The sequence below is a fragment of the Mobula hypostoma genome, chromosome X1, assembly GCF_963921235.1.
Source record: "Mobula hypostoma chromosome X1, sMobHyp1.1, whole genome shotgun sequence".
Lineage (NCBI taxonomy): Eukaryota > Metazoa > Chordata > Chondrichthyes > Myliobatiformes > Myliobatidae > Mobula > Mobula hypostoma.
In genome coordinates, this window is record NC_086128.1 from 29845994 (window position 1) to 29957825 (window position 111832).

At 41.4% G+C, this 111832-nt stretch overlaps 2 protein-coding genes across 4 annotated transcripts; both read left to right on the top strand.

The window, feature by feature from the left end:
* Positions 1–26884: 26884 nt before the first annotated feature.
* LOC134340182 (secernin-2-like) lies at positions 26885–62119 on the top strand. Of its 3 annotated transcripts, none has more exons than XM_063037146.1 (9): positions 26885–27067; positions 29580–29754; positions 32934–33115; positions 42712–42911; positions 47277–47492; positions 55775–55940; positions 56676–56856; positions 56978–57052; positions 59609–62119. In XM_063037146.1, exons 2-9 carry the CDS (start codon positions 29581–29583, stop codon positions 59648–59650), a joined length of 1236 nt encoding a protein of 411 aa, XP_062893216.1. In that variant the 5' UTR covers positions 26885–27067; position 29580; the 3' UTR covers positions 59651–62119. The 3 variants fall into 3 exon arrangements, with proteins under 3 accessions (XP_062893216.1, XP_062893214.1, XP_062893215.1); XM_063037144.1 differs by having other exon boundaries at positions 26888–27067; positions 56978–57172; XM_063037145.1 differs by lacking the exon at positions 26885–27067 and adding an exon at positions 27102–27257 and having other exon boundaries at positions 56978–57172.
* Positions 62120–63240: 1121 nt separating this feature from the next.
* LOC134340172 (leucine-rich repeat-containing protein 46-like) lies at positions 63241–97970 on the top strand. Its single transcript, XM_063037101.1, has 8 exons — positions 63241–63321; positions 67274–67367; positions 74579–74687; positions 75760–75806; positions 77099–77208; positions 88071–88140; positions 89785–89987; positions 95442–97970. The coding sequence occupies exons 1-8, from the start codon at positions 63261–63263 to the stop codon at positions 95633–95635; spliced, it is 888 nt and encodes a 295-aa protein (XP_062893171.1). The 5' UTR covers positions 63241–63260; the 3' UTR covers positions 95636–97970.
* Positions 97971–111832: the final 13862 nt, after the last annotated feature.

The following is a 111832-nucleotide window of genomic DNA, read 5'->3' on the forward strand; positions in this document are numbered from 1 at the left end:
TCTGATTCTGACACATGGATCAAAAGGTGCCTTTACTGTATGGCACATCGTTAACACAAGGTATTCTGCAGAGACTGGAAATCCAGAGCAACACACATAAAACACCGGAGGAGCTCAGCAGGCCAGGCAGCATCCACGGAAGGGAACAAAGAGTCAATGGTTTGAGCTGAGACCCTTCATTAGGACTATGCTTCTCAATAATTCTGTCAATGGGAGTGGCTTATCTTCAGCTGCTCTGAATAGGACCTTTGTTATCTAAGTACCTCTGTCAGATTCTCTCATGTTCAAAGAAGAACAACTTATCCAGCCCATTCACATTTCAAGAACCATTCTAGTACCTGGGGTGGAATGGTAGCTAAGCAACCCAGGTTCAATTCTTGCTGCTGTCTGTAAGGAGTTTGTACATTCTCCACGTGACCACGTGGGTTTCCTCTGACTGCCTCAGTTTCCTCCCACATTCCATAAGCATACGGGTTAGGTTTCCTGAGTTCTGGGCATGCTATGTTGGTGGCAGAAGTATGACAACACTTGCAGGCTGCTCCTAGCACGAGCCTCGGACTGCATAGGTCATTGATGCAGAACAACAGGTTGCACTGTCTTGACGTACATGTGGCAAATAAAGCTGATCTTCATCTTCTTCTTACTGCTCATTATTCCATGCACTTTAGCTGAGATTACCTTGGACTTTATAAATTGTCCTCTGAATCTCCATATACACTGCATCAGCTCCAATTCCCTTAATGAAACTGTAATCTCATCAGTTATTGCAACATAATTTGCCTTTAATAAATACATACTGTCTCACATGAAAAGACATAAAAAGAGTAGTGTTGTGATAGTCATGGGCATTTTCAATATACAGGTACACTGGGAAAATCTGGTTGGTGCTCGATCCCAAGACAGGGGATTTGTAGAATGCCTATGAGATGGCTTTTTAGAGCAGCTTGTGGTTGAGAACACGAGGGGAAAAGCAATTCCGGATTGGCTGTTATGTACTGACCCAGATTTAATTAGGAAGCTTGAAGTAAAGGAACACTTAAGAGGCAGTGATCATAACATGATAGAATTCACCCTGCAGTTTGAGAAGGAGAAGCTAAAATTGAATGTATCAGTATTACAGTGATGTAAAGGGAATTACAGAGGCATGAGAGGAGCTGGCCAAAGTTGATTGGAAGGGGACACTAGCAGGGATGATGGCAGAACAGCAATGGCTGGAGTTTCTGGGGCAAATTTGGAAGGTGCAGGATAGATGCATCCCAAAGCTGAAGAAGTATTCTAAAGGGAGGATGAGGCAACTGTGGCTTACTAGGGAAGTCAATGACAGCATAAAAACCAAAGAGAGGGCATATAATATAGCAGAGATTAACAGGAAGGTAGAGGATTGGGAAGCTTTTAAAAACCAACAGAAGGCACCTAAAAAAGCCATGAAGAGAGAAAAGATGAAATATGAAGGTACACTGGCCAATAATATAAAAGAAAAGACAAAAAGGTTTTTCAGATATATCGGGAGTAAAAGAGAGACAAGAGTGGATATCGGACCGCTGGAAATTGATGCTGAAGGGGTAGTAATGCGGAACAAAAAATGGTGGAGGAAATTAATGAGTGTTTTGCATTAGTCTTCACTATGAAAGATGCCAGCAGAATGCCAGATATGCAAGGGTGTCAGGAGACTGAAGTAACTGTCATTGCTATTACTATGGAGAAGTTGCTTGGGAAGCTGAAAGGTCTGAAGGTAGTTAAATTACCTGGACCAGATGGTGTACATCCCAGAGCTCTGAAAGGGATGGCTGAAGAAATTGTGGGGGCATTACTAATGATCTTTCAAGAATCACTAGATTCTGGAATGGTTCTGGAGGACTGGAAAATTGCAAATATCACTCCACTCTTTAAGAAGGGATGGAGGCAGAAGAAAGGAAATTATAGGCCTGTTAGCCTGACTTCAGTGGTTGGAAAGACAATGGAGTCTATTATTAAGGATGAGACTTCAGAGTACTTAGAGGCTCATGACAAAATAGGCCAAAGTCAGCATGGTTTTCCAAAGGTTGCTTGACAAATCTGTTGGAATTCTTTGAGGAAATAACAGGCAGGATAGACAAAGGAGAATTGGTGGATGTTGTTTACTTGGATTTCCACAAGGCCTTTGACATTGTGCCGCACATGAGGCTGCTTAACAAAATAAGAGTCTATGATATTATGGGAAAGGTACCAGAATAGAAGATTGGCTGACTGGCAGGAGGCAAAGAGTGGGAATAAAGGGTGCCTTTTCTGGTTGGCTGCCTGTGATTAGTAATGTGCCACAGGGGTCAATGTTGGGACCACTTCTTTTCACGTTGTATGTCAATAATTTAGATGAAGGAATGGATGGAATTGTGGCGAAGTTTGCAGATGATATGAAGAAAGATGGAGGAACAGGTAGCGCTGAGGAAGCAGGGTAGCTGCAGAAGGAATTAGAGAGACTGGGCAAATGGGCAAAGAAGTGGCTGATGGAACATAGGGAATGTCAGGAAGTGTATGGTCATGCACTTTGGTAGAAGGAATAAAGGCATAGACTATTTTCTAAATGGGGAGAAAAATTCAAAAAAATCAGAGATGCAGATGGACTTGGGAGTCTCACGCAGGATTCCCTAAAGGTTAACTTGTAGGTTGAGTCAGTGGTAAGGAAGGCAAATGCAATGTTAGCATGCATTTCAAGTGGACTAGAATACAAAAGCAAGGCATTTTTCAGGCTGTTCGGACTATTGTGAGCAGCTTTGGGCCCGATATCTCAGAAAGGTTGTGCTGGCATTGGAGAGAGTCCAGAGGAGGTACACAAGAATTATCCCAGGAATGAAAGGGTTAACATTTGAGGAGCGTTTGATGGCTCTGGCCTGTACTTGTTGGAGTTTAGAAGAGTGAGGGGGTATCTCATTGAAACCTATTGGATATTGAAAGGTCTGGATAGAGTGGATGGGGAGAGGATGCTTCCTATCATGAGTGTGTCTAGGACCAGAGAGCACTGCCTCAGAATTGAGGGATGTACATTTAGAACAGAGATGAGGGAAAATTTCTTTAGCCAACAGGTGGTGAATGTATGTAATTCTTTGGCACAGAATGTTGTGCAGGGCAAGTAACCGGGTATATTTAAAGTGGAGGTTGATAGATTCTTGGTTAATCAGGGTGTCAAAGGTTATGGGGAGAAGGTAGGTGAATGGGGTTGAGAGGGATAATAAATTAGTCATGATGAAATGGTGGCGCAGACCTGATGGGCCGAATGGTCTGATTCTGCTCCTAGGTCATACAGTCTTATGGTTTTTCCCCATTCCAAGTAACTGCTAATTCTGTCCCTGATTATTGCTGCTAAAAGTTTTCCCATCATAGGTTAAACTGACTGGACAATAGTTGCTAAGAATCCCCCTCCATCAGGTTTTCAATAATTACCCAGTCGTCAGCTACAAGATCCACACCTACATATATTTTGAATGTCGTGGCCGGTAGCTTCATTATTTTGTCATTTCCTTCTCTCAGCAACCTTGCATGCATCCCATCTAGACCAGATGATTTATCTACTTTCAGTATAGCCTGTTGTTCAAATACTTCTCATTTTAATATTTAATTTATCCAGCTACATGTTTCTTTGTTGAAACTCCAGCAGCACCCCCTTCCTTTGTACTTCAGCCATGCTCCCTCCCCCATGAGTAAGTTGTCCCTGATTGATACTGCCTCTTTTCTCACTTCCTGTTCACTGTAGATTTTCTTATACTGTCTCCTTGCCTTCATCATTAACTTTCCATAATTAGTGTGCTTGCGTTCCAGTTCTGTAGATCCCAGAGGTGGTAATGAAGCCAATGTTGGCATGGGGCAGGTGGAAGGTGATAGGGGAAGGTGGGTGGATAGCTTGCAAGGTGGTCTTCTGATCTTACCATGCGCTTCTAATGCATCGAGCACCTCCGCACCATCTACCATAAGTGGGAATACCCAGTGGCCAAACATTTTAATTCTAATTCCCATTCCCATTCCAACCATGGCCTCCTCCCCTGCCAAGAAGAGGCTACCCTCAGGGTGCAACACTTTATATTCCATCTGGGTACCCTCCAACCTGATGGCAGGAGTATTGATTTATCCTTCGGGTGAACACATTTCTCTCTCCCTTCCTCTATTCCCCACTCTGACCTTTCACTTCTTCTCACCTGCCTATCACTTACCCCTACATCCCCTCCTCCTTCCCTTTCCCCTATCGTCCACTCTCCTCTCCTGTCAGATTCTTTTTTCTCCAGCCCTTAATTAACCTTTTCCACCCACCTGGCTTCACCTATCACCTTCCAGCTAGCTTCCTTCCCCTCCACCCACCTTTTATTCTGGTATCCTTCTCATTCCTGAAGAGAGGCCTCAGTCCAAATGTTTACTCTTTTCCATAGATGCTGCCTAACCTACTGAATTCCTCCAGCATTTTGTGTGTCTTGCCTCAGACTTCAATAACATTACAATGCTCCTTCAGCATCTATGGAGAGGAATATACAGTCGATGTTTCGGGCCAAGACACTTCATTAGGTCTGTTTGAAGGGCCTCAGCCTGAAATGCCAACTGTTTATTCCCCTCCATGGATACTGCCTGACCTGTTGACTTCCTCCAGCATTTTGTGTGTGTTGCTCAAGATTTTCAGCATCTGCAGAATCTCTTGTGTTTACAATGCTCCTTCTCCACCTTGAGCAGCTATGGACCAGAGATCCCCAGGAATCGATGGAAATGATGCAATTCCTCAAGAAGGCTTTGAGTACATCCTTGAATCTTTTCCTCCATCCACCTGGTCATCTTTTCCCATGACAGACTCCAATTGAATAATACCTTAATACGTTGACACATAATATAACCATGTTTCTTTAGAGCCATGTGATGTCTTTCCTAATCTCAACCATATTCTAATTTTGCCCTAAGAGACATTATAGTCTCTGTCCCAACCATTCCCTGAGATAACCTATTACATGACCAAACAACCTGATGTAGAAAGAACCTGCTATCAAGCTCTTTCATTCACTTGTTGCTCCAGATTTCAGAATCTGCAGTCCTTTGTGTTTCTCGTTCACGTAATGCCTGCTTTAACTCAGTGACTATCCATTAATGACTTCTGATTACTCTTCTTATCGACTCCAAAGAAAAGAATTGTACTTGTAAAGAAAAAAAAAAATACAGTGTTAACTCTTCTTACGCTTCTTTGCCGCAATGAAAATTATTCCAGTACCTAAACTTTCTCCTCATAAATTTCTATGCTGGGATCCTTCTGAAAAATCTACTCCCTTAGACACAAAATATTCTGCAGATGCTGGAAATCCTGAGCAACCCACACAAAATGCTGGAGGATATCAGTAGGTCAAGGTAGCATTTATAGAGAGGAATATCAACAGTTGATGTTTCGGGCCGAGAGCCTTCATTAGGACTGATGAGTCTTAATGAAAGATCTCGGCCTGAAACGCCAACTGTTTATTTTCCTCCATAGATGCTGCCTGACTTGCTGAAAATCTACTCTCTTAATTACTTTAATGTCCCCTATTGGGAAAAGAGTTGGCCAATTACTTTCATTTCATGAAGGATGTTTCCTCCTTCGAGTCTTTGGGGTTGGGGATGTTTTCTCTCAAACCTCAAAATGCCAGATTGAACAAAGATACTCTGTTTCACACAGATTGGAGATCAAATGTGATTATGACAAAAGGATTTATTTACAAAAGTAGGTTGATTTTGCAAATCATGATCTCTGGGACAAATTGCATAAGAGACTGGGACATGCTGCATTGGAGGAGTTGTCATACCTGTGCTGCAACATGCCTTTGTGACCTAAAAAGACGTTGTTCACAGAAACATACCATACCTATTGCAGCATCTTCTTTGTAAGTTAGCAAATGTACATTTCTTTGTCTTCTTAAATTTTAATAACGTCAGAACAATTCACCACGTTGAGCATTTCAAGATGTGTTGTCTTATTTAGGCGTTATCAAAGTGCAACTATCTTTGTCAAATGCTCTAGCCCTCTTAATGAGCTTTATGTGGGTTTTGAATGGAGGAGATGTTCATGTCATAACCAATATAACATTCCGAAGAATTGGTGCTCAGCCTGGAGCTATTGCAAAGAGATTGATCAAACATCTTGAATATTTCCAAAGAGGAGTTTACTTTACACTCTTGGTATTTTTATATCTCTATATCAAAGAAATTTGATTCACTTCTCATTATCCAGGCAAGAGTTGGATGGCAATAAGTAAAATACTAATAAATTTAGTTGTAAGATAGAGTGTCTACAATCACCTAGGATGCAAGTTGCAACATATACCACAGTAGTCCCAATAGCTTTTTAGAGTCAGCATCATGTGTACAGTGTGAAAATGTGTCAAAGCATTAATAGATGAGAATGGGTTTGCTTGTTGCCTTTCGACACACCGGAGTGATGTGGCATAGAACAAGGGTGACTTTGAAAAAAATCAAATTTAAATAATTGTTTATGGTTAAAGGAATCACTACTTCTAGTAGGTTATGGTTGTGAGTAGCTTTGTCATTTTTTAAAAAATACTGTACCTTTTTACATGCATTTTCAGATGTTGTCTATTCTTCTGTTTTATTCTGTGGACATTAATGTAATTTTAATAGTTTGCTTCCCATGGAAATTGGACGCATGGGAATGAAATGACAAAACTTGCCCTCTAGAAAATGTGAACCATCGCACATGGTGTTGGATTGGTGCCAGGAAGTCAATCAATATCCATTTGAAGATATTGGACTGCTGGGATAGACACTGAAATATTTAATAAAACATATATTTACATTAATATCAATATTTATCTTTTTTAATGTAAATGTTTAGAAAAAATCAACTATTAAACTTGTTTTGTCATTTCCTGGATTCCTTCACTTGCGAGCGATTGAAACCACTCCTGGTGGTGTTTGCTGTGGGATATTGGTTGTTGCCACCTACAAGGTAATCTGGTGGTGAGCTACTAGTTGCAACTGCAATAGCAAATAAACAATATTAACCAATAATCCCATGGAGAAAAGCTAAGCCACTCCTTCTCCTAGTAGACATCTCACAGCTTTAGGCATTGGCCCCTTAAAGGACCTCTTGATGAAGACACTGTCCTTTTTTTTCTTGTTCCAGCACCCTAAACTTAAACCTTCACCTCCTTCGTCATACCCATAGCTCTGAAGGTCCAGACTATCAGATGCTCCTGTCTTCTGAAGTGTTTCCTAATGTTTTAAAAATAATATTTCCTGGGAAGTGGGCATTGCATTTATGAACCTTCCCTGATCGCCATTGGTGGTAAATATACTACCACACCAATGATAGATAGGGATTTCCTGCCAACCTACAATACTCTTAATTGGTAAATTAAATGGGTTTATTGTTGTCTCGTGTATCGAGCGACAGTGAAAAACGTGTTTTTGCATGCCATCCATATACAAACTGGAGATCATTTCATTACAACGGTGCATTGAGGTAGTTCAGGGCAAAACAATAATAGAATGCAGAATAAAGTGTTATATTGGAAGAGAAAGTGCAGTAAAGGTAAACAATAAGGTGCAAGGTCATAATGAGTTAGATTCTGATGTCAAGAGTGCACTATTATACTCTACTGTAAGATGTTAAACAAAAACAAAACATTAAAACAAGAAATTTTAAAAAATCTGGAATACCAACAGCTTCATTGGTTTCCACAAAGGGAAGCAAAGGTTAACACTGAAATCTTCACTCTCAGCCAGATATGAAACATTTCCCCGCCTTTCTCTGAATGGAAGTGGAGGAGTTCCAGTGTGTTCCCACTTTATATGCTTACATGTAACCATAAACCCTTTCTTACACATCACAATCCAGGAGCTGTGTTAAATGTTCATGAGATAGAATAAATTTGTTTCAGTTCAACCAAATTTGGAGCATGGTAGAATGTAAACAGAAGACGAGTCCATTCAGTCTTCTGGCTGAAGATATGCTTAAACTTTGCGTGAGTCTTCACTCTATTCTTCACCCCAACCTCTCCCACCACCCAACAATGTCAGGGCAGCCCTTTATTCCTCTGTCCTGTTTGTGGTTCCTCTCAAAACCTGGTTGATCAGTGTAATATTAGGTAACTCCATCCCCTCAAACCAACTCCTGTTGCTGGATATAATTATCCATATCATAAATGTTGCTCAATGTAATAATGGTGGAACAAAGCAGAACTTACACAGTTCCGATGGTGCTCAACCAATCAGAAATGAAATTCCATGTTTTGACATAACTTTACTTGTATTGCATCATATACTCATCCCCCAAAACTCATCTGTAGGTTGATAGGTTCTTGATTAGTCATGCATCAAAGGTTACAGGGAGAAGGCAGGAAAATGGAGATGAGAGGGATAATAAATCAACCATGATGAAATGGTGGAGCAGACTAGATGGGCAGAATGGCCTAGTTCTGTTCCTATGCCTTATGTCGTAAAAAAACTTGTCTAAAGAGTGTGATATAGAATTCTGTTCTGTAGTTCAAATATTGAAACATTTGTTAAAGTAAAACATTCCATTGATCTCCTATGACCATATGTCCTTACAGAATCTGGTGGGCAGAAATTCAGCTTGGGAGGAGACTTTATACAGATGGCATGGAATCAATCTTCCTTTATACACGGTACCTGATATTCAGGTCCACTGGCCGCAATGCAACAAATATTGGGAGCTGAATCGAAGTCCTCCCCTAATGAACCGTCTCTCAAGAAAAATTTCTGCTCTCCACAAGTTTATGCTGTGAAATACATACACAATAGGAAATTAATGCTGTGCCTTTTATTTAATTAGCATTGTCCTTATGGTCTATATAAAAAGAAATAAAGTTTTGTTTTCAAATGTTTCATTGGCCTCTGGTGTGATTTCTCAGGAGGACAGATTTTAAAATATGGCATACATTCCACAAGTGGGGAGAGAAAACAATGCTGAGGGATGGGACACTTTCATCATTCAATGCTAGCATTCCCATCGGTGTTTTTGCACATTGCCTAAGCCCATTAGAACTTGAATTCAAAATCACCCCTGACTAAATTAATGAATGTTCTTGAAGAGATTTGGCATGTCAACAAATACACTCAAAAACTTCTATAGATGTACTGTGGAGAGTATTCTGAAAGGCTGTATCACTGTCTGGTATGGAGGGGACCATACACTGCACAGGACCGAAAGAAGCTGCAGAAGGTTATAAATCCAGTCAGCTCCATCTTGGGTTCTAGCCTACAAAGTACCCAGGACATCTTTAGGGAGCGGTGTCTCAGAAAGGCAGCGTCCATTATTAAGGACCCCCATCACCCAGGACATGCCCTTTTCTCACTGTTACCATCAGGTAGGAGGTACAGAAGCCTGAAGGCACACACTCAGTGATTCAGGAACAGCTTCTTCCCCCCTGCCATCTGATTCCTAAATGGACATTTAATCTTTGGACACTACCTCACTTTTTTAAATATACAGTATTTCTGTTTTTGCAAGTTTTTAAAAATCTATTCAATGTATGTATACCATAAAGGATTTTATTTTATTTTTTTCTCTCTCTGCTAGATTATGTATTGCATTGAACTGCTGCTGCTAAGTTAACAAATTTCAGGTCACATGCCGGTGATAATAAACCTGATTCTGACTCTGATCTGTCTGCTGGTTCTAAGAAGCCAATTTCACAATGACAAAGAGCAGTTTTGTCTGTGATGTGTTGCAATACAAAATTACACACCAAATATCAACCTTGTTCACAAAATCTCCAAACTGGAATGAGTTAAACACTGTTGGGAATAACAGTGGGGAGGAAGGAGCAAAGTGATACTTGACCTGGGGGGTGTTTGAAGCCAAAACTGCGTGAAAGAAAGGTTCACTGTTCAACAAGGAGAATAGGTAGAGTTGTCTTCGGATTTTGTGCAGCACCACATTTTCATTATAACACTGCAGCTGTAAGATCCATTGAGACGAAGGTCACCACTGAATTATAATTTGCAGGTAGTCTCTTAGCAACAATACTAAACATTGCGGCGTTATAACAAAAGACCTGATGTTTGTGTAAGGATGGCCTTTTTTGTACCTGTTGGGTTCAATGGTTCCGTGCAATTTCAGTGACAGCAATGACAATATTTCACAGCTTTGCCCACAATTTCAAGACGGTTGAATTAATGGTGTGTTTAATCAGCCACTGTTGTGTGCAGCTCATCTTGACGATGATTTCTGTGCCTGCACATTTCAATGCAGATGTCAGGGGTGAACTGTTGGTCAGATACCGGACCTTTGGCTCCTGCCCCAGCAGCTGGTCCAGGGTGAAACCTACATCTATTGAGCTAAGGGCCTAAATACATTTCATAAATATCTGTCTACCTTATTTTCAAGCCATGATTGTCATATCCAGTGCTGCTCACTCACTTGAATGGGATAACCAACCAAAACGGGCGTGTGCAGTAGGCAGTTTCAAACGATATGACTCTTAAAGACCATAAGACATAGGAGCAGAATTAGGCGATTCAGCCCATTGAGTCTTCTTCACCATTTCATCATGGCTGACTTATTATCCCTCTTAACCCCATTCTCCTGCCTTCTCCCTGTAACCTTTGATGCCCTGACTAACCAAGAACCTATGAACCTCCACTTTAAATATACCCAATGCATTGACCTCCTCAGCCAACTGTGGCAATGAATTCCAGGAATTCACCACCCTCTGGCTAAAGAAATTCCTCATCATCTCTGTTCTAAAGGGGTGTCCTGTTATTCTCAGGCTGTGCCTTCTGGTCCGAGACTTCCATACCATAGGAAGCATCCTCTCCACATCCACCCTTTCTAGGCCCTTCAATATTTGATAGGTTTCAATGAGAACCCCCCCCCCCAACTCATTCTACTCAACTCCAGTACAGGCCCAGAGCCATTAAACACTCCTCATACATTAACCCTTTCATTCCCAGGATCATTATTGTGAACCTTCTCTGCACCCTCTCCAATCCCAGCACATCCTTTCTTAAATAAGGGGCCCAAAACTGCTCACAATACTCCACGTGCGGTCTGATCAATTCCTTATAAAGCCTCAGCATTAAACATAGAGGCCTTTTAGACAGGCGCATGAATATGAAGGGAATGGGGGCGATATAGATGATACTACAAATTATTAGAACAGGCCATTCAGCCCATGACGTTGTACCAATTCTGATGCCAATTTATACTGATGGTTCTCTTCCTGTAAATCATCCATATCCCTCCATTTCTTTCATATTCATGCATCTACCTAAACACCTCTTAAACTGCACCAAACTACCTGTTTCCACTACTATCCCTAGTAAAGGGCTAGTAGTGAAAGTGCCAAAAACAGGAAAAGGTACATGGATGATAGGAAAATGGAAGGCTCTATGTCGGAGGGAAGGGTTAGATTGAGCTTAGAGTAGGTTAAAAGGGTTTGCACAACATTGTGGGCCAAAAGGCCTCTACTGTGCTGTAATGTTCTATGTTCTATGTTATAAACCATTCCAGGTACCTACAACTCTGCCGAAAAAACTTGCCCCTGACATTGCCTTTAAAGTTCTCCCCACCCCAACCTTAAAACCATGCTGTCTGGTATTTGACATTTCTACCCTGGAGAAATGATCCGGATTGTTTAACCTATCTATGCCTCAAATAATTTTAAAACCCTCCAACATGTCTTCCCCTCAGCCTCTGGCATTCTAGGGAGGACAACCCAAATTGGTCCAATCTTTTCTTATAGCTCATAACCTCTAATCCAGGCACCATCCTGCACTGTCTTATGCACTCTTTCCACAGTCTCCTCATCCTTCCTATAATGAGATGACAGAACTGCACACAATACTCCAACTGTGATCTGACTCGAGTTTTATATAGCTGCAATGTGACTTTCTGATTCTTATACTCAACACTTACCAATGAAAGCAAGTATTCCATACACTTTCTGATGAAGGGTCTGATCAACTGTTTACTCTTTTCCATAGATGCTGCCTGACCTGCTGAGTTTCTCCAGCATTTTGTGTGTGTTGCTTGGATTTCCAGCATCTGCAGATTTTCTCTTGTTTGGGACTTCCTTTACCACTTCTTTTGTCCCAGTTTATTCAAGTTTAAGCTTTAATTGTCACTCAACAATACCTGTACATGAATGCCAATGAATACAACCAAATGAAACAGCATTACTCTGGGGCCAAGGTGAAAAACACACTACAAACAGTGATACACAGCACAAGGCACATATAGCACATACAAGCTGCTGTAGCTAAGAGTTATTTCCAACATATAAAATTCTTAACTTAATCTTAATATTTTACTTATTTTTTATTAAGACATTTTAATTAAATTTATTATTTTAATTGTTAAATCTACTTAATTTTTCAGTTGATGAAATCTCTTTCAAATGTTTGTAAGGATGCCATTTACAACAACGAGCCACCAAAAATCCATCAAGGTGGTTAGACTGGGGTCATTAAAACTTGTGCCCCACCCAACTCACAAAGCCACCAGTGCCCGGCCATGGGATGAGTGCAGGGTGTTAACTGAATCAAGGACAAGTTAGTCCATTTTAAATGGATTTCAGGGGAACTTCACACATATGCAGTAATAGTCCCATTGCCATGCTTGAGGTGTTTTTGGTAATCCTATTAGTGAGGCTACAGCAGAAAGAGTGAGTTACGGGTAGTATCCAGAGACCTAAACAACTCACCCTAAACTTCAGTTATTACCCTACAACCATCAGGTTCCCTGACCAGTGTGGATAACTTCTCATCTCAGCTGTAAATTGATTCCACAACCAATGGACTCACTTTCAAAGGCTCTACAACTGATGTTCTCAGTGTTATTTATCTTTTCTTACCTATCTATCTATCTATCTATCTATCTATCTATCTATCTATCTATCTATCTATTTATTTATTTTTACTTGCAGTTTGTCTTCTTTTGCACATTGGTTGTTTGTCAGTCTCTGTTTGAGTGTAGTTTTTCATTGATTCTATTGTATTTCTGTGCTTTCCTGTGAATACCAGCAAGAAAAATAATCTCAAATTAGTATAGAGTGACTTTGATAACAAATTTACTTTGAACTGTTGAACTTGGAATCCCATCAAAGCATCTAGGGAATTTCAGTTCAATAAATTAATGAGCAACTGTCAGTAATGATGAACATAAAACTGCTGAATTGTTATAAATCCATCTGGTTCACCATTATTCTCTTGGGAAGGTAATCTGCCATCCCTACCTGATTTGGCCAGTATGTAACACCTTTGTGATTGGCTCTTCCCTGCCCTCTGAAATGGCATGTTTAGTTCAGGAGTAATTGGTAATAAGCAATAAATGTTAGCTCAAACAATGATGGCCAGATCAGAAGAATGGATCAAATAGATTAGTTTGGGGGTGACCTCTCCAGTCTTATACAAATATCTCAAATGGAAGTGTAATATGGCATGATTTTATCAAAGTCAACCTGAAGTTTTCCCTTCTCTCTCTCATTGTTGCAGCATAAAAATGCAAACTATGACAATGCCAGTCAGATCAGACTTTCACTCATAGATTGATGTTCTGCTCTGAGACACCCACTTCTGGTGGCATCACCAGCAGTCACGTAGTCTTAACTGACATTGCCAAATGGATTGCTAACCTTAACATTGAACTATGACTGTTTCACTAGCTGTATGGATATGTAGAGCAACACACACAAAATACTGGAGGAACTCCTTGGGTCTGGCACATCAATGGAGAGGAATAAACTGTTGCTATTTCAGACCAAAACATCATGCACAGAGAAATATTGATCGTAAGTATTCAATACAACATTTGCACTTACAATCATTATTCCATCTCTTCTCTGATTGTCAGCTTGCAAACTTTGCTACCTTTTCAGATTTTAAATCACTTCCTATTAGTAACCTGTTTGATGGTCAGAAATTCAGAGGATTTGATCTGATGTCGCTGAATGGATTGTTAACATTCACATTGAACTATGACTGTTTCCCCAGCTGTAAGGATATACAGAGCAACACACACACACACACACACACACACACACACACACACACACACACCCAGCTGGAGGAACTCAGCAGGTCAGGCAGCATCTATGAAGAGGGATAAAGAATAAACATTTCAGGCCAAGAACCCTCATCAGGATTATGGATATACAGTACTGTGTAAAAGTCTTAATTATAAAACTAGGGTGTCTAAGACTTTTGTACAGTAATGTATTTGTCTTATAGTAATGATAAACCTGATTCTGATGTGGGTCTCTATTGTGGACTGAGAGAGGGAGAGGGGAATCATGGTTGGGAAAAGGGAAAGGGAGAGGGGAGGGAGTGGGATGCACCAGAGAGACATTCTGAAATGATTAATAAACCAATTGTTTGGAATCAAGTGACCTTGCCTGGTGTCCCAGGGTTGTGTGTGTCTGTACCCTTGCCACCCACCCCCCACCCCGGCACTCCTTCTCTGACACCTGTCTCACTCCCCTCCCATGGCGCTCTCCACCTTTGCCATTCTCAACATCCTTTGCTCCTGCCAGATTTACAAACTCAGTCTCCACTCCATTGATAAATACAGTGCTGTGCAAAAGTCTTAGGCACCCTAGCTATATATATTGCACCATATGTCACCTCTTCAGATTTTAAATGAATTTCTATTAGTAGTCCGTTTGATGGTTAGTAATTCAGTATGTTTGATTTGTTTTGCTTCACTTTCCTTCACAACGGAATTTCCTACCCTGTTTTCTCTGAGTAAACTTCAGCCCATCCAAATATTTGCTCCCAGTAAGCTACCTCACTCCGCATTTTCAGCACCACCGTGCTCACTTACAGAGGTGGGGACCTGAGCCTAAATGACTCAGTGCCATCTCCATGTTCAAAGTTCAAAGTACACTTATTTTCCAAGTATGTATACATTATACAACCTTGAGATTTGCCAAGAAAATTCAGATTCAGATTTATTTATCACACGCACATTGAAAAACACAGTCAAATGTGTCATTTGCATTAACAACCAGCACATTCTGGCACCAACAGAGCATGCGCACTATGCTCAGCAGTACAAAACAGAACACAACAAGCAACAGAACAAGCCCTTTTCCTCCCTGCCACCCACCCACACTCGGACAGTCCTCCAACTCCTTGTCACTACTCGCCTCCTATATCACCTCCAGCTCAAAACGGTTTGAGAATGTCGCATTCCCCTACATCGTTGCAGTTCATCGCCCTCCCTCCGACCTTCAGCTGCCTAGGACCCAAGCTTAGGCACCTCATGATCTCTCTGCCTTATGGTCCTTCAAGCAAACCTTTGGTCATCTCTCCTTATGAATCCTCCTTTGCCACTATGTCAATTTTTGGTGGATTATGCTTCTAAGAAGTATGTTGCAATGTTCACTTGTTTAAAGGAGTTCCATAAATCCAAAAATTCCAATGCTGTTTTGGTCAGAGAGAAGCCATCATTAAAAAGGCGTCTCATGTAGCTCCCTTTAGTAAGTCAAGAATCTAAGGGTTCCCAGCCACCAATCGAAGCACTCACTGAATATATTATTCCATTTACAGTTAATCCAGACATAAAAAGACTCCATTTGGTTTTGTTTATGGACAGTACCAGAAAGCAATGAATACTTTCTGTATCATATCATTTTCAGAGGGTTAAATATAGAATCATGGAGAGTTAGACATGAGTGGAAAGGCTATAATTTACTTTGGTGGCATCAGAAACCACGATAGCAGCTTTTAAGTGAATTATGAATGTTGCCTCAACCCAAAGATTAAATTATAGCTTTCCACTGTCTACCATCTGTGTTTTCTTAAAAACAAAATACACAGCACCCTCAGTCAAATGGGAAGGATGCTAATCATTCCTATAGGAACACTGCCGCCAGTAAATCTGTTTTGCTAATCTCTTCCTGTGTTTGTCTGTAGGATGCTTTGGTGGTTATGCCTTCAGTCAACTAGGCACCATGGTCTGGAACTTGTTCCTTGCATCCAGCAAGCTCTCCGCCCTTCAAACCCTGTCAGAAACCACTTTCCTTGACCGCCTTTCTGGCATCTCCTTCTCTGAGTCTTGAGTCTTGAGTCTACATGTGCTGTTCCAAAGTTCTGTTTGATCCTGAAGCTTTTGTAATCCAAAGGATTCTTCGGAAGTTAAGAATGAGGCACAAAACTCTTGCTTATGATCGTTTTATTGAGTGTTACAAGAACGAAGAAGACAAAGTGAGAAGGAGCGTGAGGAGAGAGAACAAAGGAGAGAAGAGCAGGGGAAGAGAGCCTAAGGAAAAGAAATGTGGTAAAAGGTGGTCTGGCCTTCCTATACCAGACCACTGTTAATATTCAATTCCATTGATAACATTAACCAATCAAATAGCCAGATTCAAGTAAAATGATACCTGCCACTAAAACTAAGAAATTTCCAGAAAAATACAGAGGAAACTGTAGCCACTGAAAAACTCACTGAACAGTTGTATTATATAATAGGTGATTATATAAAAATACAAACAACCATAACAAAGGTAAACTAAAATAAAAATAACAATTCTACAGCCCAATCCAGCAGTTCCTTGGGATAGTTTTCAATATTGAAGACAGCACACAAGGGCGCACTGTTAATCCTGTAGCTTTCTTGAGAACCACAAGAGCAACGAAATACATACAATACTGTGCAAACGTCTTAGGCACATATATATAGCTTGGGTGCCTACGACGTTTGCACAGTACTGTTGCAATTTTATGTATTGCACTGTACTGCTGCAAAAAACAAATCAAATTTCATGACATACGTGAGTAATGTTAAACCTGATTCTGACATGGCTCTCTACTCTGGACTGAGAGTGGGAAGGAAGCAGGGAGAGGGGTATCCTGGCTGGGAAAAGGGGAAGGGAGAGGGGAGGGGGCAGATTCACCATGGTGACATTCTGTAATGATCAATAAATCAAATGTTTGGAATCAAATGAGCTTGCCCGGTGTCTCATGGCTAGGCGTGTCTGCACCCGCATCACCCCCTGTCCCTGACACTCCTTCTCTGCCACCTGTCCCACACTTTTCCCATGGTGCTCCACCCTCACCATTCCCAACATCCTTTGCTCTTGCCAAATTTACAAACTCACTCTCTGCTCCACATTGACAAATACAGTACTGTGCAAAAGTCTTGGGCACCCTAGCTACATATATATATGTGCCTAAGACATTGCACAGTACTGTAGCAGATAACTTTTTGAAATAAAGAGGGATAAATTATCAGGATACCTCCATTTGTTTTCCTTTGAATAGGGGAATGGAATTTCTACGTCTGCTTAGAAGTGACCAGGGTCTTTATTTAATGTACAATATATTCTGAAAGACTACTCCTCCATTGGTACAGCATTTCCTCAGTAGGAGTTTGAGGAAATGTGCTACGTCACCAAAGATGTTAGTATACAGTATTTCTCTATATGTACTACAGTACTGATACAGAGGGGAGAATGCACAAGATCAAAAATAGCTACAGATGGTTGAAAACTCAGGAAGCTCCATCATGGGCTCTTGCCTCCTCACCATCAAGGGCATCTTCAAAAATCATTCCCTCCGAAAGACAGTATCCATCATTAAGGGCCCTCATCTCTCAGGACATGGCCTCTTCTCATTACTACCATCAGGGAGGAGGTCTATCAGGAGCCAGAAGACACACACTCAATGTTTTAAGAACAGCTCCTTCCTCTGTCATCAGATTTGTTTGTAGTCCATGAACCCATGAAAACTACTTCACTATTTCTAGTAAAACACACAAACTGCTGGAGGAATTCAGGAGGTAAGGCAGCATCGGTGGAGAGGAATAAAGAGTTGACGTTTCGGATCGAGACCCTTCAAACCTTCATCAGGACTATTCTACACTATTTTTCCTCTTTTTTTTGCTGTTTTTCCTCACTATTTTTGCACTACCTATTTATTATACACAGTATATATATAATTTATAGTGTGTATATATACTGTAATTTATAGTATATTTAATGTATTGCATTGAGCTGCTGCCACAAAACAACAAATTGTATGATATACAGTATATCAGTGATAATAAACCTGATTCTGATTCTGATTCAGAACTGCACTTGGTTAAGAAAGATTGAGTTCAAGAATCTCCTGAGTGAGCATTGAACCCACAACCTCCAATACAATAGAAAAAATGTTGCCATTGACTCTAGACCAAATATTATCAAAACACTCAAGACTAGACAAAATTCCTTTTTCCTTTGAACTAAAAATGGATCTCTTTGTATCCACTCATCCAAACGGTATGACTGAACTGTATGTGGATCCAATTTGGAGAACATTGGTATAGCGTGGTAGGGAAGGTGGAATTCATTGTCTGAGATTCTGGCCTCTGACATAGCCAATAACTCTACAACTTGTGTTCTCAGTATATTTTAATTATTTGCACAATTTGTCTTCTCTTGCACGTTGGTTGTTTGTCTGCCTTTGCTATATAGAGTTATTCATAAATTCTGTTGCTTTTCTTTATTTTCCTGTAAATGCATGCAAAAAAAGAATCACAAGGTAGCATATGGTGATGTACACTCAGTGGCCACTTTATTAGGTACACCTGTACACCTGCTCATTAATGTAAATATCTAATCAGCCAATCATGTGGCAGCAACTCAATGCATAAAAGCATGCAGACATGGTCAAGAGGTTCAGTTGTTGTTCAGACCAAGAATCAGAATGGGGAAGAAATGTGGCCTAAGTGACTGACCATTGAATAATAGTTGGTGCCAGATGGGGTGGTTTGTATATTTCAAATCACTGATCTCCTGGGAAAAACAACAAAAAAAAATCCAGTGAGCAGCAGTTCTGTGGGTGAAAATGCCTTGTTATTGAGAGAGGTCAGAGGAGAATGGCCAGACTGGTTCAAGCTGACAGGAAGGTGACAGTAACTCAAATAACCACACATTCCAACAGTGGTGTGCAGAAGAACATCTCTGAATGCACAACACATCGAACCTTGAAATGTCAACTGTTGATATTCCCTTCCATAGATGCCACCTGGCTTGTTGAGTTCCTCCAGCATTTTGTGTGTGATTCAAATGGTCAGCAAGAAAATCAAAGGGTACCTGCCTCAGACAGGCCATTCCAGGTTTCAGCCAATATCTACGTTAAAAAATTCCTCCTCATCTCCCCTCTAAATCTTTTATCCTTTACCCTAAAACCAATGCCTTCTAATTTTAGACACCTATGCTCTGGGGAAAAATTTGATATTATTTCCCGCCTCTATTCCCTCATAGTTTAGTATACTTCTTTCAGGTTTGCTCCTGCCCAACCCCCACTCTCACCCATACATACCTCCTCCATCCCCGTGGAAACCACCAAAGACTCTTCAGTCCCTTCTTCGAACTGAAACATCCTGGTGAATCTCTCCTGCACCATCTCTGGTGCAGTCACATCTAACTATCTGTGGCCTAATTAACAGTTTATACAGTTGCACCATATATTTTATATTTTCTTCTTTGATGATTGAAAACGAGGATCCTGTATGCTTTCTTGACTACCTTATCCACCTGTGTTGCCATTTTCAAGGAAACTTTGGACATGTACACTAACATACTCTCCCTTCAGCAGGTCCTAGGGTCCCACCATTCATTGTGTATGTCCTGTCCATATTAGTCCTTCAAAAATGTATTGTTTCAAGTTATCAGGATTAAAATCCATTAGCCCCACCATTGAGCACATTTACAAGGAGTGCTTCCACAAGAAAGCAGCATTGATCATCAAGGACCCCCACCATCCAGGCCATGCTCTCTTCTCGCTACTACCATTGGGCAGGAGGTACAGAAACCATATGGTCCCATACCACCAGATTCAGAAACAGTTATTACCCTTCAACCATCGGGCTCCTGAACCAGTGTGGATAACCTCACTCACCACGACTCTGAACTGACTCCACAACCTAGAGACTCACTTTCAATGACTCTGCAACTCATCTTCTCAGTATTAATTTTTTTAATTTGCAAAATTGGTCATCTTTTGCACATTGATTGTTTGTCAGCCTTTGTTTATTAATAGTTATTCATAAATTCCACTGCAAGAAAATGAATCTGAGGGTTGTATATGGTGACATACTGTATATTTACTTTGATAATAAATTTTCTTTGGCTTTGACTTTGTCATCTTACCAACTCTTCAACTGCCCTCTTTGGACTCACAACCACCACCATTTTTTCTGTCATTTGCAAACTTATTAATCATATATTCATATCCATACTGTTCATGTATAAAACAAATAGCAATGGTTCCCTGTAGTATACCAGTGGTCACAGGCTTCCAATCAGAAAACCAGCCCTTGACCATTGCTCTCCACTTCCAATTACTAAACTGGCTTTGCATTCAGTTTACTAACTTGCCCTAGGTCCTGTGGACTCTTTCTTTTTGGACGAGTCGCCCATGCAAGACCTTATCAAAGACCTGGCTGAAATCCATGATTGCACTACCCTCACTGACACACTCAGATACTCACACTTATTCATATTGGTCAGACAGGGTCGCTCCTCAACAAATTATTCTGACTAATCCTGTCCCTCAATATTACCCTACTATGGATGTTACTGGTCTATAATTATCTGGCAATCTCCACCGTCCTTCTTACATAAAGTTACAACATGTGCTCTCTCCCAGTCATATGGATTTTTATCAGAACTCTAACAATCTCCTCTCTTGCCTCCTGCAACAACCTGGGATTCATCAATCAGGCCCTAGCAATTTACAGCAACTTTAAACCCACTAAGGCTTCCAATATTTCCTTCTCAATGGTGTTATACTCTAGAATTTCACCTATTTTCTTCCAATTTTCCTTCTTTGTGCATTTGCCTTTGCTATTTTTGTTCTTTATCCAACAATGCCAGTGTTCAGTTACAATTACAGTCTCATCTGACAGACAATAAAGTAAATTCTGTTTTCAGATACTTTTTAAATTCCTGAAATCTCAGAGGAACAGCTCCTCCTAATGGCCGAATGGATAAATGCAAAACCTAAAATTACGCAAGTTCTTCAGTAATGTTTAATGGCGGCTGGCAGACCAACACAAGGTGCATTACTGCCTTCTATTGAGTTGGTGTGTGGAGCAAAGAGGCAGGAAGTATACCTACTAAATCCACCCCCCCCCAAAAAAACTCAAATAATATCAAAAAGTCTAATGCTTTTCAGAAAGTCAAATAGGCACGTATATTCATTACGATGGCAGTGATACCCTAATAAACTTTCCGTGTTAAACTGTGTCTGTCCCAAAGATCTGAATTTCTTTTGCACCCCATAGGACCTGGATTCAAACAATACATGTTGCACCATTTCTTAACAAGTGCCCTCTCTGCAGATGCCCGTATCACGCATATTAATTCTAAACAAGGAATTATTCAGCCTAGTTTGTCAATAATTATAACTTCTTCTCTCTTTTTATACCCATCTCCAGTTGAGCTCCCACCATTCTCTGAATTTTATATAAATGCCATCCTTTTTCCTTATCCCAACTTTGTTGCCACAGTGATTGAATAGACTTTTTAATTGTGGTTTTCTCCTCCCCCTTACGCAAAGGCACCATTACATTTAGATCCTTAATTTTAAGTTCGCAAGAATGTCTGTCAACTTGTTGCCTTCAACCCCAACATGGAAAGGGACCCATGAGAAACAGATACACAGGCCTAGACCCTGCAGCCTCAACACATGTTGTCAATCTCAAGATTGTCTGGCCTACAATTTGAAATACCTGTTTTAACAGATGTCAAGACAGAATGAATCAGAGCACAGAAGTACAAAATCAGGACATACTTTTTCCACCCATTCCAAGGCTAAAATGATAGCAACCATCTCAGACACGAATACTTATATTTTGTCTGATAATCTTTTCTTAATAGTCACTTGAAGCTTTGGAACAATTACGGAAGTTCCCAGTGATCACATGAGTTGGCCTGATCCACAATCAGTTACTGCCAGAGTTGCCAAGCCTCTATGATTGCATTTGGAGTTTCCAAGTGTTGGCAATTAAAATTGCAGGCATTCCTACAAGCAACATGGAGAAAGTTTAGCAAAACATTACAAGTAATATTTGCACTACTTATTTAATTTAATATTATATATATATATATACACACACATTTCTTATAGTAATTAATGGTATCTTTAATGCATTGCACTGAACTGCTGCTGCAAAACAACAAATTTCACAACATATGTCAGTAATATTAACCTGATTCTGTTCATTTCAATCTGATGTTGAGACAGACAATTGGGACAAAAGGGCTTTATTGTGCATTGCAGAGAAGTGGGAATATTTTAAAAATAGTTTCTTAAATGCACCTAATGTACCTACCTCTACCACTACCCTTGGCAGTTTGTTCCATGCACTCACCAATCTCTGTGTAAGAAACTTGATTTTCTCACCCCTCTATACTTCTCTCCAATCACCTTAAAATTGTGCCCCCCTCCCATCAGCCATTTCCTCCCTGGGAAAAAGTCTTGGGCTGTCCACTTGATCCATGCCTCTTATCATCTTGTACACCTCTATCGTCACTTTTCATCCCAATTCACTCTAGACTCGCTCAACCTATCCTCACAAGACATGCTGTCTAATCCAGACAACATCCTGGTAAATCTCCTCCGCACCGTCTCTAAAGCTTTCACGTTTAATTTGTGTTCCTTTATTATCTTTGATTATATTCCAGCAGCAATTGTAATGTAGAAATGAGGCAATTAATTTACAGATGGCAAACTCATACAAACAGTATGAGCAAAAAAACGACGCAAAATGCTGGAGGAACTCAGCAGGTCAGGCAGCGACTCTGGAAGTAAATAAACAGTCAATGCTTTGGGCTGAGACCCTTCATTAGGACTGGAAAGGAAGAGGAAGATAATCCCTAGATCAGACCAAATAATCTGCTTTGGTAAGATGAAAGGTTGCTAAATATTGGCCCAGAATTAACTCCTTATTCAAAAATAGTATATGTCCACTGGCTTTCTGAGCTCTGAGGTGACAGGTGAGCCTCTTTAACACATGGAGCAGGAGATGCCTAACAGGGAGTCAAATAGGAAGGTTTGAAAGCAGAGTCCTCCTTTTGCTATCTACACTGTGCTCCTGACACAGGGTCCGAAGGTTCTCAATGCTATCCAAAACAGTCCATTTCCTCTTTAATTGGTCATGCACCAGGTATTTTTGGTTTTCATCTGGATTTCCACCAACTGCAGACTCTTTTTTTCTCCAAATTATACAGTGTTAGTCACTTCAGCACAAAAAGTGCTGAAATTATGGTGAGAACTGACATAGATTGGGTGACCACTTCATCAAGCACCTTTGCTCCATCCATCGCAAAATGGAGGATCTCCTGGTGGCAACCCATTTCAATTTGATTTCCCATTCCCATTTTGACACGTCTGTTCATGGCCTCCTCTGAGGTCAAACTCAGTTTGGAGGAATAACACCTTATATTCAGTCTAGGTAACCTCCAACCTGATGGCATGAACATCGATTTCTCTGACTTCGGATAATTTCTCCCCTCCCTCCTTCTCTCTTTTACCATTCCTTATTCTTGTTACTGTCTCACTCCTCTTCTCTTCAGCTGCCCATCACCTCCTTCTGGTTTCTTCCGCCCTTCCCTTTTTTTCCCATGGTCCATTGTCCTTTCCGATTAGATTCTCTCTTCTTTAGTCCTTTGCTTCTTCTACATATCACCTCCCAGCTTCTTACTTCAACCCCTTCCCCAACCCACCTTCCCCGTCACCTGGCTTCACCTATCACCTACCAGCTTGAACTCCTTTCTCCCTCCCCACCTTCTTATTCTGGCTTCTGCCACCATCCAATCCAGTCCTGATGTAGGCTCTCGACCTGAAACATCGACTATTTGTTCCCTCCATAGATGCTGCCTTATTTGCTGAGTTCCTCCAGCATTTTTGTGTGTGTTGCTCAGGATTTCCAGCATTTGCGAAATGTCTTGTGTTTAGGGAATTATGGTGCGTTGTCCTAATTCCCTTTTTGTAAGGAAATCTCTTAACAGCAAGGGTGGCTTGCTTCCATTCCAATTCTGAGTGTTCTGAGATGACTGGTGAGGCCAAGGTGGTACCTGTAGACTCTACCGTAGTTATAGTCATAGTCATAGTCATAGTCATACTTTATTGATCCCAGGGGGAAATTGGTTTTCCTTACAGTTGCACCATAAATAATAAATAGTAATAGAACCATGACTAGTTAAATAGTAATATGTAAATTATGCCAGTAAATTATGAAATAAGTCCAGGACCAGCCTATTGGCTCAGGGTGTCTGACCCTCCAAGGGAGGAGTTGTAAAGTTTGATGGCCACAGGCAGGAATGACTTCCTATGACGCTCTGTGCTGCATCTCGGTGGAGTGAGTCTCTGGCTGAATGTACTCCTGTGCCCAACCAGTACATTATGTAGTGGATGGGAGACATTGACCAAGATGGCATGCAAATTAGACATCATCCTCTTTTCAGACACCACCGTGAGAGAGTCCAGTTCCACCCCCACAGCATCACTGGCCTTACGAATGAGTTTGTTGATTCTGTTGGTGTCTGCTACCCTCAGCCTGCTGCCCCAGCACACAACAGCAAACATGATAGCACTGGCCACCACAGACTCATAGAACATCCTCAGCATCATCCGGCAGATGTTAAAGGACCTCAGTCTCCTCGGGAAATAGAGATGGCTCGTAGCAATGCAACCCTTTACATTGGGCTTCTGTGTACTCCCAGCATTATCCCATAAGATATAGGAGCAGAATAAGGCCATTTGGCCCATCCAGAGCATGTAAATGCCATCTCAAAAGCTGCTCCTCTATTTTGAGTAGCCATGTTCCTGGGGCTACTAGGGTTGCTACAGTTGGTCATTGGTGGCTTTAACAGCATCCTTGAATCAATTGCTCTGTATTGCTGTGATTGAGCTCAGAGTGGAATTGCTTTCAAAGTTCAAAGCAAATTTATTATCAAAGTACATGAGACTCATTTTCTTGCAGGCATTCACATTAGAACAAAGAAATACAATTTAATCAATGAAAACCACATCCCAAAGATGTACGGTTCGGGTCAGTGACTTGTGGCCATGCCATTTTGGTGCTGGAAGCATGGTGACACTGGCAGGCTGCCCGTCACAATCCTCGCTAATCTGATTTGACACAAACAATGCACTTCACTGCATCTTTTGATGTACAAATGACAAATAAAGTTAAACATCAGCACTTTAGGGGCCAGCAGATGGCTTAAACAGCATCCTTAAATCAATTGTGCTGTATTGCTGTGGTTGAGCTCAGAGTAGAATTGTTTTGGAAGCCTGTGTCAGCCGTGCTAACAATGTGGCCTGCCCAGTGGAGCTGATCAAAGTCTGGGACAGGATGCCGACTTCAGTTTGCTAATCATGCTGATTGGTTTGAAGGACGTTTGCAGAGACGGTGCTGACTCTTCAGAACTTTGAGGTGCCAGCTACAAATAATCAAAGTCTCAGGAACGTGCATGGGTCAGAAATTAATGCTGCCCATTGTCTATGAGCTTCATGCTGGGTTTGAGGGTTTAATCACAATATTCATTTACATTGTTGGCCAAGGGGTCTGCAAACTCACTGAACATAGAACATAGAAATCTGCAGCACATTACAGGCCCTTCGGCCCACAATGTTGTGCCGACCACATAACCTACTCTAGAAACTGCCTAGAATTTCCCTACCGCATAGCCCTCTATTTTTCTAAGCTCCATGTACCTATCTAAGAGTTTCTTAAAAGACTCTATTGTATCTGCTTCCACCACTGTCACTGGCCATGCATTCCATGCACCCACTACTCTCTGTGTGAAAAGCTTACCCCTAACATCCCCTCGGTTCCAATTTCCAAGCACCTTCAAACTATGCCCCTTCGTGTTAGCCATTTCAGCCCTGGGAAAAAGCCTCTGGCTATCCATATGATCAATGCCTCTCATCATCTTATACACCTCTATCAGGTCACCTCTCATCCTCCGTTGCTCCCAATGGGAAAAGGCCAAGTACACTCAACCTATTCTCATAAGGTACACCCTCCAATCCAGGCAACATCCTTTGTAAATCTCCTCTGCACTCTCCCTGTAGTATCCACATCCTTCCTGTAGTGAGGTGACCAGAAATGAACACAGTACTCCAATTGGGGTCTGACCAAGGTCTTATATAGCTGTAACATTACCTCACGGCTCTTGAACTCAATCCCACAGTTGATGAATGCCAACACACCACATGACTTCTTAACACCACTGTCAACCTGAGGGTGGTAGTGAATTTTATTTTAATTATTCTTGCATGGAAATCATCAACATAAGAGATGTGGAAATCCAGAGCACCACACAGAAAATGCTGGAGGAACTCAGCAGGCTGGGCAGCATCAGTGGAGAAGAATAAACAGTCAATGTTTTAGGCTGAGACCCTTCATCAGGTTCTGTGATACTCTGTACTAAAATGGATTATGTTTGCTGAGATTCACCACTGAACTGATCACTGAACACAGCCTGTGGACTCACTTTCAAGGACGACAATTCTTGTTCTCAGTTCTATTTATTTATTGTCATCATTATTTGTTTTATTTTGTATTTGCACAGTTTGTCTTTTTTCGCATATTGGTTGCTTCTGTGTAGTTTTTCATTGATTCCATTGTATTCCTTTGTTCTGCTGTGAATGCCCGCAAGAAAATGAATCTCAGGGTAGTAAATGGTGACAATAAACGTACTTGGATAATAAATTCACTTTGAACTTTTTTACTCTGATCAATATTAAGACTAACGCATGTGGTGTTGCCTTTTAATGGTAACGTACAGCAGATTTTCCTCTCTCATCCCCGTTAAAATGGAATTTGAAAGGTTTGATGTCCCGAGCAGATTTAGAGTTCATTATCCGTGTCATCTCGTGGAGCCCAGGGGATGAAGAGATTCAAATAAACGCAGAACGTCTTTACGTGCGAGTTACTGTTCCGCCGGAGTGATCGAGTACAATTGCTAATAGCAGAGGGTTTCATTTCCGAGAGCACGGCGCAGGTTCTGAAGGGTTAACCCCACCACCACAGCAACTGTCAGCTGACCGAGAAGGCGAGAGAGAGAAATTCATCCGAGTTTAGTCTGAGTGGTGCCGAGACCTTCTGAACGAGGTAAGGACGTAATCTGAGTTAGCCGTTGAATTTTTCTAACCCAGCCTTCCCTCGCTAACAGCTAAAGCAAACACAATGACCCCGTGCACTACTGCCGAGGAAGTTAATCGGGGCATTGTGATCAGCAAGGTGCATGGGAGCAACAGTACGGGGCCCGGCTGCTGCATTCTCGCTTTCCGTGTGTTTCATGGTAAAATGTACTTCTGCTGGTGTAACTGTGTTATTCTCCCCAGTAAAAGGATTTAGGCCAAAGGCAGAGAGTCGGATTTGGACCCAGTGAACAGCTGGACACTGACACTGAGCTGTTACTGTGGACATCGGGGATTGACACAGTCACACTTCCGGTCATGATCGGCAGAGAGGTAGCCTTTCCGCTGGCCAGCCGTGCTATCCCTCCTTGTCTCTTTCTTTGGTAGGCCGTAGATTCAGATCCGCTCCAGAAATCTTAGATGTGGCCCGGTTGACCCTTCCAGTGTGGGACTGCGCTGTGGGAGGTGCTGCCTTAAGGGCACGCGTTAAATACGGTTTCCATTCAGGAGGATAGACTCTCTATTTGAACGAGATCCAGGGAACTCATAACAGTTTCCTTACAAATATTTATGCCTCATCAGCTATTAACCGGTTAATTCATGTTCCTGCGTGTGGCGTTCTGCCGTGGGCTATGTGACAGCTATATTTCCCGCAACAGCGACAGAAGTTCTTAATTGGTTTTAAACCCCTGAGGTCCAATAAGATATAACGCAGTGTGCATAAAGTAGGTGGGGCCTGCCAGGTTCCCAGAGCTCATTTGTTTGTAGAAACTACATTTTTTGAATGGTGCACTCTTTATTAAAACTAGTTTCTAAATGTGTGCTGACATGGTGTGTGCTGTAATAATGTTTTGCCAGTTCTATGGCGCATCATCAAACTGCCCTAAAGCCCATCTTCCCTGCTTGAGGCTGGATGCTTAGTGAGAAGTGCAACTGTGGGAGGTATCACATTCACTGGAAATATTCACAGGGGTGAGTTGGGGTCCAAGAGCAAGACAGATGATACTATTTTGACTAGTAAATTTATTATCAAAGTACATTCATGTCACTGTATACAACTCTGAGATTCATTTTCTTGCAGGCATTCACAGTAGAACACAGACATGATAGAATCAGTAAAAACTACACAAAGACTGACAAACATCCAATGTGCAAGACAATGTGAAAAAATACAAAAAACTAATAATTATGATTATCATTAATAATAAATAATACCGAGAACATGAGTCGTAGAGCTCTTGAAAGTGAGTCCATAGGTTGTGGAACCAGTACACAGTTGAGGTGAGAAGTTGTCTACACTGGTCCAGGAGCCTGATGGTTGTAGGGTAAGAACTGTTCCTGGGCCTGATGATCTGTAAGGATTCTTCCTTACAAACAGGAGCTCTGGCAGATTGTGACTAACAGTGAAGCGCATAATAAGCTTTGGACTGAATATATTTGTACTGTGGCCGTGTAAATTGGCTTATTGTCATGTTTAGCAAGGTGCAGTGAAAAACTTTACATGCCAGCCTTACAGACCTTTTCATTACAACAGTCCACGGAGGGAGTAAAAGAGAAAATGATAACAGAATGCAGAATAAAGACGTGAAGTCTGCAGATGCTGGAAATCCAAAGCAACACACACAAAATGCTGCAGCAGGTCAGGCAGCATCTATGGAAAATGAGTAAACTGTCAACATTTTGGGCTGAGAAGTCCTAAAGAAGGGTCTCAGCCCAAAACATTGACTCATTTCCATGGATAATGCCTGACCCGCTGAGTTCCTCCTGTGTTTTGTGTGTGTGATGCAGAATAAAGTGTAACATTTACAAGGAAAGTGTAGTGCAGGCAGATAATAAGGTGCATGGCTATAACAAGGTAGATTGTAAGGTCTCAGGAGTCCATCTTATTGTACAAGGAGACACTTCCAATAATCTTATTCTAACAGGAAGGTGGAAGCTGTCCTTTAACCTGTTGTTACGTGCTTTCAGGCTTTAGCATCATCTGCCAATGGAAAAGAGGAGAAGGGAGAATGTCGGGTGGGTGGGTCTTTGATTATTCTGGCTGCTTTACTGAGACAGCGTGAAGTGTAGAGAGTTCATGGAGGAGAAGTTTCCATGATGTGCTGAGCTGTGTCATTTTCGGCAGGTAGATTCCTATGAGAGATAACTTTTCATTCTAGAGTAAAATTTCTAATTAAATTGGTATGAATACTCTGTCTTTTTTTGAATGAATTTTAATCTTGGTGTTGATGCTGTTATAGGACTGACAAAGCCCAACTTTAGTTTCTCCTGAGAAGATGCTTGTGGGTCATTGTTAAGGGTGATTCCAGAGTTTTAAACCAGAGACAATGAAGGAATATCGTGTTCTCTGGATTTCCAGCATCCGCAGAATCTTTTGTGTTTATAACAACAAAGGACTGATTTTTGGCTTGGGGAAAGTTTAAGGCTTGGTGTAATCAATCCAATCCAGACTTTGGTGTCATCTCTCTCTCCCTCCCATACAGAATGGCAGCCAGCACTCTGTGTCTTCCCTCTTCTTGTGACTGCTTTGTTGCTCTCCCACCGGCCACTGAAAGGAGGGAAGTGATTTTTGGAAAAAATTCGGACAGACCACGGGAGGAAGTCCAGGAAGTAGTCTACTTTCCTGCAGCTGAGCATGCAGAAGGCTCCAAGGTAGAGGTAAGAGATGGGCGTAGCATCAGATGCACTAGTTCCAGGCACATGAGGAGTCTAGTGATAAACTACTGATTATGAACCAAAACTGTTAGTGATCGTTAGCAAGGTAGATAACATTTAGTGAAGAAATTGGTACTGCATTTCTTCCTTTGTCTCTTTCACAAAATTAAAGAATGATCCATATTTATCTCTAAACTATGTTTCATGTGGAGAGGGGGAAGTAGGATTAATGTTGCAGGAGTATTAAAGATGAGCATTATTTGTCAGTTGAAATATATACTGAAATGTGTCTTTTGCTCAATGACCAACACGCTCCGAGGATTGTGCTGTGGGCAGCCCACGAGTGTCGCCATGCTTCCAGCACCAATGTAGCATGCCCACAACCTACTAGCCCTAATCCTAACCCCGATGAGTATAAAAAAAATTGGAGCGAGCTACATGTCTCCCTCTGCAATTCAATAAGGTAATGATCCTGTATCTCAAATCCATTTCCTGCCTGAACTTAATTTCTCCTACTGGTCAATAATCTCAGCCGTGCAGATATCCAAGGAAGTTCTGAAGGGTCACATTTGTGACCCTCTTTGTGAAGAAATATCTCATTCATAAAGGGCCAGACACTTGTGCAAAGACTATCCTAGTTGTAGACTTGCCAGCCAAAGGAAAGTGTGCTTTGGGAATCTTCTCTGCCAAGTCTGTCAGAATCTTAGTGATAAAATTGAAGGGGAAGGCTTTTCTCAAACATGTAAGCAGCATTATCCTGGGCTGAAGAACTGAACCAACCAAGCACTGTTATACCTCCAGTTTTCTGATTGAGAATCAAATAGGGCTTTGTTCATACATGTCCCATGGAATCTAATCTTAGTTTTTGGAAGGACCTTGAGGAAAATGTGCATGAATGGGCAACAATATAAATTTTTGGGGAAATAAACTTTCTGGGAAACATATCTTTGGAACAAGGTGATCTCACCTGGTCCCTCAACACCACCTCTTAGTCAAGAATGCAAAGCAGCGTCTCCGCATCCTCAGGAGATTGAGGTAAGTGATGCCTCCACAGCACCCCCCCCCCCAATCCATTCTACTCAAATTTCAAAGGAACACTCTTGAGAGTATCCTGACCAGCTGCATCACCGCCTGGTACAGGAATTGCAAGGCATCTGACCGCAAGTCCCTACAAAGGATTGTGTGGACTGCCGAGGGGATCATCAGGTCTCTCTTCACCCATCAGAGATATTTATCAGGAGTGCTTCATATGCAGGGCCTCAGCATTGTCAATGATCCCTCCCATCCATTCAACAATCTCTTTGACCCCCTACCATCAGGCAGGAGATACATTAGCATTAGGACAGGAACTGTTAGGATGGGAAACAGCTTCTTCCCCTAGGCTGTGAGACTACTGAACTCCCTGCCACCACCTAGGTCTCACCATGTTCGAAGCACTGGTAGCGTTATACTGTTTACTTTTTAACTTGTGTCATAAGCGCACCTTATTATTTGATAAGTTATTAAAGTAATATTACTTTATGTTATGTGTGAGTTGTGTATGCTGTGCTATCCACCTTGGTCCAGAGGAATGTTGCTTTGTTTAGCAGTATACATATATATGGTTGAATGATGATAAACTTGAAAATTGTTAGAATTGTTTATTATTTGTTTTGTTTCACTAGTGCAGATTTTCTGTACACTAATTAGTTCCACCTCCTATCATAGTATCATGAAATCTAATAGCGTTAGAAAAGGGACGAGTCGTCATCTTTCAAGCCTAGTTTCAACATCAAAGACGAGCAGTCTTGCACTGAGATGGGTCATGGGGGTGGAAGTAGAATTTGCAGGTCATTGCACCAAATATCTTTCTGATTATTTTTCGAAGGTAGAACATTAAACACAGTATAGGCCCTTTGGCCCACGATGATGTGCTGACTTTTTAACCTACTCTTAAGATCAACCTAACCCTTCCCTCTTAGTAGCCCTCCACTTTTCTATCGTCCATGTGCCTATCTAAGAGTTTCTTAAATATCCCTAATGCATCTGCCCCTGGCATGCACTACAACTCCCTGTAAGAAAACACTTATCTCTGACATCCCATCTATACTTTCCTCCAATCACCTTAAAATTCTGCACCCTCATATTGGTATTGCCAGGGATGATGGTAGAGGCAGATACATTGTGGGCACTCAAGAAACTCTTAGGCACAACACAAAAATGGAGGATTATGTAGGAGTGAAGAATTAGATTGATCTTAAAATAGGTTAATAGTACAGTAGAACATTTTGAGCAGAATGGCCTGTACTGTATAGCACTAATGTTCTCTGTTCTATGTAGTACTTTTCCAACATGTTCCCGTTAAAATGCAGTTATGATGCTACTCCTTTCCTGAGTTCCTTAAAATCGTACATGAGCTCCTTAGTCCTCCATTTAGCTAAATAATGATTGCCCTGTACCTTAACTCCATTGCCTTGGTTCCAGAATTTTTAAAATTCTTAACTGCCTACAGGTTGTAAAATGTTTAATTTGCTCTCAGCCTCGATAGAAACTGTTTGTGGGTGGGGTATTCTAGGTTTCCACTGCCCTTTATGTGAAGATCTGTTTCCTAATGTACTGAATAAAAGAGGCTGATTTTAAGGAATCCTTGAATCCGGTTTACTATCACTGACAAATGTCATGAAATGTGTTGTTTTGCAGGAGCAGTACAGTGTCACACATAGAAATTACTATAAGTTATAATAGGAAATATATGAAAAAATAAGTAGTGCAAAACGAGCAAAATAGTAAGGTCGTGCCAATGGACAAAGCATAAATCTGATGGTAGAGGGGAAGAAGCTGTTCCTAAAACATTGAGTGTGTGTCTTCTGGCTCCTGTACCTCCTCCCTGATGGTAACAACGAGAAGACTTGTCCTGGGTGGTGGTGGTCCTTAATGATGCTGTCTTTCTGAGGGATAGCTTTTCAGAGATTTTCTCGATGGTGGAGAGGCTCTTTGTGCTGGATTCCTCCATTGTTTCTCTCTGTGCACCCACATTAACTCATTTAATCACCTTAAACAACACAATCAGACTGAAACTTCAGAAAGATTCCACTTTAATAGAGATCACCATGTTACAAATAGTGCATTTCTTCTCTCTAAGTTCATTTTATGGAATCAAAGAAGGACCTATACTTAATTCTATGTTGTGTTTTATTGAACAGTGCACATACATCGAAATTAAACAGGTGGAGAAGACGCATGCAGTGATTCTCAGTCGCCCGGCCTGGTTGTGGGGAGCTGAAATGGGTGCCAACGAGCACGGCGTCTGCATTGGCAATGAGGCTGTGTGGACCAAAGAGCCTATCAGAGAAAAGGAGGCACTGCTTGGAATGGATCTCGTTAGGTAGAAGCTTGTGTTTTGTTTATTATTTAAAGATTAGCTTTAACTTGTCACATGGACGTGGAAACATACAGCGAAATGCGTTGTTTGTGTCAATGACCAGCACAGTCCGAGCTATGCTGGAGGCAGCCCGCAAGTGTCACCATGTTTCTGGTGGTAACGTAGCATGTCCATAACTTATTGACCCTAACCTGTATGTCTTTGGAATGTGGGAGGAAACCAGAGCACCCGGAGGAAACCCACACAGTCTCGGGGAGAACGTACAAACTCCTTACAGGCAGCGGCGGGAATTGAACCTGGGTCGCTGGCGCTGTAAAGCATTACGCTACCATTGCGCTACCATGCTTGGTTTGAAATATGAAATATAATCCTATTCAATTTTGCATTAAGAAAATAATCCCACTGATTTTAATTGTTTTTGTAATTTGTATCCTTTTTGAAACTTCAGGGTCTGAGCTTTGCGGGCAAGGCCAGCATCAATTTGCCATTCAGAGGCAACAGCCACTTGTGATTGGCAAAGTTCAGGGCTTGGTCATGCTGATATTTCCAAATTGGATTTGTATGCAACTGTCAGAATCAGGTTTATTATGATTGACTTGTATGTCATGAATTTGTTTTTCTGTGCAAAGACATAAAATTACCATAAATTACAAAATAAACAGTGCAAAAAAGGTAAGAATAATAAACACAAACAACGGGAATTCTGCAGATGCTGGAAATTCATGCAACACACATCAAAGTTGCTGGTGAATGCAGCAGGCCAGGCAGCATCTCTAGGAAGAGGTACAGTCGACGTTTCAGGCCGAGACCCTTCGTCAGGACTAACTGAAGGAAGAGTAGTAAGAGATTTGAAAGTTGGAGGGGGAGGGGGAGATCCAAAATGACAGAAGAAGACAGGAGGGGGAGGGATGGAGCCAAGAGCTGGACTGGTGATTGGCAAAGGGGATACGAGAGGATCATGGGACAGGAGGCCTGGGGAGAAAGACAAGTGGGGGGGGGGACCCAGAGGATGGGCAAGGGGTATAGTCAGAGGGACAGAGGGAGAAAAAGGAGAGTGAGAGAAAGAATGTGTGTATAAAAATAAATAACGGATGGGATACGAGGGGGAAGTGGGGCATTAGCGGAAGTTAGAGAAGTCAATGTTCATGCCATCAGGTTGGAGGCTACCCAGACGGAATATAAGGTGTTGTTGCTCCAACCTGAGTGTGGCTTCATCTTTACAGTAGAGGAGACCGTGGATAGACATGTCAGAATGGGAATGGGATGTGGAATTAAAATGTGTGGCCACTGGGAGATCCTGCTTTCTCTGGCAGACAGAGCGTAGGTGTTCAGCGAAATGATCTCCCAGTCTGCGTCAGGTCTCGCCAATATATAAAAGGCCACATCGGGAGCACCGGACGCAGTATATCACCCCAGCCGACTCACAGGTGAAGTGTTGCCTCACCTGGAAGGACTGTTTGGGGCCCTGAATGGTGGTAAGGGAGGAAGTGTAAGGGTATGTGTAGCACTTGTTCCGCTTACAAGGATAAGTGCCAGGAGGGAGATCAGTGGGGAGGGATGGGGGGGACGAATGGACAAGGGAGTTGCGTAGGGAGCGATCCCTGCGGAATGTAGGGGGGGGGAGGGAAAGATGTGCTTAGTGGTGGGATCCCGTTGGAGGTGGTGGAAGTTACGGAGAATAATATGTTGGACTCGGAGGCTGGTGGGGTGGTAGGTGAGGACCAGGGGAACCCTATTCCTAGTGGGGTGGCGGGAGGATGGAGTGAGAGCAGAAGTGCGTGAAATGGGGGAGATGCGTTTGAGAGCAGAGTTGATGGTGGAGGAAGGGAAGCCCCTTTCTTTTAAAAAGGAGGATATCTCCCTCGTCCTGGAATGAAAAGCCTCATCCTGAGAGCAGATGCGGCGGAAACGGAGGAATTGCGAGAAGGGGATGGCGTTTTTGCAAGAGACAGGGTGAGAAGAGGAATAGTCCAGATAGCTGTGAGAGTCAGTAGGCTTATAGTAGACATAATAATAAAATAAGGTTCATGGACCTTTCAGAAATCTAATGGCAGAGGCTAAAACCTGCCAGTAACAGGAAGTGGGCTTGTTGCAGATAGAATCAGAATCAAGTTTAATAGCACTGGCATGTGCCGTGAAATTTGTTGTTTTATGGCAGCAGTACATTGCAATAGATAATAATTTAAAAAGCTATAAATTACAATAAGAAATAAATAATGGATTTTGTTTAATTAGGACACTTTGGGACCAGTACATTTTGTTCTATTAAGGGGCTGCCCCAACTAGCCAAAGCTTCATGGAAATAGTTAAAAAGGTATAAAAAAGACAAATTGTTTAACTAACATATATATTGAAATGAAACACAGGACAAATTAGAACACTACCAATGCTACTACAGTACTATAAAACTGTGTTCTAACGGAGGAATTCAACCAGTATATGCTACCATGTTCTTTTGGTTGACTTGAAATTTGACTATCGTTTCATTTACATCCCCGGCCGTTTCTCGCATCTTCGAGCCTGAATGCCCGAAACTACAGTGCGCAAAACAATTCTGAATTGTCTTACTACTTATTTCTCGCCAACTACCAATGGCAAAAATCACTGCTTTTTGAACACAAACACACGCAACTGACGCTATTTAAAAACTGTTTGCTCTAAGCACAGTGTAGTGTCTAACAGCCACACAAGTGTGCACGACTGACGCTAGTTAGAAACTGTTTGTCAACAGTCTCCTGTCCCAATTAAGCAGTGTAGTATTCTAAATACGTAAATAAAGGGAATCCTGGCTATTTTCTTGATTAGTTTTTCCTTTAAGAGTTGTTTCAAATAAGCAGCTGCCTGATTAACCAATGGCCCAATTAACAGAAATCCACTGTATATATAAAAAGAAGTATATTAAGTAAGTAGTGCAAAAAGAGAACAAAAAAAAAGCCAAGAGAAGAGGGCATGTCCTAGGTGATGGGGTCCTTGTGATGGATGCCACCTTTTTAAGGCATCGTCGTTTGAAGGTGTCCTCAATGCTGGCGAGGCTAGAGCCCATGATGGAGCTGGCTAGTTTACAACTCTCTGTAGCTTTATCCCAATCTCGGGCAGTGGCCCCTCCATAGCAGACGGTGATGCGACCAGTTAGAATGCTGTCGCATAGAGCTTTACAGCACAGTAAAAGCCCTTCAGTCCCCAGTGTCGTGCCAACCTACTCCAAGGTCAATCTAATACTTCCCTCCCACATAGCCCTCCATTTTTCTTCCATATATGTGAGGGTCCTTTGTGATAGATGCTGCCTTCTTGAGGCATCGTCTCCTGATGATGTGCTTGATGGTTAAAATCTGCAATTGATAGTATTCCATATGCCTGAAGCCCTCCCTTTTCTTTGTGGTAGAAGCCACATGTTTAAGATATGATGTTGGAGTTGTATAGATGATCAATTGCAGTGGATTTTATACATGATATACTTTATATCCACTGTCCACTGGTGGTGAAGGGGATAAATGTTTCCAGGAGTTGATAGATACCATTCAAGTAACCCACATTGTCTTGGAATGTGTAGGGCTATGTATCTTTTTCCAACATTTGAAATCAGAATCGGTCATTGGTCAAGATTGACAAACTTTAATTCTGTTTCTTGAGGGATCATCAGAGTGAAAGGCTCCATCTCAGGCACAATTAAGTTTGATATTTATTCTTGAATTACTGTGAAAAGTGCGTTTTTTAAAAAAGTAGCTTAATTCATTGTGTGGGACTTGGCAACTTCAGCAAGCTAACTTCATCTTTGTATTGTGAGTATGGAGCCAAGTGAAGACTCAGATTAGCTTTATTTGTCCCATGTACAGTGAAACATGCAGTAAAATGCATTGTTTGCGTTAACAACCAGCACAACCGAATCAACCTTTGGGCTTCAATATTCAGTATCAAAACCAGGACTCATAAAGCATAGAACAGAGAACAGAGAGCAGTACAGCACAGGAGCAGGCTCTTCGGCCCACAATGTTGTGCTAGAACAACTAAATTGGTAATCAAATGGCCAACTAAACTAATCCCCTCTGCCTACACAATGTCCATATCCTTCCATTTCCTTCATATTTATGTGCCTCATTCTGCTCCTACGTCTTATGGTCTTATGATGTATCTGATTTTAGCTTCTCCTTCTCAAATTGCAGGGTGAATCCTATGTTATTACGGTCACTGCCTCCGAAGGATTTCTTTACCTTACGGTCTCTTAATCAAATCTGGTTTGTTACTCAACACACAATCCAGAATTGCCCTCCCCCTAGTGGGCTCAAACACAAGCTACTCTCAAGAAGCCATCTTATAGGCATTCTACAAATTCCCTCTCTTGGGATCCAGCACCAACCTGATTTTCCCAATCTACCTGCATATTGAAATCCCCCACGACTATTGTAACATTGCCGTTATTACATGCCTTTTCTATTTCCTGTTATAATTTGTATCTCACATCCCAGTTACTGTTTGGAGGCCTGTATATAACTCCCATGCAGTTTCTGAACTCTACTCACAAGGATTCTACAACCTCCCATCTTATGTAACCTCTTTATAAGGATTTTATTTCACTTTTTACCAACAGAGCCACTCCACCCCATCTGCCAACCTGTCTGTACTTTTGACACAATGTGTATCCTTAGATGTTAAGCCCCCAATTATGATCTTCTTTCAGCCACGACTTTAGTGATGCCCACAATGCCAATCTCCTAACTGCAGTACGAGATTATCTACCTTATTCTGTAATACCTTCAGTCCCGTATTCATCACTCTTTTCATTTTTTGCCCTCATGTCACACTTCAACTCATCCCACTGACTGCAATTTTGCCCTATCATCTGCCAGTCCTTCCTCACAGTCTCATTATACACTGCATCTAGTTGTACCCTAACTACTCCATCCACAGCCCCATCACTCTGGTTCTACTGCCCCTGCAAAATTAGCTTAAGCCCTCCCCAAGAGCTCTTGTAAACTTGCCCACAACGATATTAGTCCCCCTCGGGTTCAGACGTCACCCGTTCTTTTTGTACAGGTCACACCTTCCCCAAAGAGATCGGAATGATCCAGAAATCTGAAACCCTGCCCCCTGCACCACTTCTTCTGTACCATCATCCTATTCCTGGCCTGACTAGAACATGGCACTGGGACTAATCCAGAGATTGCTACCTTGGAGGTCCTGTTCTTCAGCCTCTTCCCAAAACTCCGTTTCCTCACTGTGCAGAACTTCTTCCTCATTTCTTCCTATGTTAGTGTGCACCATGACATCTGGCTGCTCACCCTCTACCTTGGGAATATTCTGCAGCCGCTCTGAAACATCCTTGACCCTAGCAGCTGAGAGGCAGCACACCACCCTGCCTTCTTTTTCATGGCCACAAAATCCCCTGTCTATTCCCCTAACTATTCAGTCTCTTATCACTATCACGCTACCTAACTTTACCCTTCCCTGCTGAGCCTCAGAGCTGGCCACAGTGCCACTGGCCTGGCTGCTGCTGCTGCTGTGCCCTGACAGGCAATCCCCCCAGCAGTATCCAAATGGGTGTGCTTGTTGCTGAATGGAATGGCCACATGAGACCCCTGCACTGACTGCTTACTCCCTTCACTTCTGGTGGTCACCCATCTACTATCTGAAGCGTAAACACAAAATACTCTGCAGATGCTGGGGTCAAAGCAACACGCACAACACGCTGGAGGAACTCAGCAGATCAGGCAGCATCCGTGGAAACGAACAGTCAACGTTTCGGGTCCTGACGAAGGGTCTTGGCCCGAAACATTGACTGCTCATTTCCACGGATGCTGCCCGACCTGCTGAGTTCCTCCAGCATGTTGTGCGTGTTACTATCTGAAGCCTTTGCTGCATGTGAGCACCTCAGTAAAAGACTCATCTATGAGGTTTTCAGCCTCCCGGATGGTCCTAAGTACATCCAGCTCCAGCTCCAGTTCCAGTTCCCTGACCTTGTCAGTCAGGAGCTGAAGTTGGATCCACTTTCCTCCACATACAGTTATCAGGCAGACCGTTGGGTACCCTGAAATCCCACATCTCGCAGGAGGAGCATTCCACTGCCTGAACTACCTTCCTGCCTACATTTGTTATAACTCTAATTTCTCAAACTTAAGTTCCAGCCTGCGCCTGTTCTCGCCCAAGCCTGTTGAGCCAAAGCCTGACCACTCTAACACTGGCCCACTCCAGAAATGGCTGCTCCACTTACACCTTGCTTCTTTTTATTAGCTCCTGCTGAGTGCCTGAAAGATCATCATGATTGCAGCCCACTGAGAGGTTCCAAAGTTCCGAGCGCTTTTTAAACTCGCTTGGCCTCAACAATGAACAGCCTCTTTCAATGATTGCAGCCCGTCAAAAAGTTCTGAAAGGCCCCAAGCTTTTTTTTTAAAAAAAAACTTGTGCTGTGTTGGAGTAAGTGTCTTGACTTGCCTGCTCTTCAAAAGCCACTCCCCCATGGGAGGCAGGGACTGGCCCGTATAAGGAGCATTGCGACCTTTCCCATGAGCTTTTGTTCAGCTGATGACATCAGAGTGCCAGTAGGGTTTAAATCTAGAATGTGGCCTCTTTCTTTTCTCCCCCATCGGGTCACCGTGGACCAGGTAGATGACAGGTGTTGTGGAAATGGTAGACAGTAGGGGTTGTGCTGTAGCAAAGGCCCGTGCGCTCACTTTAGTTATGTATTTGCCACTGTATGTATGTTTAGTGTCTGTTTTGTCCGCCTCTTCGGGCACTCAGTTTGGATAAGTATCTTTAACAGGATATAGCTTGAAGGGTTATTGAATGTCTAGTGTCATAATCTTGTAATTTAGGGGATTTATCTATGTACTAGTTTGACTTGGATGCTTGGTTGAGCGTTTCACTGTTTGTCTTGTAAAAAACCAGTTAACAATCAATGTCTTACTCGCAATCAATGTCTTCCGTTCCACTTACTGAATCAGTGAATCTGCATCCCTGTAACATGCTGCCACAGCAATGAACGACCTCTCACAAACAGAATCAGGTTTAATATCATTGGCATACGTTGTGAACTTTGTTGTTTATGTCCCCAATGCTTGTTGGCCAGAAAACAAAGCAGAATTAAGTTATCTTTTTGAAGAACATTACCAAAGTAGTTGATTTGATTTGAGTTCAATGCCTTTTTTTTTTGTTTCTAACCATGAATGACCAGTTTTATTACATTTAATTTCACAGCTCACTATAATAGTATTTGAACTTCTGAATGTTATATTGTCATCAGCTGATGCAAAAATTCCACTGTCTGTTACTTATCATTAAAAAATTTGAAATTAATACTTGTATTAAAATAAATGAAAGAACATGCTTTGAGCTTCTGGAAAAATATACTTAAAAACAAGTCTCTTTAATAAGTTATTAAAACATTGATTTACCAACATTACTGACAATCAAATAAACTCTTCTTGGGCTTCCAGCCAGGTACAGGTATCGATTTTAACCAACGTTTCATGACAAACTCTGCCATCTTCATCAGGGATGATGCCTGGGTATATTTAGTCAAGTGGTATTTATACCCCTGTCTTCTGTCCCTCCTGGTTAGCTAGTCCTCATCTAATCAAATTTCCGCTGTCCCACTTTGTTTGCAGTCGAATTCCAGTTCTTACTTACAGCGAGACCTTTGCCTTTGTTAAAATTCTTTCCTCTAGTTTTATTTCAATGGCTTCCTTCACCAGGCGGTCCCAAAAGCCATTGGCGCGGCATCATGGTTTTGTGCCATCAAAGAACGAGGAGAAACCCGTCACTACCACCTGTCTTCCTTATATTTCCTTGGTTTCTGGAAGGATTGCCAGGATCCTGAAGAAATATCAGATTAATACCATCCATAAACCTGTAAGAAAGCTCAAATCACAGCTTATGTGGGTCAAAGATGACCTGGACTCAGGTTGGCCAGTGTTTACAGGATTCCCTGTGAACGTGGAGCAGCGTATATTGGCCAGACGGGACGCATGGTGGAAACCCACATTAAGGAGCACAGGAGGTGTATCTGTTTGGGTTACCCAGAGAAATTGGTGGTAGCAGAACACTGCATTCGCAATTGCCATAGGATTGACTTCACTGGCACAAATCAATGGCTTTTGGGACAGCCTGGTAAAGGAAGCCATTGAAATAAAACTAGAGAAAAAGAATTTTAACAAAGATGAAGGTCTTGCTTTAAGTAAGAACTGGAATTCAATTGTAAACAAGGTGGGAGAGTGGAAACCTGATTGGACGAGGACTAACCAATTAGGAGGGACAGACAACGGGTATAAATACCACTGGACTAGACATGCCCAGGCATCACCCCTGAAGAAGATGGCAGAGTTTGTCATCGAGATGTTGGTCAAAATTGATACTTGTACCCGGCTGGAAGCTCGAGATGAGTTTATTCATCGTATACACCAGGAAAACACTATATCCTTTATTACTGACAGTCATTTCATTTGTAATCAAGTGTTATCCACTTGATAAGTGCTGGACAGATTTTTATCTCAATTACAAAAAAATCATAGTAATATCATCTGGATTGCAACACATTAATGTTCATGTAACAGACAATCTGCAGGTGGATGTTAGTAGGTCAAGCAGCATCTGTGGGGAAAGGAACTGTCAACATTCAGGTCGAAACCCTGCCTCAGAACTGAGAATGGCGAGGAGAGATGGCCAGTATGAAGAGGAGAAGTGGAGTTCTGAGACAGGAGCATAAGGTGATTGCTGGTCTAAGGAGGGGTAAATGAAGTCAGGCAAGTTACGTTAGGTTTTGGAGATGGAGAAGACGTGGGGCTGGGAAACAGTATCAAGTGGATGATATTTGGAGGTGGCTGGAGGAGAAAAAGAGATGTGGGGGGAGAAGTGTGCTAAGGTTGGAATCGGTTGCAGGGAGAAAAGCAGAAACCCAGGGCTACCAGTGCTGAACTCTGATAAGTAAATACACTCAGTGGCCACTTTATCAGGTACGTCTTGTGCCTATAAAATGGCCACTGACTGTGTGTTCATGGTCGTCTGCTGCTGTAGCCCATCCACTCCAAGGTTCGACATGTTGTGCATTCAGAGATGCTCTTCTACACCACTGTTATAACATGTGGTTATTTGAGTTACTGTTGCCTTCAGCTTGAACCAGTCTGGCCATTCTCCTCCGACCTCTCATTCACAGGGCGTTTTCACCCACAGAACTGCTGCTTACTGGATGTTTATTGTTTTTCACACCATTCTCTGTAAACGCTAGTGCATGAAAATCCCAGGAGATCAACAGTTTCTGAGATACTCAAACCCACCCTGTCTGACACCAACAATCATTCCATGATCAAGGTCACCTCGATCACATTTCTTCCTCTTCTGATGTTTGACCTGAACAACAACTGAACCGCTTGACCAAGTCTGCGTGCGTTGAGTTGCTGCCCCACGACTGGCTGATTAGATATTTGCATGAACGACCTGGTGTACAGGTGTACCCTATAAAGTGGCCACTGAATGTTTATGTGAGACTTCATAATGAGTTTGACATACAGGGTTCTCCCCCATAGAAATGTTGAGCAGACAGCCGTGTTTGCGAATACTATGTATTGTACCCTCTTCCTCTTTTTAATTCCTTTTTCCCATTCTTGTGTCAGGCTTGGACTGGAGAGAAGTACCACAGCTAAAGAAGCTCTGCATGTTATCACCTCCCTGGTGGAACGACATGGACAGGGAGGGAACTGCAAGGAATCCCTGGAAGCATTCAGTTACTATAATACATTCCTACTTGTGGACCGAAGAGAGGCCTGGGTGCTGGAGACATCCGGGAGATACTGGGCTGCTCAGCAAATTACAGGTTAACTGTGCTGAAAGAATTGGAAAACAATTTGAGAGTGTTCAGTTCTTTGTCAATTGAGTGCTGTAGTCCACAGGTGTCACATTGTGGTGACTTCTAGTCACTGCACCAAAGCGAAACTCCAATATATTTCACAAACAAGTACGTAATTCATTTCTGAGTAACGCACACAAAACGCAGGAGGAACTCAGCAGGTCAGGCAGCATCCATGGAAAGGAATAAAGAGTTGATGTTTCAGGCTGAGATTCTTCATCAAGACTTTCCATAGACGTTGCCTGACCTGCTGAGTTCCATCAGCATTTTGTGTGTGTTGCTCTAGATTTCCAGCATCTGCGGTATCTGTTGTGTTTAATAATTCATTTCCGAGACTTGAATTTCACAGAGCTCAGAAATGCACCTTTGACCCAACAATCCTGTGCCAACCACCAATTAATCCCATTTTGTTCTCCCCATATTTTCTTTAACTACCTCTTCCCTCTTCCCCCAGATTCTAGGGGGCAATGCTCAGTGGCTAATTGACCTGCCAAAACCACGTCTTTGGATTGGGCAGAAATTGAGGCAGAAACCCACACAGTCACGGGGAGAATGTGCAAGCTACTCACAGACTTCACTGGATATCTTGATTTGTTGCTGTGGGGCAACATATCTACTAGCTGCACTACTAGTAATGGGATATGTAAACCTTTCTTCTCGCTATTTTTTTTTTAAAAAGTGTAATACAGGATTGCCAATACTGAATCAGTGATGACTTCATGTATAAATTTACCCAAATACTTGTGTCAGATGGCCAGATTAAAATAACTAAGTTAATGAAATGAAAATAAATTCTTCTCCTTGCGTTTGTGGGCACGTGGCCAAGTGGTTAAGGCGTTCGTCGAGTGATCTGAAGGTCGCCAATTCGAGCCTTAGCTGGGGCAGCGTGTTGTGTCCTTGAGCAAGGCACTTAACCACACATTGCTCTATGTCTGTGTGAGGAGTGGTGCACCACATAGGCATGAAAATGCCCGATGCTGGCCTCTTAGGCCTGAGTCGATGATCCCTCCCTCTTCTTCCCCCCCCACCCCACCCCGCATTAGTTACATAAGACTAAGTCACGTGGCCTCCCTTCCATCTTTAATGCAATATATTTTTCGTCTAGTCCTCATGTTAGAATGTAAAACAATCTGTAATATGCTACACAACACACACAAGATGGTGGAGGAACTCAGCAGGTCATGCAGCATCAATGGAAAGGAATAAACAAACTTCTGGCTTCTTCCCTCTTCCTTTCCAGTCTGGATGAAGGGTCTCACTCGAAACATTGACTGTTTATTCCTCTACAAAGATGCTGCCTGACTTGCAGAGTTCATCCAGCATTTTGCATGTTTTGCTCTGGATTTCCAGCATTTGCAGAATCTCTTGTGTGTGCAATATCCTACAGTCCACTGTTCCTTCAAATACTTGACCCCCCCCCAAGTGATCTTTGACAATCTGAGTGTAAACTGGGGAAAAAAGTGTGATTTAATGATTTAGCTACATACTGTTAGTTAAGTCAAATCCCTTTTGAATTTGTTCTAAGCCTTTAGGGTTTGGAAATGCCTTCAAATTGTCTCTTAGTAGTCATTAAAAACTGCAACATTAGGAACACATTGGTGCTGTTTGACCACAGTGTGGTAAATTTAATATCTTGGTGTCAAAGCTAAAAAACTATGGAGTTGGGTTTGCAGAAACAAGGTACTCATTACTGACCATAACCTGCCGAATTTGCAGTTGCCAGGAGACTTATTTCTGATACCAACTTTCCTCCAGTGAAATCATTTGCCTGGATATACACTTTTATAATTGTGATCTTCCAGTGGGATTATTCATTTTTTTATTACTTGTGCGCCATTGAAAATGAACCATTCAGTAGTGATGATATACATAGACACTTGGATTTAGTCTATATTTTTCATTCTCTGGAATTGGGAAATTATACTCTGACTGCAGGAAAGTTGATCTCTAGTCTGTGATTAAACCAACTAGTCCTCATAAGGGTTCTTGTAAATGCCTTAAGTGCCCTGCTTTGTAACTGATCTTTGTATTAATTGATCTTGAGTTTCAGTCGAATTGATATTGGCACGCTTTGGGGAGAAGAAAAACTGAACTAAAATCCCATATAGAACATTGTGCCAACCTCATGACCTATTGTACGGTCAATGTAATGCTTCCCTCCCACATAGCCCTCCATTTCTCTTTCATCCATCTGCGTATCTAAGAGTCTCTTAAATGTCCCTAATGTAGCTGGCTTTACCGCCATGCTTATCAGTGCATTCCATGCACCAAACTCTGTGTGTGTGTGTGTGTGTGTGTGTGTGTGTGTGTGTGTGTAGATCTGCCTCCAACATCTTCTCTCCCCCCCCCCCCCCATATTTTCCTCCAAACACCTAAAAGTATGCCCCCTTGTATTAGCATTTCTGCCCTGGGAAATAGTTTCTAGCTATCCACTCATTCTGTGCCTCTTATCTTATATACACTACATTCTCCATCACTGACACCTCCCTCTCCTTTCTTGATCTCTCCCTCCATCTCTGGAGACAAACTCTCAACAAACATCTTGTATAAACCTACAGATTCCCATGGTTATCTCAACTATACTAACTCTTCCCACTCTATCTCCTGTAAAGATACTATTCCCTTTTCTCAGTTTCTTCGCCTCCACCGCATCTGTTCCCAGGATGTGGCTTTTGATTCCAGGATATCAGGGATGTCCTCCTCCTTGAAAGAATGGGATAGCCCTCCCTCTACTATTGATACTGCCCTCACCTGCATTTCCTCTATTTCGCGTACGTCCGCAGTCACTCCATCTTCCTGCTGCTGTAATAGTGATAGAGACCCTCTTGTCCTCACCTACCACCCCATCAGCCTCTGCATCCAATACATCATTCTCCACAGCTTCTGCCATCTGCAAAGGGATCCTACCACTAAGCATATTTCTTTACCACCCCCCCCCCGCCACTTTCCACAGAGGTTGTTCCCTCTGTGATTCCCTTGTCCATTCATCCCTCCCCACTAATCTCCCTCCTGGCACTTACTCCTGCTAGCGGCCTAAGTGCTACACCTGCCTGTACACCTCCTCCCTCTCCTCCATTCAGGGAATCAAACAGTCCTTCCAGGTGAAGCAACACTTCACCTGCAAATTTGCTGGGGTCGTCTGTTGTGTTCGGTGCTCCCAATGCAGCCTCCTCTATGTAGGTGAGACACATTGTAAGTTGGGGGACCATGTCGTTGAGCACCTCCGCACTATCTGCCACAAGCAGGACTTCCTGGTGGCCAAACATTTTAATTCCCATTCCCATTCCTGTTCTGACTTGGCGATCCATGGCCTCCTCTTGTGCCAAGAGGAGGCAACCCTCAGGGTGGAGGAACAACACCTTATATTCTGTCTGGGTAGCCTCCAACCTAATGGCATGAATATTGATCTCTCCTTCCAGAGAACAATTTCTCCCGCACCCTCTCCCCCCCCCCATTTCCCACTCTGACTTTTCACTTCTTCTCATCTGCCTATTACTTCCTCCTAGGTTCCCTCCTCCCCTTTTCCCTACTGTCCACTCTCCTCTCATATCAGATCCTTTCTTCTCTAGCCCTTGACCTTTCCCACTCACCTGGCTTCACATATCACCTTCCAGCTCGCCTCTCTCCCCTCCCCTCACCTTATCATTCTGGCATCTCCCCCCCTTCTTTTTCAATCTTGAAGAAAGGTCTCAGCCTGAAACGTCAACTGTTTACTCTTTTCCATAGATGCTACCTAGCCTGCTAGATTCCTCCAGCATTTTGTGTGTTGCTCTGGATTTCCAGCTTCTGCGGATTTTCTCGTGTTTATGATTTAGAACTCCATCAAGTTATCTTTTATCCTCCTCCTCTCCAAGAGAAAACTCCTCACTTCTCATCCTGTCCTCTAGCTGTCCATGCCTCGATGAGTATGTAGGCATGTCAATTAAAACAGGAAATGCCAGATACATATGCCAGCTGAGGCAGCATCTGTGGAAAGAGAAACACTCAACATTTCACTAAACCCCTTTTATTCTGTTTCCATAGATCCTGCCTGACGTGAGCGTTTCCTGCATTTTGTGTTTCTATTTCGTGTTTCTAACACTGGCACTTTGTTATGATTTTCATCTGATAAGCTATGCTGCCTTGTATTAAGTGAAATGCTCTCTTTAAAAAGGTCACTGCTGAAGAATTAACCATTTGATTGTTTTAACCAGTGTTGTTGACACTTGCAGAAATATTCCCAGCATGACCAAAGAAAGACTTGAGTCAAAGTTAATTCAGTATTACAGTCTGTATACTCCCACAAGAGAGTACCCAGTTCCTTTAAGCTTCTGTGCTTTTTATGTTTAACAGAAGGTGCCAAAAATATCTCAAATCAGCTGACCATCACCACAGAGATCAACGAGGAGCACCCTGACCTTCGGAATTATGCCCAGAGTCAAAAGTGGTGGGACGGTGAGGGAGACTTCAACTTCTCGCAGGTTTTCTCCCCGACGAACCCACCAGTGAGAATGGAGGCTGCAAAGGCTCGTTACTCTGGAGGCCAGGAGCTGCTTCGTAAGCAAGAAGGTGAATACAGCCTAAGAACCCAAGGAACAGTTGGCATGTTAGAATATCAGGAAAGTGAAATCAAATTAGAGCTTTGATCATTTGGAAACTCATTTATTGGGGCTCCAAGTTTTGTACACAGCAACATAGAATCAAGTTCGTCTAATTTTAATTGTCATTCAACCAAACGTGTATACAGTTGAGTGAAACAGTGTTCCTTCTGGGGCTAAGGTGCAAAATAGTACAAAACAGTCACAAAAAATAATATTATCATAAGCACTTGAGTGGCATAGATGGTGCATGGGGTGTTGTCCTGGAGTGGCATTTCTGCAAAAGTAAGTACACAGCAGTTCCTCATTTCATGCTGGTTCAACAGACGAAAGTGACACTGGAAAACAGTACCAACGGGAGGGACCAGACCCCAACCCAGCATGGATGATATTTCCAGCATGCTCGTCGCATCTCTATTCTGTCCCACATTGCCTCTGGTGCCTCCTTGCATGGGTGGCTATAACAGGCGACGTCGTGGTATCAGGGCCCAATCTGTGCAACAACCAAGGCCATGCAGCTCCCCCAGTGTTGGTCTTGCCAATGAACAGGACATGTATCACCAATGTCCAATGGGGTTCCTTCAATCACAAGAAAAACAAATGAAATACAATGTTGGAAAGTGTATGGTTATTCACTTTGGTAGAAGAAATAAACAGGCAGACTATTATTTAAATGGGGAGAGAATTCAAAGTTCTGAGATGCAACAGGACTTGGGAGTCCTCCTGCAGGAAATCCTTAAGGTTAACCTCCAGGTTGAGTTGGTGGTGAAGAAGGCGAATGCAATGTTGGCATTCATTTCTGGAGGAATAGAGTATAGGAGCAGGGGTGTGATGTTGAGGCTCTATAAGGCGCTGGTGAGACCTCACTTGGAGTACTCTGTGCAGTTTTGGGCTCCTTGCTTAAGAAAGGATGTGCTGACGTTGGAGAGGGTTCAGAGAAGTTTCACTAGAATGATTCCGGGAATGAGAGAGTTAACATATGAGGAACATTTGACTGCTCTTGGACTGTATTCCTTGGAGTTTAGAAGAATGAGTGGGGACCTCATAGAAACATTTCAAATGTTGAAAGGCATGGACAGAGTGGATGTGGCAAAATTGTTTCCCATGGTGGGGGAGTCTAGTACAAGTGGGAACGACTTAAGGATTGAAGGGTGCCCATTCAGAACAGAGATGCGAAGAAATTTTTTTAGCCAGAGGGTGGTGAATCTGTGGAATTTGCTGCCACGGCTGGCAGTGGAGGTCAAGTCTTTGGGTGTATTTAAGGCAGAGATTGATAGGTATCTGAGTAGCCAGGGCATCAAAGATTATGGTGAGAAGGCGGGGGAGTGGGACTAAATGGGAGAATGGATCAGCTCATGATAAAATGGCGGAGCAAACTCGATTGCCAAATGGTCGAAAAACATTTAAGTCACACATTTGCACCACTTGTTGGACTCAGAGAGACCGCTGCGACCAAGCACACCACCATCTTACCAGAATTTCTACAATGTCTCTTATCATCTATGAGGAAAGTAGAATTCTAACTAAACAAAAGAGAAAACACAAAAAAAAATGCTGGAAATATTCAGGCTGTATCTGTTAGAAGAGAAACAGAGGTAGTGGACCTACATCAAAATCTCAACCTACATGACTCTGACAAACCGTGTCTGTCTCAGCTGAAACATTGACTCCTTTTCTTTTTCCACAGATGCAGCCTGACCTGCTGAGAATTTCCAGCATTTTGTGTTTTTTGTTCTGGCTAAACTGCCCTACAAAAGTGGTTATGATTCAAAACTAGCTGATGCAGAGCAGCTTGAGATTGCAAAGGCACCATACAAATGAATATCTTTTTTGCTGCTGCTCCAACAAAAGGGAGATAAGTGAAGGAGAGAGAGGGAAGAATAGCAAAAGCTTCAAAGCTCAAAGCTGTTTGTACTGCATACTCTTTCTGAGATTGGGTTTGAGGAGATTCAAGTGTGAGTGCAAGGGATGACCCAGGGACAGCATTGATGATGAGTTACACACACAAAATGCTGGAAGAACTCAGCAGGCCAGGCAGCATCTACGGAAAAATGTATAGTCAACATTTTGGGCCGAAACCCTTCGGCCGGACACTGAGACTTGAATCCTGCTGAAGGATTTCAGCCTAAAACGTCAACTGTAATTTTTTTTCCATAGATGCTGCCTGGCTTACTGAGTTCCTCCAGTATTTTGTGCGTGTTGCTCAGATTTCCAGCAGCTACAGATTTTCTCTTGATTGCTAGCAGTGCATTCTTTAGACTCCGGACAAACCTTTCCACCAAGCCATTGGTAGCTAGGTGGTACGGTGCAGATGTAATATGTCTTATTCCATTCATTTTCAGGAATTACTGAAACTGTTCCACAACAAACTGTGGGCCATTGTCACTGACTAAATGTTCTGGAACACCAGTCTTTGAGAAAAGGCTTCTCGGCACATCAACAGTGTGCGAGGCTGTAGTGGAGGCTATTGGGAAATCTTCTGGCCACTTTGTAGCTGCATCCACTACTACCAAGAAATTTGTGCTCATGAATGATCCAGCAAAATCCACATGAGTCCTCTGCCAGGGCAATGTAGGCCATTCCCAGGGATGGAGAGTGCTGTTGTTGGCATGCTGAAGGGTGCATGGCTAGCTGCTTGATCTGCTGTCTACCCCAGATCATCAGACAAAGCTTCAAGCCAACACTTTCATTTTGACCAGGCCTATATGACCGGCATGTATTTCTTCTGACACTTTAGCTCTCAGCTTGGATGATACAACAACTCTCAAGCCCCACATAAGGCAATCCCTGTCAAAGGCAACTTCATCTCGGCGCTGTTGAAAATGGGGAACTGAAAATTCTGCTGCACATTTCAGCTGCTTTTGCTGGCCGTGTAGACCTGAGAGAGTGTGGGATCTTTTCTAGTTTCCCTTTGGATCATCTCTGCTGTAACAGGGAGACTATTGATTTGCATTAGGGAGAATACGTCAGGAGGGGTGCCCTCTATTGTAAGTTGTTCAGGTATTTCCTTTTCCAAGGGTAAACGGGACAATCCATGGTTAATTGTCCTCTTGAATTTGATCTTGTAATTATGTTCTCCAAGAAACAGCCCATCCCTGCATTTGTGCTGCTGCTGTTAGTGGAATACCCTTCTGTGGATTGAAAATGGACACTAGTGTTTGACTATCAGTAATGAGAGTAAACCTTCCCATGCAAGTAATGGTTGAAACGTTTTAAACCCCAAACCAAACTCAAGGCCTCTGTCAATCTGTGCATAATTTTTCTGTGCAGTGTAAGGGAATGTGATGCAAAGCTATCAGACATTCACTTCCATCACTCATAACATGTGACATGACTGCGGCTATACCATAAGGCGAGGGGTCACAGGCAAGCTTCACTGGGTGATATGGATCATAATGTGTGAGTACAGTGTCTAACTTTAACTTTACCATTCTGAAAGCCACTTCACACTCCTTTGTTCATTGCCTTTTCTTCCCAATCTGCGGTAATGAGTTCAACGGGTGGAATACAGCAGCCAGGTTTGTCAGAAACCTGTTATAGTAATTGATAAATCTTAAAAAGGACCACAACTGTGACGTGTCCTTTGGCCTTGGGTCATCCACCACTGCTTGAATTTTCTCAGCACACTTGCATAATGTTTGTGCGTCAATGGTGTGACCACAGTAAGTGATGCTTGGTTTAAGGAATTTACACTTGTGTCATGCTCTGAGTCCATAACCTTATTGTTTTAGCACCGTCTTGAGATTTTGGAGCTGTTCCTTGTCATCCTCACAGGTAACACTGAGTACCTGAACAGCCTTGCAGCGCCTGGTCTATAGCTTTCTGCTGGAGTGCAGGTGCAGGTGCTACTCCAAAAATAATCCTGTTATAGCAATAAAGTCATTTGTCGTGTTTATGGTGAGAAACACTTTGGACTCTTCTTCCATCTCCATCTGTAGGTAGGCCTCAGATAAATCTACTTTGCTGAAGTGTTTCCTTCCAGAAAGGTTTGCAAATATATCTGCTATCCTTGACAGAGGTTATTGATCTACTTTCAGTATTGGGTTGATGGTGACCTTAAAGTCACCACAAATCCTGGCAGACCCATTCTTCTTACCTACTGGGACCACTGGTATTGCCCATGGGAAAGAATTCCTTCAGCTTCCATGTGATCTAGTCCACTGGCTACTTTATCACAGATGGTATAAGGAAATGGACGGGCTTTGTAAAACTTGGGTGTGGCATTTTTATTTAACACTGATTTACCCTTGATATGGTTTTGAGTTTTCCAATGCCATCCCTGAACAGTGCTGTGGGATCATCCATACCTTTCTTAATCCACTTTCAGTTGACTCTGTTGCAGGGGATGTGGCATGCAAATGATGAATGGATCTCCAATCAAGTTGTAGTTATCTCAGCCAGGTCCCTACAATGCTAGCCCCCCTGTTTTTACCACATACAAGCCCAATGAGGCTTGTTGGATGTTCCATTTCATTGTTACGAATGTCATTCCCACAGGAGTTATCTATTCCCCAGTATAAGTTCTTAGTTGGATATCAGCAGGCTTCAGTTCAGTATCTTTGAAATTCTGCTTAAACTCATTTTGTGGATTAACTAAAACAGCTGAGCGTGTGTCCAATGTCATTTTAATTAATTTGCTGTTCACTTTTGGTGTAAGCCATATTGCTTTTCTATTGGTAGTTTTCACATTATAAAACTCAAGGCTACACAGTCCTGTGTCATTCCCATCATTATCAGATTTTTCATCAACAACATGCAGATTAGTGTTCTTTTTGAAACTTCAACTTGCCTTTTTATCTTTACCTCTTCCCTGTGCAGTCTGTATATTTTGTCTGCCCGACATGCTCTTTGTATGTGTTCTACTTTGTTGGATTTTCTGCAAGTTTCACCCTTAAACCTGCATTGTTCTGGTGAATATGAGCCCCTGCCACAACGGCAACAGAATTTGTTCGGCCAGGCAGGTTTCTGTTTAGACATTGTAATTTTGTTCACGTTCACTTTCATTCCTGACAATGACTCATTTGCATCTCTGGCTGCTGTTTCCATTGATATAGTGATTTCAACACCTCTTTTTAATGTAAGTTGAGCTTCAGTTAGAGCTGATTTTGAATGCTTTCTTGTAAGTTTCCACAAACTAAGTGATCTCTCAGTGAATCTTTAAACCCATCACTGAACTGACAATGCTCAGAAAATTTCTTCAATTCCGCAATGTAAGCTGAAATGGACTCCCTTTTTATTCCGCTTATGAAACCTAATGTGTTCTGCAGTCAGCAATGGTTTTGGTTCTAAATGTTCCTGTATTACGTTCATGATATCAGCAAAGCTGATTTCAGCTGATTTAGCTGGAGCAGTTAAATTTCTAAGTAAACTGTATGCTTTTCCACCCAATGCACTCAGCAATATTGGCACTCACTTCTTATCGGCTATTCCTTTTGCTTTAAAATACTGCTTAATTCGTTAAGTATACATCATCCAGTTATCTATTGTGCAATCAAATGCATATATCTTTCTGATGTAACCAGCCATTTCTGCTTTTTTAAAATTTATTATTATCATCTGGTACTCATTGTTTATGAAGCCCTGGCCGTGCATGTTGCTTGTTAATTTTATCTGTTTTCTGCTTTTTTATTAACTTCACTGTCCCTCTCTCCTTCCAAAGAAACACGTGCTGCACTTATTTTTTAAACTCTAATGTCTCTCTCCCCTTCTGAAGGAAAAAAAACGTGCTGTGCTTCAACAGGTAGGTAGTCATCTCAAGTTCGTTTCAAAACTTCCTTCAAAGGTTTCAAAGGTACATTTAATGTCAGAGAAATGTATACAATATACATCCTGAAATGCTTTTTCTTAGCAGCCATCCACGAAAACAGAGGAGTTCCCCCAAAGAATAGAAACATAGAAAATAGGTGCAGGAGTAGGCCATTCGGCCCTTCGAGCCTGCACCGCCATTTATTATGATCATGGCTGATCATCCAACTCAGAACCCCGCCCCAGAATGAACAACAGTTAAATGTTAGAACCCCAAAGTCCACCCCCAGCTCCCCTCCCTCCCGTGGGTAAGTGGCAGAAAGCAGTGATTTCTCCCCCCCCGGCAAAAAAAAGTATCGGCACCCACCACCGAGCACTCAAACGTGCAGCAAAAGCAACAGCAAAGACACAGACTTGCAGTATCCCAAAGACTATGCGTTCACCCGGTATTCAACATGATGTCTCCATTTCACCGTGGGAGGGGAGACATAACAAACAACTCACTGGTTTACGATGTTAAAAGTCTATGGTGTCGCTTTTTCCAAGCTCTGTGCCCAAAGATCTCAGGTCTCTGGGCACACAGCCAAAGATCTTCCAGCTCCCACGACACACCGGTCTGTCGGAACACTGAGCTTCAATCCACCTGTCTCCAGAGCCCCGAGATCCTAGGCCTCCAAAGGCGAGCTGAACTCTTAGGCCACACCCTTGGCATGCTAGATAAAGGCCAGTCGTGAATCCCCGAGAGTGGGTCCCATTCCCACAAAGAACCGAAGTCAGCATGTAACTCCAGGTCAGGGTCTTCAAAAGAACCCTGAAAGGGAAAAATAGAGATATTAAAGATGGAAAGAGAGCTGTTTCTGAAGATGCAAGCAAAGGAGTCGCCGTTTAGCGCCATCTTGACACCACTATTCTCATTGCCACTATTATGTTTTGTAACTCCAGAAACTAATCAATAGGAAAATCACGGGAGCCGGGATGTGTGTTTCGTCTTTTTCTTTAGTGAGCCGCACACACACATGGCGTGGTGGCATAATGATGTATGCCATTCATGTACTTTTTGCATATAACCCATAATGAATTATGTAAACAATGCTTAATCAAACAATATATTTACAATATTACTCAAATGTTACTGAAATACTAAACACACCACCATATACTACCTTGAAATTCATTTTCTATCAGGCATTCATAATACTATAGAATGAATGAACAACTACACATTGATGAGCAACCAATGTGCAAAAGAAGACAAACTGCAAATACAGAAAAACCCACAAAATAGTAATAAATAAATAATGTTGAGAACATGAGTGTAAAGTCCTTGAAAGTGAGTCCATAGGTTGTGTTCAGTGATCAGTTCACTGTTGAGGTGAGTGAAGTTATACAAGCTGGTTCAGGAGCCTGATGGTTGAAGGATAATAACTGTTCCTGAACCTGGTTGTGTGGGATCCAAGGTTCATTCTTAATTCCTTGGTCTTACTCCTCAAATTCCTAATGAGGTATAGCTGCTGGTGTACCACATATCAGACTCTGCACAGAATGAGGAAGAAGTTGGGGGTGGGGGGGAATGGCAGCTATTGGGGTTAGGTTATAGAATTTAAATAATTTTCAAATGTATGTTTAATATGTAAGATTTACTCAGAATATTATATTATTTGATGTATTAACATAGCCACATTTCTTCATCATAACAACTCTCCATCCTCTTGCAGGTGGAAATGGAGGGTTAAAAATCAGATTGAATTTCTATAATCTGCTTTTTCGTACCTACTGAAACATGAGTCAAACCTTTGGTTTATTTTCTGGTCCATCGTAGGAAATGGAAGGGATGAAATGATCAATGTTTATCTTCTTTATCTACCACTCTGGAAGTCAAGTTTGCGAGAATTAGTCTTGCCAGTGCAGCCAGTATTTACCAGCCTTGAGAAGGTCATGGTGAGCTATCTCTTTGAACCACTACAGTCCACATAGTGGATGAACTCCCAGAGCAAGATTAGAGAGGGCTTTCCTGGATGCTGACCAGCAATAACGAAAGATAGTGATACCTTTCCCAGTTGTCACGGTGCTTGGGTTGAAGTGAAGGTGCTCCCCTGTGTTTGTTGTGTGGATCAATAAACAATCTGCTGGAGGAACTCAGTGGACCGGACAGCATCTGTGGGAAGAAAAGAATTGTTGGCATTTTGGGTCAAAAGCCCTGCGTCAGGATGGGTCAGAACGTTGATAACTCCTTTCCCCTATAGTACTGCTCGAGCTCCTGCAGATTGTTTGTTGCTCCAGATTCCAGCATCCGCAGTTGCTTGTGTCTCCTCAATTGCCCGCAAGGCTCTGAGGTGAAGTTAAAGAAGTCTTTGTGTGTCTCTGCAAGCTTTTCGGAGCTAGGACACATTGCAGCCACAATGTGCCAGTGGTCAAGAGCTTTTCATCAATTAATGTACAACAGACCCAGATACAATGCATCGAGCTGCTTGTCTTCAGGAAGCTAAAAGTTTTTTTGTGTCACTGTAGGTAGCATTAAAGCAGAGACTATCATGGACATCTTGCGCAATAAGGAGAGTGGAATCTGCATGGACTCTGAGGCTTTCTGTACCACTGGCAGTATGGTGTCCATCCTGCCTCAAGATGATGCCTTGCCTTGTGTGCACTTCTTTACAGCAACCCCTGATCCTTCAAGGTCAATAACCCACCATTGGTAAACGTACTCAGTAAAAGTTTTTCTTCACTTGTACATATAGCACTAGTGATAAGGGTTCAATTCCCACCATCATCTGTACGGCGTTTGCATGTTCTTCTTGTGACAGCATGGACTTCCAGGTGCTCTGGTTTCTTCTCACATTCCAAAGATATATGGTTAGAGTTAGTAAATTGTGGGCATGCTATATTGGTGCTGGAAGCATGGTGACACTTGCAGGCTGCCCCCAGCACAACCTTAGATTGTTGGTCACTGACACAAACAACGTATTTCATGATTATGCTTTGGTATACAGTACATGTGACCAATAAAGCTAATCTTTAGTGGGCATCTTCTCAGTGCACAAGTTAATGCCAGCGCATTAAAGTGTAGTGTTGAAAGACTCTGCCACTTTATCCTGGTATCTGACTGACATCCACCTTTGTAAAGTTATACCTCTTATCAGCATTGCCTTAAAGTGAAAACTTCAAAAAATTAATAAGACTAAATGAGAACATGTAAAACTGAATTCATTTGCAATTTGTATAACAGATTAATTACATTAGAACTGACCTGATTACCTTTAATGTCTATGCTGGAGGGGTTGGAAATGATATTAAAAAACATTTTACACACCATTATTCACACGCAGGAGGGTGGATTACAATATTTTGATTATTTAGCTCTTCTATTTGTGATCTTTTTCTCTTTCGTGTTTTGCAATTCTTTTATTAATAGATCTGTCTTCAAACCCTTTATCTTTATTGATGATGTAACACCAGTTTCTATGGTGATTTCTCCATCTTATGGTGAGGAGGATCCTGTCCGGAGGCAGCCGCGGTTCCTGAGCAAGCCAGATCGCAGGCATGAATTGTATAAGGCACATCAGCAAGCCAAAGCTACAATGGACAGTGGACAGGTACTGTTGCTTTTAATTCAGGAAAAGAACTATAGCAAAACTCTGATCATTCTTGGGACTTTGGTGTTGGATTGGCACATTCCTGTATCAATTGACTTTATTAATTCTCCTTCCCTTTCAGGAGCAGGGTATACAGTTGCATGAAACAATGCAGAACCTTGAGAGGCAAGGACTACAGGCTATCAAGAACATGTTGGTTAGTGGAGCATCCTTCAACCCAGAAGAAATGGCAGATCTCTTCTTTGACTGTGTTGATACAGAAATCAAGTTTTATAAATAAACCTTCAAAGGTGTTACTTCACAAATCCTGCCATAGGTACATTTTATACTCTGCTTGTTTAATCCCTTAAATGTACTTCATGTCCAGCACGGGGATGGTCCTTTTAGGAGATCCTGTAGCAGTGGCTGCTACAGATGGGATGGGGGCGGTAACCTACTCCTCTTGGCCCATGTGATCATGATGAAGATGGAGATATTGGTGGTCTGCTGAATCTGAGCCTCTTCAGATGGAAGATTGCAAGTTCTATCTAGGTGCAGGCGGAACAAGATGTGTACGTGATCATGTGTATCACTATCTGGTACAATGGATGACAGCGTAGATAGACTTTTCTGCCTATTGTAACTCTGATTTCCAACCCAAGTCTGAAGAGTCCTTATAATTTTCATAAATTAGCAGAGACTATGCCAAACCGAGAGTTCCCTGACCAAGCCATGGTTAGACAGATAAAGAGGAAGGACATTGGGGGTGGTGTCAAAATGCCAGACGTGCTGAACTTGTCCCGAACAGTGACCCTTGCTGGTAGCACAGAAGTACAAATATCTGCCCTGGAATTTTCTCCACCACTGTTTAAAATTAAAATCCATTTAATATTGCACCCAATCTGATTATGCTAAATACCTTTGCAATCTTGTTAGAGCACACTAAAATCCAGTGACTATTCCATAGAGTCATAGAACACTACAGCCCAGAAACAGGCCCTTTGCAGGGACGTGGTGCAAATTTTAATGGAACTTTTCATGAAGTGCTGTTCAGAGAAACCAACAACTAGGAGGAGGTCTCACTGAGAATAAATTAAAAGATGAAACTCAAATTTAAGTCATTCATCTGATGTTTAACTCCTGCTGAGCCTTAGAATCTTCCAGTACAGTCAAGAGATCCCCAGACAAATGCAGCGAGGATGGTCACGTTTTGTGGAAGGTGATTCATCCCAATGAAGTTTATGTGAAATAAAAACACATCAGGTATGAAATAGTAGCTGGATTTTGATTAGTCACACTCATTCATAGTCACTTTAGGTTGAAGTGTGCTCCTACAAGATTACAAAGGTATTTAACAAATTGAGGCGATGTAGGCATTTTGCATTTGTTCAGGTACCTAATTTGCACCCAAATTTTAGAAAGGTATGGTACGGAGCAGTTTCTATAACAGATTTACGTTTAGTTATAATGTTAAACACAAGATTCCGTGGATGCTGGAAATCCAGAGCAACACACAAGATGCTGCAGGAAGTCAGCAGGTCAGGCAGCATCTATGGAGGGGAATAAACAGTCCCAATGAAGGGTCTCGGCCTGAAACATCGACTGTTTATTCTCCTCCATAGGTGCTGTATGATCTGCTGAGTTCCTCTAGCAGTTTCTGTGATGGTTATAATGTTTATTGACTTGTGAACTTTGTTCATGTACAAAGAATGAGGTTGGACGTGCAGGGAGAAGGGTTTCCAGTGAAGAAAATGTCTTGAAGGAATCACCGAGCTTGGCTCACAGAAGGACAGATTGTATTGTAGGGAGGTGGTGAGTGGGGTAGGAAGTGGGATGAATTATTTTGCCACACACACAAAATGCTGGAGGAATTCAGCAGATCAGGCAGCATCTTTGGAGAGGAATTAACGGTTGATGTTTCAGGGCGAGACCCTTCAGGACTGAAAAGGAAGAGGGAAAGGAGGGAATTGGCCTTATTAACAATGCTTGATCCTAATCATCTACAAAATGAACAATAACTTCAAGGACAATGAAGAATTAAACACAAGTGGAGTTTAAGCTAGGCAGGAACAGCAGATGTTCCCTTCATCAATATGTTTGTAGAAATAGTCCTGAAGTTCACTGGTTCCCAGTCTAGTCCAGATTTATTTAACACAGATTTAAATCCCTCAGTAACCATGATGAAATCTGACCTGGGATCACTTGATTACTAATCCAAACCTTGCAATATTAGTCTACCAAGTTAAGATGCTGTGCTGTCATATCAAATAGTATTCAGAACTATCCAGTCAGATTGCAGGAAACAAAGCATGAGATAAGTTGTACTTGTTCAAAAATTTTCAATGATTTAAAAAAAAAATTAGTTGACCTCTTCCAGATGCTCCTTCCCTTTCTCCCATTGTCTGCTCTCCTCTCCTATCATATTCCTTCTTCTTAAGCTGGTTACCCTTTCCACCTATCACCTCCCAACTTCTCACTTCATTTCCACACACCTTCCCCCTCACCTATCACCTTCCAGCTTGCACTCCTTCACCTCCTAATTCTGGCTTCTTCCCCCTTCCTTTCCAGTCCTGGTGAAGGGTCTAGGCTAGAAAAGTCGACGCTTTCTTCCTCTCCATAGATGCTGCCTGACCTGCTGAGTCCCTCCAGCATTTTGTTGCTAGAGGTGTTGCCTTTCCAGCATCTGCAGATCTTCTCGTGTTGCTGATTCTACTGCTCCAGCATTTTGTGTGTTTTGCTCCTCCATGATGTTTTTTTTTGTATGGATTTTCAGATGTTGACAACTGCCAGACCGTTGACCTGCAGAAGCAAATGAAATGGGTGACTTCCTTGGAGCCATGAGTTTTTGTCACGCGCGCGCGCACACACACACACACACTTCGTCCCCCCCCCACCAATAGATTTACCTGTTGTACTGATAACTGAGCCAAGTTTGCTGTTGTCCCTCCTCTCTTGAGAGACTGCCTAGAAGCAGACCGGTGGTTTTACATCACACTGTTGTCTGAAGTGTTCAACTGTGAGCTAACTTGACTGGAACTAATAAACTTGAATTATTTGTTTTTGCTTGCAAGGCTGGTCCTACCCCTTTAGTTTTACATGGTTATCAGTCTTGCAATATATTCCTTTTGATGTCTCACTTTTTGAGAATGTTTCAACATTTGCAGGTACGAGAAAATTCTGTAGCTCCAATTTTCCAGAGATACAATGTCTTTGGGGAAAATGTGTACATCTCAGAATTAATTAAAAGGATAGTGTAATCTACTAAACTGCCACATAATCCAGTGTTATTTTTAAAAGATGCATTTACTGGCGTCTTGCTGTCTCTCTGGGTTCGGTGGGATAAGATTTCTTGATTGCTTGTTTATTTTCTCCCCTTGTAATTAAAGAACACCAAAAAGTAGCTTCATGGATTTGTCACATTTCCATGGTTTCAGAGATGCATTTTTTAGCAAGAGTTTGGTGGGAGCGTTGGGGAAAGACATTTCCTCCTCTTTTTGAGGTGAGTATGTGACGTTGATGGGGTGGGTAGTGAACCGGCAGGGAGATTTTCTAGAACATTTTCCCTGCTGCAGCAGTGAGAGAAAAAAGCTTGTCAAACATTCCAAGTGTTATCTCACTTCTTTCCCATCTTGATGACCTGGTGTGAACACTGGAAGTCTTGGACCAGCCACTGATTTATCTTAATAATTGAAAGTGTCTGATATCAAAATTTGAAGACTAACTTCTTTTCCCCCTAAAACTGAAAACTGTGTGGCAGAAACAGTACTTGAAATAATTCATACAGAACTTTAGTATGTTTGTGTTCTTTAGAAGTAAATCATGTTGTCTTTCATCAGAAATAAATTGTGTTGTCTTTCATCTGTCCTTTCATCTTGCCAGTCATTTTTAGCACCTGCTCACCCAATAAGGTTTTGTACTTGAGGAAAACGTCCGCAGCCCATATCAGGAATTTAAACTTCCCACTCCCTTCGTGACTAGGAATCATGCTATATACATTTCAGTCTGGTTTCTTTTCTTGGTATGTCTTTGCTGCCAAAAGACATAGGAGAAGAATTAGGCTATTCAGCCCATTGAGTATGCTTCACCATGTGATCATGGCTGATTTTTTTTTATTCCCCCCGCCCCCCCCAATGCTATTCTCCTACCTTCTTCCTGTGACCTCCGATGCCCTCACTAATCAAGATCCTATCATTTTCTGCTTTAAATATACCCAATGATTTGGCATTCATAGCTTTCTGTGGCAGTGAATTCCAGAGATTCACCGCCTTCTGGCTAAAGAAATTCCTCCTCATCCCTGCTCTAATAGAATGATCTTCTATTCTGTGCCCTCTGGTCCTAATGGAAACATCCACTCCACATTGACTCTTTCAATACTTGGTAGGTTTCAATGAGATTTCGCCCCCTCCCTCCCCATTCTTCTAAACTCCAGTGAGAACAGGCTTAGTGCCATCAAATGCTTGTCATGCATTAACCCTTTCATAGCCAGTTAACTTCTGCTAGACAACATTCCTCTTCCTTAATGAATGTGTTAACTTGTGTTTGATATTTGAATTTTTCAGCACAGTCTGTACCTGTTGATACTTGGACCAATATGATTCCAGTTGCAATTTAACACACACTAAAAATGAAATCCCCAGAAATGTCATGTTTAAACCAATAGTTTTGAAGGATAGAGATGCAAGATATTGATACATGTTCCGATTGTACTGCAGTGTTCAATATTGTGAGCAAGTCAGGTGAAAACACTTCCATTTATGCATTCCACAATGTGAAACAAACAAAAAGAAATGGGTGTTGATTTAATACTGTACCAAAGTTGGTAAACTTGTGTGCACTGCTGTAGATAGAATTCTGTTGGAAAAATATTGAAAGATCAACTGCAGCATAAGATGACCCTGCTGTAAACTATTATTTATGATACTGTTAACCAATAAAGATATGAATGACTATTCAAGCACTTTGAATTACTGATGTGCATGGTACCTAAGCTGGTTGAATATAGTATGTTAAAATATTTTGCAAATGATAAGTGTGGGCATTACTCCTCTGACGATGGTGTCTGAAAAGAGGATGCTGTCCAAGTTGCATGCCATCTTGGTCAATGTCTCCCATCCACTACATAATGTATTGGTTGGGCACAGGAGTACATTCAGCCAGAGACTCATTCCACCGAGATGCAACACAGAGCGTCATAGGAAGTCATTCCTGCCTGTGGCCATCAAACTTTACAACTCCTCCCTTGGAGGGTCAGACACCCTGAGCCAATAGGCTGGTCCTGGACTTATTTCCTGGCATAATTTACATATTACTATTTAATTATTTATGGTGCAACTGTAACAAAAACCAATTTCCCCCAGGATCAATAAAGTATGACTATGACTTAAAATAGAAAGGCTGTGATTCACTTACTAATGCAGTTCCTATTGTAGAATAGAACTGAACCATACATACACAAATAAAGCACATCCCATCAAATTGCCTGGACTTCAACTTCCCTGTAAATTCAACTCCAACTGTTTTCAAATTCCATACTTTTACATTACTACAAAGCAAAGATATTTCTTTAAATTCTATATTGAGTTCATTTGTAATCATATTATCTTTGATCCCTTGCTCCATCCTCTGCCCTGTGTGAAAATGGTTCCTCTGCATTTGCCCTGGAACAGCCCTCGCAAACCTTCAAAGATGTCTGCTGGATTGTCCCTCCTAATCTAGTGTAGTATAAAGCTGTCAGTTCTGCTATTGCTTCTTGATCAGCTGGTGAAAAGGTTTGGGGTTGAGAATTAAAAACACAAGAGATTCTGCAGATGCTGGAAATCTTGGATGAAGGGTCTTAGCTGGCAATGTCAGCTCTTTTAATGCTTCTCTGGAGATGCTGCCTGACCTGCTGAGTCACTTCAGCATTTTGTGTGTTGCTATAGGAAAAATGCAGTGCCATTGGCTGTAAAAGGATTTGGGAATTTACATTTTTTCAAGATGCCAATCTTGATACTGTTGAGTGAGGATTAGGGGCTAGTTACCCCATTTTCTTCAAGTGGCTCAATGGAATCTGATAGAGCAGCTAACAGTTACTACCTTTGGCAATGCGGTACTTCACTAGTCTACACAAAGGTCTCCCAGCTATCTGCCCTAGGCGCTTCTTAGTCGTCTCCTCCAAGTAGCCAATAAGCTAATAAAGCAGACCAAGCGCTGGAAATATTGTACAAGGCAGGCGATATGTTTTGGAGTGAGAAAGAGTACCGATGGAACAAGTCAATGGCCTTCGAGAAGTTGGTATGTGAGAATAGAGATCCTGACCATCAGGGGGCGACGTCTTTCCGGCCGGCAAAGTGGCATCTCTTGCACATGCTCTGAACTCGTTGGCGTAGGCTGGCGGCATGAACAGGATGGTTGGCATGGCAACAGCGTGCCGAGGCAGCTGGGGCATGGAGCAGGAGAACGGGTCGGGGTCGGCAGGAGGTTCGGAGGAGAGCGGCCCGGGGTCGGGTAGGTAGGGCATAGAGTGGTAGATCCCGGGACGGGTCTCTGCATCGTCACTCTCGACCGCAAAACCGGCAGCAAGATTCTGCAAGTAACAGCCAAACACCGAAAGGGAGTCATGTCGCCTCCATCCTCCGAACACTCCACCCCCAACTTGCGCCCTCCAGCTCCCCGCCCACCCCAACTTCCCTCCTCCACCTCCCTACTCACCCACGAACACTCCACCCCCAACTTGCCCCCTCCAGCTCCCCACACACCCCCAACCCCAACCCACTAACTCTTCCAACAACACGATGCTAAATTAAATTAAATATCTTCTGTTTGCACGTAATCTGTATCCCTTCAACTCTGCATATTTATGAGCCTATCTAAAAGCTTCTTAAACACCACTAAGGCAGTTAGATAGATGCTAAATGAGGGACTGAAAATTATGCAGGTAGACTGAAAAATGAAATTGAGATTAAAACCAGATGAACACAGGCTTGAGGGGCCCAGTGGTCTATTCTTGCTTCTAATTATTGTGTTCATATATGAATCAAGAACTTGAAATGGAGTACTTCCTGTTTGAATAGCTAGATACTAATGCCCAAAAATAGGCCACCACATTTAATGTAATACTTTTCTGAACAAGTTCATTAAATATATCAATAGATGTAAAATGTTCTAAGATATCTAGAGGCAGATGTAAAGAGTGTTGAACGTTAACACAGTTTAGGTTACAGATGAATTACACATTTAGATTTCTGCTGATTCCAGATGAATAATGGACCTGTTTGGAGATCGAGCAAAGACAGATCAACCTGAAAGATGGATTAATAGTCTTGACTGACACATTAAGAATTGCTGTTTGGGTAATGTAATGTGGAAGGGTAGCATTGTGGATACTTGTCCCTTTGTCACTAAGAAGCCACAGAGGAAGAGGAAGAATAAATAGAGGAACAAAAATAGTAAATAAAGGTGTACTGTATGAAGGCCTCTCAGCCCATCAGATACATTCAATCTCATAGACTTGTCCTGAAATTCATGGTGCAGTAGGCAGTGGCTACTTGTTGAGGAGGTCTGGCAGGAGTTTAACAATTAGATATGCCCAAACTGGGGAATCAGACTCTTGAGTCTCAAGAAATAAACCTTACCTTAACTGACATTGTTGATAAACTGTGAATGCATTTTTAGCATTTATTTCAACTTCACTTTTGTTTATATAGCTTAATTTTCAAAAGTGGGCAGGCTCACTCAATTCAGTAAAACTCATAATCCACTACCTGAATATTCAGTAATCCGAACAGTTCAGCATTTGCTTCACCATATAATGTTTCCCATGCTCCCTTCCCACTTATTGTGGGCCCAGTTCCCATGATCTCTTTAAACTTTCATTGGTTCACTGGAAAACTTATTATATCTTAAACAATATCGGTCAGTGTGTGATGGATTATTGGAGTTTCATCAAATATGCCCTGAATGTGGTTCATTTCTTTAAAAAAGAAAACAGTGATAAGTGCAGCACACACAAAATGCTGAAGGAACTCGGCAGGCCAGGCAGCATCTAGGAAAAGAGTACAGTCGACATTTCGGGCAGGACCGGGTAATCCACAAAACAATAATAAGTGTTGTTTTTGCTTCTGACAGCTAAGATGGAGTTGTTTAATTGTCTACCATCATTCATGACTAGATGTGTAGGACTGCAGAATGAAAATTGACTAAACACACAAAATCAGAATTAGGTTTATGATCACTGACATATGTCATGAAATTTGTTGTTTTGTAGCAGTGGTACAGTAGAAGACAAAAATGCCATAAGTTGCAATAATAAATAAATATGTAAGGGGTTCTTTTTTTTAATGTCACTGCGTAGTCTAATTAAAATGGCTTCTTTGTTATGTTATAATTGAAAGGGCTTCTTTGTTATGTTAACTGCTGAGAAAGTCCTCCCGCTAGCAGTTTGTTTGAATCACGTTACTGATAAGATGTTATGAACCAATTGGGATAGTTGTTATGTTTTTGGTGTGTCTGTAAGATATTGTATGCACAGGGTTTTGGAGGGAGAAGGTGGGAGAGAGAGACAGAGGATGGACCAGGTACTGTGAGTCCGCTAACGGGGTCGGACCCTGAGAGGAGACAGACTCGTGTGGAGTGTCTGGTCAACCACCGTTGTTGGTCCCAGGTGGCCGGTCGAGGTGGTCCAGGGGTTGAAGAGTGAAGAAGAAGGGTCCTGATCTCCAACTGTTTGTGCACGAAGAGATTGAACTTTGATGAGTGTGGCGCCTTTTATTTTCCTTTTATATTTTATTCTCTATTAATTATATAGTTCCAGTAATATCTATAAACTGTAAATCATTTAATCGTATCTGGTGTATTGTCTGTTATTTGGGCGGGGTGGGGTACATCACACAGCATCCACACAAACTGGTTACCCAGTTTGGCGAGGCCGAGGGCTTTTTCCCTAGACAACAGCAAGCCGAGCGACCCTGAGGCTGGCCAGGGGGGCTACACATACATAAATAATGCAAAAGAGGAATAAGAAGGAAGTGTTCATGGCTTCATAGACCGTTCAGAAATTTAATGGCAGAGGAGATTTAGTTGTTCCTAAAACATTGATGTGGATCTTCATAAGACATAGGAGCAGATTTAGACCATTCATGCCACCAAGTCTGCTATGCCATTCCATCGTAGCTGATTTATTATCCCTCTCAACCCCATTCTCCTGCCTTCTTCTTGTAACCTTTGGCGTCCTGACTAATCAAGAACCTATCAACCTCCGCTTTAAACATACACAATGACTTGGCCCCCACAGCCATCTATGGCAATTAATTCCACAGATTCACTACCCTCTACTAGAGAAATTCCTCCTTATCTCTTCAGTACCTCCTCACAAATGGTAGTAATGAAAAAAGGGCATGTTTCATGTGGTGAGGGTCCTTAATGATGGACGCTGACCTCTGGAGGCACTGCCTTTTAAAGATAACTTCAATGGTGGGATGCTGAAAGAGCTCATAAAGTCAGACAACATCTATGGAAGGAAATAGTCTATATTTCAGGTTGAGACCTTTCATCTGAACTGAAATAAAGAAGGAAGATAGCCTGTATAAAATGGTGGCGGGAAGAGGTGGAGCAAATGCTGGCTGGTGATAGGTGAATCCAGGGAAGGTAGTGGAGGAGAGTGGGAATGCTGCCAGAAGCTGGGAGGTGATAGGCAGAATTGACAAAGAGCTGAAGATGGTGGAATTTGGTAGGAGAAGAAGATCTGATCCATAGGCAGTTACCTCTGTCTAATGCATTTTGTTTATATTATTTGCATGCAAATATGGTCTTGTAATTTCACTAAGTTGATCCTTCTCTCTGAATATATCTGGTTTTGCTCCTGGCATGCCCTCCTTCACTTTTCATTTTTCCATTATGTACTTCTGGTTCTAAGTTTGGATTTAATTGGGAAGGCCTCTTCATTTTCAGTTTTGACTGAAAAACGTGGTTAGGAAAAATCTTGCGGATCTTTTTTTGGATTCATTAGTACATCAAACACTAAATGATTCCCACAGATCTAATGAAGCACACAGAGAGAGATGTGCAAAGGCCGTTAATCTGTAAACCTCTTGATTTTTACAAGCCACTCTCACACAGAGAGTGGTGAATCTGTGGAATTCTCTGCCACAGGAAACAGTTGAGGCCAGTTCATTGGCTATATTTAAGAGGGAGTTAGATATGGCCCTTGTGGCTAAAGGGATCGAGGGTATAAAGAGAAGGCAGGTACAGGGTTCTGAGTTGGATGATCAGCCATGATCGTACTGAATGGCGGTGCAGGCTCGAAGGGCCGAATGGCCCACTCCTGCACCTATTTTCTATGTTTCTATGTTTAGTTAGTACCTCAAGAAAGAATGTATCGACTTGATTTGAAAGCTGATAGATTCTTTATCGAGTTATTACTTTCCAACTTATAATAACGATGTGATCCTATTGATTTCAGAATACTCACCTGAATCAGAGAAGTTGGTACAGATTTCCATGTCGCTGGTTGCTGAGAGAAATCTGCGTGCTAAGGAGCATAGAATGGAAGATATGTGAGTGACAGCTCAGTAGTTAGAATTTATAATAAGCAGAGCTCTGTCTTTACAACTGAATGCTGACACGGTGATAGTAATAATGTGAAGAAATAGTTTATATCATAACTGGATGTTAATTGGCTTTGTTTAATATGCCACCAATGGATTTCAAAAACGCTTAAAGGTTCGCTGATTTGTCTTTGAGTTCAGGACACTGGTATAGTTGCTACCCTTAGCCTCAATAGAAAGGGGAAAAGCTGATCCAGGGGTTTCCTTCCTGCTTGCTGTCCTACAAACTTTACAAAGCAGTTTCTACCTGTCAGCTATGTAGTGGAATTGTGTGCTAGATCTCACATGAAGAATAGCGACTTGAGTCAGGTACTCCAGGACTGCCAACACCCTAGCAAGGGTCAAAGGGACACAAGAGCAAAATAATATGGGGGGCACACTTTTAAGATGATTGGAGGGAAGTATGAGGAGGATGTCAGAGATAGGTGTTGTTTTACACAGAGTGGTAGGTGCATGGAATGTGCTGCCAGGTTTGGTGGTAGAGGCAGATACAATAGAGACATTTAAGATACTCTCAGAGATGGACACGGATGAGTGAAAAATGGAAGGGTTACATGGGAGGAAAGGATTAGATTGATCTTAGAGTAGATTAAAAGGTCAGCACAACATTGTGGGCCAAAGGGCCTGTACTGTGCTGTAATGTTCTATGTTCTAACAAGAGTCTTTCTGAGTTGACAATCTTATTTCAAAATACTGTTGTGGTTTATTGAAAATATTGAGAATAACAGTTTAAATATATCAATATAATGACATGGTCATTTAAAAATTTTTATTCTGAGAGGTTTACAAGGTAAATACTTTTGAATTTAAGTTGCTGCTCAGGCAGGGTCTGTAGAGAATGTTTCCCACATTTTTGGTTTCTATTTCAGATTTCCAACATCTGCCCTTTTTTTCTTGACTTTCATTTGCTGTCATATTTTCTGGTGGGTGGAGACTGGATGTCATTGAAAAGCTTAGCAGCAGGAAACTGTTTTTTACTGTTTGCTAGTAAGGGATCTAATATACAGTATCTTGCACACTCATTCCAGGGGTGACAGTCCAGCATATTAATGAGGGTGCTCAACGAAGATAATATCTTTGGGATGGGACATTAAAATGAAGCCATGTCCGACCTTGCTTGTAGATATAGAATATCTCATGGCAGTGCTTAAATATCTGCTCTGTATTCTGTAAAATATTTATGCCACAACCAGCATCAATAAAATAAGATTGTCTGTTAATTATTCATCTGTTTGGGGTCTTTCTACCCTGGTAGTATTGAGGCTATGTAGCGGACTGATAATCTAGAGTGCAGGACTAATGCTGCAGAGGAACAATATCAGTTCCTGCAACAGCAGTTGGGAAATTTAAATTAAATTAAATTAATAAATCTGAAATTAACCTGGTATCACAAGTGATCATAAGACATAGGAGCAGAATTAGACCATTTGGCACGTTGAGTTTACTCATTCAATCATGGCTAATTTATTACCTCTCTCAACCCCGTTCTCCTTTCTTCTCCCCGTAACCTTTGACATCCTTACTAATCAAGAACGTATCAATCTCCGCCTTAAATGTAACCAATGACTTGGCATTGAATTCCACTGATTCACTACCCTCTAGCTCGAGAAATTCCTCTTCATATCTGTTCTAAAGGGACATCCTTCTAACCTGTGCTATGATCTCTGGTCCTAGACTCTCTCACTTAAGGAAGCACCTTCTCCACTCTATCTAGGTCTTTCAATATCCAGTAAGTTTCAATGAAATCACCCTCTCACTCCTCTAAACTCCAGTGAGTGCAGGCCCAGGGCCATCAAAGCCATCAAACCCTCCTCATACATTAGCCCTTTCATTCCTGGAATCATACTCGTAAGCTTCTTCTGGACCTGCTTCATGATGATGGGACGTGATGACAATGAAGCTGCAGGTATTGTTAAAAGCCATTTGGATATAATGGACTTCAGTGAAGGAAAGTTGCCATCCGTACTTTTCTGTGTCTCCAAACCCGCTTTTCCTAACTGGCTCAGCAAGTCAGTCGGTACAAGGCCGGTTGGTGTGGGAGTTGAATTCTGGCCTGCCAGTGATGTCTGTGTCCCATGAAAGAACAGGCAAGATCAGAAGCCTACATTGCAACAATGACCACCTAAAACGCTTCTCATTTGTTTTGAAGTGTTTGAGTGTTGCTGATGTTAAGGGAGGACTTTTATAAATTCAGTAGCTAAATGTGAGGGTAAACGACATGTACTGATGTAAAAGTAATTTTAGATAAGGTATCAATATTACTATTTTGAAATGTATTCTGTTCAATATCATATGTCAGAAATTACCGCTGAATGAGTTTAGAACTAATGAGTTTGGGTTATCAGTGTTATAATTTGTATAACATGTATTGTTCTGCATATATAGTACTGTGCAAAAGTCATAGGCAGTTTAGATTTTTTATATAAATTTTGTTTTAGATACTTGTTTTTTGTCTTCTGTATTAGTGTGTCAGTAGAAAAGAGCAAATTTTGGATTTCCAAATGTTTATTTTCTAAAAATTAAATGTTACAGAGTAATTTTAGTATTTTATTTAAGGAAGTAACATAATAGACCACATTTCAAATAAAAACATGATGACTTTGTAGGTAACACACATCAAAGTTGCTGGTGAACGTAGCAGGCCAGGCAGCATCTCTAGGAAGGGGTACAGTCGTTGTTTCGAGCCAAGACCCTTCATCAGGACTAACTGAAGGAATAGCTAGTAAGAGATTTGAAAGTGGGAGGGGGAGGGGGAGATACAAAATGATAGGAGAAGACAGGAGGGGGAGGGATGGAGCCAAGAGCTGGACAGTTGATTGGCAAAAGGGATATGAGAGGATAATGGGACAGGAGGTGGAGGGAGAAAGAAAAGGGGGAGGGGGGGAAAACCCAGAGGATGGGCAAGGGGTATAGTGAAAGGGACAGAGGGAGAAAAAGGAGAGAGAGAAAAAGAATGTGTGTATGTAAATAAATAACGGATGGGGTACGAGAGAGAGGTGGGGCATTAGCAGAAGTTTGAGAAGTCAATGTTCATGCCATCAGGTTGGAGGCTACCCAGCCGGAATATAAGGTGTTGTTCCTCCAACCTGAGTGTGGCTTCATCTCTACAGTAGAGGAGGCCGTGGATAGACATAACAGAATGGGAATGGGACGTGGAATTAAAATGTGTGGCCACTGGGAGATCCTGCTTTCTCTGGCGGACAGAGCGTAGGTGTTCAGTGAAATGATCTCCCAGTCTGCGTCAGGTCTCGCCAATATATAGAAGGCCACATCGGGAGCACCGGACGCAGTATATCACCCCAGTCGACTCACAGGTGAAGTGTTGCCTCACCTGGAAGGACTGTCTGGGGCCCTAAATGGTGGTAAGGGAGGAAGTGTAAGGGCATGTGTAGCACTTGTTCTGCTTACAAGGATAAGTACCAGGAGGGAGATCGGTGGGGAGGGATGGGGGGGACAAATGGACAAGGGAGTCGCGTAGGGAGTGATCCCTGCGGAAAGCAGAGGGTTGGGGGGGAGGGAAAGATGTGTTTAGTGGTGGGATCCCGTTGGAGGTGGCGGAAGTTACGGAGAATAATTTGTTGGACCCGGAGGCTGGTGGGGTGGTAGGTGAGGACCAGGGGAACCCTATTCCTAGTGGGGTGGCGGGAGGATGGAGTGAGAGCAGGTGTACGTGAAATGGGGGAGATGCGTTTGAGAGCAGAGTTGATGGTGGAGGAAGGGAAGCCCCTTTCTTTAAAAAAGGACATCTCCCTCGTCCTGGAATGAAAAGCATCATCCTGAGAGCAGATGCGGCGGAGACGGAGGAATTGCGAGAAGGGGATGGCATTTTTGCAAGGGACAGGTTGAGAAGAGAAATAGTCCAGATAGCTGTGAGAGTCAGTGGGCTTATAGTAGATATTAGGTATATAGCTTAGTGTATGATAAAGCAAAGATAACAAACAGGATGCTAATGATCAATGTCATAATGAGTTGAATGAACTAAGCTGATTAACTGAAACATACGGGTGTAGAAGGAATCAAACTGGGTGAAGGACAACCAAACTGAAAGGTGAAGGTGTGGCAGATGTGACAGTTTATCCTTCAAATCATCAATTCTTACACCATGGAAAGAGTGAGCATAGCAACAAGACACAAGGTGGTTGTGGAGGAAAATATTATGAGTTAAAGATTTTGATAGCAAAGGGTTAGTATTAGCTTTTGAGTATGGAAACCAGTTTGCAGCTTTGTTTATTATAGATATGGCCTTGACTTTTAGCAGAGACAGTTCTTAGAATAAATACCTGCAGTTGCTTATCTTGTAAGAACTAGCCTCAAAGATATGAGACAAACTGTTAATACAGAATTGTATACAGGACTGAATTTTTAATATTTGGTGTTGCTATGGATATAGTTCAGCACAAGAGAACTGCATGTGAACTTAGCTTATCTATTGTAATTCACAAGGTTAATTGAACAGCCTTTGCTTTTGCAATCAATTTGTGCATGTATAAAAGGAACAGTATTATTTGGATTCAAAACCCACTGTTAGCTGTTCCACTCCCCATGATATCGTGAATAAAGCTCTCTTTACTTGAATTCCGTGTCTATTTACTTACGATCAACTTTAATCGATTTCCTTAGCAAATTAATTTCCCTAACCGTGCTCATCCTGCATCAGCAAGGTCTCTCCAAAACAGAAATTTTGCAACAGACAGGAGCTTCAAGGTATGTTGTTCAGGCTCTTCTGAAGAAGCACAAAGAAACGGGCGAGATTAAGGACCAGAAGCACAGTGGTCAGGCATGAAAACTGAGTGCAGATGAGCGAGAGATACATTACACTGACGTCCCTTCTAAATCGGAAGAAATCCAGCACTGCTACAGCTCTGAACTCACAGCTCTGTAGCCCAAGTACAACCCTCTACAGTCCACAGAAGTCTTGTCAGAAGTGGTCTTCATTGAAGAGTAGTTGCCAAAAAGCCATTCTTCTGAAGTGAAACAAAGGCAAGAGACTCACCCACGCACAAAAATACAAGGACTGGGGTGCTGAACAGTGGCAGCAAATGCTCTGGACTGGTGAGTCAAAATTTGAAATTTTTGGCTTGAACAGGAGGCAGTTTGTCCATAAAAGAGCTACATGGGTGAGTGTCTGCAGCCAACAGTGAAGCACGGCAGAAGTTCCCTGCAGGTTTGGTGCTGCATTTCTGCAAATGGAGATGGTGATCTGGTCAGAATTAATGGAATCATCAATGCTGAGAAGTACAAGCAGCTTTTCATCCATCACCAAGGTACCGGTGACCCTTGTTTCCATCCAGGGGGTCAGTGTGGACATGGTGGAGGATTACAAATACCCGGGGATACGAATTGACAATAAACTGGACTGGTCAAAGAACACTGAAGCTGTCTACAAGAAGGGTCAGAGCCATCTCTATTTCCTGAGGAGACTGAGGTCCTTTAACATCTGCCGGACGATGCTGAGGATGTTCTACGAGTCTGTGGTGGCCAGTGCTATCATGTTTGCTGTTGTGTGCTGGGGCAGCAGGCTGAGGGTAGCAGACACCAACAGAATCAACAAACTCATTCGTAAGGCCAGTGATGTTGTGGGGATGGAACTGGACTCTCTCACGGTGGTGTCTGAAAAGAGGATGCTGTCCAAGTTGCATGCCATCTTGGACAATGTCTCCCATCCACTACATAATGTACTGGTTGGGCACAGGAGTACATTCAGCCAGAGACTCATTCCACCGAGATGCAACACAGAGCGTCATAGGAAGTCATTCCTGCCTGTGGCCATCAAACTTTACAACTCCTCCCTTGGAGGGTCAGACACCCTGAGCCAATAGGCTGGTTCTGGACTTATTTCCTGGCATAATTTACATATTACTATTTAACTATTTATGGTTTTATTACTATTTATTATTTATGGTGCAACTGTAACGAAAACCAATTTCCCCCAGGATCAATAAAGTATGACTATGACTATGACTATCACGCAATACCATTACGGAGGGGTCTGATTGGCCCCAACTCCATTCTGCAACAGAACAATGACCCCAAACATATGGCCAAGTTCATAAAGAACTATCTTCAGTGAAATGAAGAACAAAGAGTGCAGCAACAGATGGTATGGCCTCCACAGAGCCATGATATCAATATCGTCCAGGCTGTCTGAGATTACCTACAGAAGCAGCCAAAGTCTGCAGAAGAACTGTGGCAAGTTCTCCAAGGTGCTTGGAACAGCCTACCAGCCAATTTTCTTATAAAATTGCACAACAGAGTACCTAAGAGAATTGATGCAGTTTTAAAGGCAAAGAATGTTTGCAGCAAATATTGATTTGATTTGATTGGTCCTGACGAAGGGTCTCGGCCTGAAACGTCGACTGCGCCTCTTCCTATAGATGCTGCTTGGCCTGCTGCGTTCACCAGCAACTTTGATGTATGTTGCTTAAATTTCCAGCATCTGCAGAATTCCTGTTGTTTGATTTGATTTAGTTTTTTTTTACTGTTAACTGCACTTTTTATAGTAAATTGTTTAATATTTAGAAACTTCATTTCATTATTTTTGAAAGCATCTTCGCTTCACAGAATTTTTTTAAACTGTGCTTAAGACTTTTGCACAGTACTGTATCTTAATGAAAATCTATCTTCCCCTTGTTTTTAAGTCTTCCAGTCACTGCCTAGTGTCTTTACAACACCAAAGTCAGTCTTACAAGCCTCCATTTTCAGTTACTTCTCAGTCCTTGGATTTGTTTCCTTCACTTTTTCAGCTTGTGGCATTGGAACTCAATTCCGGTGCTGCTGGTAAGGGGTTTGTACGTTCCCCCCATGATCATGTGCATTTCCTCTGGGTGCTCCCAGTTCCTCCCACAATCCAAAGACATACTGGTTAGTAGGTTAATTGGTCATTGTAAATTGTCCTGTGATTCAGCTAGGGTTAAATAGGTGGGTTGCTGGGCAGTGCGGCTCATTGGACCAGAAGGATCTGTTCCGTACTGTATCTATAAATAAAATATATAAATAAAATCAGGATTATAACTTGTTAAATTAAATGTACGTACTCCATCTGGTGGTGGTTCATAATGCCATCCTAATTTCAAGATACTGTAACAAAATGTGTCTCCAAACATGAGGTGTCTCTGCATTGCTCTAATTTTTGGTGTTAATGAGCCACATTCTCCATACAGGAAAGAAGCTCTGGCAAAGCTAATGACTATTCGATTAGACCGAGAGAATATCAGCACCCTAGGAAATTTTGAGTGCGTGGAAAATGTCTGCAGTCTTTACCTTCAGCAGGTAATTTCTGCTCCCACTGGTGATTTCACTGAATTGATTGAAGAGAAACTGCCCAGTTGTCTTTTGATAGTTCTTTGGGTAAATCACTTGTTGTAAAATTAAGGCTTACACATTGTAAATTTCCAAATTTGTCTCCAGATGGCATAGATATCTCAGCCAGTGAAGTGGTAGTGGTAAAAATATTTTGCCTGAGTACTGTGGGAAAGAAAGGGAACTTTGCCATTTGCCACCCTGATGCTGAAAAGTGATGAAATGGATAGAGTGAGGAGAAGACCAGACTCGACCACAGTGTCCACCTGCAACTCTAACTGTGCTTATACATGAGTGGCAAAGCTCATCCAAAATATTGGTAGATGCATTATGGGCTTCTTTCTATGCACCATAGAACTGCATATCCCAGTTATTAGAGATTAGACACTGCCTGTGGGATTGGGTCTCATGAATCAGAAACAGAGACAAGAAATAAAATATTAGTCGTAGCAAACCATTTTAAGAATGAATGTTAATAAGGGACATTGAGCCTCTCATGTTGAATAAGCAGACTAATGTATGGAGATGCAGTCAGTTACCCAAATAGATTTTAACAGGGGATTGTAGTACAGTAATAACAATGATATCCAAGTTTTCACCTGCAGAAGATGGGACTCTTTTCCCTTCGTTTCTCTATATATTATTTGATCAATCAAATAGACATACAGAAAATGGGAACTTTTACAAGACAAATTTAATAGAATCTTGAAGATAAGCTGGAGTTGTGTATGTGTTAATATTTCCTTTTTAATTCACCTAACTCACAATGAAATCAAATTGTCTTCAAGTTCCAGATATTTAAATTGAAATTAAAACAGAAGACACTGAAAATACATAAAAGGCCAGTCTTAATCTTAAATTTAAAATAAGTTAATATTTTATCCTTAACTCCTCATGTGTACTAGATTGTAGAAAGTTTGACAAACAAAACCTTTATATCAGAAATCATTCCACCACAGGACACTTGAACAGCTGAGCTTTTAACTGGAAGTTTACATCAGTCATTCATTCAATCTTTCTATTTCTTCAAATCCAATCACAGAATCAAATTAAGAAGATAGAAAATTTAGAATTGTTTCACAATTTAAGGTAAGTGAGTTTAATATGATGTGAATTTTGTCACTGGTAAAGTATTGTACTTGTAGTAATGCATAAAAGACATGTTAGTTCAGACAGGCATGCCTTTTCTTCAAACCGCACTATTTACACTTTCATTGATGTCTCTCACTCTTCACCTTCTGGTTAGTGCCTCTTACCCTTCATCTTCCTAGTCTTTGAATCCCTTATCCATTGCCCACTCACCCTCTAACTTCCTTCCTCCAACATTTGCAACCCTCTTCCTTTCACTTGGACCTTATTGCTTGGCCATCTTTGCACTGTGTGCTTCAGTGAAGAAGGAGAAGGAGCACAAGCTCGTGGGTAATACCGAATAATAGGTGAATCCAGGTGAGAGGGGGAAGGTAAGAAGGTGGACGGGAGGGCATTATGTGTAAGAGGTGGAAAAGGCAGAGGGCTTAAGATGGAATCTGAAAGGACAAGACAGTAGGCCATGGAATAAAGGAAAAGGGGTGTGGAACCAGAGAGAGGAAGGTGTAGATTATGGGCAGGTCATGAGGGTGGTGGATGAGAAGGAGATGGGGTAAAAAGACCAGAGTGATCATGGAAAACATAGAGAGGTGAGGGGAAGAGAGAGGAATGATTATGGGAAGTTAGGGAAATCGATGTTGATTGCATTTCAGGTTGGAGACTACCAAGGTGAAATATGAGGTGTTCTAATTATCTGTTGTGAGTTGAACTTCCTGCCCTCTACTGTGGATCAGAGATACAGATTTCTTACAGACACCTCAAGGAATTGGAGAGATTCCAGCAATATTGATTAAACTTGGAAGGAATGTGTCCAGCACCTATAGCCCCTGGAACCTGCAAGTCCCACACTCATCAGAATCCACAGAATTAGAATGCAAGCAAGTTATCTGATGGACTATCAGAGAAGAAAAAGCCTAGTGATACTTGTGCACGATTCCTTTTCATTCAAAACAAACACCCCTAATGCTCAGTGAGATTCCACTCATCCAATGAGAGTGTGTCTACAGATTGAGACGGTCACCATTCACTCAGTGGAAGGATTCCTGTTTATTCTGCATGTAGTCTTTCCTGAGAAGGTGCAATCATTCACTTTGTGGACATACAGTTACTAAATTTGAGGACTGTTGTTTGTATTTTGTAATTGTCCAAAGTAGAGATGCCTACTGGTTTTGAATGAGTACTGTGTAGTATTCTTAATGCCTAGCACAAGGTCCATGTTGAGAGGGAGCCCATGTATAATGCAAGGGGATCTGAAAAAAAGAGGGAGTTATTGAGCTGTTTAATTTGGTGTGCAGGTTTTTGACACTGGCTGGCAACAGAATCCAGAAAGTGGAAAACCTAAAATGCTTACAGAAATTGGGATTCTTAGACCTCTCAGATAATCAGATTGAACAACTGGATCCAGGTTAGTTTACTTCAGTCATCATTTCATAGCTTGAAGTAGATATTATTCAGTAATTGCCTGCACCAATTAGTCTGTCATTTCATTTCTAGAAGCTATTTGGATCCACATCAAGTCAATGGAAGCAAATTGTTCTCTCGTTAATGGCTATGGGTATGATTAATGAAATTGGCTGCAGCAATCTCAAATCATAGGTAGAACTTAACATGAACTTGCAATGATTCAGCACAAATTATCATCTCTGTGTTGGGCTCTTTCAAACGTAATCTGTCAGTAATGCTGTTTCAAATTTTGAGTGTTAAGGCACATTTCCGAAGTGGTGTAGAGAATCTTTGACCAAGCTGTGACCTACTAGCTTGGGAATGGTTCATACTGAAAGCATAAAGTATTTTGTTAACCAATAAGCAAAATATACAGCATTTCTTTTTTTAATTAATTTTTTATGCATTTCTACAATAGAGCTACAGAAAAAACCCATCAACAAAATGGAGATTTATACAGTGCAAAACAAACATGTCCAATATATAATTCATAACAATAAATAAAAGCACCCAAAATAAAATCATGTAAGATTAGTATCCTCCCCAAACTCCCACTGAAAAAAAACCCCAGGCCAACCATTTCTGTGTATAAAAGAAAAAATTAATTGGAGCATTCGACCCCACAGAGCTGTAAATATATATATAAAAAATATATAATGCTGACTACCAAAACTATAATGTAATTCACAACAAAAAACCGTAAAACTTAAAGAAACAAAAAGCTGAAAGTAAGGGATTGTAGTACCAGAAAAAGGATAAACTTAATCTAAAGAGGAGTTATGAAAGTATTCAAGAAAAGGTCCCCACACCTTATGAAACTTTATGTCCGAAATAAGAAGTGAATAATGAATCTTTTCAAGGTCTAAACAGGACATAACATCACTCAGCCATTGAGCATGAGTGGGTGGGGCAGCATCTTTCCATCTAAGAAGAACTAACCGTCTAGCCAAGAGAGAGGCAAAAGATAATGTTCGACGTTTGGTCGGACTCAAGTATATATCTACTTCATCTTGAGGATTTCTGATGAGGCAGCATTTCTAATGAAAAATGTTCCAATGATATAAAATCTTTTCATTCTCTCAGACCATATGTTAAGTCATTTTCTTGATTATTATAAATCTATCCAAACAGAGGGGTTTCAACTGTAACACTTTATGGTGTGTAGAGCAGTGATTCCCAACCTTTTTCTGCTCGTGTCCCACTTGTGACTTTCATTTACCTCTGTACCTCCCCCCCGCCCCATAGTCTCAATTAGATGCTAAATTTTTTTGGTCAACTGTACTAATTCTAATACACAGACAATATTTATGATATAACAAGTTATAAGCATTATTATATGTTAAATATAATGTTACAAGTGTATATGAAAAATAAAACTATTTCAAAGCTCTGAATAGGATACATTATTTATAATATTATATAATATTCTTCCAACCTGCAATGAAAAAGTGCTTAATATTGTTATTTTGGGAATTTAGTGAGTTATTTGCGACTGATGCAAACTAGCGGGTTTTTGAATATCTGGTTGCAATTTGGTTAAAGATAATCAAAGATCACCTGTTTTCACAACATCAAGATGGTTGCGAGCTTTAGAAAGTAGGCAAAGAACTTGACTAAAACCACATCCAACTAGCTAAGAGGTGGGAAATCAAATTAAAAAACAACTTTGCTTTCTCCCAGAGCTGTGGAAACTTATTTTGAATATCACTAGTTATTCAGAAATTTTGCTTGCTGCATTTGAACTTTGCTTGAGCTGTTATATCACTCTGCAGCTCAAGTAGACATTCTTGCAATGTGGTGTCAACATCATTCACATTCACCCCAAATGGATCCACCACCCAATCTGCGTGAATATCCATCTTCAACAGGTCTCTGAACAGAAATTTCATATCAGTGTGCAGTTGTTTCAAATGATCAATATATACAATCAGATCATCATGTTGCAGTTCTACTTTGAGTGGCCAGTGAAGGAAATTACATAAACTTAACTGCTTATCACTTAGAAATGCTATAATACTATCTCAAAGTGCAACAAAATGGAAAAATAATCATCCTTTGCATCATCTAACAGATGTTCCCATTCATTTCATTGAAATTACATATATTCATTTATTTTTTTTATTTATGTATTTTAGTCATATTTCATTAAAACAGTAAACATGGCCCATTCAGAAATCAGTGGTCCACAGTTTCTTGTTTTTTTTTTAACTCTTCAGCTACCTCTTTCAGAACCCTGGGGTGTAGTCTATCAGGTCCAGGTGACCTGTCTACCTTCGGACCTTTCAGTTTCCCAAGCACCTTCTCCCTTATAATAGCAACTGTACTCACTGCTAGTGTCTTCCTCAGTGAAAAGTGATGCAAAATACTTATTCAGTTCGCCCACCATTTCCTTGACCCCCATTACTACCTCTCCAGTGTAATTTTCCAGTGGTCCAATATTTACTCTAGCCTCTTATTCTTTATATTTCTGAAAAAAATACAGATCCATAATTCCTTGAAAGTGGTGTTTTGGGTAGATAGGTTCGTAAAGAGAACTTTGGCACATTAGCCTTCATAAATCAAAGTATTCAGTACTATTATGTTGAAGTTCTTTAAGACATTGGTGAGGCCTAATTTGGAATACTGTGTGCATCTCTGGTCACCTACAGGAAACAGATCCATAAGATTGAAAGAGTGCAGAGAAAATGCACAAGGATATTGCTGGGACTTGAGGACCTGAGATATAGAGAAAGGTTAAATAAGTTAGGACTTTATTCCCTGGAGCGTAGGAGAATAAGGGGAAATTTGATAGAAAATTATACAAAATTATGAGGCAAAGGTGGGGGTTGTGGAAAGAGCCTGGAGGTGGTAGATGTGAGTTTGATTTCAACATCTAAAAGAAGTTTGGATATGTGCCTGGATGGGAGGGATATGGAGGGCTATAGTCCATGTGTGGGGTGATGGGACTAGGTAGAATAATAGTTTGACACAGACTACAGACTAGATGGGCCAGAAAACCTATTTCTGTGCTGTAGTGCTCTATGACTCTGGCTAATGCTAAAGATCCAAAAAATGATATCAAATAAGAAAACCAGAGGACTGGGATATATTTATTAGTCTGTATGCATGGCACATGGTATGAAAACATCATTGTGATGTTGAAATGCAAATTAAACCAATTAAGCTCACTTTCAAGCCCCAAGGACGTATTGATATATTTTCAAAATGACTTAAACATTGCAGTATTCTGCAATGGCTACAGTAACATTGTGATTATATTATTGGGCAAGGGGACTGGAGTAATTTAATTCCTTGTGCGAAATTCAGCATAAGTGCCGAATTAGGAAGTTGTGATCACTAATGGTGACCATAAAACTACTGGACTGTTGTAAACATCCAATTGCTTCACTAATAACCTTTATGGAGGAAACTTAATATTCTGGCCTGGGCTGGCCTAAATGTGCTCCTGTTCTATTGTAATGTGCTTGACATTTAACTGACACTCAGTTTCAGGACAGTATAGCTTGTCGTTGTTGCTCAGACCCCACAATAGATTATAAAGTAGTCCTCTGATACAATTAGAAGTTTTCCACATGATAATTTGACAAATGTAACAGAAAAAGCCTGAAGAAATTACCATGTCCCCGTCGACTCTTACCAAATTTTATTGATTCACCATAGAAAGCATTCTGTCTGGATGCATAATGGCTTGGCATAGCAACTGTTCTGTATGTGACCTCAAGAAATTACAGAGAGTTGTGGACACAGCTCAGCACATCACAGGAACTAGCCTCCTCTTTATGGACTCTGTCTATACTTCTCGCTGCCTCATTAAAGCAGCCAGTGTACTCAAAGATCCCACCCACCCCGGACATTCCCTCTTCTCCTCTCTCCCACTGGATTCAAGGATGGCTACTGTCCCACTGTTATCAGACTCTTGTATGACAAGATAGATGCTTGACCTCACAATCTACCTCGTTATGATCTTGCACTTTATTGTTTACCTGCACTGCACTCTTTCGGTAGCTTTTACACCTATTCTGCTTTGTTATTGTTTTACCTTACTCAAGTTCAAAGTAAATTTTATTATCAAAGTACATACATGTTGCCATTTACAACTCTGAGATTCATTTTTCTGCAGGCATAGTCAGCAAATCTATAGAATAGTAACTATACCAAGATCAATGGAAGATCAGTTAGAGTGCAAATGCAAAGATAAATAAAAAGCAATAAATAAAAAAAGCATGAGATAACCAGATGAAGAGTCCTTAAAGTGAGATCATTGGTTGTGGGAACATCTCAATGGATGGGCAAGTGAGTAGTTATCCCCTTTGTTCGAGAGCCTGATGAGTGTGGATTAGTAACTATTCTTGAACCTGGTGGTGCAAGTCCTGAGGCTCTTATACCTTCTACCTGATGGCAGCAATGTGAAAAGAGCATGGTCTGGGTGGTGGGGATCTCTGATAATGGATGCTCCTTTCCTATGACAGCGTTTCGTGTAGATGCGCTCGATGGTTGGAAGTGGTTTACCCGTGATGGACTGGGCCGAACCCACTACCTTTTATAGGATTTTCCGTTCAAAGGCATTGGTGTTCCCATACCAGACTGTGATGCAGCTAATCAATACACTGTCCACTACACATCTATAGAAGTTTGTCAAAGTTTTAGATGTCATGCCGAATCTCCGCAGACTCCTAAGGCAGGGGTCCCTAACCTTTTTTTGCACCACGGACCGGTTTAATATTGACAATATTCTTGCGGACTGCCCGACGGGGGCGGAGCGGTGGTGTTCAAGTAGGGTTGCCAACTTTCTCACTTCCAAATAAGGGACAAAAGTAGCAGTCAAATACGGGACACTTGTGTTTACCCCGAGAAAGACTACCATGACCATGAAGCCTTGCGTGGGCACCTGTGTGTGCATGCGTGACGTATGCATACATGACGTGCGCATGCATGTACATGCCGATTTTTTCTCTACAAATCGGTTTTAGCTTAATCTTCCCGATTCTGTTAAGCGAAACTACACTGTACATACATTATTTCTACTTTATATAGGCCGTGTATTTATCATATCATTCCTACTTTTACTATACATTAGTGTTATTTTAGGTTTTATGTGTTATTTGGTATGATTTGGTAGGTTATTTCAAATTCAACAGTGTGTGACAGGGAATGAGGAAAGGTACAGCTGACTCATATCATTTCATGTCGCCAAATCATATCGTTTCCTCGTGGCCCAGTAGCACATGCTTTGCGGCCTGGTACCAGTCCATGGCCCGGTGGTTGGGGACCACTGTCCTAAGGAAGTAGAGGCGCTGCCATCTTTCTTCACAATTGCACTTACATACATTCTGGGTCCAGGACAGATCCTCTGAAATAGTAACACCCAGGAATTTAAAGTTGCTAACGCTCTTCACCTCTAATCGTCCAATGAGGACTGGCTCATGGGCCTCTGGTATCCCTCTACTGAAGTCGACAATGAGTTCCTTGATCTTGCTGACATTGAGTGAGAGGTTGTTGTTATATGACACCACTCAGCCAGATTTTCAATCTCCCTCCTGTATGCTGATTCATTACCATCTTTGATTCAGCCCACAACAAATCTTTGATGGAGAATGGACGTGAAAGCACAGAGGAACATCTGGAGAAATTTCTGAATTTCTGAAACGCCCGTTCGCTGCTGTCGTTACTGTGTGATTGGGAATCTTTCGGAGGGTAGGCCTCAAAATCCCCGGCCTTGCCTGCTTTTGGCGACCGAGAAGGAGGTCGAATCGTTTGGACAGAGATGGCGCTCAGTACTCTGTGTCGGACAGCTGATCAGAGCTCGAAGTTTTCGGATGACTCAGAGTCAGATTGTAGTCAGCAGGGTAGGGAGAGTTTTTCTTCCTTTTCCCGTCTGCGTGAGATGTAGGACATTTGAGAAATTTTGAACTTTACTGTGCGCATGGACTTCTTCATCAAGTTATGGTATTGTGCACTGTTGTAACTATATGTTATAATTATGTGGTTTTGTCAGTTTTTTCAGTCTTGGTCTGTCCTGTGTTTTGTGATATCACACCGGAGGAAATAATGTATCATTTCTTAATGCATGCATTACTAAATGACAATAAAAGAGGACTACGTGTCTTCATAATCTAAAAAACAGTAGTGTCATCAGCAAATTTGAATATGGTATTGGAGCTGTGCTTAGCCACACAGTCATAGGTTAAAAGCAAGTCAAACAGGAGGCTAAGCACACAGCCCTGTGGTGCACCTGTGCTGATGGAGATCATGTCGGAGATGTTGTTGCCAATCCAAACTGTCTGTGGTCTACAGTCAGGAAATCCAGGATCCAATTGCAGAAGGAGGTTACTGAGGCCAAGGTCTTGGAGCTTATTGATTAGTTTTGAGGGGATGATGGTGTTAAATGCTGAGCTGTAATTGATAAAGAGCATCCTGATGTATGCACCTTTGTTGTCCAGATGTTTCAGGGATGAGTGAAGAGCCTATGAAATGGCATTTACTGCAGACCTTTTGCTCCAGTAGGCAAATTGGAGTGGATCTAGTTGCCCCTCAGGCAGGAGCTGATAAGTTTCATCACCTGCCTCTCAAAACACTTCATCACTGTGGATGTAAGTGCAACTGGGCGATAGTCATTGAGACAGGTCACCACTCACTTCTTGGCCTGCTTGATGCAGGTGGGTGCCACACTGCCGAAGCGAGAGATTAAAGATCTTAGTGAACACTCCAGCCAGTTGGTCAGCACAGGACTTTAGTGCGAGGCAAGGTATCCCATCCAGTCCGGATGCTTTCCTTGGATTCACCCTTTCGAAGGCAGCCTGCACATCAGTTTCAGGATCATCGGGAGATGTGGGGGTTTGCGATGGTTCCTCCATGTTCTGACAGTCAAAGCGAGTATAGAAGGCATTGAGTTCATCGGGGAGCGAAGTCCTGTCTCTGATGTTGCTTGATTTCACTTTGTAGGAGGTGCTAGCATTCAAGCCCTGCCACAGCTGACAAGCATCCCTCATTGATTCAAGTTTGGTCTGGATCTCTCTTCCCCCTATTACAGATATTTACACCACACACTGCACCCGCAAAGCTAAGAGTATTGTGAAGGACCCCATACACCCCTCATACAAACTCTTCTCCCTCCTGCCATCTGGCAAAAGGTACCGAAGCATTTGGGCTCTCACGACCAGGCTGTGCAACAGTTTCTTCCCCCAAGCCATCAGACTCCTCAATACTCAGAGTCTAGACTGACATCTACATCATTTATTATTATATTGTAATTTGTCCTCTACTGTGCCTATTGTCTTGTTTATTAATTATTGTACTGCCCTTCACTGTTTGTGCACTTTATGTAGTCCTGTGCAGGTCTGTAGTCTAGTGCAGTTTTTATGTTGTTTTACGTAGTCTAGTGTAGCCTTGTGCTGTCTCACATAGTCTAGTGTGGGTTTGTGTTGTTTCATGTAGCACCAGGGTCCTGGAGGAACATTGTTTCATTTTTACTGTGTACTGTACCAGCAGCTTATGGTCAAAATGACAATAAACTTGACTTGACTTGACTTGTGGGGACACACTCCACAGCTATTTTAATAAAGTCCATTACAACCACGGTGTATTCATTCAGGTCTCTTGATGAGCTCTTGAACACGGTTCAGTCTAAATTTCCTGTATCCTTTGCTTTTTGAGAGTGGCATAACTGTGTGCAGAGAAGATAAATGAGCTCGAAGGAGATGAAATATGTTCTCAGTACAGCATTTATATCTTCTACACCCATAGTGAATAAATTGCATTATAAAATGCTAAAGTTTCAAACAAGGCCATTTTGCTTATTATGCACATGCTAACTCTCTGAAAGAGTTGCTCCAATACTTCTCACAGCCATTTGAGAGTTAGTTGCAGGACTTGGGTATACAGGTCCACAATCCCTTATCCAAAATTCTGAAATCCAAAAAGCTCCAAGAACCGGAGTATTTTTCGTGGAGTGTGGAGCATGTCATAACAAGGCTTGTTTGGCGCGCCAACAGCTGACGTCACTCAGGTGTGATGTGGCAACACTAGCAGAGGCTGCCAGACGTCAGTTGTTGTTCAGCGCTCGTACTGGTTACACGTGCATTTGCTGTTTGCTGATATTTTGTGCTCACTGTTGACTTTGTGTTGAATTTCACTGTGAAAATGTCAAAAAGAGCTGCAGATACCCCTATGGGTAACAATGAGAAAAAGAGAAGGAAGCATCTATCATTATCAATAACGCAGAAAGTGGAGTTATTGCAGAAGCTTGATGGTGGTGTGTCTGTGCGGCGTCTTACTGAAGAATATTGTGTAGGAACTACCACTGTATGTGATCTAAAGAAACAGAAAGACAAGTTCCTGAAATTACTTGATGACCATAAACTAATGAAAAATAGGAAAACACTGCATAAGTCTTTTAAAATGCCATCTGTCATAGTGCTGCTTCATAACTTGAGAATCCTGTTCCTGGCCCATCAGGTACCTGTACGTATTTAGCTTAGTTTGAACCTGTATATGTCCTAGAGTATTTACGTTCTACATTTATTCCAATAAGTCAAAAAGAGTGCGGATCGGGAAAACCCGGAAGTTCTCTCTCCAGCACTTGTTGTTTGAGCATGTACAGACTTTTTTTTCTTGTCATTATTCCCTAAACAATACAGTACAACAACTATTTTACATGGCATTTACATTGTATTAGGTATTATAAGTAATCTAGAGATGATTTAAAGTATACTGTAAGACCATAAGACAAAGGAGCAGAAGTCGGCCATTCTGCCCATTGAGTCTGCTCCGCCGTTTTATCATGAGCTGATCCATTCTCCCATTTAGTCCCACTCCCCCGCCTTCTCACCATAACCTTTGATACCCTGGCTACTCAGATATCTATCAATCTCTGCCTTAAATACACCCAATGACTTGGCCTCCACTGCCGCCCGTGGCAACAAATTCCATGGATTCACCACCCTCTGGCTAAAAAAATTTCTTCGCACCTCTGTTCTGGATGTGCGCCCTTCAATCCTTAAGTCATGCCCTCTCATACTAGACTCCCCCACCATGGGAAACAATTTTGCCACATCCACTCTGTCCATGCCTTTCAACATTCGAAATGTTTCTATGAGGTCCCCCTCATTTTTCTAAACTATACGAGAGGATGTGTGTAGGTCCAGAGCTCCCCCGGGTCCTAAAGTCCACCTGCACTGAGACAGGTTAATTATCAATATAATTATCAATTTTCTGAAATCCAAAAAATTCTGAATTCCGAAATGCAACTGGCCCCAAGGATTTCAGATAAGGGATTGTGGACCTGTAGCTGTATTGAAGGAATTGGTGATCTATTTCTGAATTAGGATTGGGAGCAATCCAGATGGCAGTATGCAGATAGTGGTGTTTCTATGTTGCTAAACCCCTTGTTCTTCTTTGTGGTGCATATTGCATACTGGGGAGATCCTGTTAGAGTGGCCTAGATGGCTGTCTGCAGTGTTCTGTGCCAGTGGTGAAGGAAGTAATTTTTGAGGAGATGAATGGATTTCCAATCATGCAGGCTGCTTTGTGCTGCATATATTATTGGAGTTGCATTCACCCAGGCAGTGAGGATTTTCTTTTGCACTACTCTAGATGGTGGAAAGGCTTTGGGGGTGTTAGAATCTGAGTCACTTACCCCAGCATATGCAGCCTCTGACAAGCTTTCATAGTTAGAGTGTTTTTGTGACTACTGTGATATTGATGGTAAGGTATTTATTGATGGTAAGATCATTGATCCTTAATGGTAGGTGGTTAAACACTGTTGGGATGGTAATTACTGTGCCCTTTTTTGGAGTGGGTAGCACTTGACTCTTATTAGCTCAAACCCAAGTTAATCTCTTGTTGCATGCAGAGATGACTGCTACATTTGCTGAGGAATTGTAAATGGGATTGAACCTCTACAGCCATCAGAAATCATCCCCAATTCTGACTTTATAATTGCCATTGATGATGCTGCTGAAGATGGTTGAATTTGGGCCACTAACTGGAAAAACTTCATTGATGTCCTGGGATTGGATGATTGGCTTCCAGCTACCAGAGTGATCTGCTTTTATGTGAGGTATGACTCAAGGCAGTGCAGTTTCCTTGTTTGCCTGTTGGTTTATGTTTTATCAGGGCTATTTGATGGTACACTTGTTCAAATGAAATCTTAATGTCAGGGGTAGTCACCTTCACCTCGTATCTCAAGGTCCTGTCAAGTTCCCTTTTAAAAGCTTCTTACTCACCATATATTTCAGAAGTTTATTCTCAGGATTAATGAACCCTGAAGAGGTTAACTGCTATGCACCATGTAGACCTATTCTCTTAATTATACCATATTTACACATTTCAAATAAACAATTCAAAACAATCTATATGTAATCCCAATATCATCATAAAATGCACTAAACTAATTAAATTGATTAGGAAGTCAAAGGTTATGAGGAGAAGGAGAATGGGGTTGAGAGGGATAATAAATTAGCAGTGATCGAATGGCGAAACAGACTTGATGAGCCGAATGGCCTAATTCTGCTCCCATGTCTTATGCTCAACTCATCAAAAAAAATTAATGACTGTATGAGCAAAATGGCATTGTTTGGTATTTTATCATTGTAATGTCACCATTTCTTTATTGTGCTGCACTAACAGTCAATATAATTACTAATTCTAATAGACATGGTGAGAAAAGTATGTGACCGTGATTCATGATGAAGGAAGGGCTGTAAAGTCAGTGGGCAAATAGGAATATTTATTTATTTTGATATCTGTTGAGGCTGTTCTGGCAAAGCTTTTAAATGTGCAAGGCAGTTACCTCATCATTGACTTTTTTTGTCTTTATACACTAAGGTGAATTTCCTGAACGTCTCATCATTCTGAATATGTCAGGCAATGACTGCACAAAACAGGAAGAATATAGGTGAGTCATGAGTTCTGGCGTATTGTTTCAAGAGCTTATGTTGCAGATTTTGAGGGGTGGGGCAGAGGCCCGAAACGTCGACTGTACCTCTTCCTAGAGATGCTGCCTGGCCTGCTGCGTTCACCAGCAACTTTTATGTGTGTTGCTTGAAATTCCAGCATCTGCAGATTTCCTCGTGTATACTTTTTATCTGTTAATGTTATTTTATGTGCTGTATGTGATATATGTACTGTGTTCTGCACCTTGGTCCCAGAAGGCCGTTTTTCGTTTAAATGTACGGTTGAACTTGAACTTGAACCTCAATCTACTATACCTGTACTATCTGTCACTCATTTGCACTAATTCTAATTTTCATTCCAAAGCATTGATTGTTTATTCCTTTCCATAATTGCTGCCTGAGCTGCTGAGTTCCTCTAGCATTTTATGTGTGTTGCTCTAGATTTCCAGCATCTGCAGAATCTCTTGTGCTTATAATTCTATATGAATCCTTCTTGTTTATTCTTCCTTAACTCCCAGTCAGGATTCTACCACTCACACCCACACAATGGGCAATTTATAGTGGTCAATTAATCTACCGACCCTTTGGGCCATGGGGGAAAAGCAGAGCAACAGTAGGAAATGATGTGGACAATGTGCAATCTCAGTGCAGATAGTTCCTTTCAGATCTCTGATGCGGTGAGATACCATCTGTGCCACCTACTTGAATGGCTGAACAACACCCAATTAAGGTATTCCAAGAGTACCGGAGGGTATTGGGATCCAATATTCAGACTTAGTGATGATGAAGAAACAATGATATATTTTAATGTCATCACGGTATGTGCCTTAGAAAAGAAACCACAAGAAATGTAATTTCCATGCACCAGGTTCTCCTGTCATTCTTGGTATTAGATTGCATTGTGCGGTTAGATGTGTTAGGGTAAATAATTGCAGTATTTTTTTAATAGGACACACTGTAGCCATGCATACTAGTAGCAGAGGGAGTTAAGTCTTTAAGATGGGATAGCTAACAAGAGAGAGCTGCTTCATCCTGGGTGGTGCTGAGTTTCTTGAATGTTTCTGGGGTTAGTGGAAATGAGTTAGAAGGTGATCTGCTATAGGATACCCAGCCTCTAGTAGCCTGCATATTTATAAACTAATTCCTCTATGTTTGTGGTTAATATTGCCTTGTAGGATATTGATGGTGGGGTCTTAAGTGACAGTGATGTCATTGAACACTTTGGAGTGTGGTTAAATTCCTGTGTTGGGAATGATCGTGCCATGGTGCCTATGTGGTACAAATGTGATTTGTTCCATACCCAGCCATGCCTGAATGTTTTCAAGGTCTTGTTACAGTCTGGGCTGCTTCACTTTCTGAAGAGTTGCAAATGGAATTCAACATTGGACTTGTTACAAATTTTAACAAAGCTCATTTGGCAGAGCACCCATTTCACACCGTTCCCAATTTCCCACAGACTTCAGTAGAAATAACATTTGTCTCTTTTTGAAATGAGCAATCCTGTCAGTTTCCTGCCCCCATCTCTCTCTGTGCTGTAAAAGGAACAGTTGGTGCACATGCTCTATCCACAATGTAACGCGATATTTGTCTTTGTTGATGGAAACTGATAATCGGGCCTTCTGTCAGTGATTTCCAATATTTTACAGGGAGCAGGTGATACAGACTCTTCCTGTCCTGCAGCAACTTGATGGTATCCTTGTCCAAAGAAAGAAAGATCCAAATGAAGCTGGAGACATTCATGATTCAGATGGTTCTGAAAATGAGGAGGATTCTGATGAACTGGATGACTCTGAGGTTGAGACGAATGATTCATTACCTAACATCTTCACTTCACCAGAAAAAATAAAAGGTACAGACTATGCAGAGCATGATTCAAGCATGACTAATTCCAACATTTACAGCATTCCTGCGTTATGTAGAGAGGATATTCTAATGTTGGGCTTGAAATGCAGGGGTAAGCTCTTAATCCTGCATAAAGAAATTACCTTCCTTTTTCCTCAGTACAGAAGAAAGTACGTTTAGGAATTCTTGTATTGTTGAAATGTCCTGAGAATAGAGTGGTTAGCCACTTTATTAAACCTCACTTAGGGCCAAAACAAAAATGAATGTCTGATTTTCTTCAGGTTTGTTTAAATAGCTGGATATAAATTTGCCAGTGCTATGCTGGAATTTGAACTTGTGCCCCCAGATTGTTCGTCTAAGCCTCTGGATTGCTAGTCTACTAACAAAACCGTATGTGCTTTTCTGCTATACTGCATGAAATAATTTTATAGAGATAGAGTTATGCTGCATGAAAGCAGGCCTTTTGGCCCAACTCGTCCATGCCGAACAAGTTGCCTTGCTGAGCTAGTCCCATTTGCGAGCACTTGGCTCATATTGCTTTAAAGGTTTCCTATCTGTGAACCTGTTCAAATGTCTTTTAAATGCTGTAATTTTACCCACCTCTACCACTTCCTTTCACATGCCTACTGTCTTCTGTGTGAAACACACATACAGAATGCTGAAGGAACTCAGAAGTTCAAGCATCGTCTGTGGAGGGGGAATAAACTGTCAACATATCCAGTCAAGGCCCTTCATCAGGATGTCCAGCATTTGTAGAATCTTTTGTGTTTATGAACCCTGTGTGAAAAACTTGCCTCTCACGTCCCTTTTAAATCTTTCCCCTCTCATTTTAGACACTCCAACCCTGGAAATAAAGACTATAATCATCCACCTTATCTATGCCCCCTCATGATTTTATAAACCCCTATAAGGCCACTCTCACTCTCGTTCATTCAGTCTCTTTTACTCCAGGAAAAACAGTCCAAGCCTATCCAGCCTCTTCTCATAGCTCAAACCGTCCTGTGCCGACCACAACTTTGTGAACCACTTCTGCACCCTCTCTAGTTTACTTGCATTCCTGTGTTAGTTTATTTTTGTTTGGAAAGACACAGTTCTTTTTGGAGTAATTCTAACATTGAACCCATACTGCTAGAGGGGAGCTTATGTAGATCCCAGCTAGCACATGATTTGAAGTGGTATGATGTTCTCTTCATTCACAATAATGAATTGTATGACAGATGGTTGCGGAGTAATGACTTGTGTGTCTGACATCATCCACAAATCACAACCCATCAAGTGTAAAGAGATCTTTCAAGCTCACCATCCTCTTCAGATTTAAAATCCAGAACTTCCTACCCATGCGGTAGACATTTAATGAAAAAACGTCATTCTAACATTCTTTTTAACCTGCAGCTATTGATCTCTTTATATACTTCTCACTAATATTTATTGAATTCTGTGCTGTGACAGAGAAAAAAGCATTCTATTTCCTGCCAAATGAATCAAAGCAATATCTGCTTCTTGTTTGAGCTGCAACATTCTGATGTATTCCATAACCTGGATATTTGCCATTCTTTCCATTTTATTGTCCATTTGGCTCTGTACTGAGTGTGATATCCAGATAAAATTGCTCTTCATATTACTGCTGTCATTAAAATGTAACATTTGGTCCAATAAATAGATTCAATAACAGGATGCATTCACTATTGCTTGTTGTGATTCAAAGTGCAACCATGGCTAACAATACAGACACTGACATTTTAGCTACGTTGTAAGATGCATTGATAAAATGGTACATATTTGAGGGTTAAACATTCTTGTTTTTGACGTTTTGGGTTAAATCTTTCCTTTATCTCTGATGTATTCAGATTAGGTTAGTATTTATGTTCATTTTTAATCTATCCTTGTTTTCTTCGAGCTCCCAGACCAGTATTCCCTATAATCAACCACCAGGAGGCACCTGAAACCCTTGGATACTTCTCTACTTTCAATCTTTTCCTTTCCCACTAGAAGATATTGCCACTTTGGCTTTGGATTGTTTCTGTGATAAGTTTAGGAGCCAAGTTGAGTTGCTTTCATAACTGTATTCTTTCCTATTGTGTAATTACAAAATTCAAGCATTTTAACATGCAGTGAAGCTGGCCACTTTGAAGCTGCTACCTTTTAATCTTTATTGCATTGTTCCCCTACGCAAGTTTCATGTCTTGTTTCATGGAGACATTTCAGCTGACAGAATATCAAGACACTCCCTCCACTTCTATTTATTTTACCTTGTACACGTCACGAAACAAAAGCATTGCCAGTGTTATTCTTCCTCTCAATGTCCCCTCTTTCTCATTGTTCCCTGCTTGACTGCATCCAATTACTACGATTGAAAATGTAACACCATAAAGAACAAAAAGCACATTTCACCACTAAGAGTAGTGGGGATAGTACTCTGCACACTAAAGAATTGAATCCTGTTCGATGTTTATAGAACATAGTTATTGATTTAAAAATATGGAAAAGATGGTTGAAATTGTGTTTATCATTTAAATCTGAGAGCAAGTGTTTAAGTTTTACTTTCCTATCAGAAAATACTGCTCAAATTAATTCATACCTAGTTTAATGGAGCCGTTTTCATGAATATAGTAAGCGGTGATATAATGAGGTGTTTAATTTAGGTAGCTATAACTTCTATAGGGTGAGGAATCTGTGAAAAGGCACATTATATATAACGTTTGCAAAGAAATTTCAGGACTGTGAGAAGAAGATTTTTGTACAGAGGTCCGAGTCATTGACTGAACCAGAGATTGTTATTATTTTAAAAATAGGTTTAGATAATGATTAGGGTAATAAAGGGATTATGGGAATTAAGCAGACACACAGATTTAGGATTACTACTGACATGAGGAATAAATACTAAAACTAATGAGTAGGGCTAACAGACTTCTGAATGTTATAATTTTATTATAATATAATATAATGTGTGTCACTGTTGCACTTAAGAGCTCATTAATGCGACTTGCAAGAAAACTGCAAGTAACATTATTAAATATGTTGTTACTGTGGTCTTTGATGAGACTGCAAATAGAAATAGCTGCATCACCATGGCAAGTCAAAACTGTAAGCAGATTTTATAACAAATGCCCAGCTTTTTGTCATCACAATTTTTTTGCAGGAAGTTTACCTTGGCTGTGGTTCCAACATTAAGTGAAACAATATGAGCTGTAGTTTAGAATTATTAGACCATTGCAGATGTTACCAGCAACAAAATACAGGCAGATGCTGAAAATCTAATATAAAAATAAGAAGTAATAGAAGTACCCAACAGGGCAGGCAGCATGTGTAAAGAGGGAAAGAGTTAATATCTCAGTATAATGGTTTTGTATCAGAATTGATGCAAGCTATATCAGTTGTTATATGGGGAACTTGAAGTCTGAATGGTTTCATTTGTCATCGCCTGTTCATTTGCCTACATAGTTATCAAAGTGTGCACAGATCTCAGACTTCAGAAAATTGTCTTGATAATCTACAATAAAAAATTGATCTTGCCTAAAAGGCTAAACTCAAGATAATTATGTTATTTTTAGATAATGCAATTCTGTGGTACAATCTGGGAGTTGCTAGCAATATGGGAGAATAAAATAATATTAGTGTAAAAGAATGCTAGGCGGTTAGTATAGAGTCTGATTCATGCAGTATGATTCTGTGAACCAATTCCCGTATATTAAAATACTGTCCTAACAACAGCTATCAAAAACACAATATCCACTATTGCGGTCCGGGTGTTAACAATTGATTGTAAATAGATTAGAGAGTCAGCCACAAGAACAGACAATGGTATATTACAAGGTTTATGGGATTCTTGCTTTTTCATGTTTGAAGCATAGAATTCAAAAGGTGAGAGAGCATGCTGGAACTGTTTAAACGATTAATGTGTACAGTACTAGTCACCATGCTACAGTAAGAATATGAAATAAGACCATAAGAGGAGCAGAGTTAGGCCTTTTGGAATCATGGCTGATTTATCATACGTCTTAACCCCATTTTCATGTCTTCACCCTGTAACCTTTGACGTCCTTACTAATCAAGAATCTATTAAGAACCTAATAAGAAACGACCAGAGAGAGTGCAGTGGAAATTTGCAAGGATGTTGTCAGAGCTGGAGAGTCAAAGTTATGATGTATAATTGTCCAGGCTGCTTTGTTTTGTTTGGAACAGAGGAGGCTGAATGATATTTAATTGAACTGTATGAAATTGTGAGAGCCCTAGAGAGGGTAAGCAATAACCTATTTGCTTAAGCATAGAGGGCAGTAATCAGGGAACATAGATTAATGTTAATTGGTGGAAGGATTAGAGAGGAATTGGGGGGGGGGGAATATTATTTCACTCTCAAGATGTGAGTGCTTTGAACTTGCTGCCTAGATGAATGGTGGAGGCAGTACCGCTCAATGTATTTAAGTGGCTGGGTGAGCACTTGAAGTGCCACAACCAATCTGGATCACGAGGTGGGAAGTGGGATGCACCTACAGGCCAGCTTTAGCTGGTGTGGTTGTGATGGCCTGAGCTTCTGTGTCTTAACTTCTTATGAGCCTGATTGAGAGAAGATTTCTTTTGCTGTGTTCTCCCTTTATTTAATAATAACTTGGAAATATTCCCCTATTTTTAGTACTTGTCTGTTTTTGTATGTTCTTTGTCTGGCATATAAATTATTTTAGATATGTAGCTACCTACATACTGAGGTGGCATAGTAGCATAGTGGCTAGTGTAATGCTATTACAGTGCCAGCAATCAGCAATCAGGGTTCAATTCCTGCCGCTGTCTGTAAATAATTTGTATGTTCTCTTCTTGACCTTGTCGGTTTCCTCTGGATGCTCTGGTTTCCTCCGACATTCCAAAGGTGTATGGGTTTGGAGAGAATGGATGTGGAGAGGATGTTTCCTATAGTGGGGGAGTCTAGGACCAGAGGGCACAGCCTCAGAATAGAGGGACATCCCTTTAGAACAGATGAGAGAAGGAATTCCTTTAGCCAGAGGGTAGTGAATATGTGGAATTCATTGCCACATATGGCTGTGGAGGACAAGTCATTAGATATATTTAAAGCAGAGGTTGATAGATTCTTGATAGGAAAGGGTGTCAAAGGTTATGGGGAGAAGGCAGGAGAATGGGGTTGAGAGGACTAATAAATCAGCCATGATGGAATGTTGGAGCAGACTTGATGGGCCAAATGGCCTAATTCTGCTCCAATGTCTTATGGGTTTGGGTTAGGGTTAGTAAGTTGTGGAGATGCTATGTTGGCCCCAGAAGCATAGCGACACTTGTGGGCTGCCCCCAGCACATCCTCTGACTGTGCTGGTCATTGATGCAAATAATGTATTTCATTGTGTGTTTCGATATACATGTAACAAATAAAGCTAATGTTTAAAAATCTTTATCAAGACTACAAATATTTGTAAAATCCTTTAGCTATGCTTACTGTATTCATTCTTTTGGTTCACAGATTTCTTTGCTGAGCTTCATAAAGAAATGGTCTGTCGATCTCAACAGCGAAGGAAGGAAGCTGAAAAGGAACACAAGAACAGGCTGAATGAACTGCAGGAGATCCGTAAACAGTTAACTCAAATGCGATACAAACCAATAAAAATGAACAAGCTTTTTAGTTATCCAAGGAACGATCCAAATTCTCATTTGTGAGAAGATGGACAAAATGAAGAACTGCTGCTCAAGCTGATACCTTAGATTAACAATTCAGGGCAGTTGTTATAGGGCTAAGTGAGGAATTAGTTCAAATAGTTTAACTACTTCAACTGCAAAGATTCCTTTTTATCGAGTCAACCATAAGTCAAAAGAGCATTGACCCGATAATACTTAAAAGACTAGTCGAGAACAAGAAGCAGAACAATTTTCTTATTTTAGGGGTAGGAAATTTAATTTGGATAAAATTAAAACTAAAAATTGAGCATTCTCTCCCTTCTGTTATTATTTTTGCCTCAATTGCTAAATCCTCTGCATAGTGTATTCATTCTATAGATAGAGTGAAGAATTTATGACGATTGGTGGTCCAGGGTGTAAATATTCCAGGTGGTTTTTATATTAAGCCATATAAATTGGCTTTTTCTTGGTTTCATCTCAAATCTGTGTTAGTCTTGGGGTGTGCATATGCTGGCATAGTTTATTCATGCTCTTCATGAGCTTCTCTGTATTTCAGTCCATCTGACTCAAGCATCTAACTTTCCTTTTCTCCTTCATGTTTATTTAGCTTTTCCTTCAATATCTCGGCTTCTTCCAATGGTAGAAACTCATAGTCTGCTTGGGAGCCTATCCTCATATTTTGTCTTCTTGCTTTGCACCAAAGTAAAGAATAAATCTGAGGGTTTTTGATAACCACCAAGTGGACATTTCACCCAAACTTCAAGAGTTTATGAAATCCCTCAGTGTGCTCTGCCTCACTGAAGATAGTTGGGCCCTGAAGGATTCCAGCAATGATGTTCTAGGCTTGGTACAATCAGTTTCCAAAACCATCTTCTTTTGGACAGGGTATTAACTTCTTTAGATGCCCCTTGACTATTTTTACCAAAGCACCTTAATAGAACACTTAGTCAACTGTCTTAATGTCGAGGGCACTCACTGTCACCTCATCACTGCAATTTAACTTTTTGGTAAAAGTATGGATCATGACTTCATTGATGTCTGCAGTCAAGTGCTCCTGGCACAATGGGGCATAGGTAAGCAGGTCATTAATGAGTAAGTGCAGGGCCATAGCACTGTTGCAATACCATCTGTTGCTTTGCTGCTGACTTAACTGGACAGTGACCAGCTATATTAGGTTTGCCCTACTTTTTGTGAGGAGGGTATACCAGAGAAACTTTCTATAATGTCAGGTAAATGTCAGTATTTTAACAGTTACTACATCTGTTAAAGAGCAAGCTGACTGAAAGAGAGTTTTTCATTTTTACTCCAGCATCTGCTTTAATTAGTCTGCTTTTATAGAAGCAAGGCAACAACCTTGAATTCATATATGTGCACTCTAGGGCAATGGTACATTTATTGGCTTCCTTGAGTTGCTGCTGCATTTGGGATGACTTGCCCATTCAAGGTATCATTTCATATTTTCAACCGAGAGACAGAAGGTTCGCACAAAGTACATTTCGTAGCTGTCGTTGTCTGGAATGTACATGTGCATTGAGCAAAGATTGCTGCATAGCTTTCAAGAAAATTGACTACACTTGATTTTTCCATTACCTGAGCCAGAGCCAGAGCCTTGAGCCGACTGAGGTCAGTATTGTTGCACTGGTGTGATCTCAGAACTGATCAAAGTTCAAATCTGGTATCTTGTTGGTCGGCTTGAGTCATTACCAAATATTGGAATGGTAGTTCATTAAAAATACTTATTTTATTGCAGAAACAAACTGTTTTCAGTCATTCTATGTATATAGAACCATTCTTTGTGATAACTAAGTGAAATTCTGCTGTCAGCGGTCTATTCTATAACATAATCAGTTATTCTCAAAGATGCCTATTTACTTCCATCCCAATCTCAAACTTCGCAAGCCCTTGCTCTTCTTCCTATCCCATGATATTATTTAGACTCTTGCTTCCCAGCTCCTGGCCCTGAATCAGAACGTTGTACTTAATTTTCCACTGCAGCAAATTGCACATAACGGCACCCCAGTGCCAGTTTTTTACACGAATCATCAAACTAAGATCTGATCTACCTTCTCGTCTGAACATGCAAAATTCAACGGCATAATATCAAAACAGAAGTCTTGGATATTTGGACAGGAAAGCAGAACTGAGATAAGAGATCAACCATAATCATGATGAACGATACAAGGAGCTGAGCAGCCCATTCCCTCAACTTCTGTGAATAGCAGAGGAGCTATCTGCCCTATTCATGCCAATAAATTGTGAAGGTTTTGAACTGAAAATTTAAGTCCGTTTCTCTTTCTACCAATACTGAGTGTTTCCAGTATTTTTCTATTTTTATTTCATATTTCCAGCATTTGCAGTTTTTTTAAAATTTTCACCTGACAGCAGTGTTCTTTGTATGCTCCTCCATACATGCAGTGAGTGTGGATTGCTATGACTGCTTTTATTCTTGTATTTTCATGTGATTTGGCAGTATGAATAAACCCTTTAATAAATGAAACATCCAAAAAACAATCTAGAATACACTGGCTCTGCATTACACAGGAATATATGACTGCATTCTCCTGAATATCAGATCACACGTTGCTGGCAAAAGCAATACTGCTTGTCATGTAGAAAAAGCTGGTGAAGCACACCGCTAATGTGTTCAGAGAAATCTCTCAAATATTTTTCATAATCCAATAGTTATCCTTCAAGGTCAAAGAAACCTCTTAAAACATCACACACATGATTTCTGACACTGCTACAGGACTCATTAAGTTCAGGACCAATTTGCAGCCATTTTCTTGCCTCACTGCTTTCATCATTGATATGCAGAAGTAGTCTAATAAAAATGTAATAGATATATTCCATGATAAACCTGAATTCAAATTACAAGTGCATTCTCACTGCACTAATTCCCACAGCTTTACGTTTTCACAAGAAGGTTCAAGTGCAATATGAAAGGATAGGAATAGAGTTTCTATAATCTCTTCTGCAGTTTCAACATAACTGGATTTCCTTGCCTCAATTGCAGGACGATTACCCTGAACATTTTTGTCCATCGCCAAAATCTATGTAGGAAATGAGTTACTGTAGTCTTTTTTCCCCTTTCACTTGAACTATTTTTAAAACTTTTCTAGAAGGCCCATGGACTCTAAAACAACAAATATTAAAATATATTTACATTCAGGCACTAAATAGTCCTTGCAGGCGAGGCAGCAAGGAGTCTGGGAGTCTGTAAAGGTCATTTATTGTATCTGGTGCTCCCAGTACGGGATCCTCTATTTCGGCGAGACTTGATGCAGATTGGGGGACCACTTCAAGCACCTGCACTCCGTCTGCCACAACAACTATCTCCTGATAGCCTCCCATTTTAAATCCAATTCCCATTCCACACAGACATGTCTGTCCAGGACCTCCTCTACTGTAACGATAAGGCTAAATGCAGGTTGGAGAAGCAACATCTCCTGTTCTATCTTGGTAGTCCCCAATCTGATGGCATGAACATTGATTTTTCTAACTTCCAATAACCATCAGCTCCCTCAGCTTCCCCTGCTCCTTTATTCCATGATCCAATGTCCTCCCTATCAGATTCCTTCTCCTTCATCCCTTTTGCCTCATTGACCTGTCACCTCCCAACTTCTCAGTTAATCCCCTTTTATTCCCCCAACCCACCCATCTTTTCCCTCTCCTGGTCTCACCTATTACCTGCCAACTTGTACTCCTTACCACCCCCCCCCCACTGCACTCCCCACCATTTTTTTTTATTATTCTGGTTTCTGCCTGCTCTCCTTTCTAGTCCTGATGAAGGGTCTTGGCCCAAAATGTTGACTGCTCATAGATGCTGCCTGCCCTGGTGAGTTCCTCCAGCATTTTGTGTGTGTTGTTCCATAAGAGCATTAATGATTTTCTGACAATTATTAATGTTAAACAGAGTAGGTATTGCACAGCCATGAACGAATAGGGCAGATATACAGTCATTGTGCTTATTGGTAACATAACATCCTTTCCCTGCTTTAGAACTCAAACTGCCTTTTCTTTATGCTTTACGAGCAGGTGTACAAGTGTGCCCAATAAGGTGACCACTGAGTGTATGTTGTCGACGATGATGACATACACTCAGTGGCCACTTTATTGGGCACACCTGTACACCTCGTTAATGCAAATATCTAATCAACCAATCATGTGACAGCAACTCAATGCATAAAAACCTGCAGATATGGTCAAGAGGTTCAGTTGTTGTTCAGACCAAACATCGGAATGGGGAGGAAATGTGATCCAAGTGATTTTGACCATGGAATGATTGTTGGTGCCAGACATGGTGGTTTGAGTATCTCAGAAACTTCTGATTTCCTTGGAATTTTCATGCACGACAGCCTCTAGAGTTTACAGAGAATGGTGCGAAAAACAAAAAAACGTCCAGTGAGTGGGCAGTTCTGTGGGCAAAAATGCCTTGTTAATGAGAGAATGGCCAGACTGGTTCGAGCTGAGAGGAAGGCAACAGTAACTCAAATAACTACGCTTTACAACAGTGGTGTACAGAAGAGCATCTGAACACATAACATGTTGAACCTTGAAGTGGATGGGCTACAGCAGTAGAAGATCACACTGGGTTCGACTCTTGTACTGAATAAAGTGGGCACTGAGTGTATTTTCACCACTTTTTTTTGTCTCAGGATGGCCTGAAGTATCTTGACTCATTACAAGCAGCAATTTCGAGAGAGTTAAGGATCTATATTTTTCAGTTACTCAACATTCACAGATGGATGTGATAAATTGCAGCGATTTGATCTGATTGTTCATTGCAGAACTGCAGCAGCAGTACAGTACAATATGCAAAAAAAAACTATAGACCACAATAAGAAATGTATATTGAAAATAAATAAATAGAGTAGAATAGTTAGGTACTGTTCATGAGTTCATTCATTATCACTGACTTCTGTTGTGAAACGTGTTGTTTTCACAGTGCAAAAATTACTATAAGTTGCAAAAAGAAATATATAAAAAATAAATAGTGCAAAAATAGAGCAAAACTGAGAAGTAGTGCTTATGGGTTCATGGACCTTTCAGAAATCTGATGGCAGAGCAGAAGAAGATGTTCCGAAAACATTGAGTATGTGGCTTCAAGCTCCTGTGTCTCCTCCCTGATGGTAGTAATAAGAATAGGGCATATCCTGGATGGTGATGGTCCCCAATGATGGATGCCGCCTTCTTGAGGCAATGCTTTTTAAAGACGTCTTCAGTGGTGCGGAGCCGAGTGCCCGTGATGGAGCTGGCTGAGTCTACAGCCCTCTGCAGCATTTTTTGATCCTGTGCATTGAAGCCTCTAAACCAGAAAGTGGTTCAACCACTTAGAATGCTCTCCATGTACATGTGTAGACATTTACTAGAATCTGTGGTGAAATACCAAACCTTCTCAAACTCCTAATGAAGTATAGATGCTGGCGCACCTTTTTCATGATTGCCCAGGATAGATCCCAAGATGCTAACAACTAGGAACTTGAAGCTGCTCATCCTTTCCACTCCTGACCAGTCAATGAGGACTGGTGTGTGTTCTCCCAACTTCCCCCTCCTGAAGTCCACAATCAATTCAAAGTTCAATGTAAATTTATTATCAAAGTACATATATGTCACCATATACAACCAAGAGATTTATTTTATTGCAGGCATTTACAATAGAACAAAGAAATACAACAAAATCAATGAAAAGCTACACACAGGCTGACAAACAACCAATGTACAAAGAATACAAACTGTGTAAATGCAAAAAAAAACAAAAATAATAAGTAAATAAATAAAACTGAGAACATGAGTTGTAAAGTCCTGGAAAGTGAACTGTGAATTGGTTGTGGAATCAGTTCAATGTTGAGTGAAGTTATCCACACTAGTTCAGGAGTCTGATGGTTGAAAGGTAATAACTGATACTGAACCTGGTGGTGTGGGACCTAGGGCTCCTGTACCTCCTTTCAATTCCTTGCTCTTACTAACATTGAGTGCAAGGTTATTGTGACACCACTCAATCAACCTGTACAGCTTCTCACCACCATCTGAAATTCTGCCAACAATAACTGTGTCATTGGCGAATTTATAAATGGTATTTGAGCTGTGCCTCAAGCTCTAAATATTAAGACGAAAGGAATAACAACTTATTCTCCCACTGAAACTTCTGATTTCTTTAACGCACTGCTGCTTGATGAGTAATATTATGGACTTTAGTAAGGTCAAACTGGGAGCCCACTCTCTGTGCTGTAGAGAATTAAGCACGTCTTACAAAGCAAAACATAGGGAGCTTCAAAAACAAAAATAAAACTGCAGGTGCTGGAGGTTGGGAATAAAAATAGAAAGTGCTGGAAATACTCAGTAGCACTGGTAGTATCAGTGGAGAGTGAAATAGATCTAATGCCGTAGTGAATGATCTATCTTTGGGATTATGAAAGTCAGAAATCAAAGGTGTTAAAGTTCCACAGGAGGGGTGGAGAAATTAAAGGGACTGTGTGTGATCGGCTGACCAAAGAGATAATAGTGTCAGATGATGAGGTATTGAAGGCCTGTTAACCACAGCTGGTCATCTGGGGTGCCACAGTGGTGTAGCAGTTAGCGCAATGCTATTACATTTCGGGGCGTCGGAGTTCAGAGTTCAGTTCTGGCAAGCCTTGTGAGGTGTTTGTGCATTCCCCCTGTGACTATGTGGGTTTCCACTCACAGTCCAAAGACGTAGATTAGTAGATTAACTGATCATTGTAAATTGTCCTGTGATTAGGCTAGGGTTAAGTCGGGTTGCTGGGGCCTGTTCCATGCTGTATCTAAAATCTGGAGAAAAGGTAAATTGAAGAGGACAGAGAGAGAAAGAAAAGGTGGGGTTCAAAGATTGCAGTTGCTCGGAATCTGAAATAAAAGGGATTGCGGAAATACCCACCTGCTTAAGCAGCATCCATAGAGACAGAAAATAAGGAAAATAGGATACAAACTGGGAAACCTAGCTACCTGAAAGACTAAACACAGGAGATTCTACAGATGTTGGAAGTTCAGAATAACTCAAACAAATTGCTGGAGAAACTCAGCAGGTCAGGCAGCATCTATGGAAAGGAATAAAGAGTCAACATTTTGGGTTGAGACCCTTCATCAGGAAATGCCTCTTCCCTATTCTTTTCCAGTTCAAATGAAGGGTCTGGGCCTAAAATGTCAACTCTTTATTCCCCGCCATAGATGCTGCCTGACTTGCTGAGTTCCTCCAGCACTTTATGTATGTTATCTGAAAGACTCATCAATACTAGGAGATATAATCTTTTTATCTCTTCCTTTCTCATTTTTCAGGGACTTCAATGCACCTTTCAAGGTGAAGCAGCAATCCACTTGTACGCTACATCTGATGCTCAATGTGTGGCCTCCGCAATGCTAGATGGCAGTTTGAAAGAACTTGTCCATTCAGTCCACAAGGGAGACAGTAAGTTTCTAGCTGCCAGTTAGTTTCCAGCTTCCATCTCCAACATGATCACACCACCAAGCACATCTTTCCCTCCCCCACTACTTTCTGCTTTTCACACAGGTCGCTCCCTACGCAACTCCCTTGTGCATTCTTCCCTCCCCACTGATCTCCCTCCTGGCACTTATCCTTGCCCCTACACCTCCTCCCTCACTACCATTCAGGGCCCCAAACAGTCCTTCCAGGGGAGGCAACACTTCACCTGTGAGACTGTTGGAGTCATCTACTATGTCCAGTGCTCCTGATGTGGCCTTCTATATATCGGTAAGACCTGACGTAGATTGGGAGACCATTTCGCTGAGCATTTACGCTCCGTCTGCCAGAGAAAGCAGGATCTCCCAGTGGCCCCTCATTTTAATTTCACTTCCCATTCCCATTCCAACATGTCACGATGAGGCCACACTCAGGTTGGAGGAACAACACCTTATATTCTGTCTGGGTAGTCTCCAACCTGATAGCATGAACATCAATTTCTTGAACTTTCGGTAATGCCTCCACCCCCCTCCACCCTTCACCATTCCCCAACCCCTTTTCCCTCTCTCACCTTATCTTCTTATCTGCCCATCGCCTCCCTCTGGTGCTCCTGCGTCCTTTTCTTTTTCCACAGTACCATGGCCTTCTGTTCTCTCCTATCGGACAGTGGTGTCAAGAAAACAACCTCTCCCTCAATGTCGCTAAAACAAAGGAGCTGGTTGTGGATTACAGGAGGAATGGAGATGGGCTAACCTCTATAGACATCAATGGATTTGGGGTTGAGAGGGTGAACAGCTTTAAGTTCCTTGGCATCCACATCACCAAGGATCTCACGTGGTCTGTACACACCAGCTGTGTGGTGAAAAAGGCACAGCAGCACCTCTTTCACCTCAGACGGTTGAAGAAGTTTGGTATGGGCCCCCAGATCCTATGAACTTTCTACATGAGCACAATTGAGAGCATCCTGACTGGCTGCATCACTGCCTGGTATGGGAACTGTACTTCCCTTAGTCGCAGGATTCTGCAGAGAGTGGTGTGGACAGCCCAGCGCATCTGTAATTGTGAACTTCCCATGATTCAGGACATTAACAAAGACAGGTGTGTAAAAAGGGCCCGAAAGATCATTGGGGACCTGAGTCACCCCAACCACAAACTGTTCCAGCTGCTACCATCCGGGAAACGGTACCGCAGCATAAAGCCAGGACCAACAGGCTCCGGGACAGCTTCTTCCACCGGGCCATCGGACTGATGAACTCATGCTGATTTGAGTGTTTTTCTATGTTATATTGATTATTTTATTTATTATAAATTACTATAATTGCACATTTAGAGGGAGACGTAACGTAAAGATTTTTACTCCTCATGTATGTGAAGGATGTAAGAAATAAAGTTCAATTCAGTTCAATTCTCCAGCCTTATATCTCTTTGACCAATCAACTTCCCAGCTCTATACTTCACCCCTCCCCCTTCTGGTTTCACCTATCACCTTGTGTTTCTCTCTCCTCTCCCCTCCCCATCCTTTTAAATCTACTCCTCATCTTTTTTTCTCCAGTCCTGCCGAAGGGTCTCGGCCCGAAACATTGACTGTACTTTTTTCCATAGATGCTGCCTGGCCTGCTGAGTTCCTCCAGCATTCTGTGTGTGTTGCTTGGATTTCCAGCATCTGCAGATTTTCTCTTGTTTGTGAGTTAGTTTAATTTTCCCTTCTGTTCCTTCTCTGAGCTCAAGGTCATTGACATCCAAAAACAGTCCAATGCAACTTCCGGACCATCACACCTTCTGATTAGGTATGCTGCAGCCCTCAATGTTATATGAAATATTTTGCCAACAACCATCCTTTCCAGTTTGTGACAGAGCTAGACAGTTATTATGTAAGGTCACTAATCTATGTTGTCATTTAGGTTTCTCTCTCTGTAATTGATGTCTGGTCTGCTGGATATTCAATTAAAAATTCCAGCAACTATAGTCTCATGTTTCAGGTTTTTTTCTCTCCCTCAGACTTGATTCATCCCTTTCATTTTCTATCTGCTGATTAACTGCATTTAATAGCTTTTCACTAACCTCTCAATCAGTACCATAATCTTTTTGCTGAATCTCTTTTGTTCTCTCCCCGATTCGGACTTTCATTTTACTTTCTCTGTCCATTCACTCTTTTGTAACTTAAAACAGTTTCGATTTCTTGCTGTTCAGACGTCTAACAAAAGGTCATTGTGATCAGTTTTTGGACCCTTCATCTAAGAAAGAATGTGCTGGCATTGGAGAAAGTCCAGAGGATGTTAACAAAAATGATCCCAGGAAGGAAAGGGTTAACGTATGATGAGTGATTGATGGCTCTGGGCTTGTGCACTGAAGATTAGAAGAATGAGGAGGGACCTCAATGAAACCTATTGAATAGACCTACATAGAGTGGACATGGAGAGGATATTTCCTATAAGGGGGGAGTCTAGGACCAGAGGGCAGAGCCTCAGAATAGAAGGACGATCCTTTAGAACAGAGATAAGAAATTTCTCCAGCTAGGGGGAGGTGAATCTGTTGAATTCATTGCCACAGACAGCTGTGGAGGTCAAGTCATTGGGTATTTTTGAAACAGAGGTTGATAGGTTCCTGATTAGTAAGTGTGTCAAAGGTTATGGGGAGAAGGCAAAAGAATGGTGTTGTGAGGGATAATAGGCAGATTTAATAGGCCGATTGGTCTAATTCTGCTCCTATGTCTTATGGTCATTAACTTTGTTGTTCCTTGCAGAGATGCTGCTTAACCTATTGAGTATTTTCAGCATTTTATGTTCTTATTTTAGCAAACTTCACTGTTACTCAAAAATAAAATTAGTCTTAGGTCATCAGCCTGCTGTTATTTTGTTCCAGGGTTCATTGGGAAATGGTAGACTGTTCTTTAGGCCCCAGTGAGTTGTGTTGCAGTGATTAGATTGGTGAAGTTTACAGCTAACGTCTTCATCACTACTTCACATTATCTCCTTAAACCTTTGAGTGGAGCTACACCTTAAATTGTAAGCAGAGCTGCTTTGTGTGTTCTGCATTCTTGTCATTGCACTCTGCCAAACGATAAATCTCACTACTTCCTCTTCCTCTGTCTCCAGAAGCTTTGATTGGACAGTGTACACAGAGAACCTTGGCAAGCATGCTGTCCATTTTATTGTAAATTGTTTCATTATAGTTGGAATCTCTGACTGTGCATGCAAAAGAATGCACATCCTTTTGATGAGGTAATTAAATGTTTCGTAGTCTAATGTTATTCTATCAGAGAAACTTATTAATGTCTTTATGCTGTGCTGGAACTAAAAAGTGATTTATCTCTACATCTCTCCATTTCATTCTACAAACTGTTAAGCACACACTCCAATTGTAATATAAATACTAAACACAAGAGATTCTGCAGATGCTAGAAATCCAGAGTAACAGACAGAATGCTAGAGGAACTCGGCAAGTCAGGCAGCATCTGTGGAAAGGAATAAACAATCAACATTTGGGGCCAAGACCCTTCTTCAGGACTGGAAAGGCAGGTGTAAGAAGCCCCCTTACTTTCCAGTCTCAATGAAGCCTTTTGGCTTCTTCCCCTTCCTTTCCAGTCCTGATGAAGGGTCTCAACCAAAAATATCGACTCTTTGTTCTTTTCCATAGATGATGTCTGACCTGCTGATTTCCTCCAGCATTCTCTGTGTGTATCGTAAGTACCCCATTCTTTCGTGTTATAAATCCTCAGACAGTGAATACGGACCAAAAAGGGCTTCGCTTCCAGATGAGCTCAATGCCTTCTATGCTCACTTTGACCATCAAAACATGGAGGAGCCATTGTAAGCTCCCACAGCCCCCAATGATCCTGTGTTTTCAGTCTTTGAGAGCAACGTGAGAATATCCTTCAGGAGGGTGATCCCACAGAAATCATACAGCCCAGATGGGGTATCTGGCCAAGTACTAAAGGCCTCACCTAATCGACTGACTGAAGTGCTCAGCGATATCTTTAACCTCTGGCTTCGGCAGTCTCAGGTGCCCACCTGCTTCAAGCAGGCTTCAGTAATACCGGCGCCTAAGAAGAAGGTGGTGATCTGCCTCATTGACTATCATCCAGTAGCACCTACATCCACAGCAATGAAGTACTTTGAGAGGTTGTTGATGAAACATATCAACTCCTGCCTGAGAAGAGACTTGGATCCGCTCCAATTTGCCTACTGGAGCAACAAGTGTCATCCCATTGGCTCTTCACTTGACCATGGAACATCTGGACACCAAAGATGCATACATCAGGATGCTCTTTATTTTGTTCAGCTCGGCATTCAATATTATCATCTCCTCAAAACCAATCAATAAGCTTCTAAACCTTGGCCTCAATAATTTCTGTGGAATTAGATCCTCCATTTCCTCACTTGCAGACCCCAGTCGGTTCTGATTGGCAACAACATCTCCACAATCTCCATCAGCGCATGTGCACCATATTGGTGTGTGTTTACCCCACTGCTCTGCTCACTTTACACCTATGACTGTGTGGTTAAGCACAGCTCCAATGCCATACTTAAGTTTGCTGACACCACCACTGACGTTGACCGAATCAAAGGTGGTACTGAATCAGCATTTTGTTTTTTAAAGTAGTTTTGATTGTTCATTCTCCAGTTTAACATTAGTGAGCAAGTTGGCCAGCTGGACCCATATTACTGCAATTCTCACTTTAAGATCTTTTGTGATCAACCGTCAGCAAAAAAGTTCATTGTAACTGGCAGAAAACTCATGAAACAAACTCTTCATTGCACACTCCTAAGTATGCAATTATATTGCATGAATCACAAAACAAGACTTTCAAGGCAGCTGTTAATTAGGGCTACAAAGTACTTGCAGTCAATGTGTGGAAAATTAACATCTTCTATTTTTAAAGTACATTGATGACACCACTTCTGAAGTTCCAGTCATTTTTTCGCATTGGGTCATAGTGTGGGACAGTACTCAATCTGGAATCCTAACTTTAGTAGACTCTTCCCTCCAGCAGAGCCTACTTTGCTTGGAATTGCACAGATCCAGTCATCGATAGTCAGGTATAATCCTTCTCAGAAACGTTATACTTTATCCCAGCATCAGAACACACTTGACAGTTTGTCAACCTACCCACCATGGTGAGAACCAATTAGAGACATCTTTGCCTCCTGAGGTTGACTGTCATCACAGGGAATTAGTCCTGCGCACATTGTCAGTTAATGTTCAGGAATTGAAATAGGGAAAGTGCACAAAGGCAGTATGTGAAAGCCACCCACACCAGCTATGCATCTCGAGTACTTGCCTGTAGTTAAAAATAATGTTGGCAGTAGGGTTTGACATTTTTTTAAAAATTAAAAATAGATTAATACTTTGTATAACTGGAGAATGGAGTCCAGATCCAGATCCAGCCATCACATCATGGTTGAATCACCTGTCAGCAAGGACCCTCATACCAATAAAATGATTAAAATTCTATCATTGTTGAATAGTATACTCTAAATCGTATTTACTGAAGCCAACTTTGAGAATGGGAAATGCTCATTAACCACAGGGTGATATGTGGAAACAGTGGGCTTAATGCCTCACCTCTTTACCACTTTAGTGGTAAATCTGAAACCCAGTTAGACTAGGAACCTTTTGCAAGACTCTTGATTTTCGTCAGTTCCCTTTTGTGGTTCTCCCATCATAGCTAAACTGATTCTTTTGTTTTTGGCCGCCATGATTGTGATGTTACCTATATTAACTTTGTTATCTTTGACAGGGTACTTTCCCTCTTAAACCAGAGTTGCGACAGAATTTTAGAACAGTTTGTTCAGTGGGATTTCAATCACAGTTAACTGTGCTGTCCCTGAACAGAGAAAACAGTACACAGAAATACACCTACAATTCCTACATTGTATGTTTTTTATAACTCTATACCCTAAACTATGGAATCCAAAGTGTAGATGGTCTGCCAAAGTGTGTGCTCTCAATACTGATTATTTTTATCTCCTAAAGTTACAACAGTTTGGTTTGAAGGAACACTGCCTTGATAACCTGAATAACCAAACTATGCGTTTCAGACCAGAGAACTCAATGAAAATAGGAGTTAGTTCCTTGTGTCTGAATAATGTAAAGGTTTAGCTCGGTTCTATTTTGATCATTTATTCCATGGGTACAAAAAGTTCTTGCTTCCAGCTTAACCATATTGTGTTGTGAAGCTTTTAGATAGTAGATTTTCACACTTAAACTTGTTAGCAATTTAATTGCCTCGTAGCAGTTGGCAAAAAATATTTATTTCACAAACTCAAAGCCTGTATTTTAATATAAATTTTTGAATATGTTGGCAGATTATAAAATTAAAATGAAATCGAGAGTATCAAGTTACTTGATCTCCAATTACTGGCGTACTCAGCTCCATGCTGTCCCAAGCAATTTATTTACCAGACAACAAAATTTGTGTTTAGTCATTTTTGCTGAACATACAACATATTGATGCATGACATAGACAAACCTCATATGGTTCAGTCCCACTTGCCGTGCTGAACTTTGAGTACAACCTAAATCTGCCATATGGTTGCAAGTTTAGAATAAGTGACCAAGGAAACATGTACCCCAGTAATTTCCTACTGATAGCTCTTTTCCTCAGTGGATCAGAGCTTGATATTAATTGATTTTTCCTTTTTAAAAAAGAGAAAATACACTAACCTTGCACTTGAGGAAATTGTTCAATTTTTATCAGTAACAAAACTCAGGATTGGTCGTAAATGTCAACCATACAGAATTTACATTTACTGGCATTTTGTCTTAACATGCTGCAAATGGAATGTTTGCTTGGATGCTGAGAATGTGAGTCAGGTACTTAATGAGTACTTTGTTTCAGTATTTACCAAGTAAAAAGATATATAGGACCAGGAGATCAGTGCTGAGTGTATAAATATGTCAGGGTGATTGGAGGTCAAGGAGGAGGAACGTTTGGATTCAGAACTGGCTTGCGCATAGAAAACAGAGGGTAATGGTTGAAGGGACTTATTCCAACTGGAGGTCTGTAATTAGTGGAGTTCCGCAGGGATTTGTACTGGGACCTCTGCTGTTTGTGATGTATATAACTGAGCTGGATGAAAATGTAGATGGGTGCATCAGTACGTTTGTAGATGATATAAGATTGGTGGAGTTGTGAATAGTGTAGAAGACTGGCAAAGAATACAAAGCAATATAGATCAGTTGCAGGAAGAAAAATGGCAGATGAAGTTTAACCCAGATAAATGTGAGGTGTGGCACCTTGGTAGGGCAAATGCAAGGAGACAGTATACTGTTAAGGGCAAAATCCTTAACAGTGTTGGTGAGCAGAGAGATCTTGGGGTCCAAGTTCATAGCTCCATGAAAGTGGTGATACAGGTTGATAGGGTGGTTAAGAAGGCTTATGGAATGCTTGTTTTTATTGTATTAGTCAAAGCATTGAGTTCAAAAGTCAGGAGATTATGTTGCAACTTTATAGAACTCTGGTTAGGACACATCTGGAGTACTGCATTCAGTTCTGGTTGCCCCACTATAGGAAGGATGTTGAGGCTTTGGAGAGGGTGCAGAAGAGGTTTACCAGGATGCTGCCTGGTTTAGAGGGCATGTGCTATCATGAGAGTCTGGACAAACTTGGGTTGTCTTCTTTGGAGCAGTGGAGGCTGAGGGGAGATCTGACAGAGGTTTATAAAATTATGAGAGACATAGATAGACAGTGAGTATCAGTTTCCCAGGAAATGTCTAATACCAGAGGCCCTAAGATAACAGGGGTGTAGGTTCAAGGGGGATGTAAGGGGTACGTTTTTAACTCAGAGAATTGTGGGATGCCTGGAATGTGCTGCCTGGTATGGTGGTAGAGGCAAATCCATTAGAGACTTTTAAGAGGCACTTAGATAGGCATACAGATGTGAGAAAAATGCAGGGTTTTGGACATTGTGTTGGTAGGAGGGATTAGTGTTTGGGTGTTTTAGATTTGCTTTTTAGCTGGTTCACTACAACATTGTGGGCCGAAAACCCTGTTCCTGTGTTCTATGTTCTAAATAAGCATGCAGACCACAGAACAATCTCACTTGTTTCATGGTCAACACTATCAATGTCTGGGTCAAGGCCATGTAGATCAAGAAGGAACTATTTGGATACTCAGAACAAAATTAATACCTAATTTGTGTCAAGGTAACTACCCTCATGTGGACTCACCCTGTCAGTGGTATTTCTGCTATTCATCCCTACCCTGCTTTCTCTCCTGCTGAAAACTACCTTGTTTTTAATCTCTTTCTCAGTTCTGGCAGTAATCTGGATGAAAAATATTAAACATTTTTCCTTCCAAAGATGCTGCCTGACCTGCTGAATGTTTCTGTCCTTTTTCAGTTTTTGTTCCATTAAAAGGAAGATTATAACTCAAAATTTACACAATTGTTAAATATGTATGTTTTGACCGAAGGAAAAAATGGCTGGAGTCGCTTAGCACTTTAGTGCAAGAGTGTTTATTAGGTGTGACAAAAATCAAACTTACAAAAATTAGCAGAAACAGTGAAAAGAAAGCTGTCAATATTTACAAAACGTTATCTACCAGAAAACACTAAAGTAGCTCCATGCTACTTTTGTCCAGTGTGAACTCCTGACAGCCCAATCTTTCTCCCTCTCTCCTACTCCAAATGATGAGTCCTGTTTATTAAGCACAGGACATACCATCTTTAATTACCCACTAAGTTAACTTACGACTACACATGAATTAGAATATGAAGTACCCCACAATATAGTTACCATCATATTACAAAATAAACAGAGGTATCTACATTATGTACAATATACAAACAATATATACACAT

Excerpts from the sequence above, each read along its gene's own strand:
- LOC134340182 (XM_063037144.1), top strand. The coding sequence starts at position 29,581 with ATGGCAGCCAGCACTCTGTGTCTTCCCTCTTCTTGTGACTGCTTTGTT. Across the intron at positions 33,116-42,711 it reads CTTGGAATGGATCTCGTTAG|GCTTGGACTGGAGAGAAGTA; the intron begins GTAGAAGCTTGT and ends TTCTTGTGTCAG. Across the intron at positions 56,857-56,977 it reads CTACAATGGACAGTGGACAG|GAGCAGGGTATACAGTTGCA; the intron begins GTACTGTTGCTT and ends CTTCCCTTTCAG.
- LOC134340172 (XM_063037101.1), top strand. The coding sequence starts at position 63,261 with ATGGAGCAGGAGAACGGGTCGGGGTCGGCAGGAGGTTCGGAGGAGAGC. Across the intron at positions 63,322-67,273 it reads GGAGAGCGGCCCGGGGTCGG|AATACTCACCTGAATCAGAG; the intron begins GTAGGTAGGGCA and ends TATTGATTTCAG. Across the intron at positions 74,688-75,759 it reads GCAGTCTTTACCTTCAGCAG|AATCAAATTAAGAAGATAGA; the intron begins GTAATTTCTGCT and ends ATCCAATCACAG.